The following is a 144,179-nucleotide window of genomic DNA, read 5'->3' as shown; positions in this document are numbered from 1 at the left end:
AATTTACCCATCACCCACAACCCCTCCAAAACATTTGTTGTAGCCAGTTTCCATTCTTATCTGCTGGCCTAATTCATCTGTAAGCCCATGTTCAACCATTCTCTCTGTCTTTTTCAAATTGTTCACTTATCTGTCTCCAAACTGATTATCTTGTATTATTTAGCTGTTTTTGAAGGGATTATACTGGGAATTAAAGTTTCTCCTGCTCCATGACATCAGTAAAGATAAACTATATTCACTACCAAATACAAGGAAGAGATAGCTTTGTTATTTCCTCACTAAGAGCTTCAGTTTTGCACTTATCTATAGTATGGGTGAGTCAAGTTCAGTCCCATGCTGAACCTTAGCTTTGATCTCTGGAAAATAGTGATAGTTATGACTCAGATGTGTCCAACACCTCAAAGCTGTTGTGAGGACAAAAGAAGTTAATAATGTGCTCCGAAGAGCTTGGAATATATACAAATGAAAGGTCGTATTATGAGCAGTCATGGCCTTGACCTTTCTCTTGTGGACCCCTGCCTTCTGCCCTTGCCAAAATATGCCCTCTCCTACTCATACTTCAGTCTCAGATGTGTTGTCATGTCTCTCTGAAGAGTACCATTGCCACACCCTATGTATGCTTGGGCTGCCTTAACGAAGTACTACAGACTGTGTGGCTTAAACAAGGGAAGTTTATGTCCTCACAGTTCTGGAGGCTAGAAGTCTAAGACGAAGGTGTTGTCAGGGTTTGTTTCCTCTGAAAGGCTCACTTTTTGGCTTGTAGTGGCCATCTTCTCCTGTTTTCACATGGTCTTCCCTTTATGTGTGTTTGTGTCCTAATTTTTTCCTCCTGTAAGGACATCTGTTAACACTGTATTAGGGCCTAATCTAATGACCTCATTTAACCTTAATTCTCTCTTTAAATACCTTATCTCCCAGTACATTCACATTAGGAAGTACTGGGAATTCGAACTTCAAAGTATGACTTTTGGGGTGACAAAATTCAGCCCGTAACACCTCATTACTTTTTCCTCATTTCCATCCTTCCAAGAAGCCCTTTCTGTGTGTTTTCACAGCATCCTTTATTTTTTCCCTATCATGACACTTACCACTTGCTTGAATTTCTTATTTACTTGTTTATATTCCGCATTAGACTCTAATAAATCTGAGTAGATCTCTGCTTTGTTCTCCCTGTATCCCCAGTTCCTGGAGCAAATGGATTTCTAATTAATCCTTGAATATTTGTTGAATGATTGAGTTCTTGTTACCACCTCTAAGTATATGAAATTAGACCAAATATTTATTTCACATATATGATGTCTCAGATAATTTATGTATCTTATTTCATGTAAAAGTCACAAGAACCCCATGAGGTAGATGCTACTATTAACATCCCTGTTTTATAGTTGAGGAATTTGAGGCACAAAAAGGTCAAGCAATTTACCTAAGGTCAAAGAGCAAGTCATACTGGTGAAGATGGAATTTGAACCCAGGAAGTATGACTTCAGAGCCCTCGTGGTTGAATACAATATTGAGATGTCTCTTGGTAGAACAACAGTGTGGTTTACAGTTATACCAGCTGCCGTCTTATCCAAGTTGAGCCCAAGTCTCCCCCTAATCCATGTCCTAAACTGAGGGGTTTTTTTAATGGTTGTCTTAAGAGTGGTAAAATGGAGGTAGAAGGAAGGGAGGGGAGTGATTAGCACATTTGGGTTACAGTATGGGGTTTGTGTTTGGAGCCAAGTTAGCTGGAAGACAGATAATGGAGCTCCTAAGGTGTGCAGTATAGATGAGAGAGGATTCACCACAATTTTCATCATCCATCTTACCTTAGAGATGAACAGCTTACAAGTCTTTACAGTCTTCAGAGCACTCTCCCTTTTATCATCTCATGTGATTTTCAAAACAGTCAACTAACATAAGCTGAAAAGATAATATTATCTGTGTTTTATTGGTAAGGAAACCGATTGAAGATGGCTAAGTACATTGCCCAACATTGCCAAACTAGTCATTGGAGGTCCCTAAGATTAAATTCTAAGCCTTTTGCCTTTCTCTCTCTTGGATTGAGTTTAATATGGGAAAGGAGTAAAGAGAGAGCTGAATTTCAGGGGGGAACACCTTCAATCTGGAGGGGAGAGGAGGGAGAGTGTCCTGAAAAGGAGACTGAATTCGATTGCTGGGAAACATTGAAGGAGATCCAAGAAGGTGCTGGAGGCAGAAGTCAAGGGATCAGGGAGTCTCAGAGTTGAACTCATCAAGAGAGATGACTTACATGAATGCTTGATACATGTGAATGCTCAGAAGTTGGTGATTGGGAGACCACTGAGCATGTTCTCGAGCATGTTCTCAGTGGTACAGTGTGGTCAGGTCTCAGGTGAACTCCTCTCTCTGAATGAAGTTTGTATTTTTTCTCTAGAATTTCTATTAGTTGAATAACACCAAATTGCTAGATATCTTTTCATTTGCTTTTGTTTGTTTGAGTTCCCTCTGCCTAAAGACATACAGCTTTGATCTTTCCTCAGGATGAGTCCTCTGGAGCAGGTTTGTTTGCAACACCAAAGTACACATTTACTCCTGCCTCTCCCCGACATACCCAAGGCCCCTTTGTTGTAAGACTATTATTTTAAAACCACTATCTCTGAGATTTGGCATCTTAATTTTCATCTGGACTTTCTTTCCTTCTATCCTTCTATGAGCTAGAATTAAAAATTAGATATATTTTAGAAATATGTCTAGAATAAGAAATAAGATGTTTTCTCCCTTGTACCTTGAGGATTCCTCAGCTTTCCTTCCTCCCTCTAATCTGTTTTCTGACTGCAAATTGTTGTGCTGTGGTGGCTGCTCTATGAGGTAGACTAACTTGTAATGAGGATGTGATGTGCTTAACTGGTGTTGCAAGTCGGCAACGAGGTCATTGAATACAAGACACTTGAACAAAATGTTATTTGTCTAACTTCTAAAGACTCTTATGGACTCTCTATTCTTCCTGCCAGAATTAACCCTCACCATTGGATTTTCTTATTTACCAGGATAAGAGCACGCTAGCTTGAAGAAGAAACATTATCCTGGTTAACTTCACAGATAACTTTTTGGGAGAGTCATGGGGTGAAAGACTGCTTGGCCCTGATGTTTCTCTGTACCTTAGCAGCATATCCTACTGTAGCCAGCAATGTAGAAATTTAATTTTCACACGAGACGTCATTCAATTTTTGGCAAAGTAGTTCAGTCCAGTATTGATGTACACAGAGCCTTGAGTATTCAACTGCCTCAACTGCTGCCTCAAATCTCTCCCTTGATGTGGAGACTTTGGGTACTGTCTCTCTTGTATCTAGATCATGAATTTGGCTTCAGATGGGCAGTGTTACCTTTCTCAAAACATAATTGACTCATTCCTGCCTCTGCAGCTTTGCTAATTGCTTTGTCCTTAAGTGCTGACCCCCATTTTTTTCCTGCCTGTGCAAATTCTACCTGCTTTTAAATTTGATTCAGGTCCTATCTCCTCTCAGAAGCCTTCCATGATATGAAAGTTAACAGTTCTCCTCTGTATTCTGACAGCTTCTGTTGTCTCTAGTCATAATCTAACATATATTACTAATTTGGTTTCTGCATGCTTAATCTTTCCCACTAGATTCTAAGCTCTCCAAGGCCAATGACTCTGCCCTTTTCAACTTTTGTATGACCAGCGTCTTTCTAGCACAGAGATTTGTTTATAGTAGGTGTGAAATAAATGTGTGATATTGGTTGATTTATGGTCATGCTCTCTAACACAAGACATATGGAGTTCATTGGCTTGGTGCTTGAGTGTCAACACCCCCACTACCACCCCTTTCTCCAAGTTATCCTCTTGGCCTGGCCCAGCTGAAACTGTGGGAAGTAGATAAATCACTCAGCTCCTAGGTCAGACAGCTCAGAGAGACATGTACACAGCAGGCCGTTGCCACTGTAATGATGCAGTGGCTGTGCTGTTTGCCAGTTCCTGGACAACAATAGATTGCCTTCCTTCTCTTAACTTTAATTCCATTTCTCATAAGCCTGAAATTGCACTTGCTGTTTTCCAGCTTTTTTCCCCCACCCTGCCCTAGTTCATGTCAGTGTTCCTTAACTAACATTTTTATGGCTTGAAAATCAATTCTGCACCAGATATAAAGACATACTCTGTCTTCAGCCTTTGTTCTCAGTACCAGCCTCAGCACCCTGCATTAGCTCAGTGCTGTGGCTTGAGACCCACTCGATGGTTTCTAGTCTCTGATTGTTTTTATTTGAACTCTGGTTAGATCTGGGTTGATGTTTATGAAATAGACCTTCTAATTCTCTCTTTTCATCAATTTATTCCCAGATAATGGAATCTTTGGAATTACAGAACTGAAAAGATATTGGTTTGAACAATTCTTGTTAATTGAAAGCCTCACTTATTCTATCCAGTTCAACTTGAAGATTTTGGAAAAGAGGAGAGATTTGTAGGCTAAAGCAGAGGGTTTGAAAAAGCCTTTACTGATGTTCAATGGCCAGCCTCAGAGTAATATTCAAGATCCTTTACAATTCAGATTCAGATTACTTTGTTTTTGCTTTATGCCAACTATGTGGGTCTTCAAATTCAGCACCATGGACAGGGGAGATTAGATCGGGGAATGGTTGGAGCAAACCTCAGCCTGGCGAAGTTTAGTAGGGCACCATAGGACCACTTTTCATTCTCAGGGATGGCCTTATTTAAAGGCACATGCATTGTGAGTTGAGAAACTCCATAAAGGACATCTCTGCTGCCCTAAACAATCACGTGAACTAAAATAGTCTGTAAAAAAGCACGTACTTTGGAATCAAAATATCAAAACTTGAATTCTAACATTTTTTTTATATTTACTAAGTGTATGACTTTGGGCCTGGTGCCCTCTCTGAGGACCAGTTTCTTTATGTGTAGATTTGGGAATCTACTGTCCTTAGAAACTCCCGCTTTGTCATTGCTGCTAGCACAGCACTTGGTATCTTTCTGCAATCCCTTCACTGGCTTGTCTGCTACCAAATGCTGGTAGATCACAGTAGAACCCAGTGTCTATACCTGGCACTCACCTGACACAGTCCAGCCTTGATGCGCCAGATACAACACAGACACTTCTGTCTCTACCAGAGACCATGCGGCAGCCTGAGGCACAGAGGCCTTTCTGGGCAAACTATATAGAGCTGGGCCTGGTGGCTCTTTTGTTTGCGTATACCAAATTTGAAATGGGCTGTCATTAACCAAATGGGGAGCAGCTGTGCTTACTGAGAAAGTGTGCTTCCTCAGATTGGTAGACATGATAGAAATTCCACAGCTAGAATGTCTGGCTCAAGAGGCCTCAGGAATGTGTGAAACTGCCTTTGTCAATGTTCTAAAAGAACCTCTTTCTCTCTAACCTAATATCTCCTGGGCTGATCCAGTGATGAGTCCTTAAGTTTCTCAATTAGAAGATTATGCCTTTGGGATGAGTAGGATTTTCACTGTTAAAAGGCAAATTCCAAAAGCAATATCTCACATTAAGCAGTTCCCAGCAAGTGATACCTTCTTTAGTGTGAATTAAGGGCTGGCAACTTCCTTTAGAACTTAAACACAGAGCTGAAAAGGGACCAGATGAGGGAGAGAAAAGTCTAGAGTACAAGTCCCCTCACCCAGAGGCTACCAGGGATGAGGAGAAGTTCATGGATGGAAGGTAGAGCTGCCAAAGACCACGTATGCACACTTCAAAGTTGTGTCCAAAGTTGCCACTGACTGAAACCAGATTAATTTTTATTTGTTTTTGCAATATGTTCAAACTTATGATTAGATAGACATCTCCTCTACCTTTTCTCTTTGTTTCTCTCTTCCCCAACACTCTCCATTTTTTACCTTTTCTTCTTCTTATCTCCATTCTCAGTGGCCCATGATCCAAGTTGCCACCAGTATCTCACAGTGCACATTACCCACACACTTCTAGGAACCCCAGAATGACTTGTGGAGACATGATTTCTGCAGTGGTGTTGTGGGGCACTCCATGGACCCTCTCTGTTCAAAGTCTCTGGAAACTGTCTTCAGGGCATACAGCAAATGAAATATTTATTCAAGACAGTTTACTAAATCTCAGTAAGAACAGTAACATCGTGTGGCATCTGTGCCACAATTTACTCCTCCCTTCCCCTCTCCCAGCTCACAGTGATGGACATCCACTCCAGGCAAATGCAACCAGGAGCACAGGGCTCCATCTTCACCCAGACCCCAGATGAGGGCTGTGGTGTCTCCTAGAGAGGGGCAGGCAACCAGCACTTCTCATCCCGCCCCCACTCCCATCCTGTGTTGCAGAGGCTCTATTCCTGGCAAGAGTGACTGAGAAGTATAGGGCTTTCTTCCTCTACCCAGTTTGCACTTGTAGGGTGGAAAATCTACTTCACACATGGAAGGCCAGAGATAGAGCACCCTAGTCACCTCACCCTAGCTTGGCTTTAAGGCAAAGGCTCCATTCCAGGAAATGCAAGCTGCAAAGACTGGAGGCTGCTACCCCAGCCCAGGTGACAGTAATGAAGGTCATGGAGCAGGGATGTGACTCTGAGAGAAGTAGGCCACTGTCCCTGACCCCAGCTGTGGAGCAGTGGTGCAGATTTGTTGCTCAAGAGGAGAGGCAGGCCATAAGAATAAAGAGCTCTGAAGCTCTCCCCAAGAGAACTAACTTTGTTTGTACAATGGTGTGAGGAAGTTCAAACCTAGGAGTGTTCTTAAAAACAATGGAGATTTTAGTGACAAGCAATTAAGAGGAAACTCGTAGTTCCATGTGACTAACAAGCTAAACCTTAGACCATATAGCAACTTACCAGAGAGAATTATGGAAAGAGACAGTTAAGAAGAACCCTCTTGGGGTTAACACAAACCTCCAAGACTGGCCTCAAAGATTACCGCTGCAAAGGGACCCACATTTAATCGTAGCAGACTGTGGAGCAATTTATGCCCCAGAGCATTGTCAAAATAATAGAATAATCAGCGAGCAATTAGTGGAGGCTAATAGCTGGGCATGATATCAATGGAGGCAGACAACAGAGATCAGCAAAAGAGACAAAAAATCACTAATAAAATCACTGCCATCCCGGAGTGACAGTATGCATGCCCAAGGCTGAACCCTCTGAGCAGTAATACCAGAGGCTGCTTTCTTAGGGAGAAATAAATGACTAAAATATTTCAGCCAACTCACCAAACAAATAGCAAACAACAACAAGCCCCAGAGAAAGGGATCAACATACAGGGGTGCATTATTTAAAATGTCCAGTTTTCAATAATTATAAGACATGCAAAGAAATAGAAGAAGGTGACCTAGATGGAAAAAAGCAGGCCACAGAAACTGCCTGTCAAGGACCCAAATGTCAGATTTAGCAGACAAAGACTTTAAAGCAACTAGAGGCATACCTCAGAGATATTGCAGGTTTGGTTCCAGACCACTGCAATAAAGCATATATCACCTCAAAGTGATTCACACAAACTTTTTGGTTTCCCAATGCATATAAAAGTTATGTTTACACTACGCTACAGTCTGTTAAGTATGCAATAGCATTATGTCCAAAAAGCATACATATCTTAATTGAAAAATACTTTATTGCTAAAAAATGCCAAAACAATTACCATAGTAACAAAGATCACTAATCAAAGATCACAGATCAGATCACTATAACAAATATAACAATGATTTTAAAGTTATTAATATTAATAATGAAAATAATAATGAAAAAGAAATATTGTGAGAATTACCAGAATGTGACACAGAGACATGAAGTGAGCAAATGCTGTCAAGAAATGGTGCTGATAGACTTGCTTGATGCAGAGTTGACACAAACCTTCCATTTGTAAAAAATGCAGTATCTGCAAAGTGTAATAAAAAGAAGTGCAATGAAATGAGGCCTGCCAGTATTATAAATATACTCAAGGAACTATAGGAAACTACAGTCAGAGAAGTAAAGGGTGGAAAGGAGGTGCAATGACTGTGTCTCATAAAACAGAGAAAAATAATGAAGAGTTAGAAATGATATAGATAAAAAAGAACCAAATGGAAATGAAGAAGGTGAAAAGTACAATAACTGAAATTAAAATTTTACTAGAGGGGCTTAACTGTAGATTTGAGGTGGCAGATGAAAGAATCAGTGAACTTAAAAGTATATCATTTAGGGCTTCCCTGGTGGCGCAGTGGTTCAGAGTCCGCCTGCCGATGCAGGGGACACGGGTTCGTGCCCCGGTCTGGGAGGATCCCATATGCCGCGGAGCGGCTGGGCCCGTGAGCCATGGCCGCTGAGCCTGCACGTCCGGAGCCTGTGCTCCGCAAAGGGAGAGGCCACAACAGTGAGAGGCCCACGTACCGGGAAAAAAAAAAAAAAAAGTGTATCATTTAGAGACTATGCAATCTGAATGACAGAGAAAAAAATGAAGAAAAATGAACAGACTCAGAGAAATATGGGACACGTATGTGTAATGAAAGTACTAGAAGGAGAGGAGAAAAAAGAGCAAAAAATATATTTGAAGAAATCATGGCTGAAAACTTTCTAAATTTGATGAAAACCATTAACCTACACAACCAAGAAGCTCAACAAATTCCAAATATGATGACCACAAAGGAATTTACACCCAGGCATATCACAGTAAAAAAGCTGAAAGAAAAAAAATCTTGAAAGCAACAAGAGAAGGTGACTCATAATATATAAGGAGACCTCAATAATATTGTGAACTAATTTTTCGTTGGAAACAATAGAGGCCAGAAAGCAGTGGGATATTCAAAGTGCTGGATAAACAACAACAACAAAACCCAAACTTGTCAAACCAAGAATCTTATATCCAGCGCAACAGTCTTTTGAAAATGAAGGTAAAATAAAAACATTCGCATATAAACAAAATCTGAGAGAGTTTGTTGCTAGCAAATCTGCAAGAAATACTAAAAGAAGTTCTTAGGTTAAAAACAAATGACTCCAAGCAGTAATTTGAAACCACATTAAAAAAAAGAAAGACTAAAGATAATTATGTTATTATAAAAGATAGCATAAAAGCATATTTTTTTCTTTTTTATTCTCTTTCCTGGTTTTAAAAGGAGTTTATTGAACAGTATGTATATAATTCTGTTGTTTGGGACTTTAACAAAGAGAGATGATATTTTTTGACAACATAAGTACAAGGAGATAGGTCAGAGAAAAACTGTATTGGAACAAAGAAATGACACTAGTTGGTAACATGAATTTACAGGAACAAAGAACCAGAAATGGCAAATAAGGTTAACATAACAAATTCTATAAATAAATATTTGTTCTTCTCTATTCTCTAAACTTCTTTAAAAGACATAAAATTATATAAAGTCATACTATGACAATGTATTTTGGGGTTGTAGCTTATCTACATGTGATATGTATACCAATAACAGCACAACAGGAGAGGAAAAGGTACAGGTTTATATAGGAGTAACACTGCTATGTCTCACTGTAATTAAATTGGTGTAAATCTGAAATAGATTTATTTTCTGATAAATTTATATGTATATGGTAAGCCCTAGAGCTTTCACTAAGAAAATATCTTCTAAAAATGATGAAAGAATTATTAAAGGGATTAAAATGTTACTTTGGAAAATGTTTGCTTTATGCAAAAGGAAGCAGTAAAGGAAGAATAAAGGAACAAAAAAGATGTGAGACATATAGACAACAAAAAGTAAAATGGCAACCTTAAATTCAAATATAATAATAATAGCATTAAATGTGAATAGATTAAACAATCTGACCAAAATACAAAGATTTTCAGACTGGATTAAAAAAATTGTGATCCAGCTATAGGCTGTCTATAGGAGATACATTTGAAATTCAAACATACAAATAGAATAAAAGTAGAGAATGGACAAAGATATATCACACAAATCATGTATAGAAAACCAGGAGTGGCTCTCACTAATATCAGACAAAATAAAAGGCGAAAAATATGTTAATAGAGATAAAGAGGGACATTTTTTAAACATAAAAGTATCAGTTTATCACGACGATATAACAATTAACATATATATACCTAACAAACAGAGCCCACGAATGCATAAAGCACAGACTGTCAGAAATGCAGGGAGAAATAGACAACCCAAAACTAATAGTTGGAAATCTTAATACTCTACTTTCAATAATGGATAGAACATCTAGGCAGAAGATTAACAAGGAAATAGAAGACTTGAACAACACTGTAAACCAAATTGACCTAACAGACATCTATAGAAAAAAGAAGAGCCAGATTACACTCTTCTCAAGTGCACATGGATATGGTAGGCCATGAAAACAGCTTTGATAAATATAGGAGAATTAGAATCATACAAAGTATACTCTCTGATCATAGTAGAATGAAATTACAGATCAATAACAAAAAAATGAAAATTCACAAACATATGGATATTAAACAACTCACTCCTAAATGATCAGTGGATCAAAGAAGAAACTGAAGAAAACTTAGAAAATACACTGAGATGAATGAAAATAAAGGCACACATACCAAAACTTACAGGAGTGCTTAGAGAAAAATCTATAGTTTTGAATGCCTATATGAATAAAAAAATGAAGAAAGATCTTAAACCAATAACCTCATCTTTCATCTTAAGACACTGAAAGAGACAGCACAATAAATCTAAAGCCAACAGAAGGAAGAAAACAAAGATATGAGCAGAAATTAATGAAATAGGGACTTCCCTGGTGGTGCAATGGTTAGGAATCTGCCTGCCAATGCAGGAGACACTGGTACGAGCCCTCGTCCAGGAAGATCCCACATGCTGTGGTGCAACTAAGTCCGTGCACCACAACTACTGAGCCTACGCTTTAGAGCCTGAGTGCCACAACTACTGCAGCCTGTGTGCCTAGAGGCCGTGCTCCACAACAACAGAAGCCACCACAATAAGAAGCCCGTGCACCGCAACAAAGACTAGCCCCCGCTCGCCACAGCTAGAGAAGGCCTGCCTGCAGCAACGAAGACCCCACGCAGCCAAAAATAAATTAAATAAATAAATTAAAAATAAAAGAAATTAATGAAATATAGAAAATGATAGAGAATATAAACAAAAGCAAAAGTTGTTTCTTTGAAAATACCAACAAAATTGACAAATCTTTAGCTAAACTGACCAAGACAATAAAGAAAGAAATGACTTAAATTACTAAAATCACTATAGTCCACAGATTTATGGAGGTTCTGGTCAATGAAGTAGCACACAAAAGACACACAAACACAAAGACACACACCCGCTTTGATTAAAAGGGAAGATACAAAACTGTTACTGTCTTCTTATAAAAACCATCAGAATCAACAAACCACTAGGACCAGTAAGAGAGTGTGGTTATGAAACAAGATGACATAAAAATATATAGAGTCTTTCTATATCAGAAGTAACAAAATTGAAGACATAATAGAGTATAAAATACCATTCATGATATCAATAAAACACTGCAGGATATATAAGGATTAATCTAATGAAGAATGTATAAAACACAAATGGAAAAAATTCTATTAAAGGACATTTAAGAAGACTTTTTTTTTTTTTTTTTTTTTGCGGTACGTGGGCCTCTCACTGCTGCGGCCTCTTCCTGTTGCGGAGCACAGGCTCCGGGCACGCAGGCTCAGCGGCCATGGCTCACGGGCTCAGCCACTCCGCGGCATGTGGGATCTTCCCGGACCGGGGCACGAACCCGCGTCCCCTGCATCGGCAGGCAGACTCTCAACCACTGCGCCACCAGGGAAGCCAAAGAAGACGTTTAAAAAGGAAAAAAACATACTGTGTTTATGAGTGGGGCACTCATGAAGGTAATTCACCTCAAATTAATCTAGGAATATGTCATGTGGCACTCTCCCCAGACAGCTCGGGGAAGGGCTGATGCTCGCAGACCTGGCCTCATTCCTGTGAGCGCTACACCAGGTCAGGGAGAAGGATGGTAGAAAGAGAAAAGTTGGGAAAGAGGCCAAGGCAGATACCTCGCTGATCTCTCAGTGTGTACGTGGCCCAGAGGAATGTACTGAGCACCAGGAACAGTGACAGTGAGTGACAGTGATCATCAGAAGGGAGAGGTGGAGGCCACCCCAAGTTCTGGACCCACAGCTCTGTCAGTGATTCATGTCTGACTTCTGGTGACTTCTTGAATGATGCTGAATGATGCAGGATCTCCTTGTACACAGTGAGGATACTAATCCCTTCCCCACCCTCCTCACAGAGTGCTTGTAAGGATCTAATAACATGATGGAAGTACTCCTTGAAAAATGTAAGAACACTGTGTGACATTTGAGGTGACATTCCAGCTGTCTTGCTAGGACACACAAAATGACACTTAGATCCTGATCATCAGAAATGTCCAGATTTCCCATCTCTTGTGTCACTCCTCCGTACCACAGTGGAAGGCCTTGGTGAGGCTGGGGCTAAGTTGGAATCAGTGCCCAATTTAATAATTTAGTAACTCAGGGACCTACACCTACAAGGCACTGCCTCTGATTCGCCTATCTGAGTACAGCAGGTGTGGCTGCCAGCAGTCTGTTCTCTGTTAAAGCCCGTTCCATTAGGTGGGAGAAATATGCAGAAAACTTGCCTTTGCAGCTGCCTGGATGCTTAGTTAGAAGAAGGTGCACATGAAAGGACTCATCCCCACCAGGAACTTAGGATCCTAACTTTGAGGAGGTACCTCCAGCCAGTAGCATTGAGAAGGGGGAAGTCCTGTGTATGATTAAACCTGAACACACTTTAGACAGTTTTCAGAAACAAGTAGGACCTCTCTTGGGATCAGATGAAATCACTACGATAAAAAAATTTCTTAGTAATCTTACCTTACATCTTACCTTAGAGCAGAGGAGAAGAAAGAAGAGGGTGGAGTCTGATGTATCTATCTGATTGTCTTATTTTCATTTGTTAACTAAATATTTATTGAATGCCTACTATTTTTAAAGTCCTTAAAATGCTTTAAGTTTTTGAATCTCAGCTGCCGTAGCATTAAAAAATCAGGGGAGGGCTTCCCTGGTGGCGCAGTGGTTGAGAGTCCGCCTGCCGATGCAGGGGACACGGGTTCGTGCCCCGGTCCGGGAAGATCCCACATGCCGTGGAACAACTAGGCCTGTGAGCCATGGCCGCTGAGCCTGCGCGTCCGGAGCCTGTGCTCCGCAACGGGAGAGGCCACAACAGTGAGAGGCCTGCGTACCGCAAAAAAAAAAAAAAAAAATCAGGGGAAAAAATTCCAACCTCCTGCTCCCTTAGGAGTAGGAGGTGATCTCAAGTTATGTCTCAGATGCACTAGTTGGCTCTTTCTTGTAGTGATGCCAGCCTCACTTTCTTTAGAAAGTGTAGGAAGGGTCACCTAGTATATTGCTTACATGTCCCCATCCCCACAGACCAGCAGACTAGAGTGGCTTCGTATTGTCTGAAGGGGATGAATACTTTTGCCTGCTTCAAAGGAAGCTGGTTTAGTGCACAGTGAGAGAACCGTGGGGATACTCACAATGGTTGCTGCAGCTTAGCCTGGGAAGAGTGATCTGGCTCCTTCAGCGGGAGCGAAGGGCTTCCTCTGGCATGGAGGTCGCCAAAGCGTATTCAAGATTCTCAATAGCATGTAACTACTTCCTGGATAGTAACCCAGAGTTACTGGGAGGGTGATTATTTCCTATTCACTGACATCCAGGCCTGTGTTCTAAAGATCTGGCAGTTAGTGAGAATCTAAGACAAAAGTTGTTGCTAAATTAGAGTGGTTGAATCTTGGGGACTAGATCCCCAAGGAGGTAGACCCACTTGGACCGCGATTGTCCAGTCATGTTTCTTCCTGTTTATCCGAACCTGTCATTGTGCCAGGTAGATGTTAAATATGGTGAAAAAATATGTTTGGAAGAAATATCGGGAAGCTGTTTCCTGACCGGGAGATCAGGGTGTGTGAATGGTCCACCAAATAGCAGCCCAGGCTCTGCTTGTGGACAGGAGGTTTGCCTTCCTGGGTACAAGGACACCCCATTTTTCCAGCAACTATATCCTACCTGATTCCAGCTCCATCTTCTGTCCTGGCTTCTCCATTTGATACTTTGATCAATTAACCAGGTGGTAGGCAACATGAAAGCAGGAAGGAGGAGGAGAGATCCGCCAGGGGAATCGAGTACTTTATCCCTGGATGGGTACCGCTTCTTTCGTTCTTTCAAAAATACTCCATCTCTACCCTTGTTTGCTTCTGGGTTTGGAGCACACAGGGCACCAGGCTGGCAATGTCCCCCATTGCACACTTCTTTAGAAAGCCAATTCTCACGCTCAGTGAGACAAGGGGAGGGAGGGGTAAGGCATGAGGTCTGTTTCACGTAGCTGCTCCTGGGCTGTGCGTAGCTCACCGTGCTCAGGGTACCATCAGGGGATGGGGTGTCCTGTGGCTGGGCAGAGGGGTTGTCGGAGCTGGTCTTGATAATAATTGGGTAGAAACTGTAGTCAGGGTCTCCCCAGGCAATGTGGATTGTAAGCATACGCATGTACTCATTTCTCTGACTAAAATCCCAATTAATGTGTATAGAAACCAGTTTTTAAAATGTCATCTTTGTTGGAATGGGGTGGTCTAGATAGAAGGTGACATTTTCATGGCTGGAAAGTGCTAGAGTGAGAAGGGAAAAGTATCAAGACAGTGTAGACGTGGGGTAGGGATCTGATGGGATCCAGCAGTTAGCTAGGTTTAGAGAGAAAAATGCTGAGCGAGGCAGCAGGGGCTTTTCTGTGATTTAACAGAACTGGGTTTGCTGCACTAGCCCGTCTGAAAAGGCTCCTTCCTCTAAGGCACAGGTTTATAATTTGGGTATATTGTAAGCTGGTAAACAGAAGTACTGAGACACAGCCCCAGGGTCCAAGCAGTGGTTGATACATGGGTATGGGTCAATGGAGAAGAAGATTCTTATGTTTTTCCAGTCAATTGGAACATTTTCCAAAGGGGATCTGAGCCACCAATACGACTGTGATCTCCTCTTCTCTCCTTTTCTGTCTTTGCCTGAGCACAAAGGGGCAGGACAGGCAGGTGAAAGGAAATGGGGGAAATGGTAGGGTCCTTCCCTTTTCTGACTTGTCCTATGAGGAAGACAATCTGCTCGTGGCTAAGGTGGAAGAAGGCTGTGAACAAGATGCCAAAAAAGTCTTTTTTAGAAGAAAATTTATTTATTTATTTTTGGCTGCGTTGGGTCTTCATTGCTGTGCGTGGGCTTCTCATTGCGGTGGCTTCTCTTGTTGCAGGGCACGGGCTCTAGAGCGCAGGCTCAGTAGTTGTGGCTCATGGGCTTAGTTGCTCCGCGGCATGTGGGATCTTCCCGGACCAGGGCTCGAACCCATGTCCCCTTCATTGGCAGGCAGATTCTTAACCACTGCGCCACCAGGGAAGCCACAAAAAAGGCTTTTGATGTCACCCCAGCATGCAGTTTGGGAGCTGTTGTCTTAGAGAGACTGTTTTTGAAATAAAGATTTAGGATAAATTAAGAGGAAGTCCTCTGATGAACCCTAGAAGTAAAAACCAGGTTAAGGAATAAATAATAAACAATCTGAGTTAGTGAGGTACCAAATGCATCTTGAAATTTTATTTACTTAAAATGTGGCTTTTTAGGACTCTTTCCTTCAGCGTTTCAGGTTTCAACCATGCTATCCAAAAAAAAATGGAGTTTATTATGGAAAATTGTGAGCATGAAAGGCAGACAGGGCTTCCCTGGTGGCGCAGTGGTTGAGAGTCCGCCTGCCGCTGCAGGGGACACGGGTTCGTGCCCTGGTCCGGGAAGATCCCACATGCCGTGGGGCTGCTGGGCCCATGAGCCATGGCCGCTGAGCCTGCGAGTCCGGAGCCTGTGCTCCGCAATGGGAGAGGCCGCAGTAGTGAGAGGCCCGCGTACCGCAAAAAAAAAAAAGGCAGACAGACTCTTTTAGGGAACCCCCATGTACTCATCACCTGGTCCCTGTGGTGGGTCACTCAAGCCGAGACTGCCCCATCCACACACTAGGCTCACCAACCCCCTCCCAGATTATTCTGAAGGAAATCTTGTAAATCACATCATTTCCTCTATATAAATATCTCAGTGTATTTCTCTAAAAGAGAAATCATTGCACCTTTAATAACCAAGATAGACCTTTTGCTCATCCATCCAGGCCTGGGGGGAGATGAGCTGTGTGACTGGTGAGGTCAGAATTAGGTGATGTTGGCTCCCCTTGGGGGATCCAGAACCCTCCAGCCTCTTGAGTTCTTGACCTAGAAACTTAAGCTTGGAATGGAATGGAAAATGACGGCATATGTACGAGCCCCTTTGCTGTGAGAGCCCTTCCCCAGTGAGTGCAGGATGGTGCTTTGAGTTAGCCGTGTTCCCAGCCAGGCTGTATTAACTGGGCCATTTAGCTCCAAGCAGACTTAAGTTACTAACTGCAGAGGAGGGAAAGAAATTAGGAGGTTTAGTATTGTCAAGGGAAATGAGATGGGTTTTCATTTAAGACACACTTTTATTGTCTGCATAGGGCAAGGGGGGCACAATTAGCCCTGGAACACAATGCAATCAGCACTGACGAGCAGGTGTGCTTCCCTGTTCCAGAAACCAAAGGTCCTGGCTGGACCTTTGTTTTGAGGCTGGAGGGTATCCTGAATGGGATGGTTAAGTTTATGTGTCAACTTGATTCGCTTAAGGGATGCCCAGCTGGCTGGTAAAACATTGTTTCTGGGTTTGTTTGTGAGAATGTTTCTGAAAGAGATTAGCATTAGATTCTATAGACTGAGTAAAGAAGATGCACACTCACTCGTCATCAATCCAATCTATTGGGGATCCAGATAGAACGAACAGGCAAACAGAGGGCGAATTCTCTCCCGCCGTTTTTTTTGAGTTGGGACTTGTATCTTCTCCCACCCTCAGACATTGGAGCTCCCGGTTCTCAGGCCTTTGGCCTTGGACTTATTATAACACTGGCTTTCCTGATTTTCCATCTTGCAGAAGACAGATTATGGGGCTTCTCAGCCTCTGTAACCACCTGATCCAATTCTTATAGTAAGTCTCCACTGCTATCTCTCTCTCTCTCTATCCTATTGGTTCTGTTTCTCTGGAGAATCTTGACCAATACATTGAGTTCTTGTTCCCTGCCTTCCCTCTTACTTGGTCCTTGGGTCCAAGGTCAGCAGTAAGGAGGGAAGAGGCTGATTGTGCCAATCTCCAGGCTTCTCTTCCTAAGATAGGGTGGGCTATGTTAACAAGAGCTTGTTCATGGTCTTTTTTTCTAGTGTGTACTCACAACAAACCTCTGTGTGAACTGTTTTCATTCCTACTTCACAGTAAGGGTGCTAGTGAAGCGGGAGGCTAGGAGGGCAAGGGGTCGCAGGGTTGGAGGTATAATCTAAGGACAAGCCATGAAGCTGCTGCCCCTTGTAGGTTTCCTGATTTCAAAAGTGTCTTTCTGTCTGTGATTTTTGAGTTCCAACTATGAACCGCCCTCTGATGGGGCCATCAGGCAGCCCTGTTTCAGACTAAACCTCTTTGAGGCTTCTAAGTGGGGCCAGCTCCATCATGAATCTATGTCTGGGAAAAGTGGGTGTGTCATGCTACTAATTATGAGAGTCAAGTCCCTACTGGGTGGACAAGACCCCAGGGCCTCTGTGGCTCTAGTTTTCTGTGTAAGCTGGGACCTCAGTCATTGTAGCTCTCATGTGGGAATGAGAACCACCACCATTTCCTAGACCTACAGGGAATTTGCCATCAGGAAGTTCTCCAAGCCACACAGAGAAGAAAAAGCACAGGCATGAAGTCAGAAGACATGCATTTGAGTCCCAGATCTACCACTGGTTAACTTTGGGGCTCTCAATATCTCTGTCCCTGTGGACAGGGACAGTAGTAGCTGTATTTGGAAGGTTGTCATGTAGTCAATTCGATCATGTAAGCTTTGAGATCATAACATGTTTTATTATTGCTTATGTTGTTGTCATTGTTATTGAAAAAGCCATTGGATTTATATGTCAAGTATGACAGTGGTCTGCCTATCTCAATAGCATGATGATATTACATCCAAGAGCTAAAAAAGGAATATTCCATTCCTGCTGTTTATTGGCTATAATTTTAATGAAGCGTACTGCTCCTTCCTCCTTCCTGCTCTTAAAAAATGTATATAAAGAATCTTCCTGATAATTAGTTCTAGCAACACCGATGCTAAATTCATTCTCATTTTGATTTCCTGGGCCCAACCCAATTCTTCCTGAGTGGGCTGGCTGCAGTTTTTCTTTCCTTGGCTTTCTTTTCCCTGAGGACACAGAATATTTGCAAGGCACAACATTTTCCTTTAAAAAGAATTCCTCTAAAATCCAACTGTTATTAATGGATCTTCAGTCCCTCCTGAAGACACTGACCCAGATAGCAGACACAGTTATAAACCATACAGTCATGTAATGGCCTTCGACTCCTCCCCTCTGCTCTTTCTGTTGTTCTCAGATACGTAGGACGTATTCAGAAAGTCACATAATAGTGTTCGGTAGTAGAGTTTGACACTGTATTGTTTTATATTTTCTTGCAACTTGATGATGGATTAGAAGGAATTGAAGGTCATTTATGAAATCCTCAACTATTTCATAGTAAATAAAATTTCTTAAAAATAGGGTTCATTTATTCGTTTAGGCATCAACAATTTTTTGAGGGTCTACAATGTGCCAGGTCTTTGCTAGACATTGTAGAGAATACAAAAGTGAGAAATTCAGGTTCCTCACCTCAAGGAGCTCATATCTAGTAAGGAGGTAGGGAAATAAGTAGAAAGATAAAACAATGTGAGAAGACAAAGGAAGGAGTAGGGGATTTTGCCTGGAAGGACGGAGACGGCTTCCGAGCTTGGCTCACTTCCTACTGCTGCACATCCTGCACGGGTACCGTTTTCATGCCCTTGCCTCTGGCAGTTCTTACAGACCTCACTTCTGAGTCTGCTGGCCTGGACATACCTCATCTGAGGGTGGGTTGGCCACTTCTCATCTTTTGATGCCATACCTCTCATTTGCACTTTCCCTGTCTCAGGCATTGTGTCTTTATATCCTTTGGGTGTTGGTTCTGAGGGATTCTAAAATATTTCCAGGAATGTCAGTGAGAGGGAGAGGCAGAGGGTTACTGAATCTAACCCATCTCCCCTCCCTCTCCCTTCCCTCCAGCTGGCAAGTTTGCATGAGCCAGGAGCTCAGAGTCCTGCTGGTGCTGGAAGTTGCCTGAGGAAGTGTGATGACATAGATCCAATGGGCCATTATACCCAGGTCCTCCCTAAACATCTAATATGAGCTTATCTCTGTGGTTGGCCAAGCGGAGCCACCCTGGAGGTGGGGCAGGAGGTGGGAGAGTGGAGGCCCCGTAGGGCTGGCAGTGTTGCTGGGGAACCAGAAATTACCAGAACAAAATGTTACGTGTTCAGTCCTGTGCTGCGCCTTGCTGGAGTCTGTGGTGGGGTGGGGTGGAGTTGTGGCCTCCCAGGAGCCCTAACTGTACAGGTTTAACGTGTGCTCGGAACCTAAAGGGGGTCAGAGGTTGATGGGGCTGAAGGTGCTCAGATGTAGAGGCCCTCTAGTCTTCAGTGGTCAGAGAAGATTCTGGAAAGTGGGTGGGGCAGACAGGTGAAGGTGAGGCTCAAAGCCTCTGAGGGATTTTGGTGAGGCTGAGAGGGGATTGCATGATGTCACCTTTGCATCCCTGGGTTCCTAAAGGTTTAGAGGTGGTAATATTAACTGACTGATCCATTCGTTTTGGGTTGAGTTTAAGACTGGTGTGAATTCTAGAAAGATCCCTTTTCTTTTCACTGCTTTGCTTTCTTGCTGTATTTCTTTTCTTTGTCCTAAACAGAGACATTAGACTCTCCCTATGTTTAATTCATTTTATTAAAAATTCTATAGATAATCATTCTTAATGACTCTCCACAGCAAAAGGTTTATCTAGCCAAGTGCTGGGCATAGTGTATTCTGAACAAATGCTTGGAACTGCCGCCTTGTGTAATTCTCCATCTAGAGCTCAACCCCTACCTTTTGCTGATCTCCAGACCTAGATACCCAATCGCTTGCTGGGTTTCCACCTGGATATCCTGTAGAGACCTCAAAGTTAACATTTCCGAAGCTTTTTGTTGTATCTGGTATCTGCCATCCCCTCCCTGCGCCCCCTCTGCCCCCCACCAACATACACTCAACCTAGACCTCCTTCCTCAAAAGCACTACAGCCAAAACACTTGGGTCACCTCTGACTCCCCGCTGCCTTGCTCACCCTTTTCTAGAGCTAGCTGGTGTCTAAGTTCCACACTTGTGGCTACTAGCTCACTCTCCATCCCACCCCTTCTCCTCATCCAACCCTGCAACTCTAGCCACTCTGCCTCTGCATAGTGCTTAGATTATTCAGTACAATGTGAATTGGTGTGCTCGCTCTGAAATACAAATCTGACCAGTCAGTCCCTCGCTTAACACCCATGTGGGTTTGTCTGCAGGTGAAAACCAGCTTCTTAGTGTGACTTACTTTCTCCCTCCATCCTCCTTTCCAGCCTCACTTCCTGTTTTCCCAGCAGATTCCTCATGATCTTGAATTCACCCACATCCTTGTCTTTGCTTGTACCTGTAAGTATGCTTGTTGTATTATCTTTTCCTCATTTCTACATCTGGAAAAATCAGCGTCCAGGACCTCACACCACCTCTTTACTGAAGCCTTCTTTGACTGCTCTACAAGAGTCACCCCTCACGTGGGTTTCTGTGCCACTCTGGGTTACTACATTTTATTATCACTATATTTAAATTTGTATTTTGATGATCTGCCAGACTGAGAGGGAAGGGATTACGGCCTTATCCATCATGGATACTTCATTGCCTAGCTGAATGCTCTAAGTGTTTGTTAATGGTTAAAATAGAAAAAGATCTTAGATCTTAAAGAGTCTCTCCTAGTTTAATTCCTCTTAAATTCATTTGTTTACTCATTCATTCTTTCGCTCCTTGCGCAAACATTTGCTGAGTACCTACTATGTGGGAACGCTCTGTTTCTAGGCAACAAAGTCTTGATTAAACAGACATGAAAGAGAAACAGCTGCCAATCCTCCAGGAAGCTCTGCTCCACAGGCCTTCATTTAAGGATCCTGGAGGTTCAGTTTTCTTTCGTCAGCATTTTCCTTAATGGCCAAACTCGTGGTGGCAGTGACAATGGATTCTGCATTAGTATTAAAAATGTATTCAATAAATAATTGATTAGAACCTCTGTTTAATAATTATTAATGCACTGCAATTTCAGTTGCCCAAATCTCAAGATGTTTTAAACATAACTAATTGAAAACACAATTAACAGCAACTTGATGAAATAAATCTGGAAGGCAAAGCACCCTTGAAAGCCTCAGACTATGAGAGCAAAAATCCAAAAGCAGCCCCCTCCTCAGACTGCTCTAAGATGCAGTGTTCATGCTGGGCTCCGGCAGAGGCTCTAGTAGCAGATGGCGGCACCTGGCCAGGTTTGGGACATGAAAGTTGGTTTAATGGCAGCTTCTCTGCAGCTACTAAAACTTCAGGTGACGGCTTCATTATGCCTGGAGGCAGGGGACATTTCCTTGACCAGTAGGCTGTACTCAGACACTTATATGTCCTTTGGGCTCTTAGAGTGAGACTGATTCAGTGACTTTGTCATATGGAAACTCAGCAAAACAAAAGCCAGTCTCTGAGGTCTGGCAGTGCATGGGCTGGGGCATTGCCTCAAGTTAAGCCACAGGATGAGTGAGTGGCAGAACTGTGGCTGGGAAAACCTGGGCTCCCAGCATCAAATGCTCCCAGCATCACACCCACCAGCCCTGATGCCTCCCAGGTTCTTTCTGGGGCTAGTTCTGCTTGTCCTGACTCAGCGCAAATGGTGCATCTGGGTTTTTGGATCAATGGCTAAAGACAAGGGTCCCTTGACTTTCTTGCTTCAGTAATAGTCAGCAAGGAAAGGAAATGCATTGAGGCATTTATAGGAAGAGCCCTGGATTGGCTATTGGATGCTAGGATCCTAGAAAGGCACTGAAGGAAGACATTGGCCTTTGGTCTGGGCTTGGCATAGGTAAGCATGGATTTTTTTCCTCCACTTTTCATCTTTTTATACCTGTTCCTACCTTACTCTCTACCCCAGAGACTTTTGGACCTGGATACACTGGCCTCCTAGCTTTTATCAGTCCTTCATAGGTTTTTTGTTTTTGTTTTTTGGGTGAGTAGTCAATGCGATGTTGTAAGGAAATTAATCAACAACAGGGTTGGCCAGTGGCAAGCCCTCAGCACACGGTAATTCCCCTTCCACTCCCAGCCTTGTTTACTGCTCCTGCATGGTTAATCCATCCCTAGGATTCTAAACACCGCTGTGGGCATACTTTCAACAGAATAATATGGTTATTGGACACACAGGTGTTATTCCTGGAGAACACAGATTTGCAGGTGGTATCGCTCAGGGTCGTACAACCTTGCCTGACCCCAGGGTCCCACACACCTGTACGTGACTTGCATGGATCCGAATTTTCTGTGCACAGGACTTGAATGGAGCTGGTCAGCGGAGACAGAGATGGCTGGAAAGCCTCACCAATCCATAGCACCCTGTCTGGATGAGGTGGAAGCAACCCTCAGTTGTTAGCAATGCCTATATTCTGCACCAGCTGAGCCAATGAACAGAGCCAGCTGTTCTCTAGAAGGGCAAAGAGAGAGTCTTGGAGTGTTTTTCTTGAGCAAACTTTTAAAGCTATTTTGTTGTTGTTGTTTGTTTTAAGGACTTAATCTATGGCGCTCCATCATGCTACCAAAGCAATCCAAGTTTAATCTCTAAGCATTCATCTCCCAAGTTCAGATTTTTCTTCCATCTTCTCAGCTGGTGCATTCCCCAACTTCTGAATTTCTAAAATTACCCAGTGTGGTTCCCTCTACAAAGCACCAGCACCCTGCCAGCTGTTAAATAAATAAACTCAAAACAAAAATGCTGTAGTTGTGAAAGAAGATATATTTAATTAAATAAAAAAGGAGAAGCAAGTGCTATTACAAGAGCATAAAACTGTAAGGCGTAAGATAAAAACTAAATTACTACAAGGCAGCTCGATCCAATCTAATCCTTAAAGATAAAGATGAAACCAGAAAATTGCATGTATTGAGAAATCAACATAAGCCCTGAGCAAATATTAACTAGAGATCTATAAACTGGTTGATAATAAACAGCCCTATGAACATTAGGATTAGGGAAGGAAATGGAAATGGAACCACATTGGGGTGTGGGGGACTTGAGTTCATCTCTCCATCCTGCTTGGAGCAGCCTTGGTGGAATGATCTCGTTAGAGTGACTTTTCCATTAGCTAATTTCAGTAAATCTGAGAGGAAAAATTGAATGGCATAGAGGTACCTGGGCAAATTTCTATCTATCATCTTGAAAGACACAGAGATGGATGTGATCTCATCTTACCAGGCTATAAAATGGAGCTTGCAGATAAAATGTTTGCCTTTTACTGTGGTTTCTAACTCAGCTATTGACATGATTTTAACAGTGTGTTTAAGCATGAAGAATGGTCCAATTAAATGTTAAGTAGCCTTTTTTTTATAGTTCTAATAAAGGTTCATTTAGCCATTTATACTGACAACTCAGTTCTTTGGAAGGGTATTTTTCAAGCTGCCTGCTAAAAGAGGACATTTCCTGGTTGGGAAAAAAAAAAAATGAAGCCTGCTATTAGCTAGAAAATTTTGCTCCAGCTTTCAGAGACGTCATTTGTGTAGAGGCCGGGTCTTCTAATGGAGAAGTGAGCGGTGGCAGCTGGAAAAATCAAGCTAATTCACAGGTGAAGATTCCCTCTTTGTCACAGTTTCAGGCTCTGGGATAAAAACTCTCCTTTGAGAGCATTCATGCACTTCACGCCCCACACAGGGAGCTTCAGAATACAATCTGAATGGGAAACTGACTCCGAGAGCGAGAGGGACGGCTCTGACAGGCAGGGAACGTGGTTCTCCATCAGATCAAGGTCCAGGGACAGCCAGGTCCTCAGAGGGAGCTGGAAGGCCCTCTGGGGACAGAGTTAGTGTTCTTAGGCCCCTGGGGATATAAGTGACCTGGGGGCTTTTAGAAACAGGTTTTTTTTTTTTTTTTTTTTTTTTTTTTACCTGTAGTGAGACTCCAACTAACGTGTTCCTGACAGAAAAAGAGATACCTATGTGCTCTTAGGTCTGGAAAAAAATCTCCACAACTTCCTGGAGTCAGGGCCAACGTTGGAGTCTTGCCATTAACTCACTGTGAGTCTTCTTGGGGTCTCAAACTCTTGCTGCTAGCTCCTTGATAAAAAGGGGCTTGTATTCATGTGCAAGGGCTGCCATAACAAAGTACCACAGACTGGGGGATGTAAGCAATAGAAATTTATTTTCTCATAAAGAGGCGTCAAGATCAAGGCGTCAGCAGGTTGGTTTCTTCTGACACCTCTCTCCTTGGCTTACCCATGGCCATCCTCTCCCTGTGGCTTCACATGGTCTTCCCTTTGTATGTGTCTGTGTCCAAATTCCCTCTTCTTATAAGTCTACCAGTCATATTGGATTAGGGCCCACCCTAATGACCTCATTTTAACTTAATTGCCTTTTAAAAGACCCTCTCTTCACATAGAGTCACATTCTGAGGTACTTGGGATAAAGACTTCAACGTATGAATTTGGTGGGGGGGACATAATTCAGCCCATCACAGGACTGCATCTTTATCCTCATGTGTATCTGGGAGTACAACTATACCTGCTTCTTACCCTGCCTCCAGAAGATTGCTCTGTTTTTTGTGGGGGGCAAAAAATCAATGTCATCTGTTAATGGAGAGCAGAGGTAAGCTGCCCTACTGAGGCCTTTTTGTCACAAGGTAAGGAAAACTTTATTTTCAGAGCAGCTGCAAGTGTGATTCTCACCTGTGCCTGGGCCTCCTCTCAAGAGCTTCTCATCTAATTGATCTGGGGTAAGGTCCAGGCATGGATAAATGTTTAAAGTTCCCCAAGTGATTCTACTAGGTAGCCGGGATTGATAAACCACTGTTTTCAGGGTTCTCTGGCTACATAAGTGTGACTCTCAAGGGCACATGCTTTTGTTCAGCCGGTTGTTTCTGATGCATTGGTGGCCCCTGGACCCCTGGGCGTGTTCTGGAAGTGGCAGAGAAGAGCTGCAGCTGTTCTGGTTAATAATATGCAAGGATTGTCATGGTGGCTGGGACAATAGTCTTTATGGATTATGTAGCCTTAGGAAAATATTTCTCCTTTTATTATGGATTCAAACTGTGCTGTCTCCTGTATCTGAGAATAATTCTATGTTCTTGGGGGAGGGGGATGGAGAGAGAAAGAGAGGGAGGGGGAGAGAGAGAGAGAGAGAGAGAGAGAGAGAGAGAGAGAGAGAGAGAGAGAGAGAGAGAGGAGAGAGAGAGAGGAAGATACTGAGAATATCTCAAGAGTAATAGGTGCTAAAGTTTCCCCTGGGTCCCAATGAGGTGAACATGTTGCTGCCACCACCCTGGAGTGACTTGCTGAAAGCGCCAGTGGGGTTATTCCAGATGGAATAGATTCAATCTTGAAAACAATAGTGTCTCAGTGATTGCCTTGATGAGCAGGAAGTTTGCATGAAAGGCTGAGACCAACCCCTAGTGGTAAAGTGTGTGGAGGGTCAAAAACTGAAGGGTTGAGGAGGGCTGTGTTTCAGAAGATGGGGTTGGCTGACCTGACACTGAGAAGCATGTTTACGAACTGGACTGTGCTTGTGAGAGCATCTCCTGGGAAGAGCTTATCATTACTCTTGAATTTTAGGAAAATCATATTGTATCTCATTTAAATTGTGCTACCTCTATATCCTCATTCCTTGTAGTTGCCCACACACCTTTGGGAGAGTCTGTTTCTATTCTCAGCCTTTGTAGAACAAAGGCAAGGACCATAAAAGGAAGTGTGGGGTTCCCCTAACCAGGGCAGAAGTGGAGGCATATAATGCAGTGTGTCTTAACCGGCTGCATGTTAGAAACAAGAGGGGCTTTCAAAACCACTTATGTCTGGGTCCCACCTAGACCAGTAACATTAGTGTCTGGGGGTGGGGCCCATGCAACCAGAGTGGAGGATCAGTGATATAGAGATGGACGCTGGTCCTGGAGTCCCAGGTAGTGAAGGGCCAAGCCCCAGGGCAACTCGGAGAGAAGCATGGTGAAGAGCAGGTGAGACAAGCATGGGGGTCCAGGTGTACCAGATGAAGGTGGGTCATGATGTGCTGGTGGGAGTGTCATCGGACTACTGTTGTACCCCCAGAATGTAGGAAAAGGCTTAGTAGGTTGGCAAACCTGGTTTCTACTGTACTCATCTGTATACTTGTGTTATGTACTTCTCAAGAATATTGGAATGTCTGCCAACACTCAGGACCAGTATGATGAAGCAGAAGGATACAAGTAGTAAAGTGTTAGAATTGTTCTTATGTTTCACCCACACGCTACCTATTTTAATTCCCCTACTCGCAAGAATCAATGAGGACTCCTTGGCCACAATCCTTCCATAAGCAAATATTTATTGAATATTAACTATGTGTAACATGGACTTCTAGGAAGCTTACAGTTGAGTTGTGAGGATAAAGTATGTCCATGTGAAAATATGAATTTCTACATGAATCTAAATGCTTTGCGAACAGCGTCTGGGCAGGCTTTTAGAGGAAGGATTGCTCCCTGTGGGCAGGAAAGAAGCTGGATCCGTGGAGAGCCAGAGACTTGAGCTACGTCTTACAGGATGGGGATGTTTATAGGGCTGGGGCCTTCTTGGTAGAGGTGATCCCATGTTGGGCAGACATGGTGTATATTATGGTGAGTGGGGAGAGAGCAGTGATACACAAGGCCTGACTGCAGGGTTTGCAACGGGGAAGGTGTCAGAGACACTACATGATAGAACAGGTCTCTTTGGAGGCACTGGGCAGAAATGTGGGGGAGTGGTGGGTGGGTAGACAGTTATTATCTGGTTACTGGGTCTTGCTCCCCTGACTCTTTCTCCTCCCACTCTACATTGCTATGAAAATTACAACAAGGAGCCACTGAGAAGCTACCAAAGACATATCTCTCAGAGCTGATAAACACTAAGTAGACAAAGGTAGGGATGGGGGCTGTTGAATAGAGATCAAGGAAAAGGAGGCTGATGGGGAAGAAGCAATTGCTTTATTTTAATAATAAAAGAATGAAAAAGTAAGTTAGATGTGAGCGAGTTCATGCTGGACTCAAAGGCTCCTTAAAGAATTCCTGTCTCTTCAGGTGGCTCTTGTTCAAACTCCATGGCCACATTCCTAACCTACCTTAAGGAGTCCTACTTTCCAAGTCATAAATTGTTTTCTTGCATTCTTAGAGACTTTCAAGTTTCTCCTAATCCCTCCCAAATCCTGTGCATTTCAGAGGTAACCCGGAGAGGCTCAGAGTACCCTAGAGATGCTGATAAATCTCGAAATACTTCATCTGGTGGAGGAGCTTTTCCATCATCTGCCCCTGCATTTAATTCACTTAATTCCTGTGTATGTGCGTGTTGACACCCCATGTGCAGGGGGGCACATGTGACTGAACACAAAGAGAATAAAACTCCAGTCCTCACCTTGTGGAAGACGAACTAGCTATGCAGCAATTTCTATTAAGTATGCTATAAAATCAGATATGGATTAGTAGAAAAAAAATAACTCTGGTTTATGTAGACTGTCATCCTACCTGACAAGCTTTTAAAAAATCACCCCTTTTAAGAAAAATAACAGTGACACAAAATCATATCAATAAGACTATTTTATTTGCAGTAAGTCCCAAAATTTAAAGAGAGGCAAATTCCACAATTGAACACCTGGGTCAAAATCATGATGAGTCAGGAACTTTTGTAGAAATCATTCAGCCTGATTGTTTCCTGAGTGATAAATTCATGTCAAAGGGAATTTCCCATTGTTTGAATTTGCCAGCCTCTACCCCTGTCTCTGACCAGAGCCCAAAAGACCCTGCAGAGGGTATTACAGGGAGCTTGGACCAAGGGGAAGCAGCCCCTGGGGCGAGAGCCCACGGTGCCCGCGCACCAGAGTTAGTCTGCTAAGCACTGATGGGCTCCAAGCTGTGCTGGCGCAAACTCTCCCCGTTCTGACTGCTTCTTCACCTAATGCATTGAGGGCCTCGTTGGAAGCTGTCAGGACATAAAGGGTATGTGTTGCTTGGTGGAGAGGAGGAACCAGCACAGAGAGAGACTCAGGCGCTCCCACGCATCCTCCAAGTTTGAGGGTAGAGACAAGGCAAAGTTGTGATTAAAAGTAACCATGACTTACTTCACTCTGTAGGACAGACTCGAGGTCCATCCACCTCACTACAAATAACTCAATTTCGTTCCTTTTTATGGCTGAGTAGTATTCCATTGTAGATATGTGCCACATCTTCTTTACTCATTCATCTGTCGATGGACACTTAGGTTGCTTCCATGTCCTGGCTATTGTAAATAGAGCTGCAATGAACATTGTGGTGCGACTCTTTTTGAATTATGGTTTTCTCAGGGTATATGCCTGGTAGGGGGATTGCTGGGTCATATGGTAGTTCTATTTTTAGTTTTTTAGGGAACCTCCATACCGTTTTCCATAGTGGTTGTATTGTGAAGCAATTATACTCCAATAAAGATCTATTAAAAAATTAAAAGAAAACCCAAGTAACCGTGAGTTTCTGTAAAACACTGGGATGAGAAGTAGTGAGTTTCCAGGAGTGGAGCAGGGAGTCAGGAAACACTGGGCGGGGCCCTCTGAAGCACTGGGGGACCAGAGGTCAGTGCCTTGTGGGGTCATCTAGCATTGGGCACTGAAAACAGTGGCTCTGGGGGCACGGTCAGCCTTGGCAGCCAGGAGCAGTTTATCACCTTGATGAGGCAGGTAAGGGGAGTGAAGAGTGTGAGCCAGGCTGGGAGGTTGGCTGGGCCTCTGCCCTGGAGGCTCCTGACCTCAGCCACAGAGGGAAGGTGCTGACGGCAGGTGGAAGCTTCAAGTACCAAGGGAGGCTCCCTTGGTCTTTCCACCTTCTGCTCAACGTGCCAACCTTGGCCCAGGCCCTTTGATTCCATTCCGTGCCTGGGGAGGATGTTTGTGTGTGTGGTGGGGGAAGGTGGGCAGGACTTAGAATAAGGGGATATATGTGAGAGTCCCCGGAATCCTGCCCACCTCGTACTCATCCTCAGTATAAGGGAGGCAAGTGAGAGAGCTGAACACTCTGCAGCTATCATTTTCCTTCTGACTCTGCCCTGCGCTGGAGGCCTGGGGAAGCCCTGTTGCATCCACATCAGCGATGAGAACAAAAAGGTTGAAGTGAGTATAACGGGGTTGTATTCATTTACTAGAGCTGCCCTAACAAAGTGCCACAAACTGGGCATCTGAAGTGGCAGAAATTTATTGTGTCCTAGTTCTGGAGGCTAGAAGTCCAAGATCAAGGTGCTGGCAGGGTTGGTTCCTTTTGTAGGTTGTGAGAGAGAATCTGCCCCTTGAGTCTCCCTCAGCATCTCCTGGTGTGCTGGCATCTTTGTTGTTCTTTGACTTGCAGCTGTATTACCCCGATCTCTGACTCATCTTCACTTGCTGTTTTCCCAGTGTGCATGTCTGTCCCTGTGTCCACATTTCCCCTTTTCATAAGGACACAGTCATATTGGATTAGATCCACCCTAATGACCTCATCTTAACTTGATCATCTGCAAAGACTAGTTCCCAATAAGGTCACATTCATAGGTACTGGAGTTTAGAACTTCCACATCTTTTTGGGGGGACAGAAGTCAAACCATAATATGGGGCACGGGTGCCACTGGGCTATAAGATATATGGGGAAGAATGTGAGTTTTGGGAATGGGCAGGTGGCAGCCCTGTGGCATGTGAGCTAGGCGGGTCATTCAGTACTTGTGTTCTTAGTTGTAAAATCAGAGTTTACAGAGTGCTACTTCACAGAGTTGGTGCAAGGATGATGATGGATCTAAAGACCCCTGGATTTTTGAAGATCATGCACCTCTCAGTCGTTATGGCAATAACGTGCCACCCATGTGTGCCCTCCCTGAAGAGAATGGTCCTATTCTTAGTTTCCTTGTTTTCTCAGCTATGAAATGGGTTGGATAAATAGTGCATTAACTGGGCGTGTAATCCTGCAGTGTGGCAGCTATAAAAAAAGGGTAACAATGTGTGTGTTGGCAGCAGGCCATGTCCGGAATGGGGGGCAGGGAGTTAAGATCAACAAGGAACAAAAGACTCAGGGGATTTGGTTAGGCCATGAGGAAAAGGGAGGTGGCACCGAACAGGGCTTCAAGCTGGGCAGAGAGCAGCAGGGTGTGTGTGGTGTAGCGGGAAGGCAGGAGATATTCAAAAGTTTGCCTTCGGCTGTGTTCCAAATGATGCTAAGATTCTGATTCCAACTAATTCTGGTGTGTGTGGGTTTTTTTCCACACACCAAGCAAATCTCTGACACCAGCCGGGTGTCCTACTATTCAACCCAATTCTGACACTATCTACCTGGAGACAGCATTAGGTCCCACAGGTCAAGGGCTTTGTCCTACAAGACTGACCCCCCACCACCAGTTCAGATGCCAACTGCAAGCCTAGGTTGTCACCTGTGCTTCTGACCGATGGGCTGTGAACTGGAGGTTCCCTTGCCCCCCTCCTTGGCTTTGATTAATTTGCTAGAGTGGCTCACAGAACCCAGAGAAACATATTACTTACTAGATTGCCAGTTTATTATAGAAGGATGTAACTCAGGAACAGCCAGATGGAAGAGATGTGTAGGGCAAGGTATCTGGGAAGGGGCAAAGGGCTTCCAGGTTTGGTACTCCCCAAATCTCCACATCTCCACCAACCCAGAAGCTCTTCAGACCCCATCCTTTTGGGATCTTTGTGTACGCTTCATCATGTAGGCATGATTTATCATTAATTCCATTTTCATCGTTTCTCCCTTCCCAAGAGAATGGGGGTTGGGGATAAAAATCACAAACTTCTAATCATGGCTTGAGCTTTCTGGTGGCCCATCCTCCTCCAGGAGCCCACCCAGAATTCCCTCATTAGAACAAAAGACACTCCTATTACCCAATTACAAAGGTTTCAGGAGCCCTGTGTCAGAAACTGGGCTCAAAGAACAAATATTAGAACAAAAGATGTTCCTAGTGTTCTTATCACTTAGGAAATTCCGAGGGTTTCAGGAGCTCTGTGCCCGGACCTGGGGGCAGAGACCAATGTATATTTTCTATTATCTCAGCAGGTGCTATTTCACAGCCATGGTGCACATCATAATCCTGTCCTTGGGTCACATTGGCTGTGACCTCTGACATCCCTCCCAGGATGGGGGGCTTGTGACTTGCTTCTGGAAAGTCCTAGGACTCCAGCTCTCAACGTTTGAGGCTTTCCATATTAGCTCTATTTACCAATTGTGGATTCCTTTCTTTGGTAGCTCTATTATTTATAAGTAAATATCTTTAGTCTTCTAGCCTAAATAAAGGGAGCTATTCCTTAGAGGCTGCAGAGAATGACCAGCCCCTCCACTGTGACCTTCACGGTCATTGAAGGTGTTGGGTCAGGGCCTCTCTGGCCTCCTCACCCGTCTGTGGGCTGGGGACCTTGCTGCTGGGCCAGGGTTTGCACTTGTGCACAGACACATTCATCATGGTGTTTTACCGTCGGGTCTGTCCCCTGCTCATCAGTGTTCCTGGACTGACTTCTCACTCCTTGAAGGCTGGAAGCCCACACCTTTCCCCGTAGCCTGAAAGGGGGGGCCAGCTGGTTCACAAAGAAAACTACGGCTGGTGATTTTTCTTTTTCTTCTTGCTCAGTTCTGAAGCTGAAAAAAATCACAGCATACTTCAAACTTGAACAGTGGCTGTGAACGTATTCACTCTTGAATTCATCTGTGAGGTTATTATACGCAGCTTTGATGTTACAGCAAGACTACCTGGGTCGTTTTGTTCCAATTACTCAGTGCAGAGGAGGAGGACTTCATGCCACGTGAAGGTGCTGACTTTGATGTTGTGTCGAGGCTGCCCTTCCCGGGGCTGGTGCATCTGGAGCCACTCTGGGCAGCTGGGGCGCGTCCACACGGTGGGGCCCTAACCTGGAGCGGGAGGACTGGGTGCTCTGCACCCTGAGGAGCTGTTGTGAGGAAGCCATAAATGCAGGCCCGTGGAACACATTTCCCATGGCATCACAGAGGATTCAGAAATAACCTCATTTTCCTCAATTAGGAAGATGGAGATGGTAATGGCTGTACTTTGCTCTCTTCAGACGTCTTTCATCTCTGCATCACAAAGTGCTCTGAAAGCATGATTAAGGAAGCTTCCCAAATCCCCAGCTGGGCAGGCGCCCCACTGCCTGCTTCAGTCTAGGCTAAATGGTTGAGGCCAGCTCGCTAGGTGAGCTCAGGGTAATAGGAGATCCTGCTGACCCCAACACAGGGCAAGGACAGATGCTGGGACCCCCGCTGGATGGGGGCGAGGAGAGGGCGCGAGGCAGCCCCGTGCAGAGGTGCAGAGGTGGATTCCCGGGCAGGGAGGAAGGGGTCTCAGACCAGCCCTGGTTGTCCCACTGGCCTGTGGTCAGAGCATGGGCCAGTTACCACCACTGCCACCCGCCCTCATCCGGGTCTCAGAGTCAGTACCTGCAAAGCTGGGATGGAAATTTGATGCGTCAGGTCTCTCCTGGCTTTGCTGTTCTGTGTCGTGTCGTGATGGATCTGACAGCCCTGGACTCCCCAGACCAACCTGGTGTCTCTCCTTGACGTTCTTGCTCAGAACCCAGGATGCCCTGCAGTCCTTATGGGACTGGATTACTCTCCTCTGTGTCCATTCAGGCCACACTCCTCCTCCAGGGCCCTCCAGCTCCTGCAAGCTCCTGCCAAGCCTCAGGCATCAATGACCCAGCTGACTGTGCTTTTAGAGCTTTTAGATTGTCTGTCTGTTCACCTCTTATGGCTACCAATATTCCTACCTCCTGTCATGGTCATTCCTGTCCCCTTCCCAATTAGCTGTCCTTGTGTGCTACAGGCTACAAACAAAACTCACCGAGCTACGAAAATGTAGGTGCAACAAGGAGGCTGCGAGTCTCCCATGTGTATCTCTGCATGGATAGCGGAACCTCTCACCTGGGCGCCCAGTTGCCTTTTTAACACCTTTCTTTTCTCAACTGTGCTCCGAATGGCTGAGGTTGCGGGGTACTTGAGTTCTGGATGATGGGACATAATGTAACTGCAGAAACAGGTGGTGCACGAAGGGTGAGCCTCCAGACAGAAGAGGTCAGTGGAAAGTCCATCTCCTTCTACTTGAAGAGGAATTAGAAACACAAAGAAAGAAATTTGACCTGTTCTTTGTTATTGCTGATTAATATATGCTTCTAAATGCTGCATTTTGAAAAAGTGACGCCACACAAAAAATATTTTCCACCAGTGTTTTGGAAATCCCAAGGGTTTCCCAGGTGAGAAAGCTGACAAGGGTAAATCACGCCTTGGAGGATGGCTTCTTAATTGGAAGATTCTTATCCTTGCCCTAGACATTGTGTCCTGCCATCTCACTCTCCCACGAGAGGACTGTGTTAGGGAGAGGCACTCACCCTTGGCTCTCGGGAGCTGGGGCTTAGTGCTGTCAGGCTGGAAAGCTGCCTGGGTGCCCCAGTCGTGGGTTTCTCTGACCAGCCACAAGAACAATTCTGGGGAAAAGCTGTATTTTGTTGTAGAGGTTTTCAAGTGTAAAAAGCCCAGTAAAACTTAATTCTATCCCTTTTCTGGAACAAACAAAAAGAAAACGGCTGAAGTGGAAAATTCAGAATGGGAAATATAGGGTAGTTATTAGGTTGGAGTTTCAAAAAGGAGAAAGAATTCCTGTGAGTTTTCCACATGTTTGCACTGTGTGGGGACCACCCATCTGCTGGGCAATGGACTTGGGTCTTAACGGGCTGTTCTGACGTGAGTGAGATGCTTCCCGTAGATCGCTTCTGTGAGCTTCTCTTTTGTTTGGCCTCATTGCCAGTCCTGACTTCATTTCAACACCCCTGCCCCCATCCCACACTGCTCACAGGCAGGTTCACTGATGCAGCTGACCGCAGCTCAGTCTGGGGGATCCCTTCCGAGTCTATAAGCAGCTGCAGGGCCCCTCCTGTGGTTTTCCAGGGCGCAGGGTCTCAGTCACCCTGCTGTGCTCTCGTGTGTCTCTGCTACTGGGCCTCCTTTGCTGCCATCAAATTTGGGACAAGGATTCCCAGCGGCAGCCCTTGTGGTACCATCTGTAGGACATGACTGCATCCTAACTCCTGAGTTTCGCCTTCACAACCTGCCTCCTTCTCCAGTTTCATCAGGCTCAGAGGTCACCCTGCCCGCCCCTTTGACCGGTGACCAGAATCCTTGCTTGTTGGAGGTGTAGCACCATCAGACCATCTGTGACAGCATGCAAGAAAGGCAGGGTGGCATGTGGGACATGGGAGGGGGGACTAAATCCCCTGCCCAGGAGGGGCTACAGGGTCCCACCTGGAGATAATTGTAAAGGGATCTTCTTCGGATGTTATGTTAACAGAAGGAGGAGACAGTGAATTTTCTTTGCCATCTCTTTAGGTTATTTGTTTTATTGCTTTAATTTGCATTGCATGGCAGCGTGCAGTGGTCCATCATTTCACAAATACCTTGGCCTCTCTCATCCATGCCCTGTTAGTATCATCAGTGGCAGAAGTGGCCAACCGATCATCAAGGGTGTGTGTTCTCCACGGGAGCACAGAGCTGTTGCTGGGAGGGGCTGCCAGTGAGGGCTACACTCATCAGCACCCTTGAGTTTGGGTGGCTCCTGTGATGAGCTGTTGCCAACAGGAATGTTAGTGGAGTTGATGCGTGTCACGTCTGGACCAAGGGAGTTAAAAAGTCTCTCCAGTCAGCTGATTGGAGAAACCTTTGAAGGACTTAGAGTGCGCAGAGCCACAAGATCGAAGGACCCTGGGTCCCTGAGGTGCCTGACGAGAAGCACCCGAATTGGACTGTGACAGTCATTGTGTTAACCCCCTGAGAACTCCTGGGAATTAACTGAAGTAATACAGTAGTTAGTGTTACTATAACTAATGCACATTGGTCTAGTCAACTCAAAGTCTTTTTGGCTTAACCAAGCAGGGGCCACCCTATCCTGCTCTGCGTTCATCTCCCTGATTTCTCTCTTCATTGAGGAGCTCAGGAGGTGCTACTGTTGAGTGGGACAGTTTTGAAGAAAGAATTATGTGAGGAGGGACTTCCCTGGTGGCTCAGTGGTTAAGAATCCACCTGCCAATGCAGGGGACACGGGTTCGAGCCCTGGTCCGGGAAGATCCCACATGCCACGGAGCAACTAAGCCCATGCGCCACACCTACTGAGTCTGCTCTCTAGAGCCCGTGAGCCACAACTACTGAGCCCGCGTGCCACAACTACTGAAGCCCACGCGCCTAGAGCCTGTGCTCTGCAACAAGAGAAGCCACTGTAGTGAGAAGCCCGCCCACCGCAACGAAGAGTAGCCCCTGCTCGCTGCAACTAGAGAAAAACCCACGTGCAGCAACGAAGACCCAACGTAGCCAAAAATAAATAAATAAATAAAATTTAAAAAAACCCAAAAAGAATTATGTGAGGAGACAAACAGGATAAGAGCTGGCTTAGGATAGTTATTGAAGGAATTTCTTCTCTGGGCCCTGTGAGAATTTTTTTTAGTGATTTCTGGGTCTCTGAAATTATGAAAGTAATGGAGTCATGAATATAATTACCTCTATTCTGTAATTACCCGGCAAATATCATATGAATACATAGGGGGTTTGAGTCAGCAGATCTGGCAGCTGCAGAGTTTGATTATGATGATTTAGCTGTTGGGAAATGCCAGGGATTAATTTCAGTCATCAGTGTAGGAACAACAAGGAGAAATGGCCCCAAATTAGGGAAGGACACAGGCAGTCTGCGTGGTGAGAGCACTTGGTGACTGGGGGGTCAATTAGTCGAAGGAGCCCACCTCGGAGGAGGCCCAGCCGTTCCTGCAGGACCAGGGGCAAACTGCACGTTTGTTTGCACTCCGCCATCTCCCCGGTCCTTGCTCTTCGAGCATCTCACACGTGCGATCTGTGAAGGTAACAGGTGCGTTTGCTTGAGCTCTCTGGCTTCTGCATCAAGCGTTGCTCCTTTACAACGTGGCCCCAGTACCCTGGGAGGTGGGGCCGCACAGCTACCCCAATTTCACAGATGCCAGTCCGAGTCCCAAAGGAGCCAGCCTCTCAATGTGGCACAGTGAGTGGCATTTTCTAGGTTAGAACCCAGGTCCCTGCGCCCTCCTTCTTATCTGGTACTGGCTTTGGGGAGGAATGTACCTCCAATTATAAAGTTTTCCCAATGGAAAAGGGTGATTTCTTTTCTGATTGCTTTTTCAAATGGTTCTCAGGAAAGCTTTCTGAAGAGTGTGGGTATTTGTTGTTCAAATCAGATCCTGGTGTCCCAGGAAGGAGTGGAGAAGAGCCTCTGCAAGCTTGAGGTCTCCTAAACCAGGCCGAGTTTCCCTGTGCTCTTTGCTGTGTTGTGTATCATAGACGTGTCGTGTGTCCTTTCCTAATTGGGGGCCATGTCTCCTTGTTGTTACTACCCTGATGACTGAAATGAATCCCTGGCGTTTCTCGGCAGCTAAATCATCAGAATCAAACTCTGCAGTTTGATTTCACTTATGAGGCTCCCGTGGTGGCCTCTCCTCTGGACAAGGCCCACCTACCACCACCAGAGCAGAGAGAGTTGCGGTATCTGGGTGAGGCCAGCACTGTTCTGGGAATTGTCCATTAGTCTGACATGTTCCTCACTCCTCTTGTTTGGGGGCTCAGTGCTCGCCATTTACCGTCCCCCACATTCCCTCCAGGCTGAGGTACTCAGCTCCAAGTCCAGCGCCCTGGGAAAAGAGGCTTGAATGAGGGCCAATCAGAGCTGTTTGGGACTGAGGCTGTGGTGTGGGGATTCAGGTATCCCCTCACTTTCTCTGAGGGATACGGGCTGCTGCTTTGAGAGTGGGAAATGTGAGCAAGCCAGGGTAGGAGGGCTGGTTCTGCAGTGACTCTCAGGTGGGGAAAGGTCTGGAACCCTGGAATTCTCCATCAGGCTTACAGCAACACCAGGGACCCAGGGGCAAAACTGCTCTAGGCAGCAGTAGGGCCTACCATACGCCTTCTAGATTTGTGGCGTTATCTACACCAGCTGCAATCCCAGACTGTCATCTGCACTTACCAACACACATAAACCTATCTCACCTCTCTACTCAAAACACATCCTTCCTCTGGTCTTTGTCAGTAACCTGAAGGACAACATTCTTAAAGACCTGAATTCAGACCTAAATACTACTTTTAGTAGGACCTCCAAGCTTATTTTCCTGAGGCAGTTTGGACTGTGACAATAACTCTCAACTCTTAACGTTGACCCCAAACCAGATCTCAACAGCTTCCAATACACAACCTAACGCTAAGGTCTAGGTGGAAGCCCAGCCCCGCCTGAACCAAGCTTCACTTGAAACAGGGTTCTCATCCTAACCTACAGTCTGATCCTAACCCTTACCTTGGTCCAGATGTTAACTATAAATAAATCTTATCACTGTAGATTCAAACTCTAATTTTAACCCAGCTTTAAACCTAACCCAACGAGGAAATATTTGTAAGGTCTGGCTCTTCTGAGCTGGAATTTGGTGCTTTCATCTGTCATCTGTAGGGGAGGAAAAGTTTCCTCTACCCTCTTCTATTCTCTGGCTAGGTCTGTGAAAAAACAAAAAGATAAAAACAAGAAAAGCTGGCAACAGGCAGATTAGCAGGAGAAAAGGCATGCAAATTTATTTGATGTTAAAAGTTTTAGGTGGCACAGGAGGGCTTCATAGAAAGAAAACTCCCAGAGAAAAAGCTAGGCTTAGAGGCTTTTAAACCATCTGGGGAAAAGAGGATAAATTTACAGAGAAGTGACAAGACAAAGGAAGGGGATTTTGAGATTCTGCGGTCAGCAAATTGAAGGAAGGCAAGTATATGGGGAAACTGCTGGTAGTTGAGGACTAGTTAGTAAGGTTTGTGTAAACTCTTTTGGTGCCATCACACCTCTGGTGATAGGGTTGTTGTTCCCCTCCTAGTATAGGAAGTGGATTAGGGAGGACACCTCCCCAGGCGGGAGTTAGGATCTGTTTTCAGGTAGACAGGGGGACTGTAGAGAACTCATCCTGTGTCCACTTTTTCTCAATTGTTTTTAGCTCAAAATAATCCTTATGCCAGAGTGGTAATTTTGGGGTGGCATATTCTGTTCTACACATCCTCCCCTCACTTGCCCCTCCACTCCCATGTGTATTGCTCTGGGCATCGCTAATGTGATGACCCCTGTTCCCCAGGCAGGTTTTTTGAGCCTTGAACTTTGAACTTGTATCATTGCTTTTTGATTCCCAAGGTGAACGACTAGCTGACTTGATGATAGACTAGTCCTGGGTAGTGTATTAGTTGAGATGAATGGGTTAAGGTGCCACCCCTCCGAGAATCTGTTTGCATTAAGAATCTCTGTTATCAAATCTCAGGCTCTTGGGGATGATGGAGAAAAATCTAAAATAGGTACATACGGTGGTGGAGGGGGAACAGGGTGTAGTTGTTGGCTTGGGCTCATCACGTTTCTGTGTCTCCCTTTCCTAAACTGTGAAGTAGGGATACAGTAAAGACTAAATGAGCTAACATATGAAGAGTGCCTAGAACACTCAGTAAATGTTTATTATTACTATTATCATCGCAGTCTATTTCTTAGGAACTGAATAGATTGGAAATCGTTTAACTTTTCACAAAAATAACTTAAAATCATGAACCCATTTTTGGGCCATTTCTCAGCAAAAGCTACCATTGGAACTATAAATATTTTTCGTAAAGATAACCTCTCTGAAGGCTGACATAGGTAACTTTTCTGTTGAGCAGAGAGATCAGTGGAAGATAATAAAAGAAGGTACGTGTGTGTAAAGCAGAAGCCAGCTCTTAACATGTTTTAGTGTGGCACAGGGAAGGAGCAAAACCTGAGGAGTTGTTACAGCCTTGATGCATTGCCAGTTACGAGCAACTCATTCGTTCATTCCTCCCTTCATTGAACTGTGCCCTCCTGTGTCTCCATCACTGACCAGAGTACGTATCATTCCAGTCTCACAGAGCTTTCAATCTGGTGACATAGTTACTAAGCAGGCAAGCAAATGCATATGTGATTATAATTTGAGATAAATTTGGAGATATAAAAATGGGGTATAGGGACAGAGGGTAACAGAAGAGGGTCTTCCCTTAGTTTGGGGGGTCAAGGAAGGGAATTCTGGGGCTGAAGGGCTAGTAGGAGTTACTTAGTCGAAGAGCAAGGGAGAGAATTTGGTTTGGACAATAAGGCTCAATTTGGCCTTATTTCACGGTAGTGTTAGTGGTGACTGTGTATGACGTTGACACCGGTGAAAATTGCAGCTATTATATCACGTTGAAATTATGGTAGTTATTAGACCCATTGCTGGATCTTGTTAGTTAATGCCTTGATAAAGAAGCACATGTTGGGACTTCCCTGGTGGCGCAGTGGTTAAGAATCCGCCCACCAGTGCAGGGGACACAGGTGTGATCCCCAGTCTGGGAAGATCCCACATGCTGCGGAGCAACTAAGCCCGTGTGCCACAGCTACTGCGCTCTAGAGCCCGTGCTCTGCAACAAGAGAAGCCACCACGAGAAGCCTGCGCACCGCAATGAAGAGTAGCCCCCGCTTGTCACAACTAGAGAAAGCCCATGCACAGCAACAAAGACCCAATGCAGCCAAAAATAAATAAATTTTAAAAAAAGAAAGAAAGAAGTACATGTTTACTGCTACATCACAATTGAATTCTTTAAGGGATGTTTTTCAGAACAGCTTAAAGTTGACAACAAAACTAAGCAGAAACTACACAGATTTCCCATAAACCTCCTACCCACCCCCCCGCCCCTTATACACACAGCTTCCACCGCTATCAAAATCCCTCACCAAAGTGGTACATCACACATATATTTTTATTTTTATTTTTTTTAATTTTTAAATTTTAATTTTTTAAAGACTTTTTTTTTTTTGATGTGGACCATTTTTAAAGTCTTTATTGAATTTGTTACAGTATTGCTTCTGTTTTGGTTTTTTGGCCGTGAGGCATGTGGGATCTTAGCTCCCTGACCAGGGATCGAGCCCACACCCCCTGTATTGGAAGGCGAAGTCTTAACCACTGGACTGCCAGGGAAGTCCCCACATATATATATATATTTTTTGGTATGCGGCCCTCTCACTGCTGTGGCCTCTCCCATTGCGGACCACAGGCTCCGGACGCGCAGGCTCAGCGGCCATGGCTCATGGGCCTAGCCGCTCCGCGGCATGTGGGATCTTCCCAGACCGGGGCACAAACCCGTGTCCCCTGCATCGGCAGGCGGACTCTCAACCACTGAGCCACCAGGGAAGCCCCCCCACATATATTTTTAAAATAATATTTTGACAACTGTATTTTGATATAATTTGTTTCCTTTGTAATTCTATGCATTTTATTTTATACACTAACAAACATCCCAAGCAGGGCTCCAGAAGCTTCCCCAGGCTGCCAAAGCAGTTCGGAGAACAAAAGGGCTAAGGCAGCAGGCCGGAGAAGGGAGGCAGCCCCAGTGCAGCAGGAGCAGGGCCAGCCATGGAGATGGTGGCAAGATGACACTGCAGAGACTGAAGGGCCTTGAGGGTCACAGTGAGGAACTGGATTTTCTCTTGGGAGAAAATCTCTTCTCAATGGGAAACAATTGGAAAGTTTTAAGTGTAGATCGACTTCATGATTTGACTTACATTAAAACATTAAAAGGATACCACCACCGCCACCACCAAGAGCTTCCTCATTGTTGCAAGTAAGTAAAGGAATCTAGGGTTGGTAAAGATAAAACAGGGAGATTTGCAACTTGGGGTAGGGTGATAGCAAGTGAAATGTTGAAAAGGGAAATGGAGTTAAGATATCCTTTAAAGGTGAAATTGGAAGCTTGTGGCAATGAATTCACTGTGGGAGGTGTGAGAAAAAGAAGTGTCAGTGATGATCCCATGGCCTCTTACTTAAGTCACCACTGGTGCACGATGGTGCCATTGTCCATGATGAAGAAGGCAGAGGAGGGCCAAGTGGAAGAGGAACGTTCAGTTTCTGACGTGTCGATTGAGGTGCCTGCACGACGTCCAAATGGATGTGTCGGGTAGGCGATTGCATACATGAGCCTGGAGCTTAAATGAGATCTGGGTTGGGGATAGGAATTTGGAGATGCCAACATACAGATGTCATCGGAAATCACGGAGATGAGTGAGGCTGCCTTAGGTGAAAGTGAGATGAGACGAGGACCCAGAATGGCTCTGTGAACTTCAAAATCTAGACATGGTGTGATAATAGGTTATCATAATGACCTTACAAAGAGCCAGCCTTCATGGAGGGCTTACTGTGGGCTAGGCATTGCTCTAAAGGTGCTGCATGAATTTATTTCTTTATTTTCACAATAACCCTATGAAGTAAGCAGGTATCCAAGGTCACAGTTAGTAGTTGGAGGAGCTTAGGGTAGGAACCCGGCAATCTGGCCCCAGAACTTCTCCCTCAACCCCTGTGGAGCCTGAGACAAAGTAGTCAGAGGTGTCAGGAGATAGAAGGGAAACCAGCAGCATGATGTCTAGAAGCTAAGAGCAGAATATTTCCAGATCGAGGGGTGGTCAGCCCGGTGGCATGCTGCTTGGTTCAGCAAGACGAACTCCAAAGAGTAGCCATCGGTTCTGGCAACACGGGGGTTGTAGGCAATATCAGAAGAGGCAATTTTGGGGGAGTGGCAGGAAGGTAGGAGTGGAAACTAGTTGGTGTGGCTCAGGGAGAGAGAGAGCTGAGGATGTAGAGAGGGCACTGCCTTTCACTGTCCCCTGAGAATAGGATGCTTGCAGGTAGTTATAAGGTTTGGAGAAAGTGCGTATAAAGCACGTAGCACTGTGCTTAGCACACAATAGGCATGCAATAAATGTTAACAATTTTACTACTTGTCTGCATAAATCTTGAGATCATAAAGGCTTGCAGTATTGGTGACACAGGAGCAGGAATATAAACGCACAACTTTCGGTCAGCCAGCGTATATATGGGCAGGCACCAAGACACATTCAATGAGAGTTCAGGATGAAGAAAACCAACTCTGCCCCCTGGATGAATTGCCAGGCTGGTACTAGATGAAAGGCATACCTATAACAAAGGTAATGAACGAGGCTGTCTGTGACATACCCAGCGAGTATGCAAATAGGGAGGGTTGAAGGAGTTCAGAGGAAAGGTCTCTGGACTTGGATGGGACGATGCATTTGCCTGGAGAAGAGATGCACTCTATTGCCAGTGCCCCTGTTTCTTCATGAGGAATGAGGGCCCCGGACGGGGGCGGTGGCTTTGCCCTGAGCCTTGGTAGGTCAGGCAAAGCTGTCAGTCACACATCCTCCTTGTGTGGCAGTAACACTTCACATTTAGAAGTACCTCTCTCCACAGGGCTGAAAGCAATCTGTAAACAGAACTGAACGTCTCTCATTACTTCTCTCCACGCAGCTTCCCATCCTGCTGTGACTGATGGCTGGGCTTGTGGGAAGGAACCAGAGGACCCCAGTGTGTGACCAAAGACAGCATTGGGAAGCTCCCACAGAAGTAATTTGGAGCTCAGAGTTAGAAAACTGGGTGTAGACATGAGTTCTGCCTTGAGTTCCTCAAAGCCGTTCCTCAAATCCTTCCTTAGAGGGGCAGGGAGTGGAAGCAAACCTCACTCACTCTTGGGGCCTTGAACTGCTTCTGCTTCCTGAAGAAAGGTGGATCCAGCCTTCTGCCTTCAGGGAGACCATTGGCATTTTCTTTGCTCCTCAGGCCGTGTGATTGATGACTGAGAAAAGCTGGGTTTTAAAAAAATTCTTACAGAGGACTGCCCTCCCTAGACCCCTGTAGCTCTTCAGGGACACCTGACCTGTGGCCTTGACAGGAATTCTAGGAGAAGTCAGGTAATGGTGGGGAAGGGCCAGGTAGATCATGGCGGATGGGCTGCATGACAGAACTGTGAGTGCCACCAGGGGTGGAAGGTGGGTCACGTGATGCACAGTCACTCAGATCTCCTGACCACAAACCCTGGACTAATTTGGGGTTGCTCTCTGGCTTTCTGCATCACTTGGAGCTTGCCCCAGTGTTTCTGATATTAGCACATTGTTCTCCAGTAAGTCTTCTTTTTCACATGATTTATGTAAAGCCATCAGCAAATGTGCGGGAGTGCCCTTGATAATGCCTGCAGGATCTCTAAGTGCTGGGTCCAGTCTTTGGGAGGGATTATGTAAGGCGAGCCTGGGGAAGACTGTGCAGGAACTTGCAGATTTGCAAGAATGTCTGTTGTGTGGAATTAAAGTTTTTGCTTACTATTCGATCTCCTCCTAGCCTGTCTAATCCTAGTCATCATTCACGGCCCAGAATAAGTTCTGCATCTTCTAGAAAGCCCTCCTTGATAATTTTTTTCAGTATTCCTTTATTTTATTTTATTTTGTATTGAGGCTAAGTTCATATAATGTAAAATTAATCATTATTGGCATTTAGTGCATTCACAGTGTTGTGCAATCACCACCTCTATTTAGTTTCAAAACATTTTTATCGCCTCCAAATGAAGCCCTTTTTTCTGTTAAGCGGTTATTCTCTACTGCCTCTCCAGCCCCACCCCAGCCTGGCAACCACCAATCTGCTTTCTCTCTCTATGGACTTACCTGTTTTGGCTATTTCAAATCAATAGAATCATACAATGTATGTGCCTGGCTTCCTTCAATTAGCATGATGTTTTCTAGATTCATGTATGTTGTAGCATGTATTGGTACTTTATTCCTTTTTAACGGTTGAATAATATTCCATCATACGTATGTACTGCAGCTTATTTATCCATTCATCTGTTGATGGGCATTTGGGTTATTTCCACCTTTTGACTATTGTTAATAGTGCTGCTATGAACACATCTATTCAAATATTTGTTTCAGTACTTTTTTTTAAACTTCTTTTGGGTATAAGTGTAGGAGTAGAACTGCTGGGTCATATGGTTCTATGTTTAGCTTTTCGAGGAACCAGTAAATTATTTTCCACAACAGCTGAACCATTTTGCATTCCTACCAGCAAAACTTGATCATTTCATTTTATAGTAACTCTTCTACAAACTCTTGTACAAAAAAGATATGTTTTACCTGCGTTTGATGCCTTCTGGGTTCTGTATTGTTGTTTCTACATCATCTTTTAACTTGATTCTAATCTCTACAACCTCGAGGATGAATCTTCATTATTTGTTTATTTATTAATTCATGGATTCAATTAGTAGTTAGCATTATGGTTTAGTAGCTAAGAATCCTGGCTCTGGAATCAAACTACCTGGGTTCAAGTACTGGATCTGCCAGTTGCTAGATGTACCATTTAGGAAATGTTATTTTACCTCTCTGCATCTTTGTTTCTTCATTTGTAAAATGGGAATAATGATGGTTGTATTAGTTTCATATTGCTGCTGTAGCAATTACCACATACTTTGTGGCTTAACATTGCACAAATGTGTCATCTTATAATTCTGGAGGTCAGAAGTCTGAAATGGGTCTCACTGAGCTAAAATCTAGCATGGCAGGGCTATACTTCTTTCGGAGGCTCTAGGGGAGAGTCTGTTTCCTTACTTTCTCTGGCTTCTAGAGAACACCTGCATTCCTTGGTTCATGGTCCCCTTCCGTCTTCAGTATCTTCCCTCTTCCATATCACTCTGGCTTCTATCATCACATCTACTCTGACCCTCCTGCCTCCCTCCTTAAAGGATCCTTGTAATGATGTTAGGCCCGCCCAGATAATCCAGGAAAATCTCCCCATCCCAAGATCTTTACTTAATCACATCTGCAAAGCCCCTTTATTCATGAAAGGTAACATATTCACAGGTTCCAGGGTTTAGGTTGTGGACATTTTGGGGGGCCATTATTCAGCCTGTCACAACCATACTACCTCATAAGATTATTCCGAAGATAAAATGAGATATTTCGCAGAAAGCACCAGTACTCAATGATACTAGACATTACTGCTGCTCCTACCAATGATGCCTATGCCTATGGCTAGATTTAGTACGAAGAACATAGTGAGTGCCCTGTGGGTATCTGGAGACTGTATGCGTCTGACTCCTAAAGTCTCAGTGGTGTTGCCTCCTAAGAACGGACTGCCTTTTCTCAATAGGAACAGAGTCACTCATCAAACTCCTCATGACAGAGTCCTCTCTGGGGTTCCACTTAGTTCAGACCCATCTCTGTGGGAATCTGAATCCTAAAGCTCTGGTCTATCCCAGGGGTCTTAATTATCTCTGAATTAGAGAGTCAGAAGTTCTGGGTCACAAAAGACACACCTGATAAAAGACTGCCGTCTAAAATATACAGAGAACTCTTAAAATTCAACAATAAGACAACAAACGACCCAATTAAAAAATGGGCCAAAGGCTTTAACAGACACCTCACCAAACATATGAGAAGATGCTCCATGTCATAGGCCATCCGGGCAACACAAGTTAAAACAACAGTGAGATACCACTATGTACCTGTTAGAGTGGCCAAGACCCAGGCCCCTGACAGTACCAAATACTGCAGAGAATGCAGAGCAACAGGAACTCTCATTCACTGCTGGTGGGAATGCAAAATGGAACAGCCACTTTGGAAGACACTGTAATGGTTTCTTAGAAAACTAAACACGCTCTTACCATAGAATCCAGCAGTTGCACTCCTTGGTATTCACTCAAAGAAGTTGAAAACTTATGTCCCACAAAAACATGCACATGGATGTTTATAGTAGATTTGTTCATAATTGAAAGCAACCACCATGTCCTTCAGTAGGTGAGTGGATAAATAAACTGGGACATCCAGACAATTGAATATCATTCAGCACTAAAAATAAATGAGCTATCAAGCCATGAAAAGACATGGGAGAATCTAAAATACATATTACTAAGTAAAAGAAGCCAGTCTAAAAAGGCTACATACTATACGATTCTAATTATATGACATTCTGGAAAAGGCAAGACTATGAAGATAGTAAAAAGGTCAGTGGTTGCCAGGGGTTGGTGGGGGAGGGATGAATAGGCAGAGCCCAGAGGATGTTTAAGATAGCAGGAAGACTCTGTATGATAGTGTAATAGTGGATACATGTTGTTACACGTTGGTTCAAATCCATAGAATGTACAACACCAAGAGTGAACCCCAGGGGCTTCCCTGGTGGCGCAGTGGTTGAGAGTCCGCCTGCCGATGCAGGGGACACGGTTTCGTGCTCCGGTCCGGGAAGATCCCACGTGCCGCGGAGCAGCTGGTCCCGTGAGCCATGGCTGCTGAGCCTGCGCGTCCGGAGCCTGTGTTCCGCAATTGGAGAGGCCACAACAGTGAGAGGCCTGCGTACCGTAAAAAAAAAAAAAAAAGGGTGAACCCTAATGTAAACTGAAGCTTTTGGATGATGATGTGTCAGTGCAGGTTTTCGACTGTAACGAACATGCCACTCTAGTGGGGGTGTTGTTAATGGGGAGGCTGTGCACGTGACGGGGCAGGGGAACATGGGTAGTCTCTGTACCTTCTTCTCAATTTTGCTATGAACCTAAAACTACTCTAAAAAAAAATAAAGTCTTAAAAAAAGTTCTGGGTCCTTGGGAAGACATAGTGAGACTTAAGAACCCAAGGTTGGAAGAAAGCTACGTATGAAGGGAAGCAGATCTGGAACTCGTGTTGAACTATGGAAGCTTCTGAATTGCTGTACATGATGGACTTTTAATCCCAAAGAAAATTCTATTTATAAGAGATATTCCACCAGGAAACAGTGGAGGGAGGATCCCTAGAACCCTCTCAGTTTGTCTTGCTCCAGGAGATGGGCTCAAGGACAAAGAGAGAATAGGGACAAGAACCTTCAGACAACATGACATCCGTGTGGAGTCACTTAGTCCCTTGGGGAGAGAGGGAAATTTTGCTATTGATGTTGTCAGGCAGACTTGCTAATAACTGCATACGCTGTAGCGGCCCCAGTTGGGAGATGTGAAGCTGCTCTCAGATCCTGTGACAGGGGCAGAGATTCCTTCTCTGTGTGTAACTTAGGGGCCTATGAATAGAGGCCGGGTCCCTGGATGAGGTGGCTGTAGGCGGCAGTGGGGGACAGAGGGCTTAGTCCTAGTGAAGAAGCTTGAATTCCTTAATTTTCCTCTCTTGGCCTCGGCCACCCCATCTGAAAAAGGTGGGTGGATTGAAGATCTTGCGCAAGTCCTAGCAGCCTGTGATTCTATAATTATATAAAGAGTTATGCCACAGCATTTTAAAATAAATACTCCTCAGATGATTCCTGTGAAGATCATCTGAACAAAGTGTAAATCGTGAATCTTGACTCAGCCCATGGAAATGTCTGGGTCATGTCCTCCCACTTACGTTTACTCATCTTAACACTTAGAAAAAGCCTTGGGTCTCCTGAGTTCTGAGTTCCTGAGTTTTATCCATATTCTAGTTTTGCCATGACCAGCTGACCCCTCGGGGCTTTAAGAGACTCCAAAGTTCCTAGGGTGGAGGAGAGAGAAGTATTGATGGTCATGGGATATTTCCCAAGAAACAGAGAAATAAAGGTGTTTTACTGGTCACGGTGGTTGTAGAAAAAGAGGACCCGTGGCTCAAAGCCCTGAGGCTGAAGCAGGATTTAGATAGCTTCCCTGCTGGGACCACAAAGGACATGACACTGAAAACCAGAAGTGACCCCAGCGTGCATGACCTATAGGGAAGAGTCAACCCTTTGGGTAGTTTCTGGGACCCTTGAACTTTGAGGGGAAGATGAAGAGTTCTAGGATGAAATGCATCTTCCTAATAGTTGGGATAATATTATACTGCAAGAAGAAAAAATCAAGCCACGTGGGTAAGAGAGGAAGTGGCCCCTCAGGGCCCAGGGTGGGGAGAAGGGAGAACTCAGAAGACTGGAGGAATGGCAGGAGGGGCTGCATGAGCAGAGGCCCAGGGTCAAGACCAGGCTCCGTGTGTTTGGGGAGCTACACCAGCTGAGTGTTTCTGGGTTGTGGGATGAAGGGGAGGGGGTGATGCGATGGGCTGAGGCTGGAGAGGTCAACAGGGGCAGGCCAGGGAGGCCCCTGTGGACCAGGTAAGGTGTTTGAACTCGATCCTGTGAGGGCGCGCGGGTGGGGAGCCTCGCAGGGTATCAGGCAGGGACTCGCCACGGTTCGTTGAAGGTTCATTGCCCTTGCTCTTCGTCAGCAGGTGCACGCTCTCTGTTTCCTTATTCCCACGGCAGCCGCAGGATCTTCACTCAAGGAATTGTCACTTCAAGCCAAGAACAAGCAGAACAACAAATTCTCAAGAGAAATCTGTGCTTTTCCCAAAGTGTTGCTTGCAGAGTGGGAGGAAAGAAACTTGACACAAGATATTTGGGAGTTTGGGGAAAAATAATGTATTTTGCATGTTGCTTCCAGGCACCCGGGTGTCCTCTTGATGTTTAATTACATCCTGCGTGTTTTCATGGAAAATGCCAAGGCCACAGTGGGTCCATGGCCTCACATCTCCCGCAACCTCTGAGGATGCCATTCCCCCTCCCTAAATAGTAACCCTCAGAAGCAGAGTAGACTCCATTGCAGTCTAAGCAAGGGCCGCAGGAAAAGCAAATAGGATAAAAGGGAAATAAAGCAACTCCTCTGGCTCGGTCCGTGCAGGGGGTGTGGATGCAACAGCAACTGTAGAGGTGGCCGGGACCCCACGTATCCGAATCAGTGACTGATCAGTGACTGTGATGGAATTAGCACCGTGTCGTCATCAGACACCTTCTCTTTCAGTCCATTTGGCCACTGATGAGCTGGGTGACTTTGGGCAAGTCTCATTTGCTTTCTTGACCTCAGTGTTCCCACTGGAGGGCTGAGACATAGATATTCTCTTCTTGCTCCAAAATGCCCTGTATAATCACTGGAAGGGTTCTTCCTCCAAGTCTGAGTCCCTCCACCCATTTTAACTTAAACACTTTGTGATGGTGCTTTTTATAACCAGCTACTTCCAAAGAGGATTTGCGTCAGCTTACAATATGAGAGGCGGTCATGATGGAATCATTAAAAGGCAATCAGTGATCAAATATCATTTGATAGGTGGCGGTGATGGGGTGAAAAATATACCAGAAACCTAGGATGAAAATAGCTTTTTCAAGGAAGTACGAAAGGAGAGCTTTGAACGCCTGGCTGCTGGAGAGAAGGAAGTCCCCCGTCCCATGCTCTGAAGGAGCCCTTTGTGACTGGGGAGCTGGCTGTTTGCTGGCATCTACGTAAGAGGTGCAGCAAGCAGTTAAGAATCCAAGTCACCAGCAGCACTTCTCTAAAGATGCAAGATACTCAAGGTACTCTACATGTGGCTTTGTTTATTTTCCCTCTCTTAGAAATTCCCATTTCCTTTGGCAGAAATGAACAGATGTGTCTCACAAACTGATGAAGGTTGACAGATTTAAGGTTTGCATTGAGCGTTTTCTAGAAAGCGGGAGAAGTAAGCAGGGTCTGCTCTTTCGGCGGGCAGAGGTGAAGCTTGAGCCTCCTTTCCTGAGGTGCCGACCCCCTGCGCTCTGGGGCACCCACGTTTGCGTATGGGATTTGAGTCTCTCTTCTGGTCCAGCTCACCTAGCTGATGCCAAGCAGCCCCAAGGCGATCCTCTCCCCCCGTAAGCAGCCCCTCACCAGCCTCTCCAGGGAGCCAGTGCCAGGATTCTGAACCACTCTTTTCTCCTACTGACCTAGAAAAACATTTCGGTGGGTTTTGGAAGTCTGCCTTTCCTCTTCTGAAGCAAGCTGAGAAAATGTCACGTACTGAGTGGATCCTCTGCACAGCAACCTGTTGAAACCGACCAGAGAAAATGAAAACTTAGCTTGAAAACGAGCAAGTTTTATGTTCTGCGGCTGCCGCATCAGGAAGCCCGTGTCTGGTGCCTGAGCTCTGGCAGAGACGGAAAGCCGCCCTTCAAATGACTGTCATTCTGACTCCGCATAAATTCGGGAGCTGCTCTGGGAACTGAGGGCTCTGAGACCTACTCTCCCTCCACTGCGTGTGCATGTAGCTCACATGAAGGATAATATAAGATACGTGGGCACTCAGACACCAGCAGAATTTAGCTCGTAGCATGGTGGAAGCATTATGTGTGTGTATGTGTTTAACTTAGGGCTGGAAAAAAATGCTAAATGAAGAGCTCAGAACATCAGCTCTATATCCATCCTTAATACTGTGTGACTTTTAAATCTGCAAGGGTTCACTTGAGTCTAATCAGGCTGCACACAGGATGGAGGCTGAACTGAGAGGCTCACGTGATTCCACACTCAGCATAGAGGTTGGTGGGGCTGGAGCTTTGGGCATCGTCTAACCAGGAAAGCCCAAGAACTCAAATCCTGTTAACACCTTCCTTGCTATTCCTCCTAATTTCCTCCTGTCTACTGAAGTCTTCCTCTGCCAACATTAAAACATTAACTCCCTTTCTGTCTATAGTAACTCTGATTCATATTCTCATCTTCCTTCCTCTTTGAAATTTCCCTTGAATCCTCAAACCAGCCGTAATTATAGGATTGTAAACTCAGGGCAGCTCAGGGCTGGTGGGGCCTTAGAAAACGCTTCACTTCCCCTCTCCTTCAAGGGAAGGGATTCCTTAGAAAGTATCTTTCACTGGTGGCCCTCCGCCTTCTGCTTGAACACTGCTGGTGATGGGAAGCTCCCTACCTTGTGTGCAGTATACTACTCAGGAATTTGTGCTCTGGAACCAAATGGAGTTGGGTTTGCAATCCACTCTGCCACTTGCTCAGTGGTTGTTCTTTGGCAGTTTTTGCAACCTCTCCAAGGGACTTCATCCCGAAAATGGAGTTAATAATAGTATCTGCTTGTTAGGGTTGTTGGCCTGGCCTTGGGTTTTGACCAAATGTGTGCCTTTTAGAGGCTAGCATTTGTAAAAGATACTTTTAGGGAAATTGTATCTTTGGACTTTTAAAGAAGTCAAGGTTTAGAGACACCTGAACTGTGAAATAAAGCCTGCATATCTACACAGACATTTACACAGACACACAGTCCGCTCCAGACAGTGGATATAGGGTGTGATATTTGTTTGCTAAGGCTGCTGGGAGGCTTAAACGATGGAATTTATTGTCTTGGCAAGTTGCTTCTTCCCGAGGGCTGTGTAGGAAGGATCTGTTCAAAATCTTCCCCCTTGCCTTGCAGAGGGTGCTTCTCCCTGTCTCCTCACGTCGTCTTCCCTCTCTGCACATCTATTTCTGCATCCAGATTTCCCCTCTTTATAAGGACGGCAGTCATATTGGATTAGGGCCACCCTAATATCCTCAGGTTAACTCGCTTACCTCTGTAAGATCCCATCTCCAAATAAGGTCACACGCTGAGGTGCTGGAGGTTAGGGTGCCAACATACCTTTTATACGTGTGGGGCACAATTCACTCTGTAACGCTGAGCAATGGACAAGGTACCAGGCTGGCCATTCAGGGGCCTTGGCTTGTGTCTAAGTTCTATCGATGACCAATTGTATGATTCTGGCTGAGTCTCTGGACCTGCATTTTCCCCACTGAGACATGGGTGGATTGACCTGAATGGCCACTGAGGTCCCTTCTACCCTAGAGTTCTATGGTTTGAGTGGCCTGTTTGTTTTTAAAATGAACTGACAGAGATTCTCAGCGTGAGGTCAGACAGTGAGGGGACAGGGGTTTCTGAGCAGAGAGGCTTATGCTGTTCGGTCGCCCTCAGATCACACCATCTGGGTTGCAAGAAAAGGACAACAGCTTTCCATGTTCTGAAAGAATGCTTTCTTCCTCTAACATCCTGCTTCCAATCCTGTTGCTTGGGGAATGGCCCAATTTTAGCTACAGTGCTGTATTTTGAAGGCCCTAAAAGCTCCATAAAGCATTGATTTGGGATGAGGTAGCTGAGGAATTCAGTGAATTTAAGAGCATATTTGTAGTATTTCATAAAAATAAATCAACTGTTACTTTTTATGGGAACAAACATTTTTTTTTTTTTTTTTTTTTTTGTGGTACGTGGGCCTCTCACTGCTGTGGCCTCTCCCGTTGCGGAGCGCAGGCTCAGCGGCCATGGCTCACGGGCCCAGCCGCTCCACGGCATGTGAGATCTTCCCGGACCGGGGCACGAACCCATGTCCCCTGCATCGGCAGGCGGACTCTCAACCACTGCGCCACCAGGGAAGCCCAGGAACAAAGATTTTTTAACTGGGAGAGTTGTGTTTTTTTTCCCCTCTAATTCTTAGAACAGTCTTGTAAAAATGGTACCCTGTAGAGTCCTTTGCTCATTTCTGCCTCTTGTCATTACTGTTGAAGTCTTTGTAGGATGGTTTTATTTTTGTTAAGTGATAGTGTTTAAATGTTGATCCATGTCAACAGAACACCGAAGCCATCAACACATAATTGCATTAATATTAATTCTCGTTTCAATGAGAAAGCTGCCTTATAATCACTTGTTATTTAACCCTGACTGTAACCTTTCCAGGAAAGAAGAGGACAGGTTGACAGATCCAAGCCACTGTCATATCCCTCCAGAGTGGCAAGCCTCTCTGTCACACAACATGGTACTGGGCACACATCAAGATGTTCATCAATGGAAAGGGAGATTGGTGTTGGATGTAAGAATCTAGACTTAAGCCTATGGAAGGAAAACTTTAGTTGATGTTTGTGGAATGTAACTTGGAGATCCTGACTCAAAACAGGTGTACCCTGGGGTGACTCTCATTTTGATGCACTCACTGATGCAGTGAAGTGTGTGCCAAAGTCTTCTCTTGGGGAAAGTAACTATGTCTTGGGGTTGGGAACAAGGTGTCTTCCAATTGGGGGGAGGCTTCCCTCGCAGATCCATACGGTGATGGAGGAGGGAATGAGGGCCAAGGTCTGAGGTCTCCCAGTCAGTGCTGCCTTGGCCAGAAAACTGCCGTTGTGTCACATCTTACAATAGGGACATGGCTAGCTGCCCCCTCCCTCCTGAAGTGGGGAAGCAAGTACTGTGGAAATCTGGGTACCACTGGGAGCTTATAGGAAAGAATGTTTTTCATCATCCAGAATCTCAAAGCCTGGCCTGTCTGGGGAGACGGTGAGACGTTTAGGCGGTATCTGTATTTTACTTCATTCCTTTGTGATTAAGTTGCCAATGGTGTTGTCTTGACTCTGATCAAGGAGATCTCCCGGCTTGCTCTTCTGCCAGGAGGGGCCCCAGGAGCTCAGATTGACTCAAGAGCAGCAGAGACCGAAGCCTCTGCTGTTGAAGCACCTAGCGAGCCTGGGTCAGCATCCTTAATTACAGGCCAAGTTATGGCTAACTCAGCCTGCCTCTCATTGCAGCCTGAAGAGTAACTGATGCATCACGGAAACTTCTGGAAAATACTCTGATCATGGAAAGTTGATTTTATATTTACTAATGTGAAATCTTAGTAAGTGAAGTATCACAATCATGGTTGTGAGAACCTTTAAAAATGACAGGATTTCCTTTTTTATGTGTCTATAACCAGGGAAGTCCCAGGGATGGGGCTTAGTTGAAAATGCTTCTGCATGTTGAGGGAGCTGGGCTGGTCCATGACCAGTATGAGAAGAGGCTCCTTTGGGAACAAGTGTGAACTGGGTTTCAAAACTCTTCCCTGAAGTGGGGTTGGCGTAACTCTGTCATTTCTACTGAGACCAGGAATTGATTATTCTTCCATTGCTCTACCTTCCATGTCTTTTCTCTCTGAGGACAAGGCAGAGACCAGGTCTCTACCTCTCCCTCCTTCCCATCTTCCCATAAAGCTCCGCATTCATCAGAGTCTTTTGTGGTCCTTACTTGTTCACTAATAAATGCTTATTCCTCTCTGAAAACAGCCAGCTGTCTTTAGCCATCCGTATCTCCTCCCCTCACCCCACCCACCGCCATCAGTATCACTGTCTTTGCTCTTTGGATGCCAAGTCACCAGACAGGAGACATAAGAGGGTAGGATGATGTTTGGGGCTTAGAGGTTCTATCCTTTCACGAGCAAAAGCTGGGTTAGCATCCAAAAACCTTTCTCTTTAGGGGCTGGTCTTCTGCTCCCAGCTGCCCTCTGGGAAGATGGGCAGTGATGCTATTGACAGCATCCTGTCAGGGGTCACTGGGAAAGAACAAGCAAGGCCACTCTGCATCATGTTGAATCCAGTTTGGTCACATCCAGAGGCATTCCCTGAGGGGCCAACATGTGCCAGGCCTTGGGTTTCGTGGCCATGAACCTGCCGCGCTTCCTGTTCTCAGGATCTCAACCTCTTGAACAAGACAAGTTACCCACCGGGAAAACTGCCTTATCTAAGACCTGGGATTAGCGTCTGCCACAAATACTTCACAGCAAGGAATCCATACTTGTTTTGATGATAATTAAATGAAGGAAGTGCCAAATGGCTACTAGGAAGGAATTTCCAGGAGGAAAAGTGCTCTGAGATCTGGGGAAGTCAATAGAGGATGTTTGGCAATGGCTCAGGTAGCCCTGCAAGACCTGCAGGGGTTAAGCAGACAGAGAAGCACAGGAGAGGCTTCTGGGCAAGAGATTGGCCCCAAGGCTGGGAGGAACAGTGCAGAACAGAAATGGAGCTGAATATATATATATTTCTTTTAAAAACGTTTTTAAAATACTTTTTTTTTTTTTTTTTTTTTTTTGCGGTACGCGGGCCTCTCACTGTTGTGGCCTCTCCCGTTGCAGAGCACAGGGTCCGGACGCGCAGGCTCAGCGGCCATGGCTCACGGGCCCAGCCGCTCTGCAGCATGTGGGATCCTCCCAGACCGGGGCACGAACCCGTGTCCCCTGCATTGGCAGGCGGACTCTCAACCACTGCGCCACCAGGGAAGCCCCTAAAATACTTTTTAAAAAATTTTCTTTTCCTCATTTTACTCTTTCATCCCATTTTTGCTACTGCCCCCCACCCTCCCCCCGCTCTCTGATTTCCTCTTTGATGCTATGTTTTTTTAAAACAGGCTGGGGACATGCTGCATTTTAAAGCCTCTCCTGCCTGCCCAGTTGTCCTCCCTAGTCCTCGAAGCTCCACATGCAGCCAGAGTGACCTGAGGATGAAGCTCATTAATAATGTGCATAGGAAATCACATCCTCTGTAGGAGGCTGGGAGATGGGGGCTCTGCCTCTGTCATCGAGCTTTCAGAAATGGCAGCTCACCAATAGAACACCCCGGCCCTGCAGCCTGAAGGTGTCCTGGGGGGAGATTTCTTGGGTGAAATTTCTCCATCCAAGTGGGGCCTCAACTAGAGGAGCTTGGTCTCCCTGAGAATAGTTGCTTCCTTGCCCAGCATCCTTGTGGACATTTCCAGTTGGGGGAGGGGGATGTCCGACAGCATGTCACTTAGCATGAGTACACCCATTAGTTATAATTAAACAGGCTGCTGCAATGATGACAAATAAATTTAGCACCAAAAGGATTGTGTAGATATTCAGAGCCAGAAGAGCAGTCTTCAGACGACAAATTAGCCAGGCTTTCCTGCTCTGGAGGAAAGCCTGGAAAGCCTGCCTCAGGGGAGGCAGGTCTTCTCCCAGGTGGATGTCCTCGCATTCTCAAAGCGTGATGCTTCCTGAGAGTAGATTCATCTTGAGTCTATTTCAGGCAACATCCTCAAGCCCTAGGACCCTAGGAGCACCTCCTTACTTTTTCTAATATTTGCGGGCCATTTCCTTCCCCCTGCTTCATCCTGAATGCATTTGCATCGTCCATCTCTGGCTTCCTTCTAGGAGGTCAGGAGCCTGCTGTTCACAACAGGCTTTCCCTGTGATCAGCCACCGTCAACGCCCGTGCTCCTGCAGGATCCCAAGGAAGAGCACACGTCGAGACCTCAGCCCTTCAGCTGGAAACCTTTGGGTGGTCTCCCCGGACAGCCATCATCAGGTGAAGCCTAATCCCGCCTTGTGCGCTCGTGGTTAATATACCATGGACACCAGCCGGGCTATTTTCTTTTATGTTTCAAAAGGCTGTGCTATTGCGTCTTTGATATCCCCTAGGCCCCAAGTAGGCAGCGTTTCACTAGACTTCTTGAAATATGGACACAAAATTTTCAGGGAAAGGAGGGGTATCAAAACCTTAACATAGAAATAAATTGGGAGAGGAATGATGGATGATGGGAAGGCTCCCTGAGCAGACTACAGGGAATCAAGAGGAAAGACTATTACTTTTAATAATAAGAGTCAATACAGAATGAGCGTGGCTACATGTCAGTTATTGTGTTGGTCCTTTTCATGAGGGCAGCATGGGGTGATTGTTAAGAGCATGACCATCATTCAGTGCCTGGCTTTGAATCTTAGCTTTGCTGCTAGCTAGTGGGGTGACCATAAGCAAGTAGCTTACCTTTCCTGTGCCTTAGATGCCCCACCTGTAAAATGGGGGCTAATAATATTACCTATCTCCTAGGATCGTTGTGACAGCTAAGTGAGACGATTTACGTAAAGTGTACAGAATAGGATCTGTATCTTGTGAAGGTTAGTGAATTCTATCACTTGAGCATTTTCCCATCTTTAGGGATTATTATCTTCACAGTGTTGCTATAATCACACACCCATGGATTTACTTAATATTTAAAGATTTTGTAAACTTAAAAAGGTATGAATATAACATACTGAAAAGTGCACAAATCATAGATGCGTAAATCAATAAATTATCATGAAATGTCAAGAAACAGACCAGGGTAAGGGCCTTGGACACCCTTCTCATGCTCCCCTACAGCTTCTCCAGAGGTACCCCTATTCTGACTCTCACACTGTCATTTAGTTTGCGCATTATACATATGGGATCAGTGTGTATGTTTTTATGTATGTCTGATTTATATAATTCAGTTTCGTGTTTGAAAGCATAGCTCTGTGGTTACATATAGCTGGGGTTCATTTATTTTCCTTGCTGTGTAGTATCCCATTGCATGAATACAGCACCATTATGTATTCTACTGTTAATATTTATTTATTTATTCTGTGGTTTATGGACCTTTGTGTTGTTTCCAGTTTCTGGCTATTATAAATAATGGCAGTATTAATATTTTTATACATACTTATTAAAGCACATGTATGCTGACCGTATATTTAGGAGTGTAATTGCTGGGTTATGAGATGTGACATCCAGCTGTAGGAGGCAGTGTCAAATAGGCTTTCCAGTGGTTGTACTATTTCATTATTTTGTGATCTTTTTATTGATTTGTAGAAATTCTTTATATATTCTGGATACAAACCCTTTGTTGGTAACATGTATTACAAATACCTTTCACACTCTGTGTAAACTTAGTTTAAATTTTAGATTTATCTTAAGTAGTAATATTTGTGAAATTGAGTTTGATATTACTTTTTACTGAAAGATATATGTATATTAGATAAAAGTTTGCCCCTGCTCCAACTAAAATTTCCTCTACTCCTGATGGCATGCCTTATCATCCTTTAGGAAAACTCCATTATCTCATTATTAAATGAGATAAAAGAACCTCTTTGGTAGGTACCGTTATTATCCCTGTTTTCTAGGTTTGGCATTAGAGGCACTGAGAGGTTTCATAATTTACCCAAAGACACAGCTGACATGAGGACCAGGTGTAGTTGCTTCCAGAACTCATAATTCTTCTGTCATGTCACTGGTCAGCAGGCTATTTTATCATCTGTTGTACACTCTGGATCCTTGAGAGACCCTCTGCATCCCTACAGAGACTTGAATGTAGTGGGGTCCTCAGTAAACATTTGGGGGTGGATGGATGTGTTGGTAGATGGATGGATGAATGGATGGATGGATGGGTGGAAGGATGGATGACGTGGACAGTCAGTGTTTTCACAAAAGCTCGCTGCCCATGGAGGAGCCCATCCTCAGGCCAGGGCCAGGGTGTCTACAGCCTGGACCGTGATCCCACAGCAACCCTGCCATGGCCTTTCTCTCCTCAGTGGCCTGAAGGTAGAGAGATAAGAACAGAACTGGAGCTGAGGTGAGGAAATGGCAGTCCCAGCCTTGCCCTTGCCGGGGAGAAGTGTGATCTCATCTTCATCAGTGCAGGGGCTGTTTTAGGAACTCTTGCTTGCAGAGGAAGCAGACACTAGTGGTCTGCCTGCTCTGATGAATTGTTAAACCAGCTCTGTCTACATGTGAGGACCAGGCTTGGGATGTGGGCTCTCCTTTGGGATGCCTTACATACCATGGATGGGGGACCATTCTCTGCTCTCTCTCCGGGAAGACAATGGGCAGATTCAAAGATCAATTCCCATGTTGTTGAGACCCACTGTGTTTGATCTTGCCTCACTCATGCTTTCCTTTTGCACAGTGAAACTTGCCCTTGTTCACTTGAACATTTTCTAGCTCTGTCCCAGGAGCTGATCTGGGTGTTGCTGTAGAAAGGATGGTAAATTGGATTCTGTCTAAAGAGCACAGATGAGGACCTCACAGGGAGAGCTCTGCTAGAGATTGTGATGGGGTGATTTTGAGCGTCACTGTGCCTGGCTTTAACTGTCTCTTGAGGCATTTGTTGAAACTTTGTTCATACTCCGTAGCTACCAGAACCTTTTCCCATTCTGAGTGCTGGCGACGTGCTGCTCTGGACTCTTCCTGAGCACTTGCCTGGGAAAGTGCTTGTTGCATTTAATAAATTGCATTGATTTATTGCCTTTATTGATCTGCTGAAGCTCTCTGTATTATCAGAGGTTATGGCCTTCTTAGGAAAACATGGAAGGCCTCTTCATTAGCATTCATTTTTCTATGAGGCTTTGGAGGGTGAAATACCAAGATGCACAGTGTTCATTCTGGTGATATATTGAGCACCGTCCGGGTGAACAATGGCTTCGGTATAAATCAGGTGGAAGGAAGGAACTGAGGCCGTTTGCCATAGGCTTGCAGGAGTTTTTGTGATGAAATGAGGAGGCTACTTTCCTTTCCTTCGGTGATGACAAGCGCCTCTCTTAATTTTCCACAAGGAAGTAGCAGCAGGCTGAAGGGGCTCTTTGGGGAGAAGCATACCTCCACAGGCAGACCAGTCTATGATGTTTTAGTGTATCCCACTTAAGGCTTGTGCTGTGACAGCAGGTATATCACTTGGCAGTTCTGTGCCTGTGCTTCTTGTCTGTGTTCATTTGTGCCCTGACCTTCACAGCGACAAGCTTTCTATCTATCCCTCTGCTTCCTGCCCCAGATCCAGCCCCAGTCTGAAACTGACTCTGAAGCTTCCTGCATGCAGCAGGCCCTGAGTTTCAGGGAGAAGCCCAGATGAACCCAAGAGAGATACCAAGAACCTAAGGGGACGTTGATCCTTGACCCTTCCACCACCTTCCTAGGACCTGCCTTAGGCTCCTTTCTTCTTCCAGGAGAAGCCTCGTAGTGTCCGGTACCTGCCTTCCCCTCCTTACAGAGGATGTTGTGGGCTTAGGAACCCAATCTCTGGAAGCTTTAGATCCTGACAACTGTGGATCCTTCTGCCTGCCTCGTGGATGTGTCTGTCGAGCACTCAAATCTCTGTGGATCTTTTCCACATCTGGCCAGAACCACTTCCCTCTTTTTGTACACTTACAGGGGAGAACATGCTTCCACTCCAGGGGACCTCAGGCCAGCATCTGTGGGGACCAGAGACAGTTCTGAGTTTGAATATAGTCCCAAGCTGTGTGACCTTGGGCAGATTACTTAATTTCTCTGAGCTTCAGGTCCCTTATTTGCATGAGGGGGTTAATAATGCCAAACTCAAAAGATTATCGCAAGGACTAAATGAGTCAGCGTTTGCCAAGTGCTTGCCGTGTCTGACACATAATGCCAGTGCAAACAATGTCAGCTACCATTATTAGCGGAAGTTTCTCTAAATGTGCATTAGTTTCTCTAAACACGCACTCAAAGCTGTGGCCAGCTATGTGCCCTGTTAACTGTAGACTCTGAGGGTAAAATTGTGAGTGAAACTGACACGCCCCTACCTGCAAGGAGCTTACTGTTCAGTAGATGAGACTGGCAATGAAACGGACAATGAAAATGAGAAGTAATATGAGTGGTGGAGGGGTGGTTATCACTGATCATAATATGAGCTTATAGGAGGGGCCTCTAATACAGTCTGAGATCTGGTACCAGCCCTCCCCAGGCTGAGCGGAGCCGCTAGAAGCTGATCAGGACAGGAAAGGCTAAGGAGTAAAGGCAGTGTTGGAAGCCTTCTGTTTATAGATAAGCAATCATATGTAAAATCTCCAACCGTGGGCTTCCCTGGTGGCGCAGTGGTTAAGAATCCGCCTGCCAATGCAGGGGACATGGGTTCGAACCCTGGTCTGGGAAGATCCCACATGCCGCAGAGCAACTAAGCCCGTGTGCCACAACTACTGAGCCTGTGCTCTAGAGCCCACGAGCCACAACTACTGAGCCCGTGTGCCACAACTACTGAAGTCCGCACGCCCAGATCCCGTGTTCCACAACAAGAGAGGCCACCACAATGAGAAGCCTGCACACTACCAGGAAGACCCCCACTCGCCGCAACTAGAGAGAAAGCCCACACGCAGCAACAAAGACCCAATGCAGCCAAAAATAAAATAAATTTATTAAAAAAAAAATCTGCAACCCCCTCAACTCTGGCCAACCCCGACATGGAAGATCCTTCTACTCCCACGATGTCACTCTGTCCTTTAAAAATGGTACATGATCAGCCTGATTTGTCTTGGCGATTGTTTATAATATCAATACTTGCCCGATGTCTTTCTTCCCTGTTGGAATGGGTGCCCCCTACAGGCAGGGCTCAGGACTGTCAGTTACATTCATAGCACTCAGCACAGGGTGTGATACTTTTTCATGCTCAGTGATATTAATAAATTAAGTGAGATGGAGCAGACACTGAGATTTGCTGCACCCTGCCTTTCAGAAATGCCCGAGGGCTCTGTATAGCTCACTCCTTTTCCCTCCTTCCCACAGCTGGTGGCTGGCTCACAGTGGGGAGGCTCTGGGCCCTTCCCACCACCAGGGTTGGAGCTTGAGCCGGGAGTTGTATTCATCACAGAGCAGTAGCAGCCAGCACCCCACTCCCAAAGCTGGTTTTGGCCCCTTTGCTCTGGCACTGGGCTCCTAGCTGCTCAAGGCTGCCTGTGCTTCGTATCTGATAATCGATGCTGCCATTATCTTTGGAGGAAATGCTGCCCAGTGATACCACACACTGAATCGATTAAAAGCAGAACTTTGAGCTCATATGTTTGGAGGGGTCTCCGCAGAGTGGAGACCTTTAATGCGGTCCCAATGCCTGCCAGAAACCCCCTCTGCAGCGCAGAAGCAGCTCCGTTGCAGGGCCAGAATATCCCACATTTTTACAGATTGGCTGGGGCAGGAGCCATACGATGTATTTATCTATAGTGAGGTCACCTTCTTCAACCTACCCCCACCTCAACTTTTGTTTTTAGCTCACTTCAAACAGAAAGACCTCCAGATTTTCTCTGCTTTTTCTGTTTTGACTTTTTTTAATCCAGTGCTTACCATCGTTGTTCTTTCTTTGTAGAGAAAACCCCCAGCAGATGGACATCTGTATCCATTTCAATCTTCCCAGCCCTCCCCTAGGTGGGAGGTGGAGGTATGTGAGCTGGTCTCTTAACTCAGAAATGAGACTAGGAAAGGGAGGCGTTCAGGAGGTGTGTGATCAAAGGCTGGGTTTATGCTGTGGACACCTGGGGGTTCAGGAGTCCTAAGGGAGACACGTGTGGCCTAGAAAGGCCAGGGAAGACTCCATCAAGGAAGTAAGACTGAAGTTGGGTCTGGAGGAGGAAGGAAGGATTTGAAGAGGGCTGGGATGGGGGTGCTTTTCAATGGGAAGGGGAGAGGCAGCTTGATAAAGCACAGAGCTGATGATGAGCATGTAAGCTCAAGGAGGAGGAACAGGCACTGTCAGAGGTGTAGGCGGGGAGACTGGCTAAGCGCGATGGTCAGAGAGCAGAGTACGTATGCCGAGTAGGATGGTAAATTTAGGTGTCATCCTGGCTAAGCTACGGTGTCCAGTTGTTTGGTCAAATACCAGTGTACATGTTGCTGTGAAGGTGTTTTTAGATGTGATAAGCGTTTAAATCAGTAGGCTCTGAGTAAAGCACATGACTGTCCATAATGTGGGTGGGCCTCACCTAATCAGTTAAGGCCTTAAGCTCAAAGACCAAGGTTTTCAGAAGAAGGGATTCTCCTCAAAACTGTCACATTGACAGCCTGCGTGCGTTCCCAGCCTGCTGCCCTGCAGAATTCAAGACTGAAGCATCCACTCTTAATCATCAGCCTACCAGCCTGCCTTATGGACTTCAGACCGGCCAACCCTCACAATCTCATGAACCAATTCCTAACATAAATCTTTCTCTCCATATACCTACGTAGATCCTTTTATTTCTCTGGAGCACCCTGGCTACCACCCTGAGCAGAGCTGGGGCTTTGCTGAATGATCACGGTCCGAGGGCAGCTTTTGAGAGCCAGGCTCCCTTTGCAGGGTATTAGAGGACTAGACATTGAGTCAAATTCTTCAGTCAAGTCCCATGCCCATGAGACTGCCCAGAGGGGCTCATGCAAAGGGAATCCCAGGGACTCTTTATTTTATTTATTTATAGACTTTATTTATTTATTTTTGGCTGTGTTGGGTCTTCGTTGCTGCGCACAGGCTTTCTCTAATTGTGGCAAATGGGGGCTACTCTGTTGCTGTGCGCGGGCTTCTCATTGTGGTGGCTTCTCTTGTTGTGGAGCATGGGCTCTAGGCACGTGGGCTTCAGTAGTTGCAGCACACGGGCTCAGTAGTTGTGGCTTGCGGGCTCTAGAGCACAGACTCAGTAGTTGTGGCACACGTGATCTTTCCGGACCAGGGCTCGAACCCATGTCCCCAGCATTGGCAGGCAGATTCTCAACCACTGCACCACCAGGGAAGCCCCCCAGGGACTCTTTAAATTGGACCGTCCATGCAGAAACGTGACAAGGGTGTTGGGTGGAGCCTGGCTCACTCCCAATTTTTTCACTTCTTGCGTGGAGTTGGTTTTAATTGACAAGAAGTCCCTCTAACCAGTGGACATTTTCCTGTTAAACCCAATGCTCTTGCATTCTCTTATGTAGCAAAAAGATTGCTTTTTTTGGCAAGGAAGCCTTGGATTTTTCCGAGCTAGTTGTGTGAGAAACATCCCTCCTGCAGGCCACTGTGCAAGTGAGTCCCCGCAGAAACGTGCCCGAGCCATCAGGTGTGGGGAGAAATATCTTTAGTAAGAGTAGGTCATGGAATGAGACTTCCCCACTGCAGCATGTGAGGGCAGAGGGGGTTTCCACAGGATCGTCCTTAAGAATCACTGTAAAAATGCATGACTCCATCTGTCTCCTCTCTCTTCTTTGGCTTCAGATGACCTGAGCCTGTTAAAGATTCCCCAGCAAGGGACCCTAGGCACCAGGAGAAGTGATGAACAGATTTTCAATTTGGCCCCAATTTGCATGGATTTTTTTTGGCAGTTGAAATCATGGTCTAAACTAGAGGCTGGAGATGGGTAGCGGGTCTTCCCCGTAAGAGGCAGATTCTTGATTGGTCTGGAGAGACTGCTGGTGCTCTGGGCGTGGGGCTCTAACCTCAGCTTCTGGAGAGAAGGCACAGGTGGCAAAGGGAGAGGTGGAGAGGGAATGGATGATCCGAGCAGTCGGGGGGCATCTCCTCTTCCGTGGGGTGGACTGATTTCTTCTGATGAAGGACTGCCTTGTGATTTCTCACGATTACAGGATATTGGGGACCTCAGACAGAGCCTGGGGACTCTGCTGCCCTGGGAACTGTAATGTGGCCCTTCAGGGTGAGCTGCACAATTTCTGTTGAGGAGGAGTTCAGAGGAGGCCAGAGGATGTGTGTTGAGGCTCCACGTGTTGATAATTTGGGATGTCTTGAGTGGTGGTGCTGGTGGTGATGTGGGCAATGGTGCTTTGGAGGAATCATCATAATGATAATAATAAAAATAAAAATAATAATAGCAGACATTCATTGAGTGTCTATTCTGTCCCAGGCACTGACCTAAGACTTTATTCGTAATTAGACATTTAATTGCCATAGCAACCCTATGAAGTGCTCTCGTTAGTCCCACTTTCAGATGGGGAGAGATGTTAAGAAACTGCGCAGCTACTAGCCAGTGGGTGGTGGTACCGCCAGCTTGGGACCCAGGCGGTCTGGTTTAGAGCATCCCTGCTCATGCTAACATTCTCCCTAAGCTGCCTCTTGGCCTTGACACTGTGTCCTTTTCTCCAGCCTAAAGTGCAGGCCAGGCCCCCCTAGCAGTCCTTTATATGCCAGCATGGACCTTTCAGGAGGCTGCTGCAGCCCTGTGTCAAGGATTTTCCAACTCAGAAAGGTGTTTCTCTGGAGCCTTGTTCAAACCTTTCATCCTGCCCAAACCCCCTCCAGCCTCCCTCCTCTTGCCAAGTCAGATCCTGCCTCCTGCCCTTGGAGGCCTCAGCTCTGTCGCCCCCAAACCCGCCCAGAGACGGCGTGGGGAGGGCCACCTCCTCCTAGGACAGCGCTTTTTGAGAAAAATTTCAGTTTGATCTGGCGAGGACAGTGGCTTCACTGTAGAAATAACAATATAACCCTCAAGTCTAGATGAAAACATATTCTAGTCCCATAGGTTGGTGGGATGTCCACGTGCCCTGGACGGACCTGGATGGAAAGGCCAGTTCAGAGTGCCCATCTTGACTCTTCCCTGAAGCCTTGAGAGGGAAACCCACCCCTGGGGCCTGGGCCTTCCTTGAAGTCCCTACGATGGGGCAGAGAAAGAAAGGGCCAACAACGCTGGTCTGGGCGAGAAGAAAGAGCGGTGGGGAGGGGAGGGTGAGAGTGGTGTGGGTCAGGGCCAGGGCAGGAAACTAGCCGGGGGGCTCTGCTGTGTCCCTGGGGAAGCAGGTCTTCCACATGGAGCTGTGGCCTTGCTCAGTGAGTGTAGGATCCACCGCACAGAGGCCCGTCATTAAAGTGGTGTTGACCAGAGAGAATTAAAGTATAAAAATGATAAGACCAGCTCCTAATTAGAGCCCGCTGGGCTCCAGGCAGGGCCTGGGGGCAGTTTTCGGGAAAGGTCTGCAGGATCTCAGCACATGGGCCGCAGGCACCCCTCAGCCCTGTCATCTTACATGTGGGAAAACTGAGGTTGTGGACAGGAAAGTTGCTCCTGCTGGGTCTCAGGGGAACTGAGCCCCAAGCCAGGGGTCCTTCTACCTCAGCTCAGGCTTCTCTAAGGGCTTCACATGGAAAGAATCTACCTACACAGGGATGCTGTGTGGCTGGGGCTTATGATAGCATTCAGTCATTCACTCGGTCATTCGTTTGTTCAACAAATATTTATAGAGTGCCTTCCATGGGCTAGAGACTGTTTTGGACACAGGATAGAGCTGAGAACAAAACCAGAAAAACAATCCTCCCCTCATAGAGTTATTATTCGTAGAATTTTTTTGGGGGGGGGAGACATAAACACACATTAAATAAATATCGTGTCAGAATGTGGTAAGTACAGTGGAGAAAAATGTGGACAGGAGGGTGCAGGGTGCCCTCCGTGGGCTGTTTCTGGTCAGAGAGTGGCAGGAAGCCTTGGACAGTAGTAAGGGCCGTAGCAAGAGTCCCACCTCAGCAAGACCCCTCACGACAGCATCCCCACCGCCTCACTGTGAAGTGGGAGGAGGATGGAGCTGGGGACCATAATTCACAAGACCACTGAGAGGTGCCCAAGAGGCAGGGTCCCAGGGGCCAGGACTGTGCTGTGGCGTGAGCCGGCGAGGTGAGGATGAGCGTCTACACAGACGGAAGGCTGGGCTGAGCGTTGAGGACGTGGCCTTGGGGGAAATTAGGAAGGGCAGAAGGAAGGCCGAAGTAGACTGTCCTGGCTGGCTGGGGAGAAGCACGTGGGAGAGGAGGAAGAAAGGGATGAGACTGGAGGTGAAGTTGAGAAGCAGCCTTGGGAGGCAATGAGGAACAGATTAAGCAGGCTTCACCTCTCGGGCATGGAGATCTCCTTGTGGGTTACAGCTGGGGGATGACATCGGGAAGAAACCACTTTATAAAGGTCCATCTGGCAGGTGCAGGACAGTTGTGTTGGAACAACAAGTCATCGGCGATCTAGGGCAGTGATTGTGGGATGCAGAGAGGGGAGGGACGCAGAGAGGCAGGAAGGACCACAGGACTTGATGCCTAAACTCCAACTTCCTCAATCCAACGCTGTTTTGGCGGAACCCGCAGGCTCTTTTTTCACTGCTCTGCGCCTGTGGCGACTTTCCAGGATGGGGAGAGGAGACCTGAGTGCCCGGAGCATTTCTCCAGATGTTGAATCTCATGTTCTGACTGCCGTACCCCTCCCAGTCTCTGCTTCTATCTCTGCCTCCCTGAGTCTGGCTTGGATTTGGCCAGCCCAGATTGGGAAGACCTTGGGGGACAGTCGGCAGGAAAATCTGGGGTCAGTCCAGGGCTAGAGGAGATGCATATGATCTATTCCTGGAAAAAACAGCAAGGAAAGGGGTTTGGGGGCCCTTCGTGTGCTGAATCTAGTTACAGTGCAACAAAGAAGCCGCAGGGCAGGTCCGGGTCCTTGCCAATCAGCGGGCACAGCTTGGGGAGTTTGGGGCACCGGGGACCACTCTGAGGATCTGACTGGTCTGGGTCCCTTGGCTTGTTGCAGCCTGGCAGGGGACCTTAAAACTTGGGGGTGGACAAGACCTGACCCAGTGCTTAGTGTCCCTGTCACAAGAGTCACTGCCTCCAGCTTGGGCCCGGCACTGGGTCTGGGAGGGGAATCTCGCTGTGGTTCCAAACTTACTAAATGCCTCTGGTGGAATCCACACATGTGTTCCCAAAGCCACCTCTGAGCAGACCTGGGTTGGCTGTGATAGGGGCTCTGGGGACAGCCAGGGTCCTAAAGGAACGTCCCATGCCTGCCAGAGCCGTGGCTGCTGTTTGAGGGCCTCTAGCTGCTGAGGCCTCTGGCCTGAGCGAAGAGGGAACCCAGGCTCATGTGACGGGGAGACTAACCTGGTGGGGACACCAGATGAGAAACTGGAGACTCAAGACGAGAAGGACCCCCATTTAGTGCAGCACAGGGGCTAGAATCCTGCCCGCACTCCCCTAGCCCATGGCCTCCTCCTTGACTCCGTGGGGTCTTGAGTGGACTGCAAGCTTGCAGAGGCCAGCACGGGGCTGCCGAGTCTGAGGGCCAGCGATCTGAGGCTGGGACTCGGCACTGATTCAGCCAGACAGCTTTGCTGGGCCATGGTTGTCTTCCCCGCCCTCTCTGTGCAGACTGAGGTGGGTGTGTACTTTGTACTTAATTATAGTGCTCATAACCAGAGAGGAGCTGCTGGGAAGCACATGTCATTTTGTTTGGGGATAATACACACGAAGGCTGGAAAATATCTATTAGATCATCCTGTACTGCCTCTGCCACAGCTGGCATGATTGGTATCAGATCACTCATGCTTTCTCCTGCCTGTGACTCAGGCGGGGCCTGGGGGCTGGGCTGGGCCTCCTGAAGGCTGGCAGCCCCACAGCTTTCTCTTGAGCTCTGCTCTCATTTTCCTTGTCTGCCTGCTCGGTTTTTCATCCCCGGATCTGTTTCTGCCAGCCTTGCTCTCTCGTGTCCTCCCAGTGAGCATTGATTCCTCTAGCCCCTGTTTATGGAGACCCCACTCTGTGGCAGGCCCACCCCTGCTCAGTTCTGGGCATTCAGACAATGATATCCATCCACTATTCACAGTTGAGAGCAACGTGAGACCTGCCCACGGATAATTCTTTTTTATTAAATTTTTATTGGAGTAGAGTTGATTGACAACGTTGTGTTAGTTTCAGGTGTACAGCAATGTGAATTGGTTATACATATACATCTATCCACTCTTTTTTTAGATTCTATTCCCATATAGGCCATTAAAGAGTATTGAGTAGAGTTCCCTGTGCTATACAGTAGGTTCTTATTAGTTATCTATTTTATATATAGCAGTGTGTGTATGTCAATCCCAATCTTCCAATTTATCCCTCCCCACCCCCTCATCCCCTAGTAACCATACGTTTGTTTTCTACATCTGTGACTACTTCTGTTTTTCGTTTTTTGCTTTAAGATTCTTTTCCCAGATAGGTCATTACAGAGGATTGAGTACAGTTCCCTGTGCTATACAGCAGGTTCTAATTTATGGCTAAATGTGGGCACACCATGCAAGAAGGACTCCTGTAGGTTAGGGAAGGGAGAGGTCACTCTGGGCTCTGCTCGTTGGGAGGCTTCATGGAGGAGACGGCCTTTGAGCTTGGAGAGAGCTCACCAGGTGGAGAAAAAGAAGGCACCACACTGGAAACCTGTAGCCCCCTTCTCATTCTATTGCTTAATATCCTCTGTCTTCCCCGTATCTTCTTGGTCATAGATTGACTCCCTCTAAATCTGGCCTCTGCCACCTCAATCCCTTACGTCTCTCTCTTCTCCTCCCACCTCTGGTCCATTTTAGACACAGTGGGCAGGCCAGTCAAGGCTGAGGCAGAGCTGGGAATCTGGTGACCAGAGAGCGAAGGCTGCAGCTGCCACCAGTCTTCAGCTTCCTTATCTGCAAAATGGGGGATGAGGGCTAATCTCTATGAACCATTCAGGTCTGATGTTGTAGGAATTTCTAAAGCAGGGAGCCACTTGGCAGAACCAGGGTCCAGAGGTGGCGGCTTCATGTCTGTTTCTTCGTCTTCCTGACTTCAGCCACCACCGTTAGCCTGGCAGCTCCCAGATCTGCATTTTCAGCACAGATTCCCCCCCTGAGTGACGGAAACACATCTCCTGCTGCTGCCTGCCTGTGTCTCCGGAGGTGCCTTAAAATCAGCTTGTCCAAAGGGGAAATCGCTGTATTTTACACACCTCTGATTCACCCTGCTGCCAGGATACACGTGCACAACACATTCACACACTCACACCCTTCTGATCACGTTACTTTCTTAAAACCACTCCACCAGGATAAAATCCCTGGAGAGCTAGGTGCAGTGGGGCAAAGGTCTTCTGTGACCTTACTGCAGGCGCATCCGTCAAGACTCCACGCCTCCCCAGACACTGGACCCCAGCCAACCCTGACTGCTGAGCACACCTCCAGATTTCACATTTCTGCCTCTTTGCATGTGTTCTTTCTCTAGTATAGAACATTGCTCTCATGCCATGTTTTCTTCCTATTCATTTGTTAAAACCCAACTTGCCTATCACCTCTGCAAGGAAGCCTTCCCAGACATCACTTGTCCCAGTTAATGAATCATTGCCACTCCCTCTTTTCTATCCTTGACCTTGTGAATACAGCTTTTATAGCACTTATCACTGAGTTATTATCAGTTTACTGTGGTAAACAGTGGGCACCCCAACTCCCATTCATCTTTGGACTCCGGATTTTTCTAGCATGATGCCCAGCACTTATTAAGCACTAAGGATTTTGTTCTTTAAACAGAATTGAGTCCTAATGACTGCCCTGTGGTACTCATAGCTCCTTGACAGCAAAGCTCTGCTCAAAGTCAGGAGTACATTTCCAGAGGGCTCTGCAGTGGGGAGCAGCAGTAAGAGTCTGTGTTTTTCGCTCAGTGCCTGCCCTGAGTTAGATGTTAGGTGTTTTCTCTTTCTCAGCCTAGAGTGAGCCCTTGAGCTGACCCAGAAGTTCTGAGCATTTATCACCTAGTATTGATGACCACATATTCTGCCTTCCCTCCTTATGCCTAGAGATGAAGGAAGAAATACAAGCTTATGTTACAAAGAGTATTTCCCTGGTTTATCAGCTCTCCCTCTCTCAGCTGGCGCTCAGAATGATTTCTTAGTTCTCAGCTTTTCTTCCTCTGATCAAAGTGCCCGAGGCAGTGAGCACCAGGAGGGGAATGCGAGCATTTCTGGCTCAGTCTCACGCTCCCCTCTTCTGCGCTGTTTGAAGAACCTGTAGCCCAGAGTTCACCAATCAGGTGGGTGTGGCCTGGCTGCAGAAGGGTCTCCAAGGGCTTGGCGGGGAGCCCGGATGCCCTGGGATATCTGGGGGATGCAGGGGGCAGCTGCCCTACCTCCCCCTGGAGGAGATCAAAGCTGCTTGTGCCCTTCCTTGTCCTCCCTTTCCCATTCTGTTCACTCAATCGTTCTTTTCTCTCCAATGAATTCAATGCAGAAAATCCATGAGCAGAATTTCTCTCTTCAAAGGATCAAATAACCTTTTTTTTTTTTGGCCCCCTTTTTACTTTTTTTCCCAAACTGCCAAAGGAAAACATGCCGACAGACTTAGAGTTAAAGGTGAGAGAAAGAAAGAAAAGTTGCAGCAAAGTAATTTCAACTTGAGAAGTAGAGTGGTTGAAACCCAGAAAAAATGTGCGCTCAGCAATATGGTCCGCGCCTACAAATTAACCCTGAGCGCTCGTGTAATTAGTGCGAGGGGCAGGGAACTGAGCAGCTCACAATATCTCTCACCCAGTTCGGAATTACGTTCACAAAAGAATTTCCTCTTCCTTTCTTGTGAGAGTTGAGAGAGTTGCCCTGTCGGTCTGGTATCAGCATTTTGGGCTGGATTTTGCTCCTGAGGAGGTGGTCTTGCGGCTGTACCCTCCTGACTTTCACCTCTGCGCGTGGCATAACTGGGCCTTCACAGAGTGGGGGTGGAGGCCAGTCAGCTCCTCTTCCGGAGAAACGGACCCTGAGGAGCCCCAGATACCAGCTCTCCTGGCCTCTCAGTGCTTCCCACTACCCCCTTTCTGCCCCTGTGCTGCATCTAAACTCTGAGTTTCCTGCTTTTTTAAAAAAAATGTTGGGGTGTAGTTGATTTACAATGCTGTGTGAGTTTCAGGTGTACAGCAAAGTGAATCTGTTACACATATACGTATATCTACTCTTTTTCAGATTCTCATACTGAGTGAAGTAAGTGAGACAGAGGAAGACAAATATCATATGATATCACTTATATGTGGAATCTAAAAAAAGGCTACAAATGAACTTATCCACAAAACAGAAATAGAGTCACAGATGTAGAAAATAAACTTATAGTTACCAGGGGGTAAGGCGGGGAGGGATAAATTGGATGATTAGGATTGACATATACACACAATGAACTCTACTCAGTACTCTGTAATGGCCGATATGGGAAAAGAATCTAAAAAATGAGTTTCCTGCTTTTGACATGAATGTGGATATTTATCACCTCTTGAGGAATTAAGAGAATTCAGGTCTGTAAAGTGCTTGGAGAGCTATTGTTGAAGACTCTGTGGCTGGTGTTGTCACAGGGATCTTTGTGGTGGGGGCATGCTTCATGGGGGTCATGGGAGGGTGGCTAACAATCTTTTCCCTTTTTTCCATAAACTCTTCTGGCATCTAGTGAGGCCAATGGACTTGCTATGGACTGAATGTTTGTGTCTTCCAAATTCATATGCTGAAGCCCTAACCCTCAATGTAATGGTATTTGCAGGTAGGCTTTGGGGAGGTAATTAGGTCATGAGGGTGGAGCCCTCATGAATGGGATTAGTGCCCTAAAAAGAAGAGATGTGAGACAGATGCTCTCTCTCTGCCGTGTGAGGGTACAACAGGAAGGTAGCTATCTGCATGAGTTTCTTCACCAGACACTGACTTGATCTTGAACTTCCAGACTCCAGAACTGTGAGAAATCAATGTTTGTTGTTTAAGCCATTTGGTCTGTGGTATTTTGTTATAGCAGCCCAGACTAAGACAAGACTCATTCTCAGAATGTTTTTAAATGCACAAAATAAAATATATAGGATTACAAAGGAAACTAATTATATTGACATACAGTTATCAAAATATAAATAAAACATGTGTGGTACAGTCATATATGTGCTTCTTTATTAACTCATCAAAAAGCAAGATCTACTTATGGGTTGAATAACTGACATATGTCTGAAATAAATAATATTTTGAGAAATCTGCAACAATCGTAACATACTAAAATATCTGATTTCTACTGTTGACAACTCATAGCATTGCTAAAACTACTGTGGTTTATTGCTCACATTCGTAATTGAGGGAAATGCTATAGTTCAGTTAGAGGTTAGTGAAAATAAAGATAGACATTTTCCCCATCTAACTTCATTGACCCCCTGACTTCTGTCCATGGGCCTTTGGATGAGTTTCTGCTGATGAATAAATGGGTTTATTTGGAAGATAACTGAACCATTAGTGGCTTCTACTGAATCCTCTGCTTGTGGGGGTTCTATGTCCCTCTCTGGAGACTGAAGGATTGATTTCTTGGAGTCAGGTGTCACTGAGGGTCATTTTTAAGAAATTGGGGGACCAAGAGGACAGAAATAACAAGAGAATTAACAGTATAATATGTGCGTGGTAAGGAGCACTGGGTTGTTGGCCTGTGCTGTGAGCAAAGAGGTGAGGATGTGTGCACGGCTGAGGAAGGGTGTAGGAGCACATGCTTCTCAGAGGGGAAGCCTGGATGCTTAAGGGGTAAATGGACAAAAGGGAGGTGATGTGGGGCCAGGCAGGGTGCAAGGCATGGAAGTTGGGGCATCTTGGCAGTTCAAGGTGGTGCCTCTCTGGGCTGCAGGGCAACTGGGAGCTCTCCCTAGCTCAGGATAAGGGACACAGATCTGTGTTGCAGGCATATTGATTTTCAGATGCACCTGATCATCTGGTTTGAGGTCCTGTTCTTCCATGTGTTCTCCGTGAGCCAGCCTTCAGCATTATCATGTGCACTTAAAACATTTTCACCCACTGGTCATTGACTTCCTCAGCAGTTCCTCCCAGATTCTCTCAAACAACAGATTCAGGCTTCATGAACAAACATTTGTAAACCGGTTGCTCATTTGCCATCTATTTAGTGCTGTGATAACTAAAATCATCTCTGAACAGGAAAATATTTTTATCTTTCTTAGTTGCTATTCAGAGGACCCAGGGTGGGCAATTGAACTTCCGTACTTGAGAAAGATAAGATGCTCCAGGTAATATTTAATTTTACTAAAGAAGAAAATCCCAAAATGACTTTTCCCCTTAATAGTTTTTGTCCTTGAAAACAAAGCCCACATGATACAGATGAATAATACCTCAAAGTCTTTGTTCTCTGGGCTGAGTCTCAGAGCTGAGTGCATTAGACAGGGGGCTAAAACTTGTAGGCAGAGGTATAGAATCCCCAGTCTCTCCCTTTTAACATGAATCCCAGGCAAGTGCCCCTCCGGAACTTAGTGGTGAGAGGTTAGATGAGAATTCCTGTTCTATGTTAAAAATTATTAATGTGATAATTTATTTTTTTCTTTTGTACTAGGTCTTCAAAATTTTATAGTTACAGCACATCTCAGTTCAAACTTGCCTCATTTCAAGTGTTTGTGGCCACATGTAGCGAGTAGCTACCATACTGAATAGTGCTTCTCTTCCTTTCTTTCTCTCTCTCTCTGTAATAAAATATAGTTGACATACAATATTATGTTAGTTTCAGGTGTGCTACGTAATGATTTGACTTTTGCATACATTATGTAATGATTACTACAATAAGTCTAGTAACCAACTGTCTGCATACAAAATTATTGCAATATTATTGATCACATTCCGTATGTTATTACATCCCTGTGACTTATTATATAACTGGAGGTTTGTACCTCTAAGTCCCCTTTGCCTATTTTCTCCCACCCCATCGCCCACCTCCCTTCTGGCATCTACCTGTGTACTCTCTGGATCTATGAGTTTGCTTTCATTTTGTTTTGTTTGCCTATTTGTTCTGTGGGGAGTTCTTCTCTGAGACTTGCTTTTCACCGTGAGCTGTGCTGCCCCTTGGCTAATTCTGCCATGGAACTCAGAGGTGTTAGTGGTTGGTGTGTTAGAGCAATTGCTGGGTACAAAGGCGCACTGGGATGCAAAGATACGGGGAAGAAGCCCAGTGGGAGGGAGAGGCATCCATGACACCAGTCATTCTATACAAAAGACAGCGAGCTGTGATTACCATCTCCCGGAGTGTGTGGGAGCTCTGAGACCTGGGAAGGTGCCTTCCTGAAGGCTGCCACACACAGAGCTACACAGAGCACAGGCAAGAGATTTGCTCATTAGGAGACACCATGAGTGAAGCAGCCACGCCCATAATGCCAAGACCTTGGCAAGAAGAGAAGGGAAAAAGCCACTGTCTCCAACTTTCTCTAGTAGCTCCTGGATCACTGCTACTCTTGTATTTGTTTGATAATCCTGTGGTTAATCTATTTGCTTGTATTCCATTGTGTTCCTCAGGTGAACTAGATGCAGTTTACAAAAACAGTTGGATTATGGCAAGACGACATAAAAATGACAAAAAATGAGGCACAGGAGATGGAAGAATAGGAGAGATGAATGGAGCCAGGTGTGAGGTTGGTTCAAAATACACATCCCTTAATGTCTCACCGATTTTGCTAGAGATGGGCTGTATTGATCTGAGTCTAAGCTTTTCAACAGCCAAGGCCAAGGAAAGCACAGTAAGTGGCATGAGTCACAGCCCAAGAAATAAAAGCGAACAGGAGTGGAGTTGGCACACATCACACTGTGAGGCCAGGATGCGAGGACACGGGACGAAGCACAGCGGAAGCATACCAGTGACACCGAAATCGTGTCACATTCTCGGAGTGATGTTCTTCCTGGATTCTTCCTTGAAAAGAAGCTTCATCAGGCCCCAGCTGCTGACCTCAGCGGCACCTGGCACACATCAGTATGAAATCCCCCTCCATCTCCCCGCCCGCCGAGTGTTTCTCTTTCGTCTCTGTTTAGACCAGGGGCACAACTCCTTGCTGTTCTAGAGAAGCTGTTCTGCAGAGCCCACTTGCTGCTCTCCAGATACTCAGCTCTCAGATGGACAGGCTTAATCTGGGTCAATTTAAGGGATTTAGAGCAATGCATTTCCATGGCAGGGACTACTTTGAGTTCACCAGAGCCTGTTTCCTTCCCTCCTGGGCACATGAGTACTTTCCCCAGACTCCTCTGCAGCTGGGCATGGCTTTGACACTGAGCCTGAGCAGAAGTGATGTGTGTCACTTCTGGGCTGAAATGGTTGGGAAGTAAATACATTCTCTCCATAATCCCTTTCCCCATCCGCTGGCTGAGAGGAGAAGGCTATAAGGACCCAGAGGAAGGTGGAGACACGGGGAGGAAGAAGCCCAGGCTACTGAGGGTCTGGTGGAAGACACCAGCCAGAAAACCTTCACTAGACCGTGATATGCACAAGGAACCAACCTCTATGGTGTCAAGCCACTGAGAATTCCGGATTTGTCTGTTAGAGTAGCTAGCATTATTTTAACAAATACAGTTCCCCTCGGGAAATGCTCTCTAAATAAAACTCCTCTCACCAAGAGGAACTGAGAGATTTGAGTGACACCAAGTTCAAGGTTACATTCTCTGACAACTGCTAAGAGTGCAAATATTCTCTGTTGCAGGGAAGTGGGTAGGTGCAAAACCTTATGTTTTAATAGTCACCCAAGGTGGGAATAAGATTAACACACTCTTGTCAAAATTGTGTCACCTTACAAGAACTCCTGCCTGAATAGAAAGCTCTCATGTCTCCTTTTGGAGATAACCCAGGCTGTACCTGTGGGTTAGACCAAGATTCTCCTCAGAAAGTCATTTTGTGTCTGCTTTAACACATGGGAAAAAAGGTAACCAAATCCACACGGTTTCATAGAATGTAATCTTCTATAGTAATTTTAACCTGAAAAAAATTTTAAACAGCTATAACCCTCTGACTGCTGCATCCCTTAAAAACAAAACAAAACTTGGACAGTGAACTTGGTCAAGTCCCCTTCTCACCCTAGGCTTTAGTTTCCAGGCATGACCAATGGCAACTGGATGTGATGGGCCAAAACTGCAATTTATAATCTATGTGTATGATGCCAAACGAAAACTCTCTATAGCACACTCCAATAGCATATTGATAGTAAATACAATTCTGTTCCCGTTATCCTTACAGGATGTAAGCACTAAGCAGCAGCTATGGCGGCAGAACAAACATTTCCAACTGCCACACACATCATACAAGGTGAGATACTCGTAATATTTATGGACCAGGTCCTGAGGGCCAAAACCGGGAGGGAAAGGTAGCCCCTGCTTCTCCCGGAGAAGCGCTGAAGGCCTGCGGTTGTGCTTACTGATCACAGGGGCTGGGTGGTTATGTCACCATCACATTGGATGTTGAGGGAGGATCCAGGTTGGTGAGCCTTGCTGGTGTGCAGGGCGACTTTGCTCCTGATGGGAGCTCGCTGTTGAGTTATCTGCAGGGCTTGGTGATTTGCCCAGGAATGAGCTCATAAGTTCTCCAGATTCAGTGACCAGACTAGAGCAACAGCGTTGAAAGAGCCAAATGATGAGACAGAACTGGGCTTCACGATGGGCCACTGCTCCTGCAGATGTCCACCCAAGGGACACAACTACCCTTAATTTCCAACTTTACCCAGGCTGCCTGGGACCTGACTCCTTTGTCCCTAGAGCAGGTAAAGCCAAACTCTGGCTAAAGGGTAAAAAATTCACAATGAAGAACCCCAGATCTGATTTTTTTTTTTTTAACTCTCATTTGATGTCTTAAATCATCCTGGAATTGAGCTCTACCGTTTTTCCTCTTCCAAGATGGTGAGGGGAAAGTGTGAGCAGATGCTCCCCTACTGTAGAGGTTGGGTGGCTGGGAAAACTGGAGTCCTGGGGGCTGTGGGATCTATAGTCCAAAGTGCCTTTTATCCACACCCAGGCTGTGACCTGGGAGTGCTGTGAGAGGAGGGGCTTTGTCACTTCATGATTCACCGATTGTCCATCCTTCTCTGCTGGAGGACCTTGAAGGATGCACATGTGTCCAGTTAGGAGGATGCTCCAGGAAGCCCCCAGGCAGTGCATGTAAAACTTTCCATGTGCCTGTGAAACACCTGGACATGATGATTCTGCATTTCTAACCAACCTCCAGGTGAGGCTGACGGTGCCCTGAGGACCCCACTCTGGGTAGGAGGGTCCAGGGAATTGTGCCACGTGTAGAATGATGTTTGGACAAGCAGTGCTTCTGTGCAGCTCCCCAGAGCCTGCCAAGAAGGCTGGAAGGATCTGTGATGAGAAGGGTCTGAGTGAGAAGAGAGGATCCAGGGGAATGGCTGTCCAGGGTCTGTGAAGAACACCCCCTCCTGGGCTTCCTTCCACTTACCCTGACTTTGTGCTTTGCGTCTTTGCTCTTACAGATTTGGAGGGCCTCATTATGCCTTACACTGGAGCTAGGTGTTTAGACCAATCTGAGGATATAAGCAAGCTGACAGAAGGCATCTGATTGAAAGCCTGGCTTGGAGAGGTGGGGGGATGGGGAGGACTGGAATACACATTCAGCTCTTTGCTCCCTACCACGCATCTCAGGTCAAAGCCCAGCTCAGCCTTGTTCCCCCCGTTCTCCTGGGATGCTGTGGAGGAGGATGCCTCCCCTCTTGAAGAGGCTTTGGCTTCTTGCATCCTGACATGTGCATGTTTTCTGTTTTATAGGAAGAAATGTGTCTTGGCTGGAGGCCCATGTTTCGTTCCAGCACATCCTTTTTACCAAAAGAGCCGTCCCTGGAGCTGCCAACAGTGTTTAGGAGAAAGCCATCCAACAATACTTTGGATCTGGGAGCGTGGCCTGACCACGGACGTGGCCTTCCCCGCCCCGAGAACCATCCATCGGAAAGCCTGGCACACGGTAGAGTGTCTTTATTTTTACTCCAAAATGTAAAAAATGTAAAGCTGGTTTCTTTCTTTCTTTCTTTTAACAGCTGGGAAAACTCCTGTCAGTGGACGCAGTGTCCTTTCCAGATTCAATATTGTGCAAACTGCATATCGGCAAATGGAGTAAACAAATATGTCCATGGAGCTTTCCTGATGCACAGAGAGATGGGGCCGCCCCGATACAGAGACGCAGACCTGCCGATCGGCACGGGAGCTGCTGAAACTGCTACTCCACCAGCTCTGCTACCGTCTCTCTCCTTCAGAACAGAGTCTGAGAGCCTGGGGTGATGGGCCACTCGGATGCCCAGCAGCAGGGGACCCCTGGAGTCACGCAGACCTAGGGTGGCTGCAGGTTGGATGGGAGCTCTCATTGGCTGCGGTGGGGACTCACCACCTGACCAGTCCTGCGCCTGCGCTAAAAGCCCCACCCTCTTCAGTCCCACTTGAACCGCAAGGCTCTCACCCCCAGGCAAGGCGGAGGAGTTTGTTTCTTTTTCTCTTCTTTGTTTTTTGAAGTTTACTTTTCAGCTCTGTCTCCCCACTCCGGCAGGCCTGGGCAGGAGGCAGTACCCCATGTGGCATCTTTTTGGCATAGAGAACTTGGCCAAGTCCCTTTCTCAGCACGGGTTTTAGTTTCCAGGCGTGCAGTGTTAACATGGGTGTGACGGACCCCGGGCTGGCTTCAGCTCTGCAGTCCTTCGGAGTGTAGGATGCCTCTGTGCAATGCTGGGTCTCAACATGCTCCCGTGGCAATAACTTAGTGAGGTTAAGTACCTTTTAAATGTTCCCTTCTAAGACGACGAGGAAACAGATTTAAGGGGATTAGACTGTTCTATTGAAAGGTGGGCAGAGAATACGTGGAGAAAGCTAGCATTTAGACCCGGGGCTGTCTTTTCAGAAATCCTGTACTTTCTTTTTTGCAAAACAGCATCATGCTTCCCCAAACACCCCTGCAAGAAAATAAACAAACAAAACAATGGGACAAGGAGCATCCAAAGGGTACACCTTCAAAGCCTGAAATGAAATTTTTATCCATCTCTCCTCCATGTATCACCTCCCCTGGCCTGGCTGGTTGAATGTTTTCTCCTGTCTGTGATGGGGTCGGAAAGGGAGGGGCGGGGTGGAGAAGCTGCCCATCTGCCCTTTTGGGAGAGCTGTTATTTCCTGACATGCTTGTTTCTTTGGACAAGCAGAAATGGGCACGTCCTCTTGCTGGTTTGTGATGAAGCAAGAGTCGCTTCTCACCATTAACAACCTCATGGAGTTTGGTGTTGCAGAAACAGTTGCTCAGGCAGGCTAGGTTCGGTTGCTACCAAATATCCTTGAAGTCTCAGAATTACTGAGAACAAAGATTTGCCTCCATGCTCGCTGGGTCCCTGATAAATCGGGCATGTCTGTCCTTGTTTCAGGAGGGAGATGAGTTCTGAGGTGTCAAGAGGAAATGGCCCTGTACCCAGTTTCACGTCCCGAACGGGGTCCCTGGTGCCTGGGATGCCATGTTGCTGAGCAGATGGCAGTGTCATGGGTGTGCTTCTGGTGGAGAAAAGATGGAGATGAAACTGCACACCCCCTCATGTTGGCAGCTTTGGAGAGTCTTGGCCAGCTCTTCCAGGGCAGGTGCTGAGGTGAGAGGCTAGTTAGGGCACAGGAGCAACAACCCAGGCCAGAGCTTCCTGTGTTGAGCAGTTAGACACAGGTTGTTGATGAACTGCTTAGCACCTGGCATATATCTATTATTTCATGTAGGTTTTGATTACTGAGTTATAGAAGTTTTCAAATATTTCCTCTTTCTAGAGTTGCATCAACTCCGTTCTTCCTAGTGGGAAGATGGAGAAATAAATCAACCAAGATATTCTTTGACCGATCACCATGCCCATTCAATGTTCAGATGCCTATGCCGATCAAATCTCTCCAGAATATCCCAGGTAATACATTTTGAGGGTTATCGTCAGCCTAGCTTGTTTGCTTCCCCCCTCTCTCGCTCTCAACCTTCTGAAGTATAGCATAGGTACCCTCGTAACAGAATATGTCAATGAATGTATTTAATCAGTGGTTGATATGTGCAGCTGCCTAAATTTGTGGTCTTTTGCACCTTTTATGTGGCCTATGGCAGAATATGTGGTGAATGTTCTTGTGCCTCCCACTGCTATATGTTTGCTCCTTGGAGATGGCTTTTCAGCTCTGTTTCAATGCCTCTCCCATCCATGCAGCATGTGGCAGACAGATTCTGAGGTAGTTGACCCTCCATGGTCCTGATCTCCTGTTTGTGTCCTGTATAATACCTTCCTCTTGAGTGTGTATAGGGGGACCTGACTTGCTTCTAACCAACCGAATATGGCAAAAGTGACGGATGTCACTCCTATGATTACATTGCATTATATGAGGCTTTGTCTTACTAGCGAATTCATTCACTGTTTTGATGAAGTAAGTGGCCATTTTGGGGAAGTCCACGTGGGCCTCTCTGAATGGTGGGTGACGTCTAGGAGCTGAGGGCAGCCTCCAACCATTAGCCAGCAAAAGCTGGGGCCCTCAGTCCTACAGCCACAAGGAAATAAATTCTTCCGGTAACCTGAGTGAGCTTGGAGTCAGGTTCTTCCCCATTCAAGCTTCTGGATGAGAACACAGCCTGGCTAAAACCTCAACTGCAGCCTTATGAGACCCTGAACAGAGGACCCAGCTAAGCCACACGCAGACTCTGACCCACAGCAATAGTCAGATAATAAATGTGTATTGTTCACGGTTGCTAAGTCTGATAATTTGTTATGCAGTAGTTGAAAATGGACACATAACACTCAGAAGTTCCTGGCCACCTGCATCGTAAGAGAGGTTCAGTGCTGTTCCTCTAAAATCTCCTCTGTGTCATCCAAGACATGTCCTCTGTGTGCTCCTGAAAATGAAAAACTCGATGATTTCCTGGAGAGAAATATCAAATACCACTGGACTTACGTTTTTAGTTGTTAACATCTGCGTCTGTAGGCTAATGTCTTTCCTGAATTCCAGATCCTAATGCCTACTAATATATCTTCGCTTGGTAGTTCTACGTCAACATAAAAATGTCCCAAACTCGGGCTTCCCTGGTGGCTCAGTGGTTAAGAATCCACCTGCCAATGCAGGGGACACAGTTTCGAGCCCTGGTCCCAGAAGATCCCACATGCCGCGGAGCAACTAAGCTTGTGCGCCACAACTACTGAGCCCGTGTGCTGCAACTACTGAAGCCCGTGTACCCTAGAGCCCGTACTCTGCAACAAGAGAAGCTACCTCAAAGAGAAGGCCATGCACTGCAATGAAGAGTAGCCCCTGCTTGCCACAACCAGAGAAAGCCCATGTGCAGCAACGAAGACCCAATGCAGCCAAAAATTAGTAAAAAAAAATGTCCCAAACTCAACTCCTTATCCTCCATATTTGCTTCTTCTCCACTGCTTTTTGCCTTAAGAAATGGCACACTTCCCCTGTCAGCCTAGATCCTCATGTCTTCCCAGTAGTTCCCTGGGATGGTCCTTGGATCAGAAGCCCTATTTCATGTCTGGAGTGGAGAGACACTGCAAGGCTCTGTAAGCCCTGGGCCTTTGTAAATTGTCCCTTGGGCTTCTGGGGGGCTATTGTCCTTGTCCCCAGGGCCAAAAGGAGTCTTTTACCTGGGAGGTAAGAGGTCCCAAGCTCCAGGCCAGGATAATAAACCAGACAGATTGCAAAGGTACTGGGTCCTGGAGGCTCTCAGGGCTTTTCTCGGGTTTTCTCCAAACAGTCCTATATCCTCTGCCAAGGATATGTGACTCGCTGCCCTGCCTTTCCAGTCTATTAAACCTAGGCTATTAAGGATTCAGAGAAATCATATACAAATTTCCTCCTATATTAAATGACATTAAAGTTAACATCCAAAGTTACAGAAAAAGATTTATTTAGTAAGGAATGTTCTCACATCCTTACTAAGCCTCAGTGTAGATGTGACTACCCTTGACAAGTCAAAGGTTAAAATGTCCCTCTGTCTCTGCAATATTTGTCAAGATTGAGTCCTAAGAGTTGCATTTTCAAATGCCTCTAATGAAAAGGGGGTATCTGTTCAGATGAAAAGGCAGAGGTGCAGAAACAGAGACTATGGTTGTCCCTGAAGAAGTGATACAAGATGGCTAAGAAATATCATTTGAGAGAAGGGGAAGGACCAGCCAGCCCTACATTAAAAAGTTAAAGGAATAGGAGAAAAAACAAACCATGAAGTCAGTGTATAATTATAGCTGATGCATGTATCATGTTTTATAATGCAGTGCTTGGATGATTAAGCAAAGAAACATCAGGATAGGAAACCTAAGATGGAGCCAGAAACAAGGTCATTGCTGAACTTGTATGCTGTGAGTTCTACAGTATTTGATGGACATGGATATTTGGTCCTCAGCAGCCACTACAGACTGGCAGTCAGGTGAGTACGGCTGTTTGCTCAGTTGGGGGCCTCAGTTCAGACTAGTGTTCTCTGAGAACATCTTTACTTCTTCCCTAAACAGTTGCAAAGGAGAAACTAAAGCCATTTTAAACTATTTATTTATAAAAATGTCTTACATTTTACGTATAATTTATTCTTGAGTATATTATATATTTTGTGGACATTTGAGATTCATTTTTCCATTATATTCTCTAACTGTCTAATGCTGGCATAGAAAGTAGTCATTAATTTCTAAATAATTATTTTTTAAAATGTGTAATAACTTCTCATCTACCCAGTCATCTAATCCTCAAACAGTAATAATTGCACCTTCTTATTTCTTGTGGCTAAAGATTTTTTCTTTTCTTTTACCTTATTACACTGTCTAGAAGAGCACTGAAATATGGAAGTATAATGCCATTCATATATGTAGTTTAAAATGTTCTAGTAGCTACGGTAAAAGAAAGTAAAAGGAAACATGAAATTCATTCAATAATATATTATTATTTAACCCCATATACCCAGAATAAAATTTCAACCTAAATCAATACAAAAATTAAAAATTAGGTATTTTACACTCTTTTTTAAAAAAATACTAAGTGTTCAAAATCTGGTACAGCACACCTCAATTCAGATGAGCCCTATTTCAAGTGCTCAGTAACCACATGTGGCTAGTGGCTGTCATTTTGGACAGTACAGGTCTAGAACTTCTAGAATACTATAAACAATGACCATGATTGCAAGTAGCCTTGTCTTATTATTTTGTTAAGTGGAAACATCACTTACTTTTAACTAGCTATTACTGCCATTTGGCTTGGGACAATTTTGATTTTTTATCATATCAAGGAGCAATCTTCCATTCCTAGTTTATAAAATGTTTTTGTTGTGGTGGTTAGTGTTATAAATTAGAAATGCTATTGAAGTCACCTCCTCATCTTCTAAGAAGATTTTTTTTTCCCCTTTGACTTAGTGATATGTCATTTAAAAATTTCCCCTAATATTTATCTGTCTCTGCATTCCTGAAATAATTTTACTTAGTTATGGAACACACCTCTTTTTACTTGGCAGGATTTGGTTTGCTTTTATTTCATTTCACCAGGTCACGTTTCATTTCACAAGGTGAGATTCCCCCTTGAAAATAATATGACTAATAATACTAGGCAGGCATAGGCACGCTCTGGACTGAGTGAAGGAAGGGCTGCTTTTTCTCCTGAGGGCCAGGAAGTTGAGTGTGTGGGGCAGGATGCAGGTCAGGGTGTGTGGCTGAGTCTGGAGCCTCCTGGACTCAGTCACCTGGGCCCAGTGCACGTGCCTTAGGGAAAATGGCTGAGTGCATGAGGAAAGTGCTGTGTAAAGGAATGGCAGCATTGGGAGCTGAGACATTGAATGATGTCGAACCACCGTATGCAGGCATAATACAGGGAGGGAGCCGTGTCCTCCTCCTTCTCTGTATCCTGAGAAGTCCTACGGGACTAGCCTGGGTGGTGTATGCCTCAAGCACCCCAATGCTGGTGACAATGGCCTGGGAGCGTGGGCCACCTGGTGCTGGTGTCTGGACCATTGATAAGCTCTGATCCATGGACAAGGATGACCCCGTTTCTGAGTCACGTGCTTTCAACAAATACCGTGTGTGTGGTCCAAGAATCATAGTAGCAGTACACTTGGCCCTCTGGTGGACTGGTCAGATTTTCTAGCACTTTTTTCTGTAAAACTGGTCACCAGGACTGACTATTTGCACAGAGTAGGTGTCCTTATGATTCTTGGAATTTTCATGAAAGTAGTGCCCAGAGAGAAGGAAAAGAGATGTTTTTATAATGGTGGAATGAATACTTAGTAATTATTCAAACTTGAATATTAAATGTGCCTGTATTAGTTTGCTAGGGCTGCGACAACAAGTTACACAGTCTCGGTGGATTAAGCAACAGAAATTTATTTTATCATATTTCTGGAGATTTAGAAGTCCCAGGTCAAGGTGATGGCAGAGTTCATTTCTTCTGAGACCTCTCTCCTTGGCTAGTAGATAGCGACTTCCTCACTGTGTCCTCACATGGTCTTTCCTCTGTATGTTTGTGTCCAAATTTCCTCATCTTATACTTATCAGGACACCAGTCATATTGGATCAGGGCCCACACCTGCAACCGTATTGTAACTTAATTACCTCTTTAAAGACCCTATCTCCGAGGAGGGGGGAAGATGGCGGAAGAGTAAGACACGGAGATCACCTTCCTCCCCACAGACACATCAGAAATACATCTACACGTGGAAAAACTCCTACAGAACACCTACTGAATGCTGGCAGAAGACCTCAGACCTCCCAAAAGGCAAGAAACTCCCCACGTACCTGGGTAGGGCAAAAGAAAAAAGAATAAACAGAGACAAAAGAATAGGGACGGGACCTGCACCAGTGGGAGAGAGCTGTGAAGGAGGAAAGGTTTCCACACACTAGGAAGGCCCTTCGCGGGCAGAGACTGTGGGTGGTGGAGGGGGGAACTTCGGAGCCGCGGAGGAGAGCGCAGCAACAGGGGTGCGGAGGGCAAAGCAGAGAGATTCCTGCACAGAGGATCGGTGCCGACCAGCACTCACCAGGCCGAGAGGCTTGTCTGCTCACCCGCCGGGGTGGGCGGGGGCTGGGAACTGAGGCTTGGGCTTCGGAGCTTAGATCGCAGGGAGAGGACTGGAGTTGGCGGCGTGAACACAGCCTGAAGGGGGTTAGTGCGCCACAGCTAGCTGGGAGGGAGTCCGGGAAAAAGTCTGGAGCTGCCGAAGAGACAAGAGACTTTTTCTTGCCTCTTTGTTTCCTGGTGCGCGAGGAGAGGGGATTAAGAGCGCCACTTAAAGGAGCTCCAGCCGCGAGGTGCGGCTAAAGGTGCGGACCCCAGAGATGGGCATGAGACCTTAAGGCTGCTGCTGCCGCCACCAAGAAGCCTGTGTGCGAGCACAGGTCACTATCCATACCTCCCCTCCCGGGACCCTGTGCAGCCCGCCATTGCCAGGGTCCCGGGATCCAGGGACAACTTCCCCGGGAGAATGCATAGCACGCCTCAGGCTGGTGCAACGTCACGCCGGCCTCTGCCGTCGCAGGCTCGCCCTGCATCCGTACCCCTCCCTCCCCCATGCCTGAGTGAGCCAGAGCCCCTGAATCAGCTGCTCCTTTAACCCCGTCCTGTCTGAGCGAAGAACAGACGCCCTCCGGCGACCTACACACAGAGGCGCGGCCAAATCCAAAGCTGAACCCCGGGAGCTGTGCGAACAAAGAAGAGAAAGGGAAATTTCTCCCAGCAGACTCAGGAGCAGCGGATTAAATCTCCACAATCAACTTGATGTACCCTGCATCTGTGGAATACCTGAATAGACAACGCATCATCCTAAACTGAGGAGGTGGACTTTGCAAGCAAGATATATTATGCTTTCCCCTTTTCCTCTTTTTGTGAGTGTGTATGTGAATGCTTCTGTGTGAGATTTTGTCTGTATAGCTTTGCTTTCACCATTTGTCCTAGGGTTCTGTCCGTCTGTTTTTTTTTTGTTTGTTTGATTTAAAAACTATTTTTCTTAATAATTATTTTTTATTTTAATAACTGTATTTTATTTTATTTTACTTTTTTATTTTATTTTATTCTGTTTCTTTCTTTCTTTCTACCTTTTCTCCCTTTTATTCTGAGCTGTGTGGATGAAAGGCTCTTGGTGCTGCAGCCAGGAGTCAGTGCTGTGCCTCTGACATAGAGGAGCCAACTTCAGGACACTGGTCCACAAGAGACCTCCCAGCTCCACATAATATCAAATGGCGAAAATCTCCCAGAGATCTCCATCTCAACACCCAGCTTCACTCAATGACCATCAAGCTACAGTGCTGGACACCCTATGCCAAACAACTAGCAAGACAGGAACACAGCCCCACCCATTAGCAGAGAGGCTGCCTAAAATCGTAATAAGGCCACAGACACCCCAAAACACACCACCAGACATGGACCTGCCCACCAGAAAGACAAGATCCAGCCTCATCCACCAGAACACAGGCACTAGTCCCCTCCACCAGGAAGCCTACACAACCCACTGAACCAACTTTAGCCACTGGGGACAGACACCAAAAACAATGGGAACTATGAACCTGCAGCCTGCAAAAAGGAGACCCCAAACACAGTAAGATAAGCAAAATGAGAAGACAGAAAAACACACAGCAGATGAAGGAGCAAGATAAAAAACCCACCAGACCTAACAAATGAAGAGGAAATAGGCAGTCTACCTGAAAAAGAATTCAGAATAATGATAGTAAAGATGATCTAAAATCTTGGAAATAGAATAGAGAAAATGCAAGAAACATTTAACAAGGACAAGGACCTAGAAGAACTAAAGAGGAAACAAACAATGATGAACAACACAATAAATGAAATTAAAAATACTCTAGAAGGGATCAATAGCAGAATAACTGAGGCAGAAAAATGGATAAGTGACCTGGAAGATAAAATAGTGGAAATAACTACTGCAGAGCAGAATAAAGAAAAAAGAATGAAAAGAACTCAAGACAGTCTCAGAGACCTCTGGGACAACATTAAATGCACCAAAATTCAAATTATAGGGGTTCCAGAAGAAGAAGAGAAAAAGAAAGGGACTGAGAAAATATTTGAAGAGATTATAGTTGAAAACTTCCCTAATATGGGAAAGGAAATAGTTAATCAAGTCCAGGAAGCACAGAGAGTCCCATACAGGATAAATCCAAGGAGAAACACACCAAGACACATATTAATCAAACTATCAAAAATTAAATGCAAAGTAAACATATTAAAAGCAGCAAGGGAAAAACAACAAATAACACACAAGGGAATCCCCATAAGGTTAACAGCTGATCTTTCAGCAGAAACTCTACAAGCCAGAAGGGAGTGGCAGGACATATTTAAAGTGATGAAGGAGAAGAACCTACAACCAAGATTACTCTACCCAGCAAGGATCTCATTCAGATTTGATGGAGAAATTAAAACCTCTACAGACAAGGGAAAGCTGAGAGAGTTCAGCACCACCAAACCAGCTTTACAACAACTGCTAAAGGAACTTCTCTATGCAAGAAACACAAGAGAAGGAAAAGACCTACAATAACAAACCCAAAACAATTAAGAAAATAGGAACATACATATCGATAATTACCTTAAATGTAAATGGATTAAATGCTCCCATCAAAAGACACAGACTGGCTGAATGGATACAAAAACAAGACCCATATATATGCTGTCTACAAGAGACCCATTTCAGACCTAGGGACACATACAGACTGAAAGTGAGGGGATGGAAAAAGATATTCCATGCAAATGGAAATCAAAAGAAAGCTGGAGTAGCAATTCTCATATATCAGACAAAATAGACTTTAAAACAAAGACTATTACAAGAGACAAAGAAGGACACTACATAATGATCAAGGGATCGATCCAAGAAGACATAACAATTGTAAATATTTATGCACCCAACATAGGAGCACCTCAATATATAAGGCAAATACTAACAGCCATAAAAAGGGGAAATCAACAGTAGCACAGTAATAGTAGGGGACTTTAACACCCCACTTTCACCAATGGACAGATCATCCAAAATGAAAATAAATAAGGAAAATAAATAAGGACACATTAAACAAGATGGACTTAATTGATATTTATAGGACATTCCATCCAAAAACAACAGAATACACATTTTCCTCAAGTGCTCATGGAATATTCTCCAGGATAGATCATATCTTGGGTCACAAATCAAGCCTTGGTAAATTTAAGAAAATTGAAATCATATGAGCTATCTTTTCCAACCACAACGCTATGAGACTAGATATCAATTACAGGAAAAGATCTGTAAAAAATACAAACACATGGAGGCTAAACAATACACTACTACTTAATAACGAAGTGATCACTGAAGAAATCAAAGAGGAAATCAAAAAATACCTAGAAACAAATGACAATGAAGACATGACGACCCAAAACCTATGGGATGCAGCAAAAGCAGTTCTAAGAGGGAAGTTTATAGCAATACAATCCTACCTTAAGAAACAGGAAACATGTCGAATAAACAACCTAACCTTGCACCTAAAGCAATTAGAGAAAGAACAAAAAAAACCCCAAAGTTAGCAGAAGGAAGGAAATCATAAAGATCAGATCAGAAATAAATGAAAAAGAAATGAAGGAAACAATAGCAAAGATCAATAAAACTAAAAGCTGGTTCTTTGAGAAGATAAACAAAATTGATAAAACATTAGCCAGACTCATCAAGAAAAAAAGGGAGAAGACTCAAATCAATAGAATTAGAAATGAAAAAGGAGAAGTAACAACTGACACTGCAGAAATACAAAAGATCATTAGAGATTACTACAAGCAACTCTATGCCAATAAAGTGGACAACCTGGAAGAAATGGACAAATTCTTAGAAATGCACAACCTGCCAAGACTGAATCAGGAAGAAATAGAAAATATGAACAGACCAATCACAAGCACCAGAATTGAAACTGTGATTAAAAATCTTCCAACAAGCAAAAGCCCCATAAGATGTTATGGAAAAGCTGAACGAACTTTTTGGCCAAACCAATATTACATATCTCACCTAGTGGGATGTGGGGCAGCAGGGCATAATAAACATGTTACTATTTCATACCATGACATGAAAATAATAATAATATATATATATGAATTCAGATCAAATTTAATGTTAAATGAGTTTCAGTCAGGTTTTGTCTTCAAACACTTTATAAAATAAACTACAAAGCGTTTGGAAGTTTAGAACTATAAATAAGGGATTGTGGGTCTGGGTACCATTAAGATTATCTTTCCCCTGAGAACATGAAAGTTTCATCTGAGTACAGCTTGCTTTATATGTATGTGTGTAGTACATATATAGTCTATATGTATATAGTCTGTTGAACTCTTTAAGATTTGCCTATAATTATTGAACTACTTGGGCTGTTTGTTTAATGAATCAATTTTGGTGTTTATAGATTTTCTAGAAACTCTTTTCCTAGTGATTTTCAAATATACTAGCAGGGCTGACATAGTACTCATTTACCTTTTAAAAAAGTAAACTTCATACTTACGGTTAAATGCCATGTTTATTCCTAACCTTTTTCCCCTTAATTGCACCCACTATATATTTTTCTGTTTCTTTAAAGTCAACAGTTGGAATTACTTTTCCATTTCTGTAGATTTCTTTCTAAAAACCATAATTTGTAATATTATCTCTATTACATTCTTATAAAAACTTTTCTCATTATGTTCTCTTTCTGACATCTTGAGGCAGATGCTCAGTTTCTCTATTTTATTCCTTTTTGAAGCAATAAAATTGAGGCTCAGAATTTTTCTCTGAATGCTGCTTCAGTCTCATTCCATAGTTTGATATGTGGCTGAGGAACTGCAGGCTTGATTAACTCCGAGGCCAGTGGCTCCACCCTTTCCTGACCCTGTCTCTACCTCAAAACTGCCATCTTCAAAACTTGCCATATTGATTTCCCTTTTCTTTCCTGTTTGTTCGTCCTTTTACTTTGTAACTCTTTTCATTGGCTTTTTCTTTCTTTTTTTTAAACAAAATCTCATTTTCTCCTACTACAAACCTAAAGAAGCCAAAGCCCTCCCTTGAACCTGCCCTCTCTCCTTTTGCAGTTGAAATGTCAGGAGATGTGAGTACAGTGATTGGTTTAGTTATTCCTGAAGGGGGGACACTTTAGGGAATGACAGGGTCTAATGAGTTACAGTGGCCACAGTGGTTGAAGTGGAGGCAAGTCCGTGAGATGCAGAAATGAAACAACCAAGGGGCCCGGAGGGAACGGGTATAATATACCACATGATCGTCGGAAGCAGTGGGTGTTTTCCTTTTGGTTTGGCTTTTAGGAAAGCATGGTTTGTCTTCATTCTGCTATCTTATTTTCCTATTTTCTCTTGTTTATGCCTCCTTTTTGGAAGGGTGGTGGTGATTTTTTTGCCGTTTTCTTGCTTCTTCCATGCGGTCTGATTTCTTTTTTGGTAGTCTCTGTGGGATATAAAGCCTTTTACATTCTATTAATGGTTACATTAAATAAACAATATTTTATCTTATATGTCACTTATTATCCGTGCCGAGTATCTCTATTAACTCTGTTGTCTAAGAGGAAGAGAGATGCTTATTTTTACCTCTACCCTCCACTCTTCTGTTTCCCCTGCACCCGACCCTCTGTCCCCACTCTGGGCTTGAGTTGATAAATGGATACTCTGTTAAATTGTTAGATTGATTGTTAAGTTGATTTTTTTTTTACATTGTGTATATTTTACCAGAAGGATTATCTATGACATTTGCATTCTGGTTTGTAACAATTATATAGAATTACTTTTTAGTGTAAATGCTTTTAGTGCTTCTATTTGAAAGGTAGGAAGGAAAGGGCTGGGGAGACAAGCATTAGATGATACTCTGGGTGAGAGACCCGGCTCCCACCTGGGGTTAAGCTTGTTGGGTGCCTCACTGGGGACTCCGGAAAGGAGATTTCTTTTTCTTTTCTCTCATCTCCCATCGTTGGCCAAATATTCTCTCTGCAATGATAGTGGACCAGCCTGAAGGACCGGAGACCAAAAATGACACCAATATCAGACAGCTTTCCTGGATTTTAGCCACGACATATCTTCCCTGAGAGGTGGCGCCCCATGGAAGTTCTCTGGCTTTCTTGCCCCGGGCTTTCTTCCTGCCCATTTTTGTTGTTGTTCTGTAAAAGCCATAATACCCTTCCAAGGTAGCTTTGATCTTAGATATTCAGCCCATGAGTATAGCGTGTCAAGGGTCAAACATTCTCCTAGGAGCATTTGGGTATTTTTCTGGTTTTTCAATATATATGTTTTTTTTTTCTGCTTTCCTTTGGGTTGATATATGTTTTGAGAAATTTCCCAGAAACAATCTGCTGATGTCCTGGGAGGTTGGCAGTGCTCTGGGTGGGGATTTTAGGGGTGTGGACCTCTGGTCACACCACGGAAGCAATGGTGAGCACTCCTGCATCTTTTCCATCCCAGTGGTACCCCTGCTGGTTGCAGTCCTCGTAGGGTACATAGCAAATGTCTGGATGTACCAGATACTAAAGACATTCAGATGCTTCCCTGGGATGCCACTTGGGCCTCCATCTGAGTGTGACTGTGTTAATGAACGCCCTTCATTCAGGCTTATAGGCTTCTTGCGGGTAAGGCAGCACTTTATTCTCTCCAAAGAAAGGACTTGAGCCACACAACATAAACTTGAGTTCAGATTTGGCTTGCTACATGTTAGAGTTGTTTTCAAGAGTTTAAGGAAACCTATAGGCTTGGACCCACTGGGATTGATTTACTAGCTTGGGGTCTTTTGTTTTTTACTCTTTTTTAAACAGAGAGAGAGAGAGAGAGAGAGAGAGAGAGAGTGTGTGTGTATGTATGTTTCTTTTTCATGAACTCACGCATGCTATTTAACTTTAGAGTTGGTGGTCGTATCTTAGAGCGATGCACCTTTAGGTGTGGTCCATTGATGAACACCGTCAACACACCACTGGGGAGCTTGTTTGACACACATATTCTCAAGCACCATGATTCAGAAACTGAGAGTGGGACCCAGCAACCTGTATCTTAACAAGCCCTCCAGGGGATTCTGGTGCACATTAAAGAATGAGAACCACTGTCTTAGAGATAATCCACTCTACCCTTCTCAGCCTTCACTTGAGGTACTAAGACTCCTCCACAGGGAAAGTGATTTACCCAAGATGACATGTAGGGTCAGTGGCAGCCCAGGGATTAGAACCCAGGTGTTACACATGAAAAGAGCTGACATCACACCTGGAATATAGGAGGTATTCAGTAAATTAACTTTCCTTCCTCTTACTTCTGCCCCTGTCTGAGAGCAGCAGGACATAATCAGCTAGGGATGCGCTGCTATCTCTCAATGCTCATCTCTCTTTCTCCCCTCAATTCAAATAACCCAGAGGAAGGTCCCAGCACGTGCTGTTAACTCACTGCGCATCCGAGAGCTCCCTGCCTTGCCCCTGTTCCCATTGTGATGATGAAGAAGTGAAGGGTTGTCCTGCCTCGCTCAGATCCTTTCCAGTTCTGACTTTCTAAGGCTTCACAGCAGGCTCTGACACACACGTTTCCCTGGTTGGCTATCAGCGGCCATCTGGCAATTAGCAGTCTCTGAGGCAGCTAATCCTACTCTGAGCTGGATTAAAGCTGAAGTTTAAAACATGGAGATAGGTAGGTGATTTATGTTTGAGTCTTTGGGTCCTGCTTTCCCTGGCAGCCTGGTGATGGAGGACAGAGAAGCTGATTTCCTCCCTTATCTATCTCAGGATCAGCTTCCAGAGGGACACCCTGAGCTGGGAGCTGAGCGGGGCTGCAGGAGGTGCTGGGTGAGCTCCAGGAGCCCAGCGCCAGCCAACAGGGCACGGCCATGCTGGCCAGAGGAGACTGGAGAGAGTCAAGTTCTGTGTCCAGCGCTGCATCACTAAAGCAGGTGCGATGGGGGACCTGGGGGATAAAGGCCAGATCGTTTTGAACCACGGCTCCTGGGTGCCATCCGGGGCCCCGTGGTGGCAGCCGACAAGCCCTCTGGCTCCTCTGGAGGGCCCTCTCATGAGGCACCGTGGTCAGAAAGCAAACCCGTGTGTTCGTTCGCAGCCTAAGGAGATAATTAACTTACCTCTACAGAGGGAGTTGATTACATTCCTAGCATGACCAGAATGCGAAGTCTGAACTTGGAAACGCTGGTGGTGGTGGGACGTATTTGTAATGGTTGGCTGAGGAGCCGTTTGCTCAGAAATTGGCCGAGTAATCAGACAAGTGCCTCTTTTCCTAATTGTTGATAAAAATCAGCTATTATGGCAGAGCCAGGGACTCACTCCTGAGACAGCCCATTACTTAAGGTGAGCATGCCTCCGAATAAGTTAGGACCATCTCAAAACATTTCACATAACTTGAGTTTAAAAGCAAGTTGTGCCTGTTGTGAATTCTGTATAGAGCTGGGCACAGGGGAGCGGGATTTACTGCCTGCATTTCATGGCTGGCTTGCTACTACTGTCAGGAACCGCCTTTCACAAATATTTACTCAGGGTAGATATCTTATTGAGCACCTACTATGTGCAGCTCTGTGCTAGGTGCTGAGGGGCTGGAGCAGACAGGTTCTCTATCCTTGAGGAGTTTACTGCTTATCCTATGAGAAAAGTTTTATCAAATGTGCTTGAACCCTGACTTGTGCGGTTTATTCTTTAAGGGTCATTGTTGTTCCTTTGATGGAGTAGACTGGAAAGTAATAAGCTTCTTAAGAGCTCACCTGTACCAAGCACTGTACTAAGCATCAGCGCACTTAATTCTCACACCATTTTGTAAAGAAACTGCTATTATGTTTCCTGTTTTATATACAGTAAAGCTGTGGCACGGGGAGCTTAAGTACCTCCACCACGATGGTGAGAGGCAGACCCAGGAGGTGCACCCAGGTTTGTGGACTGCAGAGCCCATGCTCTTAATGCTGAGGCTGCAGAGAGATTGGTTTGCAAAGGCTGCACCTCCCACCTCAATTTCGCCTCTGCCACACCTACCCTGTGTAAGCACCCCCTACACACACTGGCTTCTTGCAGTTACTGGAGCCCACTGAGTGGCTTCCTGCCTTCGAGGTTTTATCCCCGCTTCATGTGCTCTTGTCATCTCTGCATAGCTTTCTGCTTCTGCTTATTCAGGTCTCTGATTAAATATCCATTCCTTACAGAGGCCTCCTTTGGCCCTCTGGTCTCAAATCACCCTCCCCGCCTTCCTTCTTGAATCTTTTCATCTATTTTGTTTTCATGGCATTTACTATTATCTGAAATTAAGTTATTTGTATATTTTTTCACTTGTTTATGGTCTGATGCTCTTACCAGATGATAAGGAATTCTTGGATCTTGTAGTTCTTGAAGCACTTTCCTATTGAGTTTTCCAATAGTTTGGTGAGATAGGCAGTTTAGGTGCTTTCATTCCCAGTTATTCCCCAAGGATGCTGAAGTTCAGATATTGGAATTGGTTTATTCAAGGTCCTACCACATCTGTGGCAGAAGTAGAATTATACCACGGATGGGCCGTCTGATGACTGGTTCAGTGCTCTTCTCCCTGCACCAAGAAGGATCCATTCCAAGTGACAAGCAATAACCAATCTCATTATTTTAGGGCCCTGGAAAGCATAAAGTCACTGAATTAACCAATGACACTGAATTAAAGTTTCTCATGTGTTCTTTCACACACTCCCCTCCTCCAACATGTCATGTCAAGTGGAACAAAATAAGATAGCCCCAGGTGATAAGAAATTGGATGTGGAGATTTGAGAGAGAGCAACTGATGAAAAAAGAAATTATAGACTATTTTATTAATTAGTTTGTATGCCTATCTTAGTCCACAAAGTTTCCATTTGGCTCCAAAAATACCTAATAAAATAGATGCATAAATAAGAAATTAGAGCAAAAGGAGAAAGCAAAACTAGTTGGAAACATTAAATGATCAAAAAATGAGACCCTAAAATGCAGAGTTAAAAGACTTACCACCATGAACTACACACCGTTTAAGTTCTGAGTTTTCTAGCAGGTATTGTCAAAAGGAAAAACTTGGTTGGTTACATAATTCAGAATGTTTTTGCATAAAATAAAACAAAATTACTTAGGAGAAAAACAGCCATTCCTTTTTCTAAACTGGAGGTTAATTTCTCTTGAAAGAAAAGCATCTAGTACAGTATTTCTCAACTTTTCTAAACCTGTGACCTTTTTGATAGTGATTAAAAAACCTCTCCCTTGGGCTTCCCTGGTGGTGCAGTGGTTGGGAGTCCGCCTGCCGATGCAGGGGACACGGGTTCGTGCCCCGGTCCGGGAAGATCCCACATGCCGCGGAGCGGCTGGACCCGTGAGCCATGGCCGCTGAGCCTGCGCGTCCGGAGCCTGTGCTCCGCAACGGGAGAGGCCACAGCAGTGAGAGGCCCGCGTACCGCAAAAACAAAAACAAAAACAATAAAAACCAAAAAACCTCTCTCTTCTGCTGAGAATTACTGATGCACAGAAAATGGATGCTATGTTCTCCATAGTGCCATCAACTAGGACAATTTTGTTGAGCTTAACTTTCTATAGATTGTAGTAGAAATAGATACTGCTTTCTTTTCCAAGTCAAAAATTAAGCCATCTGATCCCCCAGAGATCTGAGTCACCCCATCTATAGAGCACGGCATCACTTCTCATTTGGAACCATCACAATAATAATTGATTTAGGCAAGAGTCATCAACAGATGCTGAAACTGTTGGGTGAAAATTTGATGAGGAACAGGATATTTACTTAATCTCAAAGTATCTCCGCTTATGAATTACAAAGGGAAAAATAGTAATTTTACAAGGGACCCCACTTTAGTGAAGTGATCAGAGTTATCTCCATTTACGGGACAAATGAACATATGCCTCCTGATGCCAAGACATATCACCTCTGCGGCATTTCTGTCAAAACGGTGTAATCTGAATATAATCATGAGGAAATACCAGACAAAACCAAGTTACTTTACAAAATAACTGGCTTGTTCTCTTCAACAAGTGAAGGTCAGAAAAAACAAAGAGACAGAGGTACTGTTCCAGATTAAGGGAGACCAAAGAGACGGGACAGCTGAATGCAATGTGTGATCCTGGACTGCATCCTGGACTAAAATTTTCTTTCAATTTCTCTTCCTTTTTTAGTTATCTCATTTTTAAAAACTGTAAGGTTGTTGTTGGGACAATTGGCCAAATTTGAATAAGATCTACAGATTAGATCATACTAAATCTTATTTTCCTGATTTTGATTATGTTCTCCTAGTTATGTAAAAGAGTACCCCCAAATAATACACACTGAAGTTTCAGGGATGAATGGGTATCATAAATCAGCAATTTACTCTCAATTGGTCAAATACATGTGTATATTTAATTATGTGTGTAATTTGAATGTATGTAATTTATATATTATAATAATTCATATGTATATGAGAAAGTGATAAAAATTTAACAGTTGTAGGAAATCTGGAAGAAAGGTATCTGGAGTTCTTTTTATTATTCTTACAAGTTTTCTGTACATCTGAAATGATTTCAAAATAAATACTGACAACCTCCCAAAGACTGACGGATCCGATTAGCTGGTTTTAAGGGCTCCTTGGCTCACAGGCTGCAAGTCCACCTGTAGGTGGGAGGAGCACCAGTTGACTCGAGAGTAAATTTCAATCACATGTTGGGCTGCATTTTCACAGACAATATTTGCCGTTTCCAGGACACTTTCTTTTTTAAAAAATTAATTAATTAATTTATTTTTGGCTGCGTTGGGTCTTCGTTGCTGCGTGCAGTCTTTCTCTAGTTGCGGCGAGCGGGGGCTGCTTTTCATTGTGGTGCGTAAGCTTCCCATTGCCATGGCTTCTCTTTTTTGGAGCACAGGCTCTAGGCGCGCGGGCTTCAGTAGTTGTGGCACACGGGCTCAGTAGTTGTGGCTCACATGCTCTAGAGTGCAGGCTCAGTAGTTGTGGCGCTCTGGCTTAGCTGCTCTGCGCGTGTGGGATCTTCCTGGACCAGGGCTAGAACCTATATCACCTGCATTGGCAGGCAGATTCTTAACCACTGCACCACCAGGAAAGTCCTCCAGGACACTTTTTTTTTTTTTGCTCTATGTGGGCCTCTCACTGTTGTGGCCTCTCCTGTTGCAGAGAACAGGCTCCGGACGCACAGGCTCAGTGACCATGGCTCACGGGCCCAGCCGCTCCGCGACATGTGGGATCCTCCCGGACCGGGGCACGAACCCGTGTCCCCTGCATTAGCGGGTGGACTCTCAACCACTGCGCCACCAGGGAAGCCCAGGACACTTTCTTTTTAATTGACTTATTTTGTAGACTCATTCTGTGTCACTAGTAAGGTCCTGTCTCCAGATTTTATTGTGAGAGTATTCCTTGTTAGCATAGAGAAACGAATGGCATTTGAAGAAGGATTTAAGGATTCACCTTAAAAGATCCTACTTAATTATTAGCATCTTCCACTGCCTCCATATTACTGTTATTTATGTCTCACTGGGAGGGTTTCCACAAGCATCCTTCTGTTGCCTTTCATCACCTCTTTTTGATATATTTTCTTTTCCTCTGTTTTTTCCTTCCAGTTTTTGTATTTTATGCTGACAGTTTTATGAGGAATGGTTTTAATAGGTACATGTTGTAAAATGGAAATATTTTACTGGGATATTACATAAAATACACAGGAGAAACTAGGGTATAAATTATATTTTTTATCATAAGATTTTACTGCAAATAAGTTCGCATATACGATCTTTTATTTATGATAAGAGCAGATTCTTTTTACTTATAGCTGCTTTTGAATTTAGTGCTTCAGTAAGGAAGCTTCTGTGTAGTTACATAAAAGAAGGTTCTATTTTGATGAGAAATGAATCTCTTATTTGGGGAATGTTATTTTTCCTGTTGACTTATAGAGGGAGGGAAAAGTGGAGGTGGTGATTACTTTGGGATGGGGTTAAATGTCAGTCTCTGTTGGGAAGAAAAGACTATGCTGTTCCCTTAAACTTATTGCAAAGGGCTGTGTGTTGTTAGCCTTCAATGTGGCCTCAATGCCAGGGTAGCCCCACCTGCCCTCAGCCTACCTCCACCCAACCTACCCTCATCATTAGTCATTTGTAGGCAAAGGGCAAGAGCAGTGAGGTCTATTCTTGCTGTTTCTGGGCCCTGCATTTTATCGGGAATACAAGACTAAGGAAACTGTGTAGCCTGTCTCTGTTTCTTGCTGACTTGCAATTCCTATCTTATTGAAATAGAAAATTAACTGAAATGTAGTCTTGCCCCCTGGGAGGAGGTGTTCCTATTTTGGCAGGCCATGAAAGATGTCCTATTGGAAACTGAAACTCAACAAACAAGACACTTGCACTTAATGGCCTACGCACACACGTTTATCAAGTCCTCTTTACAGGCTTATATTTTCTCAAAGCATCCCCTCCTTTGGATTTCCCATTTCAATTAATGGCACCATCATTTTTCCTATTCCTTGGGTGAAATTAAACAACGGCACATTTTGAAATGCGAAAATTCAGGGAAGGATGTTTAAGAGAACCAACAGGTAGATGTATTTGAGTTTTAATTGCCTCTTTTTCTTTCTTCTTTGTCAAATCACATTTTGTTTCTTCCACTCATTTTCCTTCTCTTTCTCCTTTCTCTTGCCTCTCTCCCCTACTCTTTCAATACGTTCTTTGCATATAGTGGAGAGTTGACTTAAAGATCCATCTCTGGAATTCACTTCTATGAAATGGTGCTGGCAATTTCTGGTTTTGTTTACTTTTCAGACAGAATTAAGGTTTTGTGCAAGTCTTCCTTATGTATGGCAGCTCAGCACAAAAGGCAACTGGCATTTCTTCTCCTTTGTACATATCCATTTTTCTGGCCTGCTGATATGCATACAGTTTTCACCAGGAATGTTCAGTAGCTAACCAGTTAAGACCTCTGGTTTCTGCATTCAGTTGATACCTTTATGTTTTTGGGAGCTCTGATGGTAGAATAGCACTGAGCTAGGCTTTCATGAACAAAATTCTTGATAAGCTATTTAAGAATACTATGAAAGGGGAAAGTCAATTTTAAAATTTCCAGAATTCTATTTCTCTAATAAATTGATCTTTGCCATTGTCAGTTTCACAAGTCTTTGTCAAAGATGCACACATAGTTTTGCTTGAGTTGTAAACAGTGTGTAGATCCATTTTATATATTCTGCCTTTATTCTAACTGTTGTAAACACTTATCCAGCTTGCCATGTAATTTTATTTTTATAACAATTATTGAGCACCTTTTATGTGTCAGCTACTATATATTTTTTCCACATCTTTATTGGAGTATAAATGCATTACAATGTTGTGTTAGTTTCTGCTTTATTGGAGTATAAATGCATTACAATGTTGTGTTAGTTTCTGCTGTATAAAGTGAATCAGCTATATATATACGTACATCCCCATAAATCCTCCCTATTGAGCCTCCCTCCCACAATCCCTATCCCACCCCTCTAGGTCGTCACAAAGCATCGAGTTGATCTCCTTGTGCAATGCTGCTGCTTCCCACTAGCCATCCATTTTACATTTCATAGTGTATATATGTCAATGCTACTCTCTCACTTCATCCCAGCTTCCCCTTCCCCTGCCATGTCCTCACATCCGTTCTCTAGGTCTGTGTCTTTATTCTTGCCCTGCTACTAGGTTCACCAGCACTGCTTTTTAAAATTCCATATATATGCATTAGCATACGGTATTTGTTTTTATCTTTCTGACTTACTTCACTCTGACAGATTCGAGGTCCATCCACCTCACTACAAATAACTCAATTTTGTTCCTTTTTATAGCTGAGTAATATTCCATTGTATATATGTGCCACATCTTCTTTATCCATTCATCTATTGTTGGACATTTAGGTTGCTTTCATGTACTGGCTATTGTAAATAGTGCTGCAATGAACATTGTGGTACATATATATATTTTTGAATTATGGCTTTCTCTGGGTATATGCCCAGTAGTGGGATTGCTGGGTCATATGATAGTTCTATTTTTAGTTTTATAAGGAACCTCCATACTGTTCTCCATAGTGGCTGTATCAATTTACATTCCCACCAACAGGGCAAGAGGGTTCCCTTTTCTCCACACCCTCTCCAGCATTTATTGTTTCTAATTTTTTGGTGATGGCCATTCTGACCGGTGTGAGGTGATACCTCATTGTGGTTTTGATTTGCATTTCTCTAATAATTAGTGATGTTGAGCATCTTTTCATGTATTTGTTGGCCATTTGTATGTCTTCTCTGGAGAAACGCCTATTTAGATCTCCTGCCCATTTTTGTATTGGGTCGTTTGTTTTTGTGATATTGAGTTGCATGAGCTGCTTGTATATTTTGGAGATTAATCCTTTGTCAGTTGCTTTGTTTAAATATTTTCTCCCATTCTGAGGGCTGTCTTTTTGTCTTGTTTATGGTTTCCTTTACTGTGCAAAAGCTTTTAAGTTTCATTAGGTCCCATTTGTTTATTTTTGTTCTTATTTCCATTTCTCTAGGAGGTGGATCAAAAAGGATCTTGCTGTGATTTATGTCATAGAGTGTTCTGCCTATGTCTTCCTCTAAGAGTTTTATAGTGTCTGGCTTTACATTTAGGTCTTTAATCCATTTTGAGTTTACTTTTGTGTATGGTGTTAGAGTGTGTTCTAATTTCATTCTTTTACTAGTATTTGTCCATTTTTCCCAGCACCACTTATTGAAGAGGTTGTCTTTTCTCCATTGTATATTCTTGCCTCCTTTGTCAAAGATAAGGTGACTTATGTGTGTGGGTTTATCTCTGGGCTTTCTATCCTGTTCCATTGATCTATATTTCTGTTTTTGTGCCAGTAACATACTGTCTTGATTACTGTAGCTTTGTAGTATAGTCTGAAGTCAGGGAGCCTGATTCCTCCAGCTCTGTTTTTCTTTCTTAAGATTGCCTTGGCCATTCAGGGTCTTTTGTGTTTCTATACAAAATGTGAAATTTATTGTTCTATTTCTGTGAAAAATGCCATTGATAATTTGACAGGAATTGCATTGAACCTGTAGATTACTTTGGGTAGTATAGTCATTTTCACAATATTGATTCTTCCAATCCAGGATCAGGGTGTAACTCTCCATCTGTTTATGTTATCTTTGATTTCTTTCATCAGTGTTTTATAGTTTTCTGAGTACAGGTCTTTTGCCTCCTTAGGTAGGTTTATTCCTAGGTATTTTATTCTTTTTGTTGTGATGATAAATGGGATTGTTTCCTTAATTTCTCTTTCTGATCTTTCATTGTTAGTGTACAGGAATGTAAGAGATTTCTGTGCATTAATTTTGTATCCTGCAACCTTACCAAATTCATTGATTAGTTCTAGTAGTTTTCTGGTGGAATCTTTAGGATTTTCTATGTATAGTATCATGTCATCGGCAAACAGTGACAGTTTTACTACTTATTTTCCATTTTGTATTCCTTTTATTTCTTTTTCTTCTCTGACTGCTGTGGCTAGGACTTCCAATACTATGTTGAATAATAGTGGCAAGAGTGGACATCCTTGTCTTGTTCCTGATCTTAGAGGAAATGCTTTCAGTTTTTTGCCATTGAGAATGATGTTTGCTGTGGGTTTGTCTTTTTATTATGTTGAGGTAGGTTCCCTGTATGCCCACTTTCTGGAGAGTTTTTATGATAAATGGGTGTTGAATTTTCTCAAAAGCTTTTTCTGCATCTATTGAGATGATATATGCTTTTAATTCTTTAATTTGTTAATATGGTATATCACATTGATTGTTTTACATATATTGAAGAACCCTTGTCTCCCTGGGATAAATCCCATTTGATCATGGTGTATGATCTTTTTAATGTGTTGTTGGTTCTGTTTGCTAGTATTTTGTTGAGGATTTTTGTGTCTATGTTCATCAGTAATATTGGTCTATAATTTTCTTTTTTTGTGATATCTTTGTCTTGTTTTAGCATCAGGGTGATGATGGCCTCATAGAACGAATTTGGAAATGTTCCTCCCTTTACAATTTTTTGGAAGAGTTTCAAAAGGATAGGTGTTAACTCTTCTCTAAGTGTTTGATAGAATTCACCAGTGAAGGAATCTGGTCTTGGACTTTTGTTTGTTGGAAGACTTTTAATTACAGTTTCAATTTCGTTACCTGTGATTGGTCTGTTTATATTTTCTAATTCTTCCTGGTTCAATCTGGGAAAGTTGTACCTTTCCAAGAACTTGTCCATTTCTTCCAGGTTGTCCATTTTATTGTCATATAGTTACTTGTAGTAGTCTCTTATGATCTTTTGTATTTCTGTAGTGTCAGCTGTAATCTCTCCTTTTTCATTTCTAGTTTTATTGATTTGAGTCCTCTCCCATTTTTTCTTGATGTGTCTGGCTAAAGGTTTATCAATTTTGTTTATCTTCTCAAAGAACCAACTTTTAGTTTTATTGATCCTTGTTATTGTTTTCTTCGTTTCTATTTCATTTATTTCTGCTCTGATCTTTATGATTTCTTTCCTTCTACTAACTTTTAGTTTCCTTCTCCTAAGTTGTAGTGTGTTTTCTTTTTCTTCTTTTTCTAGTTGCTTTACGTGTAAGGTTAGGTTGTTTATTTGAGATTTTTCTTGTTTCTTGAGGTGAACTTGAATTGCTATGAACTTCCCTCTTCGAACTGCTTTTTCTGTGTCCCATAGGTTTTGGATCATTGTGTTTTCATTGTCATTTGTTTCTAGGTATTTTTAAATTTCTTCTTTGATTTCTTCAGTGATGTCTTGGTTATTTAGCAGCACACTGTTTAGCCTCCATGTGTTTGTGTTTTTTACAGTTTTTTTTCTTGTAATTGATTTCTAATATCATAGCATTGTGGTTAGAAAAGATGCTTGATACAATTTCAATTTTCTTAAATTTTCCAAGGCTTGATTTGTGACCCAAGATGTGATCTATTCTGGAGAATGTTCCATGTGCACTTGAAAAGAAAGTGTGTTCTCCCGCTTTTGGGTGGAATGTCCTAAAAATATCAATTAAGTCTATGTGGTCTATTGTGTCATTTAAAGCTTATGTTTCGTTATTTACTTTGTGTCTGGATGATCTGTCTATTGTTGTAAGTGGGGGGTTAAAGTCCCCCACTATTATTGTGTTACTGTCGACTTCTCCTTTTATGGCTGTTAGCATTAGCCTTTTGTATTGAGGTGCTCCTATGTTGGGTGCATAAATATTTATAATTGTTATGTTTTCTTCTTGGATTGATCCCTTGATCATTATGTAGTGTCCTTCTTTATCTCTTGTAACAGTCTTTATTTTAAAGTCTATTTTATCTGATATGAGTATTGCTACTCCAGCTTTCTTTTGATTTCCATTTGCATGGAATATATTTTTCCATCCCCTCACTTTCAACCTGTATGTGTCCCTAGGTCTGAGGTGGGTTTCTTGTGGACAGCATATATATGGGTCTTGTTTTTGTATCCATTCAGCCAGTCTGTATCTTTTGTTTGGAGCATTTAATCCATTTACACTCAAGGTGATTATCGATATGTATGTTCCTATTACCATTTTCTTAATTGATTTGGGTTTGTTTTTGTAGGTCTTTTTCTTCTCTTGTTTCCTGCTTCGAGAAGTTCCTTTAGCATTTGTTTTAAAGCCCATTTGGTGGTGCTGAATTCTTGTAGCTTTGGCTTGTCTGTAAAAGCTTTTGATTTCTCTGCCAAATCCAAATGAGATCTTCGCTGGGTAGAGTAATCTTGGTTGTAGGTTTTTCCCTTTCATCACTTTAAATTGTCCTGCCACTCCCTTCTGGCTTGCAGAGTTTCTGCTGAAAGATCCACCATTAACCTTATGGGGATTCCCTTGTATGTTATTGGTTGCTTTTCCCTTGCTGCTTTTAATATTTTTTCTTTGTATTTAATTTTTGATATCTTGAGTAATATGTGTCTTGGTGTCTTTCTCTTTGGGTTTATCCTGTATGGGACTCTCTGCACTTCCTGGACTTGATTAACTATTTCCTTTTCCATATTAGGGAAGTTTTCAACTATAATCTCTTCAAATATTTTCTCAGCCCCTTTCTTTTCCTCTTCTTCTGGGACCATTATATTTCGAATATTGGTGTGTTTAGTGTTGTCTCAGGGGTCTCTGAGACTGTCCTCAACTCTTTTTTCTTTATTCTGCTCCCCAACAGTTATTTCCACCATTTTATCTTCCAGCTCACTTATCCGTTTTTCTGCCTCAGTTATTCTGCTATTGATTCCTTCTAGCGTATTTTTAATTTCAGTTATTGTGTTGTTCATCACTGTTTGTTTGCTCTTTAGTCCTTCTAGGTCCTTGTTAAATGTTTCTTATATTTTCTCCGTTCTGTTTCCGAGATTTTGGATCATCTTTACTATCATTACTCTGAATTCTTTTTCAGGTAGGTTGCCTATTTTGTCTTCATTTATTTGGTCTTATAAGTTTTTACCTTGTTCCTTCATCTGTAACATAGTTTTTTGTCTTTTCTTTTCTTTTTTCTTTTTTTTTTTTTTTTTTGATGGGTGGGGCTGTATTCCTGTCTTACTGGTTGTTTGGCCTGAGGTGTCCAGCACTGGAGTTTGCAGGCAGTTGGGTAGAGCCAGGTCTTGGTTCCAAGGTGACGACCTCTGGTAAGCCTCACTCCAATTAATATTCCCTGGGGTCTGAGGTTCTCTGTTAGTCCTGAAGTTTGGACTCTGCGCTCCTAACACAGGACCTCGGGCCCGACCTCCAGCCTTGGAACCAAGATCCTGCAAGCTGAGGTCTCCACAGCACAGGGCCAGCTTCAGGTACCATTGGATCCTGGGCTCCAGTGATGTCATCAGAACTCAGCTTGTTCTTTCTTCCATGTCAAGGCCTTACCTTCGTTCGCCTGTCTTCATTAAGAAGCCCCAATGTCTGCCTTTGGGAACCTTCAGGCTCCTCCATGATGACAAGATGCTCAGCTACTATATTAAAAAAGAGAATGAGACTGTATGGTGGGTAGATGGCCAGAATCAATTAAACCAGAGTTCAAGTCTTGGCTATGTCATTTGCTCACTTTGTGCCTTGGGCAAGTTACTCAACTTCTATGTGCCTCAGTTTCCACATATTTTAAACTGAGACTAATTAACAGCATACTTTATCAGAGTTGTAAAATTTTAATGAGATATGGAGATAAAATGCAAAATGCATGGCACAGTTCTTGGCATAGGGTAAGCATTAAGTACATGATAGTGAATAAGATGCTGATATGATTGGCTATGGTGATGTGCCCATGACCTCAAGGAGTTTAATAGAGAGAGACATATACAAAAATACATGGGAATAACAGATACCATGATAAACATCCGTATAACCGTGATAGACCATTCATTGGAGGTCCCAAGGAAAGCATGGTTGATTTCACCTGGGAATGAAGGTGTAGAAAATTAAGAAATTATTTACAAAGAGGCAGTAAGTAAGCTCAGTTTTGAAGGCAAACTGGCATCTGTTGCACAGATACAGCCCCGCTAATTCTAAAGATGCATGAGTAAAGCCCAGCTAACCTTCTCAGCTGGGTTGTGAAGGATGTGAAGGATTTTACCAAGTGGAAATGAAGGAAGGATATTCCAGGCAGAGGCTACAACATAAGCAAGGACATTGGGTTATAGATGTTTATTCAGGAAACGAATGTGTTTATATTGTATTTAATACACTGGGAACACAGGCCTGCAGGTGGGGCAGGTGCAAGGAATGAAGTTGGACAGGCAGGTGGAACAAAGCTCGCAGAAGCCCTGGGGGCCTGTCTCAGAACTTGGAACTCCACCAGGCTGGAGATGGGAGTGCCATACTCATTAGACCCATCTGGTGGCAGAGTAGAGCCTGGATTGGAGGACAACGCTGGCGGCAAGAAACAAGTCTATTGCAATGGTCCAGACCAGAGGGGATAGACTGAGCTAACGCTGTAATATTCCACCATATAACACAAACATCCTCTTGTTTGTGGGCACTTAATTTTAAACTGTTGCTGTTCTGAATATTGCTATGGTTCGCATCTTTATCTATATAAATACATTTCTTTCTCTCATATGTTCTTTAAGATAAAGGACATAAACATCTTCATGACTCTGGACAATTATAGGTAAATTTGTTTCAAATAGGTGTTCTAAATTATATTTTCACCAGGGTCCATTTGCGTATGGCCTTCACAGCACATTGATAACACTGAGTGCTGCCGTTCTTTGTTGTTTTAGAAGGCATAAAGCTGTTGTTTCAATTTGCTTTTCCTTGATATCTACAGAAATTAAATGTTTTCCCCATTTGTCTTCTAATTATGTGTCCTCGCTTGTGAATTGCAGGTCCTGTCCTTTGCCCATTTGATAAGCAATTGTGTTAAATCCTTTCTTGGCTGGCCTCTCTCCTGGCAACTCTCCACATACACATTTCCCCACAGGCTCTCTTTCTAATTTCTTTTCTCTTTGATCTATTGAAACCAAATCCTTTTTCTAACTACATATTACAATAGACATAACAATTCTAATTGCTCTATTGATTCATGGCCACTACAGTGGTAGGCACATTAGGAAGAACAAGATTTTGCTGTGAGAGACCAGGGTTTGTAAGCCTGGCTTCATGCTTTCTAGCTGTGTAGTTTGGTGCAAGAATCTTAATCTCTCTGAACTGGTTTGCTTACCTGTGAAATGGGAGCGGTAGTATATGTTGGGATGGATTAGAAACTATGATATATTTGGCTATTGGTAGCAGAGACATAAATGCAGGGGCTTGAAAAAGTAGTAGTCTATTCTTTTATGTTAAATTATCTTGGAGGTGAGGAGCCCAGGGCTGATATATTCCTATTGAAATAGGAAAGCCTATTCCATGAGGCTTTCCCCTGCCTTTAGTGTAGTCATGGGGTTAGGTTGTGGGATTAGGTTGTGGGATTGGACAGCCTTATTCCTTAAAGACTAGGGAAGCAATTGGATAGTGTTGGATAGTGGCAAATCTGAACCTATTCACTTACTCATTGAACAAATATTTGTTAAGTACCTGCTGTATGCAGAGCTCAAAGATTTTTTTTCTGGTGGAAAATATACATGCTAAGTCAAGTAAGAGGACCTTGGTTATTTCACTGATGTCTAAATCATGGAGAATGATTATCTCTTTCTTTAGGAAAATCCAGACCTGGAATCTCTGGGTTCCAAGGTGACACTGTGGCCTCCTACATACTTGTCCCCAGTATCCTTACAATAATCTCCCATCCCAGAAAAAGCATTCCTGTAGATTCACCAAATACAGGCTCAAAAATAGGCTCGCAGGGTTATTCAAAAGACCAGGCCATATCCTCAACAATTTATGAAGTTGGTAACGGATGTTTGCTATCTGGACCTATGCATTCTGGTCTGTTGGTTAGACGAATCAGCCTCATGATTTTATAGTCACACTATTTATACAGGTGCTTCTGGGCATGGACATCATAAGACTATGTCACAGACAGAGGGGTCTCACAGATCCCCTGCCGCTCAGAGAATCCTCTGGTTCCTGTGATATGTTTTATTATTATTATTATTACCAGTAGAATCATCATAATTCTACTTCTGTCAAAATGTATTCATTACAAATGAAATTTCTGTTCAGATCTCATAGTTCATGCCTGAAAGCAGAGATATTAGAATTAATGAGCATTTTTGCTGATGAGAAGAAAAGTCACTGAAGGGTGATTGGACTTTAGCCTTTTAATGGGTCTGATATTCTTCTTTCATTAGGGTTGACAGGGGCGTATCTGGCTCCCTTATGCTGTGTGCCATGGTTTAAAAATATACCTTATGTGACATGAAGCTAGCTTTTCTTTCACAATAAAATAGCCCAGTATCACGAGTACATGTAAACAGAGCTCTGTTGAATCTGGGCAGAGGGAGGGTGACAGTCTTACCCTGATTAGCAGGTGGTTGATGGGCTTTGACTGGTTTATTAAAATGTTAGTGTACTTTGATTCCAGTATTTTTCATAGAGTGGGCAACAAGGATTTACAAAGAGCAAGTCTACTCAGAGAACCTGGTAGCAACTCTGAAAGAACTGAAGATGAGCCCTGCAGACAACCAGGGCAATGTTGAGAAGCACAACCTCTAATACATTTTACCTGTGGTTCAAATGGATGTGGATGTGCACTGGGTCATACTGTAACAGAGGGGTCCAGTGTTGACTCAAGGGAAACATAATTTAAAGCCTTCAGGGCCTTGGAAGCTTGGGCTTTCTTATTAATGTGGTTGGGGGGAGTTTTCAACTGAGGACAAGCATTCAATTTTTTATATCCAAGGCCATGACATTACAGAAACCAGGGAGAAGAACTGAGGTATCAATTTGAATAGGTTTTGTCTGTCACCATTTTGTGGACATACTATTCAGCTGGATGGGATGCAGGGCTGATGAAGGCCTAGTTTGAGGAATGGTACCTCTAGCATATTTCTATTAGATGGATGCAGACTTCCATATGAAACCTAATTGTCCTCTCTGAACTGCTTTTACTCACATTCCACCAAATGGGTGTTTTTTGTTTTTTTTCCCCACACCAACCAATTCTTCAGCTCTGTGGACATCAACTGGGTAGCCTACAATTCAATTTAATCTGACACTAACTACCCAGATTAAGAGCTCAGTCCTAGAAGACTGCCTCCCTGCCAGTTGTAAGCTCAGGTTGACACCTGTACTTCTGACCAACTGGCTGTAAATCTGGGGTTCCCACAACTCCCTCTTCAGGTTTGATAATTTGCCAGAAGAGTTCACAAACCTTAGGAAAATACTTTATTATGTTTCCAGGTTGATTTGAAAGGACATTATAAAAGATACAAATGAACGGCCGAATGAAGAGGTACATAGGGTGACATCCAGAAAGGTCCCAAGTGGACCCTGTGGAATTGGGGTGCAGCACTTTCCCAGCACATGGATGCGTTCATCAACCCAGAAGCCCTTTAATAAACCCTGTTGTTCAGGGGTTTTCATGGGGGTTGCTTTATGCAGGCATGATTGGTTAGGCCATTGATCATTGGTGATTAGACTCAATCTCAGCCTTTCTCCTCTCCCAGGAAGTTAGGGGAAAGGACTGAAAGTCCCAAGTTTCTAATTAAAGCTTGATCTTTCTAATGAACCACCGCCATCCTGAAGCTGTCCAGGGTCCCCTAGAACCAGTCGTCTCAGTAGCATGCATAAGACACTCATCACTCTGAAGTTTTCAAGGTTTTTAGGAGCTGTGTGCCAGGAATCTGGGAAAAAGACCAAATCTTCATTTTTATTATATCACAGCCTCATTGGCCAAGGAACCAGGGAAAGTGGGGCTGAAGTGGGGAGTCACTTGGGGAAAACACCATCTGCAGCCGAACACAAGGTCACAGGCTGGGCTGTCGTACTAGAATAGGACTGTCACCCTCATGTCCTCACCCTCTTTCACATCTGCCATGTGCCAAGCACTTCCTGGGGGTGATATGATGGATACATAGGTCAACTAGACATTGTTCACATCATGCTCACAATATTGGAGGAAATGGCATGTAAGCAACTGTACATAATACACTGTGGAAAGCCATATTCAGAGGCTTGTACAAGTGCAGAGGAACGCAGAGGAGACACCAATTAATTATGCCAGGAAGTTCGGGTTAAGTTGTCACGGGGGACATAATATTTTCAGCTGGGCTGTGAAAGATGAGGAGGATATTATCAACTGGAGACAAAGGAAGTATATTCCAGGTAGAGGATACAACATGAGCAAAGACATTGAGTTGTAGATGTTTATTCAGGGAACAGTGAACTGATCAGCATGGTTATAGCATAAGGTGTCTAACTGGGAGTAGTCATGATAGTCAACATTAATCAAACATTTATTATACACTAGGGACTTTTTTATGCATAGAATTTATTTAATCCTAAGAACGATCCCAAGTAGTTACTAACATTATCTCCATTTTCCAGAGGAAGACACAGAGGCTTAGAGAGGTTAAGGAAATTTCCTAAGGTTGTAACGTATGGTCTGGAGCCAGGATTAGAGAGAACGCAGGCTGGCTATGATTGACCAGAAAAACTGAGGATAAGACTTTGCATCTCAGGTCGTGGGCTTATTCTTAATCTTTATCCCTCCCAGAATCCTCTGATGCAGAGTGAACAACACGGTCCGTTTGGATGCAGGAAGAATAGTCTTGAACTTTCTATTTGTTTTGATCTCATCTTTTTATGATGATTTTTAGTGTGTTTCATGATGTACCCACTATGTTAGTGCGTTAGAACGTGCATTGAATATATAATATATAAATAAATAGGCCTACATATTTAGGAGGGTGGTACTGAAACATTTCTTCTTGGAAGAACTACGAAGCAAACAGTTTTACTGGTTTGGGCCAGTAATTCTCAAGGGTAGTTTCCTGAGCAACAGCAGCAGCCTCACCTGGGAATGGGTTAGAAATGCGAATTTCCAGGCCCCACTACAGACTTACTGGATCAGATACCTTGGGGTTGGGGCCCAGCAACCTGTGCTTTAACAGATCACCCAGGTGAGGCTCACTGATCTAGGCAATACAGCTTTTAAGGTGGAAAGTGAGATGGCTTCATTTGAGTTCTAGAAGGATAACTCTGGTTGGACTGAAGACAGTGAGATACTAGAAACCAGGAGATCCTTTAAAGGATTATTAAAATGGTCATGGCTAGAATTGAGCAGGGTCTGGGCCGAGTAAGACAAATGGATTTTAGAAATATTTAAAGGGACAAATTAAATATTACAGTTTGGGGATGAGGGAGAGGGAGTTAAATCCAGATATGGCACCAAAGGGTCTAATGCACAGAACTGTTGTCACCATCTGTGCCTCGGGGTGAGTGAGTCAGAGCTTGTGGTGGCAGGAATGGGTAATGAATGGTCCTGTTTCATCTGAAGTGTGTGGAGGATATTCAGGATGAGTAGGCGGTTAGAATTCAAATTCAAAAGAGACATGAGATTTGGAAATTTATATGTTTGAGAGAGAACAGCATATAGGTAGCAATAGAATCAATGGACATGGATAAAATGAGGAAGTTCCAATTTCTCTGTAATGAGGTATGAGGCCGAATAATCTGTGAAGAATGAGGAGGCCAGAAGCGAGATCGGGGCCTAAGTCAGGGGCTGATATTAAGAGCAACTAACGTAGGAAACAGGGAGCGGAAGCAAAGCATGAGAGAAAACTAATGTATTGGTGTGTCGATCTCCAGGACCACTCTGGGCCCATGGCAGGGGCTTGGTGTGTGCTGGCTGGCTGGAGAGGCCAGTGAGAGGTTTTTAACCTTTTGGTGCCATCGGCCCCTTCTCTAGACTTAGAGAAGCCCATGGATCCTTTTTCAGAATAATTTTTTAAAAATACATAAATTTTAAAACATAGCATTAAAAAGGAAACCAATTATGATAAAATATTAAAATATCAAAAGTGAATTTATGATATAGTAGGATTCATACATTAATTATATATATCTTTATTAATGCATTCAGTAGTGACTATTGGTGGGATTAATAACCCTACAACGTTGTGATGAGCGCAAATGATAATTAGAGATATCTGCAACAACTGTTATGTGTTATGAAAATATTGGTGACTGCTACTGGTAACAAAAATCACAGATACTGCTAATACTTTTCTGGTTTGCTACCTGCATGCATAATTGAAGTTAATGCTAAATTCAGTTAAAGGTTAGGGAAAATAAATACGTAATTTTTTCCATTGAAAATATGTGAACCACCTGAACTCTATCCTTGGACTCCTTGAGGGTACAGACTCTGAGTTAAGACCTCCCGTGCTAAATGGGTAGGCAGAAGTATATGCGTTTACCCATACATATAGACATAGTCAGTGATGTGTTTGCAGATAGGAATTAATTTTCTGGATCAATTTTCATATGCCTTGTTCAAGGTAAATTTTGTTTGAAAGACTTCGCTGTTTTAGATATTAAGTAATTTGAGTGCATTTAGCCAGCCCCTATGGAGAATCATTGAGGAGAAATCAGTTTGTCTCTGTAAAAACGTTAACCTTGCTAACCTATCTTCAGCCAGAATGGTGGTTAGTGTGTATTGACAATAATTCCCCAGTGTTTTAACTCTACTTCTGACATTTTAGTCAGAGGTGGCATAATTTGTAATGCTTACTATTTATAGATGTTTGATAAGTAAAATTATGGCAGTATAATAAAAATAGTTATGTGTTATTTTGCTATTTTTGTAAAATTTGAAGAAACTTAGAGGTCTGATTCAAATCTCACATTTTGTTGGTGAGGAAACTGAGACCCAGAAAGAGAAAGAGATTTTGTTCTGGTTATCTACTGCTGCAAAACAATTCATCCCCCCGAAACACAACAGCTTTAAATAAAAGTATATTTTATTTTTTCTCACAATTTTGTGATTCAGACATTCAGGCAGGGCTTAGCTGGGCAACTCTTTTACTCCACACAGCATTGACTGAGGTCACTCCGTAATATACAGCTGGTGGTTGGGCTGGTCCACGGGTCCCCGAGAGCTCCATGCTATGTCTGAGCTGGAGGACTGTACTAAGTGGAGACGTCATCTTGATGCCTACATGTGTCCTCTCCAGCATGGTGGTTCCTGGTTCCCAGAAAGTGTCCCAAGAGGCTACATAGATGAAAAATTCAAGACTTTATATGATTTAGTCTCAAAATTCCCAGAATGTCAATTCTGCTGCATTCTATCAAACAAGTCAAGAAGGCCAGCTCAGATTGGAAGGGAAGAATATGAGACTCCAGCCTTCCAGGGTAGGAGTATCAAAGAAATTGTGACCACCTTTCACCTATCACAGTCCACCTTTTGGCCACAGACCATTAATATTTCTTCCACATGCAAATACATTTACATCTCCCAAGACCTTCAAAATTCTCACCCAATTCTAGCTTCAGGCTCAAGCTGAGGTTCAGAATATTGCTATGTAAGTAAGTCTAGAAGTTGAATATGTTGAATAAAGAGACGAGTTATCTGCCCCTTCACAGCCAACAGACAGTGGTGATACAGGAAGAGGATAAATATAACAGACATTCTCATCCAAACAGGTGGGAATAGGAGGCACATAGCAGTCACTGGTCTAGACCAATTCAGAAATCCAACTACGTAGAAAATAGAACTGTGTACTTGTGGCCACTTCCTTGATTAGACCCAGTCTTCCTCCCTGGGTATGATTCTCCCTGGTTCCTTTCTCTCTTCTTTGGGCTCTTGGTTTTACCCTCCGAGTCATCTTTTCTTTTACATAACAAATGACCTGTGCTTGGCTAGGTAGTTTTCTCAGTCTGCTTCCTTTGTGGGTACAAAGGTCTCTTTTCATTCTGGACTGTGTCTATTCAGCTAACTGCTTCTATAGTACAATTCTCTTAAAACTCTCTTTGTGTGTTTGCAGGACTCTTTTCGGGGTTAATTTCCATTAGATCAAAATCATACTCACAATTATCTTCCAGGTAAGCTCTGCTCTGGCTTGTTGTGACACAGGGTGCTATGGGACAAAGCCTTCAAGACTCTTGACACCTTTTTATCTAGATAAAAAATTTTACAACATTCAACCCTTAGATTCTTAAAGGCTCCTTTCCTACCAAAGAGAATCCACTAGGCATTTCCTTAAGATTTTTATCAGTCCTACTATGCACACCCTTAAATCTTTCTGAGTCTCAACAAAGGTCTTATAGCAACAACCTTAATATCTTTACCCTGAGACCGTTTCTTACTTTGAGATTATTTTACCATCCAGAGATGCTGGGAATGGAAAACATTTTTGTTTTGGAAACAGGAAGTCTTGGCTTCCTTGTATTTCCTCTAAAATCTGCTTGAAAATTGTACATTTTCTTATTTAATCTAAATACTCTCTATGGCAGTTTGTCACATAAAGTAAAAATAAACCAGTTGCTACTTTTGATGTTGTCTGGAAATCTCTTTAGCCTGATCTAACGGTTCATTAGTTTTTCTATTTTCTACATTACTATAGGCAACAGTTTCGCTGAACTTTCTACCACTACATCTTTTCTCCAGGCTCCAAAAACATTTTTCCTTTTGTCATTTGACAATTTGCCAACAGTCTCATCCAAGCTCTTCTACCTTTCACCCACGTCTCCACTCCAAAGCCAATGCCACATGCTTTAGGATTGTGTTCTAACAGCACCTGCTTCCAGTACAAAATTCAGTTTCAGTTACCTATTACTGTGTAACAAGTTACTCCAAAATTTAGTAGCTTCAAACAGCAACTATTTTTATATATAATTATAATAATTATATATAATTGTATAATTTTGAGGTGGTGGTGTGCTTCAAACATTTGAAAAGGGCTCAGCTGGGTGATTCTTCTGTCCCACCTGATGTCAGCTGGGTGAGTCCCACTCATGGTGTTTAGCTGACAGAAGGGTTGGTACAAAGGGTCTACGAGAAACTTACTCAAGCTGGTTAGTGAAATGGTTGGGATTGGAAACAGATCTTCCGGTTCCTACCACAGAGGTCTTTTCTTCTATCCCAGGTGGCCAAATCTATCTTTTAATTTTTTGTTGTAGGAAGATTTCTTATGCTTTTATCCAAACCTTTAGGAAGGAGAGAAGGAGGTGTTTTTCATAGACAGGAAATCATCCTTGATGTCCCTGAATCTATATTTGCAGATTCATTTATGGGATGTCCATGGGATGTTCTGGATTTTCATGCTTCTCAGATGCTCTTTGCATGCTGGTAGCACAATTGGGAATAATATGTACATACAGTGCTTTTTATTCTTATTTTGTCCTTACTGTCTGAGCAAGAAGGCATTCAATTATAACTTATCTTTAATTCACTCAGCTCTGCTCTGTCTAACCTGCCTTTCTGATGATGAAGCAAATTTCCTATATTCAGATTTCCCTAACTGTTAGAACTGGGGCTGCCCAATAAGGAACTATAATCCTTGCCCCTAGAAGTAGGATTCATAATCAAGAGGATATCAAGACTTCAACATCAGTGGAGCCTGGTAGTAAGTCCTATTCTAACCTTGTACTGAGATTTGTAGGACTCCTAAGCCCTTCCTTATTCAATTGACCAAGGCTATAGCTGTGCTCTTAACATCTGTATTGGGTTTCACTTTTAGTTCATTTTGCCTCTGTCTATTCTATGTGATGGGGGTCCATCTTGCTCTCCTATCAGATAGAATATGGGGATTATTTAAAAATAGTGATAAAAGCACATCAGAAATCTTTCAGTGGGAAGGATTAATGTGGATTCTAGGGGAAGAAATCAGTTTGCTTCTTTGCTAAAAAAACACAATGAGTAGAGGAAAAAGAATCAGGAGAATAACAAAGACATAGGACATTATCCCAAGCAAAATGGACATGAAAAAAACAAACTACAGAGCAAGTACTATGCACAGCTATTGACCAAACAGGATAGAGGCTGAGATTTGGAAAACAAATGTTTTTCAACCCCGACACATACAGAGCCAGAAGGCATTATAGTGTTTTGTGGGGGTTTTTTTTCAACATCGTCTATGCTGGGAGAATTTATGATCACAACATTTCTTCATGATTTTTCAAATTAATAATATCAAACGGGAGCTTGGCATATTAAATGAAGACTCTGTTTTCCACAATGGATTCAGCAGTAGATACCCCAGAATGTCCCAAAAAGGAGTGAGGAGAAGTGTGCGGGCCTGGGGACCTCCACAGTTAGATTTGCATCTCTTCTTAAAGAACTAACCTATGACAGCCTGTGGATTCGAATAAACACATGAATGTCATCAATTTAAGAGTTTAAATGGCCACGGCACCCAAACTCTGATACGTAATAAGCTATTTATAAGAATTCTAGCTACTCCTCAAAGCAGAGCTCTTTTCCCTTGGGAAAAATGATTTTGTGAGGTCACAATATATCATACAGTATACATGTATACTGTATACCATACATATTCGTAAGTGGCCCGTCACATTGAAGGAGAAGGCTGGAGGAATGCTAGACCAGTCATCCAAAGAGCATCCTGTTTTTGTTTTTTGACCCAAATGTATAGAAAATATCTTCAACTAATCAGATTGTTATATTATGCTGTCACATTTGAGACTGTTCCATAAAGTCACAGAATGAAGTGTTGGAAGGCCCCTTACTGCACTGGTGACAGCGTGGGATTCAGAGGGATTGAGAGACCTTTCCAAAGTCACAGAACCAGCTAATGTAAGAACTGAGGCTGAGTCCATTCTCCTTTTTCCTAAATTTGAATTTCCAAATCTGAGCCTCTCCCCATACATGCAAATACAGTTTTTATATTTACTGGTTTAAAATCTGGTCTGTCTCTTGATTTTTTTTATTCATATGGCTTTGGATTTTTATTACTTCTTATTTACTCCTTTATTCATTCAGTTGACAAATATTTGAGTGGCTACTGTGTTATGTGCTGGGTATGTCTTATGCTCTGGGTGATACAGCATGTAAGGACTTTATATCCCACTGGGGAAAGGTAGACAATCGAGTAATCAATACATAAAATAAAAAGAAAATAAAAGGGCCAAGGATGCTAGGGGTAACTCTTTCATATAGAATGAACAGGAGGACAACTTCTCTAAGACAAGGTGACTTTGAAACAGAGATATGAAGGAATCAAGGAGCCAGGCAGGGCAGGCTTTGTGGGTGTACTTACCTGTGTAGCCACACTTGATTTACTACTCTGCTGTTGCCATCTTAAGATTCTTAATAATTTTTTTAAAAAATACATTTCATTTTATACTGGGCCCAACAAATTATGTAGCTGGTCCTGGACCAGGAATGAGCCATGCGATAGTTGGGAGAAGAGCACTCCGGGCAGAGGGCACCCGTGAGAACACAAGAGCTGAAATGAACAAGGAACAGAAGGCCAGTAAACTGGAGTGGGGAAGGCAAGAGGGGAGAGTGACAGGAGCTGACATCAGGGAGGTGGGGGAGAGTGGACCCTTGGAATTGGCTGTCACTCTGAGTAAGATGGCAAAGCCATTGACCAGAGTGGTGACATAATTTGACCTTCATTTTAAAGCAATTATTCTGGACTTGACTTATTTGGTTATTACGCATTCACTGTAAGATTTACCTATTTCCCAAAATAGACTAACAGCAATTTTACCAAAATTAGCTACATAACTGATAAAGAAGCCTTTTTAATTTTTTAAATTCAAAATGTTAAATAAAGATTTTAAATACTTCATGAAAGTAACAAATTATCAACTCCCTATGGTTATATAGACTAAACCTTTTAAAAAAATTTATTCCTTTCCTAGACAGTTTGAATTTTTAGAACCTTACAGCTAAACTTCCTAAACACAAATATTCCTGTCCACAGAAATATCCTTTTCTTTACCTATTTTTACTGGAAAAGGGACTGTACATATCCTAGAGAATGTTTAATCTTCTGCTATACTTCAGTTTCCTCCCTTGAGAGAGAGAAGAAAAAAAATCATGCTCCATTGTTGAATAACACCACTATTTCATGAAAGAAGATGTTTCTGCCAAATGTCCAAGGGAAGGAATCTTACTCAATTCTATTGCTGGTTAGAGCATTTCTTTTTGAAAAAAATAAAAATTACAAGTTTCTGAAATGAAATCTGAAGATTACCCAGTACTAAATATATAGAATTTTTAAAATGGATATAAGAGCATGAAAAGAAAATTTGAAGCTACCAAAGGATATTCTAGAGTGAAAGAGGGAAGTACTGTGTACACAAAGTATATTAGAGCCTTATATTTGTAGTCATAGAGGTACCTTTGTAATGTGGGTCCAGTGTGACTGTCAAAGTTGATGCGAGGCTCTTGGAAGAGGAAAATATAATGCATGTAGCATCCTTCCAGCACTTTGCACGTACTTTTGCATCTTTTATCTCACTATATCCTCACCATTCCTGAAATGGATAAGTTGGGTTTTATTTCTAATGTGAGATGAAGAAATGGAAGCCTAAAGAATTTAAATAATTAGCTCACAGTTGATAGCAAACCACTGACAAAACAGGAATCTAGACATCTTGACTCTCAGTTCAATGCTCATCCCATGTCCTCATACTTGTTCCCTTGATGTTAAGCAGATGAAGCGGCAACTGTGTGTGCTTTGTGAAATAGACCAAAACAAATCTGTTGTACAATGATCACTGATGGTGGTGCAAGGAGCAAAAAGAGATAGGAAAAAACCACACACACACTGTTTAAAAGGAATATAAATTGGAATTCTTCACAATGAAAAACTTCTGTTTTGCAAACGATACTGTTAAGAAAATGAAAAGACAAGCCATGGGCTAGGAGGAGATATTGGCAAAACAGAAAGGACTTGTATCCAAAATATGTAAATTGCTCTGCAAATTCAATAATAGGAAAACATCCAACCAATTAAACATGGAAGAATATTTGAAGACACTTCACCAAAACACAGGGATGACAAATAAGCCCAGGAGAAGTTGCTCATCTTCATTAGTCATCAGAAAAATGCAAATTAAAATCACAATGAGACACTGCTACACACCTAATACAAAGGCTAAAATAAAAATATCAGACAATATCAAGAGGTGATAAGCATGTTAAGTGACTGGAATTCTCATATCTTGCTGGTGGGAATGCAAAATGTACAACCATTTAGCAATTTTTTATAAGTCACTGAACAACCCAGAAATGCCACTCCTAGATATTTACCCAAGAGAAATGAACATATGATCACAGAAAGGCCTGTGCCTGGATGTCTATAGCAGCTTAGTTCACCATTTCTCTAAACCGAAAACAACTCAAAATGCACTTTAATAAGTGGATAAACAAACTGTGGCACATCCATGTAAAGGAACACTATTCTGCAGTGAAAAGTACTGAAGCGTGTAACACCCTGGATGAATCTTGAATGCATTCTGCCAAATGAAAGAAGCCAGACTCAAAAGGTTGCATACTTTATGATTCTGACATGATAATCTGGAAAAGGCAAAAACGGATCAGTAGTTGCCAGGGGCTGAAAATAGAGGGAGAGCTTGATTGCCAAGGCGCATAAGGACATTTTTTTTTTTTTTTTTTTTTTTGCTTTACACGGGCCTCTCACTGTTGTGGCCTCTCCCGTTGTGGAGCACAGGCTCCGGACGTGCAGGCTCAGCGGCCATGGCTCACAGGCCTAGCCGCTCCGCGGCATGTGGGATCTTCCCAGACCAGGGCACGAACCCGTGTCCCCTGCATCGGCAGGCAGACTCTCAACCACTGCGCCAACAGGGAAGCCCCACATAAGGACATTTTTTGAAGGAGATGGGACAGTTCTAAATCTTGACCCTGGTAGCTGTTACATTATTTGTAACCTGATGTGTTAAACTCATAGAATTGCACATCAAAATGGTCAATGTCATACGTAAATTATGCTACATTTAAAAAGGAATACAAATACGTAAAATCTAGTTGAAATCAAAAGACATGATAACTAGTTGATGTCAAAAGAACAAATATGCCAGACAATAAAAAAACATAAATTGTCCAAAGTGTCTCCTATTTGACAGTAAACTTAAATTAGCAGTTGAAATGTCCAATTACTATCTTTGAAAGTGAAACTGAATCTAACATCTGATTGGTTAGAGTCCATGTACAACTTTGAAAACTACGTATTAACGACAACATAAGAATGAAATAGAGCAATGAGTGATCTAAATAGCTATTTAATATAATTTTCTAAATGAAATAATTAACCAAAAAGGCCTTTACTTACTAATTTATTCAGCTATACAGAAATACAGAAATAATCTGAATAATCAAGCCTCCAGGATATAAACTGGAAAATCTTTACTCAACAAAGGCAAATAGCCTGAGGCGCCACTTGCGGTGGGGCAGCGGCGCACTGGAGGCCCTGTGGGGCGGCTGCCGGACTGCGGCTCGGGGGCGGTCGCACGAGGGCCCCGCACGGGGCCCTTATGCAGGGCACCTGGGACCGCCCCAGACATGAAGTGCTACCTTTGGGAGCGCTACCGGGAGGCGAAGAGGAGCACGGAAGAATTGGTTACTTCAGTTATGAGCAACTTGTAGAATCCAGATGCCATCTTTTCAAACAATGAGATGAGTCTGTTGGACATTGAAATCTACAGCTTGAAATCTACGGCTTTGATTATGATTGCACCTTGGTGTTTTATTCTAAGCACCTCCACACACTGATATTTAATGCCACTCAGGACCTTCTCATCAACGAACACAGGTATCCCATGGAAATCAGGAAGTATGAGTATGACCCAAACTTTGCAATCCGTGGACTGCATTATGATGTGCAGCGGTGGTCTTGATGAAGATCAGTGCTTTTCATTACATCCAGCTGGGAACTGTCCACAGAGGCCTAAGTGTGGTCCCTGATGAGGAAGTCATTGAAATGTACCAGGGCTCCCATGTGCCTTTGGAACAGATGAGCAACTTTTATGAGAGTTCCCACGGAAACACCATGACATCATGTCCATGTTCATGGACATCTTCTCCCTGCCCGAGATGACCCTGCTGTCCTGTGTGAACGAGTACTTTCTGAAGAACAACATCGACTATGAGCCTGTGCACCTGTACAAAGACGTCAAGGATTCAATTCGGGAGGTGCACACCAAAGGAATCATGTACAGAGCAGTTGAAGCAATATTGAAAAGTACATCTGCTACCCTGAGCAGACCCATGCAGTGTTGGCCAAACTGGCTGATCATGGCAAGAAGATGTTTCTCATCACCAATAGCCCCAGTAGCTTTGTGGATGAAGGGATGAGGTATATTGTTGAAAAAGACTGGAGGGACCTGTTTGATGTGGTCATCGTTCAGGCGGAGAAGCCAAACTTCTTTAGTGATAAGTGAAGTCCCTTCCAAAAGGTGAATGTGAAAGGCGTCTTACTCTAGGATAAAATCTACACGTTGCAGAAAGGCCAGATTTATAAGCAGGGCAATTTAGATGAACTTTTGAAGTTTACTGGATGGAGGGGATCCAAAGTGTTGTATTTTGGTGACCATATATACAGTGACCTGGTGGACTTGACCCTAAAGCATGGCTGGTGAACGGGTGGAATTATCCTGGAATTGAGATCTGAGCTCAGAATCATGAACATGGAAAAGTACATTCAAACAATTACCTACAATTACCTACACACCTTGACTGGGTTATTGGAGCAAATGCAGGTTCACAGAGATGCGGAGTCACAGCTGGTTTTGCAGGAGTGCAAAAAGGAGAGGAAGGAGTTGAGAGAAATGACCAAATGTTCCTTCAGCGCCCAGTTTGGAAGCTTGTTCCGCATAGACCAGAACCCCACGTACTTCCTGCGGCGCCTGTTGCGATTTGCCGACATCTACGTGGCATCCCTGAGCTGCCTCCTGAGCTATGACATCAGCTACATGTTCTACCCCTGGAGGACCCCACTGCAGCACAAGCTTCCTGCCTGGTCCTACAGGCCCCCAGCCGCCAGGCTGCCACTCCTGCAGGAGGCCCAGGCCAAGTAGCCAGTGGCCCAGCCATGTTGGGCGCGAAAAGCCAGGACCAGCGGCGGCCCCGCACTGGGCAGACTTTGTGTGGACGTGACTGTCGCTTACAGACATGCCTTGTGATATCTGTTTTGTACATTACGGAGGATACCCCCCAGGTCGTGAAGACAGGAGCTAGCAGCCCACGGGGACTGCCTTCCTGTACATGTGGGGACAGCGGCTGGCTTCCTGTCAACACCCTGTGATCAGCCTTCTTGTTTACTAAGGTACCGTAACTGGCGTCAGATTTTCTGGGACGGGGAGGCTTCTTGATACCATCTCTGGATTCCAGCAGGTGACGTGTTGAAACTCTTCTTGACTCTTCCATGGAAAATGCAAGGAAAAACTGAACATTCACAGGCCGTGCAGGGGCCCAGTGATGTGCGCCGGTGAACTGCTCACAGAAAGCTGATGCTTGAGCAAGCGCTCCGATAGCATACCACGATGTCAGCGGCAGAGATGGTCCCTAGATGACAGCCGGTTCCCAGATATCTTCTCGTACTAGGGCTTTGGCACTCTGGTGCCTCACTTGAAAGCAGACTCAGCCTCTCTGGAAGTCTTTTGTGAGAAAAAAGAACAAGAGAAGTTGCAAGTCCTTGGTCTTGATTGTCCTCAGTATCCGTGTCCCGTGTCCTGCCCCCTGCAGGGGAAGGATCATTGTGCCCCAAGCGATGGGCAGGTTCACTCTTTCCCCCAGAAAAGGAGGGCAAAGAGAGAAGAGCTTCTGGTTAAATTCCAGCCAGCAGAACAGACTTTGTAGAATGAGGCTGCGCGGAACGAACAGGTCAGAAGACAAATGCCAATGCATTTGTTGTGCGTCTCCCAGGACTTTATTTTACCTGAAACTGCTACCCGTGTATTGCTTGAAGGTGATCATTGGAGGATGGAAAATGAAACCGAAAAACTGTCCTTGTAATGAAGTGCCGCACCGTGACCCCCACTGGGTGTGCTGCAATCTTATTAAAATGTGTATGACCAGAAAAAAAACAAAGAAAAGAAAAGGCAAATAAAGAGCAAAAAACATTACCTTTGAGGGCTATTCTTCAACTGGTCAAAAGGAATAGATGTGCTATAAGTGCTTGAGAACCATCACAACTTTAGTTCTTAGTATTGTACGTGATTATTGCTTATTTGCCTTAAGTATTTGATATTTAAGTATTTGACATGTTGCCAACATGGTCAGAACCCTATCACCCTTTTTCATACTTCATTTCTAGTAGCTTTCATGATCTAGTTGTCTTAATGGAAAAGCCTGGTCATTCTGTGGAATCTCTTTTCCTGTCTTGGCCTTTCACGCAGCCTTTGCTGTCTTGTGAAAATGCAAAGATCTTGAGTTTAGGAAACACAGTCATGTTTGTCCACGAGGTAGAGAAACACTACTTTGTACTCAGGCAATCAGACTGTAGAAATAAAAATGGGAGAATCAAAGACGAACAAATGAAAGGAACCTTGAAATACTATTTTCACATCTACTAAAATAACAGCTGTAAACAAACAAGCAACAATAGTTCTCATCCCTGCTGATGCTATGATGAAAGTGGTACATCAATTTTTGCTTGTGGCCTTGTAAGTTTCTAAAATTATTTGTGATAACAAAATGGAAGTACAGTGCCTTGTGAGGTCTGAAAATTGTACATTTGATTAAATAATTCTCCGTTTAGAAATTTATCCAAAGGAAATAATTTGATGGGAGGAAAAATGATGCCTGACCCATATATCAACCCAGAATGAGCTAAAATAGCATTAAAATAGAAAGCTAATTAAATGTACACCATTAGGGAAATTGGATAAAAAAGAAAAGAAATTTAGCGGAATACAGACTTCGGGGACTTCTTAGGTAGCATGAGAATTAGCTTTAGCTACCTGTGCTCAGCACCTATGTTTACACATCCTGTTTCCTCCTGTATCACCCCTCCAATTGTTCTAAGCACCATTTAACAAACTATACCTTTCATTTATTTTCTTCATTTTTTGTCTCCTGTAACAAAAGCCACCCCTTGAGTGCAAGGATTTTTGCCTGTTTCCTTCACTGTTGTTTTTTCTGTGCCTAGAGCAGTTCCTGGCACATAGCAGACACTAAATAAATATTCATTAAACAATTATAAAAACTGAATGCAAATATACTCAGTAAGGATTTTTTAGTAGCCTGATTTTGATTCTGTTTCACTTTTTGCTTAGCCATTTAAAAAAATTAGTTCATTCAGCAAATATTTACTAAGCCCTGCTCTGAGCCAGGCATTGTAATAGGTGCTGGTTCATAGACATGACCCAGACAGTTGTGTAGCATCATGGGGCTCACAGTCTGATGGAGAAGAGGGCCCTGGAGCCAGAATCACGAGGGAGACGAACCGGGAGGAGAGGGTGCTATAGGGACGTACGACAAGGGGCTTCCCCTCCCTAGGGGTTAGAGAGCCTTAGGGATCAAAGCCTTGAGGGATGAGGAACAGCTTACTAGGGGAGGATGTTCCAGGCCTGGCGGACACACATGTGAAGGACCTGAGCCATGATTCTGGCACTTCCGAGGCCAGGAGGGCCGAAGTCGCTGTGGTTGGGGTCATGCCCACTGTGGGGGGCATCGTGCATGCTGAGAACCTGAAGGCGGACTGGAATGAGGAGGCCCTGAACCCTCTTCAGCACTTGGGTCTCTATCTTGAGGGCAATGGGAAATTATTGACAAAATATAGATGTAACAGAAGAATGATCTGGTTGAACCTGAAGTTTGTGGAAATGGCTGTGGTTCCATATAGAGCATGGGCAGGACGCATATAAGACTGGAGAGAGCTGGTCCCAGAGGGTAACACAAGCGTGAGCTGCAGGTCCTGGGTCCAATTCCTATTGTGTTCTTCGATCTCCCCCTGGATAAAGGAGATCTCTGTTCTGTCTGCCTCATTGAGTGGATATAAGAGGTGCCGTGGTTATAAGGCTGAAAAATGCTGTTAATGTGAGGTGTGGTTTTTCTTTTTCATCTGACCTGGGCAAGGAGAGCATGAAAATGAGGAGAAGGTCTGTATTGTCTCAGTGCTCATATGTGAGCTGAGAATGGGCTTATTCTCGTTGATAGTCCATCTGAAGATAATATGAAGACATTTGTTTGAGTCATACTTTCAATTCCTTTGATCAGTTTTCACAGGCTTAGTGATGCGGTACATTAAGTGATCTCTGTTTTCTTGCTTTCACCATAGAGATTAATTTGGTAGCAGAAACAGAGGCTTGCTATGGAATTATGAAGATGCGAATGGTTGCATAGTTCTTCCCGCTGTCCCCAAAACAGGCCTGGGCCCTGGCCGCAGGTCCTGAGGGAGGCGGTTTCCCTGTGGAGTGCCCTAACTTCAGGGCGGGCTGCTGGCTGCTGGTTCCCCACCCCCCCCGCCGCTGCCCCTTCTCCATTTCTAATCAGTTATTCGCCTGCTGCAGCTTGGGGCCCAGCCTTTCAATTATTCAAGAATCAGAAAGTATTTGTTGCCTGATGCAGGATTTGCTTTTCTTCAACAGAACAAAACCCTGGTAGGTGAGATTCACCACCTGGGGCAGCTGGGTCTCTGGATGCTTGCAGGTTGCCTTCAGAGGGGCAGTTGCTCTGGGAAGGGGTTCGGTTCAGACAGCATATAAAGTGGATGGAAGAAAGGAAAAGAGACAAACAGATGAATAGGGAACATCCTGATTTTGCCTTCTATTTGTCCATCTAGAAAGCTAGAGCATGCTGAAATATACAGAAACCTCAGGCACTGGTTGAGGAAAGAGGCAGCTTTGCAGGGGGAGGTGAGAATTCCGGTTCCAGCCTAGATTCTGCTGCTAAACTGTCCTGTGTCTCTAGGAAATCATCTCTCCTCTTTGGGCCATTGTCTCTTTACCTGTGAAATGAGAAAGATGGATTATTTGATCTCTAAGATTCCTTCACTTCTGTGACTTTTAATTTCAGAGTGATGTTCAGATCTCGGTGCCAGCCCTTACTAGATCCTCTGCTTCGGATGGAGCTGGTGCTGTTATAATCTCTTCTCTTCATTATCATCCATTCAATTCTTTATTCTTTCTTTCAACAAATGAGTATTGAGCACTTGGTGTGTACCTGAGGGAACCCCTCCAGGGGGTCCTAGACTGTGGGTCTTGTGTGATACAGCGGATTATGAAGGTAAAGTTATGTATCACTTCTCTGATGGCTTTCTAACTGGACTCTGAAGACTGGTTTAGTTCTAGAAGCCATGAGACCTACTCATTTATGCATCTATTCATTCAGCAAACATTGACTGAGCATAAACTATAAGCCAGGTGGCATATAAGGGAAAATCAAAGTTGAATCAGGTCAAGGGCTTGCCCTCAAATGTACATGGTTTTGTTGATAAGACTGATATATATTAGGAAAACTAATGCAGAGGGATAAATGCAAAAAAAAATTTACAGGCACTGGAAATTATGAGAGCACACAGGAGCAGCATCTTTGAATACTGACCAGGGAGCCAAGGCACACCTCTCAATAGGGCCTGGGATCTATATTATGTATATATGGGATATATATTATTTATATATAATTATGAAATACATTTGTATGCAACAAAATTCAGAACATTCAAAAAAGAAAATAAAGATTACTGGTTATCTCATAATTCAGAGAAAATAACTAAAATTTTTTAAAAGATATATAATTTTGGTATACCTCTTCAAGGTATTTTTGATGTCTTTTCTTTCATTGTTTTGTCCAAAAAAATCACACATAAATACTGCTTTGTAAGTTGCATATTCATTTGATAATACATCATTGACTTTTTCATATCATAAATAAAATTCTACTTTATTATTTTAAGAGCTGTGTATCATATTCTATTGTATAGATGCCCTGTTATTCTTTTAGCTAATGTCCTATTGGGTTATTCTAAGTTTCCAATATTATAATCAACATTGTGATAAACACGCTTCTCTTTAGGAAAAATTCTTAGAAGTTGGATATCTAGGTGAAAGGATATTTTAAATATTGACACACATTGCCAGATTGTGCTTTAGTTTAAAAGCAGAGTTATATGTGTGTGAGTGTATGTGTGTGTATGCACTCACAAATGCACCTGCATTTGCTTTAGCTAAAATTAACTGAGCACTTACTATATTCCAGATGTTAGACTAAGCACTTTAGATACATTATGTGATTTAATGATTGTAACATTTCAGCCCCAGCTGAAGTCCATATAGTCGTTAGAAGAGATACTTTAAGGAATATAATCCAGAAACACATTTTATTTGCTAACCCAAGAAACGTAGTGGTATTTGGAAGTAGAAGGGTAAGCATATAAAATATGAGAGGGATAATAAAATCTTGGTTTTAGCTTTGCTAAGATGTCAGTCTTAGCCATTGGTCACAGTCCATGACCTGTAAACTTAAATCCAAATGGAGAAGTTGCCCAACAAGAGTCTATGCTTGCTTCCGTGATGCACATCCAACTTTGCAATAGTCCAGGGCATTTTTAGTTCTCTGTACCAGCTGATGTTGCTGCAGTGTTTCCTAGAAATAGGGAGACCCTAGGTCTTGATTTGCCCAGGACAGTCCTGGTCTATGCCTGTTGTCTTGAAGTAATTATTAATTTTGCATCCTTTCATTCTCAAAAGTGTCCACTTTGGAAAATAATTTACTTTGAGGAAATGTGTTACAGACTGGGCAGGGATTGCTGATGAGACTGAGTCAAGTTCGGGCAGTGAGATCACCAACTCCTGCCCCTTCCATTACACTATAGGTCAGGCATCTCTTTCTCTTACTTTCTAAAGCAAGTCACGTCCCCTGAAATGCATCAGGATATCTGGTTTCCTCACTTATCCAAATAATAGCTGACAATCACAGAAAAAGCAAAAGTATCTGTGTAGTGAGAATTAGTGTGTTCTATAATAAAATTCTTGCCTTTGTCTATGGGAAACATTCTTATTCAAAGCCTGTCTTCTCTTCTTTTACTCACAGACCTCCAAAAGCTTGGGTATCTTATTTCCCACCCACAGGTGATTAAAAGGATAGGTTAGAAAGAGAAAGAATGCCTAAGGCAAACACTTCGGCATGAGCAGGCGGTGAAAGTGGCTTATATGAGAGGGAAAAGACGGAAAGCTTAAAAGGAAATGCAAGGACTGCCATGCAGGTACAAACAACCCAGCCCGCTGTAGAGAATCCATGCAGAGCGCAGTAGTGGGAGTTCATAATGATGACCTTGAATTATCAAAAAAAAGTTTCATTGCATTTGGTAGGCTGCATTTAAGAAGGTATGGTAGCGTGGAACATTTTAGACCAGATCTCTATCTAAGATACCTCATATTACTTAAATTAGACTTATAAGAGGTAACTCTTCAGTAAACACCTTGATTATACAGACTGACTTAACCTTCTGAGAGTCCTGGGCGGCTAAGAATCTAATATATTAAAAAAGTCATTTAAGGCATCTTTCCTGCCTTCAATGACTTCAAATTCTTGTTGATATTATAAGTTTTCATGCTTCCTAGATACCTTTGCATTTTAATAAAGGACTTTAAAAGACCAAAATGTCTTATAATCCTAAGGGAGTCAAGTTCTGGTAATATAATTCTAGGCACTGAGAACACAGGAGGAAAGTTTCAGGGGCCAAAGGATGTTTCTGGTTATCCATGCAGAGTGCGCCAGCTTTTCTTTGTGTGAAGATAGTCCTGTGAAAAGGGTGATCTTCTCAGCTGCTCATGTCCTCGGGAATCATAAGTCCCCACCTCTGAGGGACCCTCTGGCCCTGAACCATGTCCGTGAGACAAAGAACAGACTGAGTCAAACATACTCCTGGCTGAGTAGAAGGTGAAAGAGTCCCCAGGGCGACTGAGGCACTCCTTGGTACTAATCAGAAACAAAGTTAGGAATCGTTTAAGTGCCAAGTGGTCCTGAGCTTTGAGAGTCAAGACTGCTGGGGTTCTGAGAATTCTGGCTGAATATTCAGTAGGTTTCTGCTCATTAATTCCATCCATGGCAATGTTTAAAGTGTAATGAAAACTCAGTGCAAAAAATTAGAAGACTTTCAGCTTTTCATAGTTATCCCCAGGACACGCCAAATCTAAAACAGAGGAAGCAGAGATGGATGAGGCCCCCTCCTCTGCTTTGTTGCTCTCATTGGTGCCCCTGCAGGAGACTCAGCCTGGAACGTGGAGGAGCTCCCTGAGGACATAAAGACTCTAGATGGGAGGAGGGGCCCTCGCCCTTCCAAGGGTCAGTTCACCCTGTTACCTAAACCCTCTACTCAGTGGAGTAGATCTGAAGTCTGGGACAGTCACTTAAATCTGTTGAACTGTGATGCGTTCCTGCATGTTGTTCCCAAATGGAATTCAGGTTTGCATTTCTCTGACCAAAGCTTGGTGCCCCTCCCAGAATGTCACTAACCCAATACTTACTCTTCCTCTGGGAGGTAGAACATTGGTCTCTGTATCCAGGCAGGAAAGACAGCCACTCAGGTCCAAAGAGCTCTCCTTTGACTCCACTTGGCATTTCTGCATTTTCGGAGTGTTGGTTTCTCAATGTCTTTGGCTAGAGGAAAATAGACAGCAAGGCCATAAGTAGCTGATTCAGATATTCAGGGACCGAATAAACCTCATCATCCCAGTCTTGGGCTGAGGCAGTGAGAGTGACTGCTTCCTGTACATGATCTCAGAGGTACATGGACATCTTCTTTTTCAAAACAATATTTTCTGTGGTTAATATTTATAATTCCCTATTAGATAGAGGCTTATTCTCCTGTGGCCTGTGTGGGTTCACCTTCTCTGCTTCATCAGTCATTGCACCACTCATGTGCTGGGAGAAGATGTACAGAAGGAGGGGTCCGAGGGGTGATGGGGATCCTGGGTACTAAGAACTGGGAAGGCATACCCCAGTACAAGAGGAATGCTGATGACAGCAGAGACACATTTCACTTCGTAATTTCTGGTGTGTGTCTCACACAGATTCCATTCCTTTACCCCGTGCGTTATGAGCTGAATTGTGTCCCCCCCAAATTTGTGTGTTGAAGTCCTAACCCCCAGTGCCTCAGAGTGTGATTGTACTTGGAGGTAGAGTCTTTAAAGAGGTACTTAATTAAGTTAAAATTAGGTCACTAGGATGGGTCTTAATTCTATCTGACTAGAGTCCTTATGAGAGGAGGAAATTAGGACACAGACATGTACAGAGGGGAGACCATGTGACGACACAGGGAGAAGACGGCCACCTACGAGCCAAGGAGAGAGGCCTTAAAAGAAGCTACCCTGCCAACACCTTGGTCTCAGACTTCTAGCCTCCAGAACTGAGAGAAAACACACTTTTGTTGTTTAAGCCACTCAGCCTGGGGTACTTCGTTATGGCGGCCCTAGCATCTACTATACCCTGCATCATATCACCTCTGCTCCACCCTCCGACACACACCCACCAACGCACCCTACTGTCATCACGGTCTCCTGGGAATAAGGTCGTTGAGTTTGGTTTACCTTATGTCACCTGACCTCAAAGTACTACTTTAACATCTAAAGAAAGTCATATCTGCTACTGTACTCAGAAAAGCCAAGCTTAAAGTATTTTAGGTTTTATCTAGTTCAGGCTTTCAAAAGTCGGTTGCTATGAATAATAACAAGGAAGCTCAGGAAATTAAGGGGAGAGAGGCTGACCCCAGAGTGGGAGCTCCAGAAACAGGTTTGTTTTTATTATTTTTTACATTCTGTTTTCATTGAAATATACTTGATTTACAGTACTGTATTAGTTTCAAGTGTACAATATAGTGATTCAATATTTTATAGCTTATACTCCATTTAAAGTTATTATAAAATAATTGGTATATTTCCCAGTGCTGTATGATGTATCCTTGTAGCTTATTTATTTTATACACAGTAGTTTGTATGTCTTAACCTCATCCCCCTATCTTGTTGCTCCTCCCCTTCCCTCTCTCCCTTGGTAACCACTAGTTTGTTCTCTGTATCCGTAAGTCTGTTTCTGTTTTGTTATATTTATGCCTTTGTTTTATCTTTTAGATTTCATATACAAGTGATAACATACAGTATTTGTATTTCTCTGTCTGACATATTTCACTAAGCATACTCCTTAGGTCCTTTCGTCTTGTTGCAAATGGCAGAATTTCATTCTTTTTTATGGCCGAGTAATATTCCATTGTATATATGTACCACATCTTCTTTATCGATTCATCTCTTGATGGGCATTTAGTTTGCTTCCATATCTTGGCTATTGTAAATAATGTAGCTATGAACATTGGGGTGCACATATCTTTTTGAACTAGTGTTTTCTTTTTTTTTTTTTTTTTGGCTATACCCGACAGTAGAATTGCTGGCTCATGTGGAAAAAGACCACAGATAACAAACGCTGATGAAGATGTGGAGAAAAGGCAGGCCTAGTACACTGTTGGTGGGAATATAAATTGGTGTAGCCACTGTGGAAAACAGAGGGTTTTTGATGTTTCTTAAAGAGTTATTAACCACCATCCCCAGGCCAGAGAAAAACCTCAGTCTAGACCTAGGATGTAGGGGGTTCTAGAGTCCAAGGATGGGCCAATGTTAGTTAGAGCCCTTGCCTAGCTCCAACAGGAAGCAGGGTGTGCTATCTCTCAGGGAGAGCTCAGGGTGAGACTATAAGCCTTGGTGGATGGGCCACACAATGGTAGAAGACTGGGACCTGCCTGAACAAAAGGGTTTTCGAGGGGAGAAAGATTCTCAGTAGATGGAGGGTTCAAAACAAGGACTTGGTGATGAGTAAGAGAAAAACAAAACTATCAGCTTGATTTTACTCCCCAAAGCCGAGGTGTTGTGCTGAGCTAGCATAGCCATCAATCACAGAGGCCCTTGTCACCTGTCACACCTGCCTGTCCTTCCCAAGGCGGAAGCCCAGACAGCCCGTCCCTCTGTGTAACTCATTTCCACATCATCTACACTTTCCAATAAGCTCTTACTCTATTAGATTGCTTCCTGGAAGAGCCAAATATTAAAAATCACTGGTCAGTCAGTGCTTTATTCTGTTAGTCACCAGACTGATTTTTTAAGCTCAGAACCAATAACGCTGTGACCGCGAAGAATGGATATGGATTTCTCATTCTCACACACTCATATATAATAATAATAAAAGTTTATTAAACAAGAGACATGTTGTTTCAGGGAATTTTTCTTTCCCTTCTCCAGTGCCCCAAGGCTACAATATACAATCTTATTAACTTCCTGGAAGAAATACTCCCTTCCCTTTGTGAAAATGCTGAGCATTCATCTTTTTGGACCTCGAAAATGAGAGAGGCCTTTGACATGAAGGTAGGTGGGCCACAGTTCCATCCAGGGAAATCTAGGCGAGTGAGTCTGATTAGGAGATGCCCAAGGAATCTGCGTGGAGTCCAAGAAACCTTTTGGAATAAATCCTCCTGGATGTCCTGGGCCAGGAAGATAAGGACAAAGGATCTGATAGTGGGTTGGCACAGCAGGGCATACCAGATCTGAGGAGACTGGACATATCGTTTAGTTCATGCTCCCACTCAATCATTCAGGGGACTGAGGCACAGACAGGGGCTGTCAGTTACCTAGTCACACAGAATAGCTGACGGAGCAGGAAACAGAAGACTGGCGTCCTGTTCTGGGCTCCTTCTTCCTTTGCCTTCCACCCCACAGTCCTGGATTGATCTCAAACTAAGCAACTTCATCTGCGATTCCTCCATCTCCTGTGAGGTGGCTTCAAGCTCCTCAGGGAGATCAGAGCCATGTTTTGCCCTCCCTTCTCAGCCCACAGCAAAAGCAAGAGCCACACCACTCACACAGGCTGGGGAGTCAGCTGATATCAGCCAGAATCTGTTGAGGAATAAACCACCTCCACCAGGTGGTGAATAAGGTCAGGACTCAGCAGTCTAATTCATGGGATTCCACGTGACCATGGACAATATTTGCTCCAGGGAGGGCTGACCATCAGTGAGAATCCTGAAGCGGCCTGATGGTGGGAGCTGCAGCCCTGTTTTCCTGGGCCAGAGCCTGTAGGTGGGGAGAAGACAGGGATGCAGGCTGTCACCAAGGGTGTCTAGATCAGAAATTTGTCAATTCCTCAGGCAACACTGCCTCTGGACAGCCAGGGGATTACCATTAGTTTGGGAGGATGGAGGGAGGGATCCAGGACTAACTGAGGGGGTGATGATCACTGAGACAGCATGAGGATATGGACCCCAAGGCAGAGGAGGGCCCCCACGTGTGATGCTCAGCTCCACCCAGCTCTACACAGCGGTGTCAGGATTTGCGTGGTCCGCACGAGTGAGTGGCTGTTATGGACTGAATTGCATCCCTCTGTAGGTCACATGTTGAGGCCCTAACCCCCAATGTGACTGTATTTGGAGATAAGTCCTTCCAAGAGGCAATTAAGGTTCAATGAGGACATAAGGATGGGCCTCTAATCTAATAGAACTAGTGTCCTTATTAGAAAAGCAAGTGACACCAGAGCTCGCTCTCTCCACATGCGCACCCAGAGAAGAGGCTGCAGGGAGAAGACATCGTAGGAAAGCCAAGGAGAAGAGCCTCACACGAAACCTGCTGCACTTGGTATTGGGCTTTTGGCCTCCCTGTCGTTGAGGTCCCCCAGGCTGTGATATTTTGTTATGATAGTCTGAGCAGAGGAATACAGGGCTGATGCTCTCCAACCGGGGGAGAGCAGGAGTTCAGGCAGGGCCCAGGCAACCGGGGCTCAGGTTCTTGTCGCTGCCTCCAGAGGGGCAGGTAGCCTCTTTTTGTGAGTCTTAGCAGACTGGAACAGCCCTGGGCTCTTCATGCACTGATACTCTGTGTTTCTTCCTTTTCTGTGATCCTAAAAACAAGACACGTCCCTGTGTTTTATCCTTTTCTGTGGTATTGAAAACAAGACATGTCCCTGTCATTAACTGGGGTCTTTCCAGGAAAATGGAAAAAGGGTCGAACGACCTCTCATGGCCTTTGTAGCCAGAGGACTCTAATTATAGGAAGAACACAGGCAGAGATTTATCATCGAAAAGTTTTAGTGGGATTTTTAAACTGCAAGATTAGAAATCTTTTTTTTTTTTTTGCGTTACGCGGGCCTCTCACTGTTGTGGCCTCTCCCATTGCAGAGCACAGGCTCCGGACGCACAGGCTCAGCGGCCATGGCTCACGGGCCCAGCCGCTCCGCGGCATGTGGGATCTTCCCGGACCAGGGCATGAACCCGTGTCCCCTGCATCGGCAGGCGGACTCTCAACCACTGTGCCACCAGAGAAGCCCAAGATTAGAAATCTTTTAACTCCAGAGAAAAGGAGCAACAATGGGCTCATTATGAATGAGTATTTACATATGTCTCAGATTATATATTCCAGATACTGTTTGGTGAAACCAAATCAGGTGACTGTCAAATACACATGGTGTTCAGCAGAAGTTGTCTAGATATTTTCACTGCAGAGGAGATAGTTCTAATACACACAAGAGCTGCAAAGCATCGGACAGATTCCTTTGCCCACCCTCCTGCCCACCATTAGCGGAGTTAATGTGTAGGGATCCTGCCAGCGTTTCTCTCACTCCCACTCAGGCAGTATCAATAGCCGAGCTCTGGACCCTGGGTCCAGTGTCCACCCTCAGCCCCTCTGTCTGCTGCATTTCCCTCTAGATCCCATTTAAGATCAAACACCAAATGTTGTCCAAGCAATTACTGTGCACTCAGCTTCTGCTTTGCTGAACTGTGAGACAGTGACTGAAATGACCTGTGAGGTTACTTCCAACCTGAGAGGCAGGGGAGGCTACAAGAACGTGCATCCTTAGAGCACTCAGGTAGCGCCCCCTCCAGGAAGCCTCCCTGACTGCACAGACAATGGAAGTGTTCACTAAGCTCTGTTAATTCCCTTTCCTCCTGCGTGTAGAGATAGACTATATTTTCCTACTTCCCCTTTGTGGAAATGCTGTCCATGTGACAATAGAATGTGGGTGGGAGTGATGTATGTCACTTCCAAATTTGGCTCCTAACGCCTTCACTTTTTGCTTGTCTGCCAGTGGGAGAGGGAGAAACCAGTGTAAAATGCCAAGGTCCTAGGAGATGGTGGGATCCACTATATCTGAAAAGCCTGAATCCCTTAATGACTATGTGGAGCAGAGCCCCCTCTGCCCCCACCACATTAGACGGTGACAAGAGTGAGAAATAAACCTCTATTGTGGTGAAGTCACTGAGACTTGGAAGTTGTTTGTTACAACAAGTAGCCTGTCTAGACTAATACGCTGATTGACTCGCAAGTTGAAAATAATAGTCATTTGATCTCTAATTGAACATGGCCTTAGATAGGAGCTTATGAACATGTGTAAACAATTTTCTAATACAGTAGAGCTCTGAAAGAAAACTGTGGCCTGACTCCTGAGAGCATGCTCCCGATCTGTTTCTTAACATCCTCTGCCCGGGCTGCAGTGGTGACCATGAGGTGCTGTGCGAGACTGTAAGAGAAAAGCGAACTCGTAATATTGCTAATCTGGAGAAAACATTTCAAACATGCATATGGGCATTTTTGTTGCATCGTGTGAATTGTGTCCCTCCTTATTTCACCAGCGTGTTCCCATCTCATCCTCCCAAGGATATCCTCCCAAAAGAAACTGAAGCAGCCTTTGAGCTGGATCTAGGACCATCTCCTGGGTAACCGTTGCACTGAAGATAGCAAACTCAAGAGTGTAGGGTTTTAGAGATGGCCTCTGTGGCACTTTCCAAAACCTGTTGGGCTGCCCAGAGCTTAGCTGAGATGCAGAGATCTGATGCAGTGACAGACTAGGTCTGCCATCCACAGGCACAGTGTGGCAGAGAGTCCAGCAGGGTCTAGGGCTGGGGGCCCAGACTCCTGAGATGCACTTCTCTTATTTAATCGGGAGGTTCACAAACAGAGAAATTCATAGCATTCTCAATTATTCCCTTGCTCAGCTGCCTTCCCAGTCTGGGCCTTGGCATCACTCGTCTTGGTATAAATCACATTCTATCAGCATAACTGCAGGGCTTTGGGGAGCATTTTGGAATACGAGGATGTTAATGCACTGGGTTTTGTTTCGAGCCGTAAGCCACCTCTTGGGATTTGGGAATCTCTCTTTTAAATCCAGAAGCACTAATGAGCTAGTAAGGGCTCCTGACCCCCTTGACTCATCCCCTCGCTCCTGGGGCTGCTCTGAGCAGTGGAACCAACCATATCTCTGCCCTGCACTGCAGCCAGCCACGAGCCTGATACAGCCACGGCTTTCCATGCAGCTGGTTCCACCCGGAGGCATTCAAACTGCAATTTCTTGTTCCTTTTTTTTTTTTTAATTACTAACTACACCTAAAAGTACTTTGCACATGTAGGCTCTGGGTGAATGTTTGTGGTTATTTTGATGGAAATTGCACTGGTGTCCTTTATCACAGGGTTTGGCTAGGAGCTGTTCTCTAATTCTATCCCCAAGCAAAAATTATGCTGGGATGCCATGGAGATGGTCCTTGAAGGTGAGGGAAATAAGGGAAGATACATACTGACAGGCAGCTGAATGTCATTTAGCTTTTTAGCCAGGTCTGTCTCTCAGTGCCCCAAATTTACATTTACCCACTCAGAAAAGCCTCATACAACACTTACTATGCATCGGGGGTGGTTCTAAGTGGTTTACAAGTGCTTACCAATTTACCATTCTGTACTATTTCTTATGCCCATTTTATGAGAAGAAACGCAAGACAACAGAGAGGTTAGGGAACTTGTCCAAAGTCACAGAGCTAGTAAGTGGTGGCGCCAGGGCTTGAAGCTGCAAAGTCTGGTTCCAGGGATCACACACTTAATCACTGTGCTGTTCACTCCTGCGTGGTTACCTCTGCCTCCAAAACAAGGCTCAGATTGTTAGTGCTATCTGGAATGTTGTTTTTCCTCTTCTTCACACTTCTAAATTCTAGCTCATCTTTTAGAACTGACTTACAACCTAGTTCCCACAAGAAACCTTCCTGAACATTCAGCACCGTGCTCCAATAACACAGTGGTTCAGAGTGTGGCATTTGGAGTTAAACTGTATAAGCCTAGTTCAATACCCAGCCGTGCCATTTACTAGCTTTATCACCTTGAATAAGTTACGTAACTTCCATGAGCTACGTTTTCTTATCTGTAAAATGGAGATAAATGCTGCATCTACTTCACGGGGCTGTTCAGAGGGTTCATTGAATTACCGTATCCAAAATACTTAGAATAGTGCTTGACTTATGCTGCATGCTCTTTATACGTTTTATTATGATTATTGCTATTATTATTATTAGCGTTATTTCAGATTCTCCTCTCCTAATGCTGTTGTGTCACAGTTCTACTTTCCTTGTCTGATCTTTATTTCCTGCAAGATTGCAGGATTATCTACTCCTCTTAAAGACTGGTTGTGCGTGTATATATATATATATTCTCTGGCACTTAGACTGGTATACGGCAGATAGTAGACACTCATTTAATAGCAATAATTAATTAATGAGCTGGAGGTACCTAGTATTATATCCCCAGCCACAAGGATTCAAAAATCTCTTTCTCTCCCACTGAATTGCATATAAATATAAGTCATAGGTCTTCATTGATTTTGGAATGGTGCGTCTCAGGGGAAACTGAATGTCATAGTTTAAAGAAAACCAACTCCTAAATAAATTAACAGGCACATTCATCAAGTGGGGTGGTTCAGTTAAAATAGGGCACAAACTTCGCGGGATTTAAATATCCATAGTCCGTAGAGAAGCATCAGCCTCCAAGAATATGGGGCTCCTGATGTCGTCGTCTTAACCTTTGCTTTCTAATCTTGTCTTCAGAGGCAGCCACTTATTTACAATGGAGATTCTGCAGATAGACCACGCCAGGTAACTGAGAAACAATTTGAAGACCAATGTCTTATGATCACTCGAGGGACACAACAAATAACCACTTACAGACCCTTCTCTATTATTTGACTATTTAGGTCCTCAGGTTCATTGACTGCAGAATATATTTAAGGAATCATTCTGAAGTCAGTAAGTCTCCATGACTTACAAGGAGTCTGGAAGCTATTGAAAGGAGCTAGGTGTGGGGTGGACTAGGTCTCTGAAAGGCAGATGTCTGCTGCTCCCACTGAAAATAGGGACAAAAGTTTAACTCAGCACAAGGAGATGAACTCAATTTAAAGGGGCAGGGTCTCCTGCAGCCTTCTTGTGTGCAACTTCTCATCATTTAGTATTGTTTTGGGATGTTAGCCTTTGGGAAGGAGGTAGGGGAAGAGTTATGGACGACAGAACCTACTTTTCTTAGAAAGGACAGGACCATAGTATGTTCATAAACATGCTGTGGTTCCCCAGGGTACTCTTTCCAGAGTGCTGGCATCCTCTCCCATCCCTGTGGTTCTCAGTAGGGCTCCCAAGAGCCATGATAAGGAAGATGAAGCATCGGGAAACAGATGTGATGCCAATGCTTCAATCCCACTACCCTCCATTCCTTACTTTTCAAAATATTTCCTACCTACTTTCACATAGAACTTTGTATAGCTTGAGATTTTTTTCTTCCTGTTCAGGGACAGGTTTGGGATGAGTTGGTACATCATCTCATACTTTCCTGGTTGCCCTGAATAAACTATATGTTGAATGGCATCCCACAGATTGCTTAGCTTTTCTTTGTCCTTCTGGCTTGGGCGGTGTGGAGGAAAGGAGAAGACTGGATAGGCTCAGGGAAAGGGAAGTAGCTAGTACTTTTGTAGAAAAGCAGTCACCACCCTGGGGTGGTTGTACTGGGGTTGCTGTGTGTGTAACTTGTGAGTGGTTTCCCCAATCCTTCTAAAACCTCATTCTCCATAACTCTTCTAAGGCATGCTTAGTATTGTGAACGATTGTTAAGAACATCCTTTTTCTTGTTACACCTCAGCACCTTCTCCATAACATTACACCTTCCTTCACACATTTTATTTCATTCAATATTTCACGCACAGTATAAATCACCTCTAATCATCTCTCCATTTGTTTCCCTCGTCTCCATGTCAACCACCAGAACTCTGATCCAGTTCTCATCATTTCAGTCTCAGAAGATAGGGGTTCAGTTGGACCTTCTGCCTCTCTGCTCCTTGGACGCCAGTTATTCCATGCTCCCTGACAGGTTCATCTTCTTAAGTCACTGCCTTGCTTAAGAAAATTCAAGGGTCCCCCATTGTCTACTAAAAGTTAAGCTTAGCCTAGCCCTCTAGAATCTGGCTCTAATCTTTCTTTTCTGGGAGTCCCTGATATATACTTTACATAATTTTTATCATTCCCAAATTTACCCCACACTGGTGGCTCTTTGCATTACTATATAACATGCTCTCTTCCTGGAATGCCCAACACCCTCTTCCTTGCCCCATCTGTCAAGCCACTTAATTCATTTGGCAAAGGAGGAGTGCCCCCTCCTCCTCCAAGGTCTGCTCTCTTCAAGAACCTGGCTTGTTTTAACCACTTCACATCTATTATCTACTGTCTTATTTTCAGAGATATGAGTGCCTTCTGCCTACATTACTGGACCATTAGCTTGAGGCCTTATGAGGTATAACATCAGCTCTGTCACCCCCGACCCAGATTCTTTCCCTCTCACATCAGTATTTACTTGGGGCCAGGACTATAATGTGTTCCATAAATATTTTAAAAATACATGATCTAAATTCCACCTTTGGAAACTAGATGATTGGGGTACAATCCTTTGCAAAAGAAAAATAATGTGCATTTCGTTGTCAGTATTATTGTGGGAGACACACCTTAAGGTACCAACTCATGTTGGAATCTTCCTTTACCTATGGTGACCCTGAGTGGAAGGAAGGCCCACCCCTGAGTGTCAGGAGGACAGATCACCTTGCTCTCCCTCACCTTCTTTGAAGACACTGTTTCCTCCACTTGGTACTCTCTTCTTTTCCTTTTTCCTTGATATACTGTTTCCCAGCCTTGAACATTAATAGCAAGTATTATCACCCTAGTGACTCTTTACCAGACCTCATCTCTCCATTGCCACTCTATGTTGTTTAAAACAAAAGTGTAAATGTGAAGGTTAACACAATTGCCCAGTGCATACGTGACCTGTTTTGGGAATTTAAATCTTTCCCCATCTGTGGACCTGTGGCTTGCCTTGAACTGGCCCTCCACGCTGCTCTCTCATTGTCAGGGAGAGGTGCAAGCTCTGAGCATCTCTCTATCTCTTCCTCCACAGAATGTGCTCGCATTCTGGCTTTCTCCACTCCCATGTGTGAGAACCCCATTGCCAAGGCAAAAATGTGTGCTTATTCTCTGGTCACCCAGGAAAATGTATAGCCTTAAGACATTTCAGCCACTGCCTTGTGTCCCCCACACCTGACACACGAGTGTGGAGCCTTTACTCCTCTGAGTGGATCATCTTTGTTTCTCCTCCCACCCCGATACAATATACTCTATCAGTTCTTCAAGGGCAAGGGTGCTGTGCTTTATTTGCCTGTTCTCTCATTGCTGATCCTGGCACCCAGCCCTGAAGTGGGCCTCAGAATCTGTTCATTTCTTGAATGAATGAACTGAATGCACACCAGCCAGATACTTTCCTAACCATCTTTCTTCATCTCAATTTGTGTGCTCAATCTCAGCTGCATGGCTGTGTATGTATTCCTGATTAAGGAGCACTAAGTAGGTCAAGTGATGGAAAACAATGAACACATCCAAAAACTGTATTTTGATTTAAGCTTCTCATTCTTTATGTAGTAAGGTTCTCTATCCTTCTGTAAAACTTTCAGATGTTTGTGGGGAAGCATGGAGGCCTTGTGATGGTTATATCCCAGAAACTCTTCCTAAATCTAGGTCTCAGGTTGCTTTCTTCCTTGAAGCAGGATCTATCAACTCAGACTACCTTTGCCTTCTTTTTACTGTGCTTATCCTCTTATATCCCTTGGAATTCTTCAATGTCAGAGTCTGTTTGACTCTTACTGATTAACACTACAGGCAAAATGAGGAAACAGATAATAAATATGGGGACATTATAAAAGCTTAAAAACTCCAGCTTAAAAAGCTTAAAAATACCATTCTTTGCCTTTTTGCTATGGTAACTGGCTGAGGGAGGTAGCATAGCCCAATGGCTGCTTTGAATCGCACCTCAGCTGCCTGGAGGAGGGACTTGGGTAGCCGGCGTGACTTCTGTGCTCTCAGTTTTACCATCTGTAAAGAGGGGACACTAAATCCGCTTCTCAGGGTGGTTTGTAAGCATCTCGTTGGATGACTGATACATGTTTGCCCTTAGTCCAGAGCCTGCGGCATCCTTACCGCTCAGATCATTGTAATTAACATCACTGCTGCCGCTCTCGCTGGAGTTATTGGCACACGTGGTAGGCACTGGAGCTGGTATAACTTTTTCACTGCAGGCGTGGCACGCCCTGGAATTCTGCTCCTTCCTCAGCCCCATTTTTGAAGGGGAGCTTTATTTGCCTTCTCAGCAAGACTTAATGAGCTGAGTCCAGAAAACTCAAGCCAAGGAGAAGGGAGGCGAAGGGCAAAACCAGTCTAATGCAAGGATAAATACAAGTTGGTTTTCTTGAGAAGGCCTCTAGAAGGATCTCAGATACTCAAAATGAACCACAGGTGAACAGCCATACAATTTCTTTATTTGACTGAAAATTCTTTGGGCAGGATAAAAATTGCTAAGGTTCGAAGTTCTTATCAACCTGAGTGTTTGGCTTCTCTACTCTAGGCACCTGACTCCTGACTCCTGACACCCTCCTTAATGGCAGAACAAGAGCCCAGACTTCCCCAGATATCAAAGATGAAACGAGAAACTCTTTTTGAATGAATAAATAAATGAGTGAGTGAGTGAATGAATGAATGCATACATGAATATAAGAAAGACAAGGCCCCTATGGCAGCCAGAGCTGCCTAGACACAGTAATCCCAAAGCCACACCTCTAGCATTTCCTAGGAAGGACAATATATATGTAAATAGAGCCATCACGCTGAGAATGTCAGGCCTCCGAGGGTTCATCTGGCGCTTACAAAGGCCACTTCACACTTCTCCATGAAATTCCAGAACTTGATAGCTTTCTTAGTGATGGTGAGGAATAAAAACTTCAAAAATTATGCTATTTGAAAAGTAAACTGTTTACGGTTCAGAGTAAAAATTCTGAACTTAACTACTTGGCACCTATCAAAATGTACCCCGATGACACAACAGTGATTTAAAATGTAAATAGACCTTTGGGCATGCAGCTAAGGGAGCAGACATCCCCACCCAAGCCTAGTTCTGTAGAAACTTAGCCCTTGCAGGGACAGGATGGGACCCATGCCCTCACCTGGTCACTGCCTGGACTGGGGCTTAAACTACCTAAGCTTGCAGATGGTGACTCCACCTCCAGCCCCTCACTCCCAGGGATATAAAGGAAGCACTACAAATGCATGCCCTAAGATACATTTTCACGAAGGAAGTGTGCGCTAAATGAAATCTATGTTAATAAGCATATCAGATGTTCTTTAAAAAGTAATATGTGATCTCCAGGAGTAAGAGGTCGTGTGTGAACTGCACTGTGCTGTGTGCCCACTGTGTGTCCTCGTTGTGAGTATTAACTGAATCTAGACCTTGAAATGTGCATATGAGCGCGTATGAACACACGTATACTCTCAAGCTCTATGCCTTAAAAGCATATTTAATTCAATAAACCTTGCCCATTACTGTTTAATTTCGTAGGATGGAGACAACTAGGCAAGACTCCTTGGTATGCAGTGGTCAAAACGATCCTCACAGCCCTAGACCCTCCTTAGACCCTCCTTAGCTGTGGGCATCTGGTGCCCCAGGGCCTGGCAGTATGAACTGGGGTTGGTGCCAGGGCCTGTGGAGCCACTGCTGTTCACAGTTTCCCTGATAGGAGCTGGCAGACAGTGCCTGGGGTGGGGGTAGGACTAGATGACCTCTAAATTCCCTTCTAATCTTAAGACACTGCCACAGCCTTAGAAGCCATGACACTAGTATTCTACAATATGAAACTCTCACCCATAGCTATCATTCTGAAGCCTCCTTGTGGGTCTCTTCTACTTTTTTCAGAAGACCAGTCCAAAATGGGTAGTATACAGATAGAAATGTGATCCATCAGTTTTGTTCTTTTTTTTTTTTTCTAATTCACCCAGTATTAATATAATTACGTGAAAGCACATGATCAAATATAAAACTCTTCATACACAAAAAGTCATACACATTTCATAACTTCAGCCAAAACACTCAGAAGCTCCAGGCAGGAGTAAGCCAAGCTTAATTTTTAGAGGAATATCAAAGCCAATAAAGCAAACCAAGGAAGCTGCCTATGGATATAAAATTTTGGGCACAATTGGGTTCAATTCAATTCAATTCAAGAAATTGAAATATTGAGTATCTACTAAGTATTGGCTCTCTGCTGGCTTTCTATTCCATACGAAAGGGGCTTGTTTGTTTTTAGGGGTTGATACTACACAGATGGTTTTCATAGAGATGGTGAGAGGTAGAGCAGAGCAAGAGCACAGATAAGCAGTTTTTCGTGTAATAATCACAATTATAAAAATGACTAAAAAGTTACCATTTACGGAGGGCTGATCATATGCCAGGGCTTATGCCACGCCAAGCATTATATATGTGTATGAACGTTTGTATATATAATTCCCAATCTTCACAATCAACAAAGGTAGTTATTCTTACCTCCTTTTTTACGTATGAGAAAACCAAGTCATAGAGAGGTTAAATTACTCGACCAAGGTCACCCAGCTATTAAGTGCTAAGCCAGATTTTGAAAACATAATGGTCTGACTTCAAAGCCAGCAGGCTCTACATTACACCTACATTAGTCTACATTTTACCAGCTTCCATAATGGCCACTAATACTTGGCAGAAGGGATGAGGGAGGGGCCCAACCTGGCTTGTGGCTCTTGGTGAGAGTGGCTCACCCTGTGCTCAGCCCCTCATGCCACACCTACCCTCACCACCTAAGCTAGGCATCTCTCCTTGTTATTTCTCTAAACAGGCCAGATGTATGATCCAGACAAGAAGTGTAGAGACAGCTTTTGAACCTGGCTTTGAGCTATGTTCAATACTCCAAGTAGTTAATTTAGGTCAGGTATTTTCCAGCCACCTTCACAGTCTTTCTTTCTTCTATTTAAGTCAATTTGACTACAAGTGCAACCTCCCTGATCTCGAGTCTATCCGAAGCTCTGATTGTGGCCCATCTACCCTGCAGCTTGGTTCCTGGTCAGAGGGCAAAGCTTGCCTGGAAGTGAGACTTTGAAATGACACTTGGCTTGGCTCCCTGAAGTAAGTCACATGCTCTCAGCCCTCTAGTCCTTCTCCTACTGTTGCAGCCACCCAAGGGGAAGCTCATATGAAAACAGCAGGTTACTCCCCATCAGCAAAGATACATCTTTGCTCGGCTCGTCTGGCAGCCACAAGCAAGCTGTGTTTTATTCGTGAACATCCTTCTTGTTTCAGCAGATAATGGACTCTAGTTAGGAGACAACATAGTAAACACAGCATAAACAATGGGATGTGCATCTGGAATGAGTCTGCATATAAATAAGAGTGCTGGGAGCCAGGGAGGTAATAAGTCAGGAATGCAACGGAGAAAGGTTATTAAAAGAGGAGCTTGTAAAAAGCTGCAACAAGGCTGAAAGCTTGGAGCATTTCTTGATTACAGAAGGACCAAAGGCAGCAGCCTGTCTCATCTGTGCTCTCACTAGCTGAGTTCCCGGACATCTCGCTTAAAATCCTGCTATTACTCACGTTGTTCAATTGTAAAGTTGAGCTTTTATACACTTTAAAAAAAAAGCTCTAGGGCTATTGTGAAGATGTGTGCATGAAGCTTTATGAAAAAAGCTGATATGGCTGTACAAATGGAAGGTTATATGATTCTTAATTTTGGATAGTGGCTGAAATTACTCTTTTATACATCTAAGCCTTCTTGTTGGTTGAATATCAAGCAAAGTTATCTTTTCTCACAGAAATCTCTCAGGGATTTATCAGGCATAAAAGGAATCAAAAGTATTTGCCTCTGTGTTATAGTCAAAACAGGAAGATCCTTTTTATTAGTCAGCATATGGTCAGCTATGCTGCAATAACAAATAAATCCTGCAACCCCATTGGCTTAATAACAATAACAGAAAAGAGGATGTTCATATCTTTCTGAGGCAACACCTAGTGTGTCTTGGACATGTCTCCTGGGTCTCTATTCACACAGTGAATTCTAAGTCCTGGGCTGCTTCCACAACTTCTTGCATTGCCACAGAAGGGGAAAAAAGGAATGGATCCCATGATGAAAGGCTTTCAATAGGCCACAAAAGTTTTATCACTTCCACTCTTTTCCATTATTCAGAATCCAGTTCCTGGCCCCGACCCAACTGCAAGGGAGGCTGTGACATGTGGAGGAACCCATGGATGTCTTGGTGGCCCTGTGCCTATCTCACCTTTCTTAAAGTTAGCATTGGCTAATGAATACACAGGGGAGTCTTGTAGTCATGGAAGA

At 44.0% G+C, this 144,179-nt stretch overlaps 1 pseudogene across 1 annotated transcript; it reads left to right on the top strand.

Annotated features, from left to right (window-relative positions):
* Window positions 1-40,982: 40,982 nt before the first annotated feature.
* On the top strand, window positions 40,983-120,772 carry LOC309833761 (5'-nucleotidase domain-containing protein 3-like; annotated as a pseudogene). Its single transcript has 3 exons — window positions 40,983-41,095; window positions 104,106-104,181; window positions 119,116-120,772. The product of its transcript is annotated as a 5'-nucleotidase domain-containing protein 3-like (transcript).
* Window positions 120,773-144,179: the final 23,407 nt, after the last annotated feature.

Source organism: Grampus griseus (genome assembly GCF_964374135.1).
Source record: "Grampus griseus genome assembly, chromosome: 15".
Classification (NCBI taxonomy): Eukaryota; Metazoa; Chordata; class Mammalia; order Artiodactyla; family Delphinidae; genus Grampus; species Grampus griseus.
This window is presented reverse-complemented; position numbering and strand designations above follow the sequence as displayed.